Source organism: Schistocerca nitens, chromosome 2 (assembly GCF_023898315.1).
Source record: "Schistocerca nitens isolate TAMUIC-IGC-003100 chromosome 2, iqSchNite1.1, whole genome shotgun sequence".
NCBI lineage: Eukaryota > Metazoa > Arthropoda > Insecta > Orthoptera > Acrididae > Schistocerca > Schistocerca nitens.
Genome location: NC_064615.1, coordinates 148,328,441 through 148,472,619, shown reverse-complemented (window position 1 = coordinate 148,472,619; position 144,179 = coordinate 148,328,441).

Genomic DNA, 144,179 nt, shown 5'->3' with positions numbered 1-144,179 from the left:
TTGGTGGTGGTAAATATTCTAACGAAATGTTCTCTTTCCCTACAGCAAAACCAAAAAAATGAGAATGATGTTATTTTGTTTAAATGAGTTAAATTGATAAAATTGGCAGATATTAATATTATTGACAAGAGTAAATGTATGTAAAATATGTAATTTAAGTCTAGAGTAGAGAGAGTAAACTTCGTAAGGGATCCTATAAAATGTAACGTTTTACTTTGTATAAAACTAAAAAGGATGGAAATTGTTGTAAACAGATGGACGTGGATGTTTGGTCTCAGAAGACTGGCACGCAGAAGAGGGAGAGTGTTTGGCTAAGTGGAGTACCGGCCGCAGAGGGACGACAGCGAGGAGAAATCACTGTCGCTTTCCGTGGCCGAAATAGGTAGCCAGCTGGCGGGCAGAGTTCACAGGGAAGGCACCCCTTCCACCGGAGCGCTCCAGCTGACCGTGAAAGGGCCAGCGTGGCGAGAAGGACCCGTGCGGCGGCCTGCGGTCACAACAATCGGCGGCCGACACAACAGCTGTCCGTCATAGTGGGGAGTCCAAAGCTTGAATGGCCCAGCGGAGAGGAGGGCACCTCAAGGCCGACTGCCCATTCTCTCGCTGCAGACAACGAGGTTGTAGTGGACGAACACTGACTGAGAGGCAACAGTAAACACAGCTCATGTGTATGCATGCAAAGCCTTCTACACTACGGTATTGCAGCTGTATACATAAGCATAATAACATCTCCTGATCCTGTCACAAAATTGCCCTATCCAAAAACAATAGCTGATGAAACGTAACATGAAGAAAGAAGACTAGGAACACATTTGAGATTGGAAGAACACGAAGAAAGAAATAGGAAACAGTAACACAGGTCCTTAGTCGCCAAAAAAGTGTATAGGTTCCTAAAGCCCTGTCAGTACACAGCACAACATCTGTGCACTATTAATTAAATCGTCATCTTACACCTCTTGTACCAGCCATAGTTCTGGAAGTCCTGCAGCCAATTGAAGAGGCCTATTGTACGTCGGAGGAGATTCCTGAATGATTACCATTGTTGCTGAACCACCATCGAGCCGTGGGTCCGGGGGTCCATCAGCACCTTTCTACAGCGCCACAAATGTATTGATCTATAAGTGTAAAGTGTTGCGATAGTGCCAGTGAAAACAACATGTTAGGTCGGTGAATACCAACGTCTTTGTGTAACTAAATTCAACTGATGTGGGTTCTAAAACTTTTTCAGGTTCAGCAAAGGACATTATAAAAACGACAATAATTTATCCATGAAATAACATATGTATGTCTTATTGTATTTTGTATTTTATCTTTTGTTTTCATATTATTATAGATGTATTTTTCTATTATGTTTTGTGTCTTAATATTTCATTGTGCAGTGTCTATGTATGCTTTATATGTTTATTTTTGTCTGATTCAATGATATGTTTTAATGATATGTGTGTTTCATGATAGTAGAGCGGCCACGAACTATTAAATTGATATTTATCTTGTATTTCACATGTCTACACATGATACAGGTACTGGGCCTGTTCAGAACATATTAAAAAGTATTGTATGTTTGAATTTCAACACAAACATCAGAACAGTAAAACGCCCAGAAACAATAACACGTTTTCTTAAAGTTAACTCAGATGAGAATGTTATTACTTGTTTAAAATAATTGAATGTCGGTGGTCACTCTAAAAAATTTACTTACGTAGGGAAGGATAAATGAAGAGTGAGAGGACCGTAAGTCTAATGCTAAGATCTGCCGTTTCATAAGGAGTTAAATTTCGTAAACATTGCTTGCTTGCTTTTCCTTGAACATTTTTGTAAGGATATGAGACAGTATTTGATGCAAGTCGTAACTCGATATTGTGAAAGAAAAAGAGGCGACATTAAATGTAAATGTTCTTATGCCAAATATTAAAATCTAAGGCAGTACTCATGATTGAATGGCGGAATGAATGAGATTAGGAATGAGATAGGCTCTTAATTGTTCTTTGCTCGGGAAAATGATAATTTTACACTGCGCATAATGACCCTATGACAATCAACCTGTTTATATAAAATTTCTTGGAAGGAAGGGGTTATGAAAGGTGGCTTTCATTTGTGACACTCATTTCACAGATCATTTTGCATATTTGAAGTAAATAAACCCATTAATGGTTAATTAGTCTTATTACGTGCATTAGAAAGAGAGATACTACTGGGGTGACGACTGCAGCTGCATAGTCGCCGAATTAAGATAAGTCTCTCAAGTATCTTGAGCAGAATAAACTACTCAGAATTAGACACATGTCTGAAATAATACGGGCATTCGTGATGATAACATTTAGTTGCATGCTGTAGGTGTAAGCAAAGTGGATTTGCCAGTTGAGGCGGGGAGGCGAAGGCCGGTGAGCGCCGGAAGAGCATTGTGCAGGGGCCGGGGGTCCCAGGGGATGCGGCCACTGACCTGCAAGCATCAAAAGGAACGCCGCCGGGTGCCAGGTGAGAGAGAGAGGGGAAATGTCGAGCAGACAGAGAGCGTCCAACGTACGCGCTGGCGCCACCCGGTCGCGCGCTGTTTTAGCGGCAAATGGGCTGAGCTCTGGTTGGGCAGTTCATAAGAACGTGCGGGAAACGCTGAGGGTCAACGCCCGCTGTTTGGACAGAGAAATTTTTGGATAGGTGGAGAAATTGTATCACTCCGCGAGGGAGGTGTGGGAGGCCTTTGCAGCGTCGGGATTGGCTGATTAGAGTTTGGCGGCAAGATTGTCGCAAGAGCATCGTGCAGAGAGCGACAGGTAGGAGAGCGTCTTGTGCCGTTAAAGTGGACAGTCGCAAAGCTCGGTAGCTCTGAGATAGGGACTTAGATTCTGTAGACTGTGCTGTGTGTGATCTAGAGTCTGCAGCCACAGTAGGACATCAGCGTCCACGATAGGCATTGCATTGACTACTAGTATAATTGCAGTTGATTCCGCCTAATAGGCTGGCAGTCACCATTGAGCCTAGTCAACCAGTGCACAGAGCTATCATACTGGTATTGCACGTTAGTACAAGACACACTGGGCTGCACCTTAAAGGTTGTTGCACCAGTCTTGAAAGCGTTGTATACCATTTAGAGGAAATATAGGGCTTGTGGTATTAGTAGTTTCTGAGTAGTTTATTCTGCTCAAAATACTTGAGAGACTTATCTTAATTCAGCGACTAAGCAGCTGCAGTCGTCACCCCAGTAGTATCGACAGAGCCAACACGCTGGTAGACAGTAAAGTAAAACTTGCTGCAGCGGCAGTAAAGTTCAGAAATAGTTGTTGGATCGTGTTCTTGCCATCCACTGAGCATCCCCGCACTTTTGCTTACGGTTCGTTATTGGTTATTTGTCTTTTTGCATGTTGTTTGGTTTGTTTCTTGGTGCGTATTATTTCAGACACAAAAGAGAATATAGGAATGCAGTCAGATCGCATTTACCATTTGCTTATCCAGGGGCATAATTAAATCTAACTTCGCATCAACTTAACATTAAGAGCTGAGAGCCAATCTTACCAGTGTAGTATATCTGCTACACAATAGTGAAATCAAGGACACAGTAAAACTTCTGCTCACACACACCTTTATTCTCATACGTCCATTTTACAGTTGAAATATATCAGCTGCAGAGGGCAGCACAAGGTACAGACTTAACAGAACACCAACAGATGGCGTAGGAGTCTTCATTCCCCGACATCCTCCCCACCCTGGTCCATCTCGAGGGGGATGACCAGCTGGACCGGTCGACAGATCTTCATACCATCTGGCTGGCGGAGGATGATGCACCGTATTTTACCGTCTCTGCCATGCCGCACTTCTTCTACCGCAGCCCTCTTCCACAAGTGCCGTGGTTTGCTGTCTTCTTGGAGCAGAACAACCTCTCCAATACTAGGTTTCCTTTGTGAAGGGTAACCCTTCACCTCATGTATTTAATTTTTTTTTCATACATGATTTGTTCAATATGACCTAATTTCTATTGTGAGATAATTTACAATAAATACAAGTTATTTACAATATCGCTTTTGATTCAGTAATCAATGGTAGTTAGCCATCACTGTCACATTAATATACACTCCTGGAATTGGAAAAAAGAACACATTGACACCGGTGTCTCAGACCCACCATACTTGCTCCGGACACTGCGAGAGGGCTGTACAAGCAATGATCACACGCACGGCACAGCGGACACACCAGGAACCGCGGTGTTGGCCGTCGAATGGCGCTAGCTGCGTAGCATTTTTGCACCGCCGCCGTCAGTGTCAGCCAGTTTGCCGTGGCATACGGAGCTCCATCGCAGTCTTTAACACTGGTAGCATGCCGCGACAGCGTGGACGTGAACCGTATGTGCAGTTGACGGACTTTGAGCGAGGGCGTATAGTGGGCATGCGGGAGGCCGGGTGGACGTACCGCCGAATTGCTCAACACGTGGGGCGTGAGGTCTCCACAGTACATCGATGTTGTCGCCAGTGGTCGGCGGAAGGTGCACGTGCCCGTCGACCTGGGACCGGACCGCAACGACGCACGGATGCACGCCAAGACCGTAGGATCCTACGCAGTGCCGTAGGGGACCGCACCGCCACTTCCCAGCAAATTAGGGACACTGTTGTTCCTAGGGTATCGGCGAGGACCATTCGCAACCGTCTCCATGAAGCTGGGCTACGGTCCCGCACACCGTTATGCCGTCTTCCGCTCACGCCCCAACATCGTGCAGCCCGCCTCCAGTGGTGTCGCGACAGGCGTGAATGGAGGGACGAATGGAGACGTGTCGTCTTCAGCGATGAGAGTCGCTTCTGCCTTGGTGCCAATGATGGTCGTATGCGTGTTTGGCGCCGTGCAGGTGAGCGCCACAATCAGGACTGAATACGACCGAGGCACACAGGGCCAACACCCGGCATCATGGTGTGGGGAGCGATCTCCTACACTGGCCGTACACCACTGGTGATCGTCGACGGGACACTGAATAGTGCACGGTACATCCAAACCGTCATCGAACCCATCGTTCTACCATTCCTAGACCGGCAAGGGAACTTGCTGTTCCAACAGGACAATGCACGTCCGCATGTATCCCGTGCCACCCAACGTGCTCTAGAAGGTGTAAGTCAACTATCCTGGCCAGCAAGATCTCCGGATCTGTCCCCCATTGAGCATGTTTGGGACTGGATGAAGCGTCGTCTCACGCGGTCTGCACGTCCAGCACGAACGCTGGTCCAACTGAGGCGCCAGGTGGAAATGGCATGGCAAGCCGTTCCACAGGACTACATCCAGCATCTCTACGATCGTCTCCATGTGAGAATAGCAGCCTGCATTGCTGCGAAAGGTGGATATACACTGTACTAGTGCCGACATTGTGCATGCTCTGTTGCCTGTGTCTATGTGCCTGTGGTTCTGTCAGTGTGATCATGTGATGTATCTGACCCCAGGAATGTGTCAATAAAGTTTCCCCTTCCTGGGACAATGAATTCACGGTGTTCTTATTTCAATTTCCAGGAGTGTATTTTATTCTTCTTTAATAACGGCCACTACGCCGATGGGAACTCCTACAACACTTCTGAGCTTGCCATGGTGCCCTTGTAGTAACAGCTCCAGCTCTGTTGTCGACTTCAACCTTCTTGCTACTGTATCAAAAATAATACATTCGCAAATCGAAATTAAAATTTAATTCTAAAAGATGGCTCTGAGCACTATGGAACTTAACTTCTGAGGTCATCAGTCCCCTAGAATGTAGAACTACTTAAACCTAAGTAACCTAAGGACATCACACACGTCCATGCCCGAGGCAGGATTCGAATCTGCGACCGTAGCGGTCGCGCGGTTCCAGACTGTAGCGCCTAGAACCGCTCGGCCAACTCGGCCAGCGAAATTTAATTCTGTGTGATCGACAGAATTAATTGTACCTAAGCTATCGGGGAAGCATCGATTCAACAATTCAGTACATAGTCCAAATGACGAATGAGTGCAAACGTATGGAATTAGAAAGATTGAATAGTAATCCAATATGTCATCAATGAAAGATAATGCAAGTCAATGACTTTTAATATATAAAAATAAAATTATTTCCAGTACTAAATGGGCTACTGGCTCCCGAAAGCAATTGGATTAGTCTGAATTTAATCAAATGTAACAATTAGTAATATGCATACAACCATTAACGGTAATTACGATGTGGGAACAAATTCATAAAAGCCGTAGAAACATTTAGTCAAATCCTAATAAATATTAGAAATATTAGCATTCTTAAAAGAACTTAAGGAAAAAAACAAAACTGAATTACTTATTGCATTATGCAACGCATAGGGTATCCTCATGGTGAAATGTACTGTTACAAACTTTGAGTAATGAAACCTTCGAAATATTTACTACTCACTCTCAATAATATAACTAATAAATGTGAACGACCTTAAAAAAGGCCAAGGCAACGCAGAAATATAACGGTTGAGTTATGGATGCAAAAGTTTTGCAAAATACATCAAATTAATTAATATAGCTGAATAAAGTTCACTATATTTCGCCAGATTCATAGATTCATAGTGTTAAAATATTAGTTTAAAAAAGTCAGTTAAGAGTGTTGTATTGATAATACCAAGAATTTCGTACTGACTTTGTTGATCCACAAGAAATGAAACTTCAATTTATGAATAAATTTAATGACGCTGTCTCCCAAAATTACCTTCTTTTACTGTATTCTTACATTTATGACGTCATTCCCAGTATATAAGATAGTAGGATACACGACCTATTTATGGAAACACTGTCTTTGCTTAAAGACCAGAAATGAATTTCGATTAAGGTTCATAGAGTTAATGAATTGTTAAAATGGTTCAAATGGCTCTGAGCACTATGGGACTTAACATCTATGGTCATCAGTCTCCTAGAACTTAGAACTACTAAAACCTAACTAACCTAAGGACATAACACACATCCATGCCCGAGGCAGGATTCGAACCTGCGACCGTAGCAGTCGCGCGGCTCCGGACTGAGCACCTAGAACCGCTAGACCACATTGTTAAAAAATAGCTACAGTGCACCGCAAGTCTTTTAACGAACTGCGTGTCCATAATGAACCAGTTGGTCTTGCTGCGGTAGCAATAATAATAATCACGGCTCATCTTCAGGTTGTAGATATTTCTCATGTGTGCTTCGACCAGACGGTAGCTACTTTTCCATTCTAATTCTTTTGCAGCGTCCTCAGATATTACCACTGAACTGTGGCACACAGGAACCACAATGCCTCTCACAGACACGACCCTGCTTCACTCACAACCACCATGCCGGAACTGTGTACACACTTGCGTCCTCTCTCACTGTGCACAGACAAGTCCTATCCATTCTGTTTAGCTACTCACTGCCAACACCCTATTTTCTGTATTTGCGCCAAAGTCTTTAACTTACCATTCAGACAATATACTTGGGTACTTTATAAACTTTACCAAAATTGTTTCGAATTATTTATGAGAAATTAATTTCACAACAATGCAATTGACCATACATAACAAATAAACAAAGAAAATATTTACAGCCGTGAAAATAAATAGCATTTAATAACACAAAAGCAATAGTAAATCATAGTGTGACATTCTCGTGCTACACAACAGCATACACGTGACAGACTAGAATATGCAAAGAGAGCGGTTTTCTCCAAATGAATTCTATCTGTTTAAAATGAAGGGCTAATAATGTGGAAGAAATTGTTGAGACTTCGTCCCGAACATTGTACTGTGTGGAAGTGAAACTTGGACAGTGGAAAATCTGAAAGGAAGGGAATCTATGCCACATCTAAATCTACGTCTATACGTATGGTCTCTGCAAATCACTGTGAGTTGCATAACAGGTGATACAACTACACAATGATTATGAAAATTAAGTGAACTACTAAGATCAAAAATGAGGAGATTGTCCATTGAATCATCGAGTCAAGGAATATACGGTAAACTCTGACTGCTACCACGAACAGGATGAGAGATCAGGTTTTAAGACGTCAGAGAATATCTCAGATGATGTTAGGAAGCGGCATAGGGGAACACAAAGGTTGGAGCAATACATCGAACAAATAATTAAGGTCGTGTGGTGAGCATGGAACATGAGGGGAAGGCGTGGCGTGCCGCATCAAACCAGGCAACAGACTTTTGTCAAACGTCAAATACGTAACTTCAATTTTAATCATGACGAAAGGTGTCGTGTTTGATTTTACGCATGTGATCCGAACAGACGACGAACAGTATTCTTGGTCCCAATATTTCTTTTTTATAATAATGAGAAAAATGGAAGAATGTCAGCAATTTCGTTTTTCGAGTGAACTGCGGAAATTGTTTTTCGGTACTTGTCAGAACAACTGGTTATGGGTATATGGGAACCCTGGATTCGTTGAATTTATGTGTAAATAGTTTTGCAGTAAAAGGCTATCATGACGTCCTTTAATGAAAAATAACAAAAAGTTTTATGACTGTAAACCCAAGCCACGAAAAGTTACATCTTCAGATGGTGATAACTGTTTTCCGAGAAAATTAGTTTTCTTTTTCTTGTGTGAAGAACAAATAAATAGCGTGTATGTTGTCCTCTCTAAATCAGTAGGACGCTCTTCAGCGCGGCAAAATTTCCCGACTGCGCGGCCATAATTATTTTTTATTCTTACTGCGCAGCTGCTAAGAGCCGTTAGTCGTCTGCCATGACGTTAGACCGTACAAGGGAATAACACCTTTAGTTTCTCTGCCCTTCCGCAAGATATTTAACAAAGTCAAGCGTTTCTCGTTTCTTGTCTTGAGTCATACGGTATACCCTTATGGAGCACTTGCACCCTTATTTCAATTAGCTCAAAGTGGATCTGATTGCAAGGCTTCCTACTTACGCTATGGGAAAGAAATGAGAGTTTGCGTAATAAATGAGACTAGTTCTTTGGGATGTTGTCGTAAAGTACAACGTTCTGGTAGGAAAGACGGAAGATGGTTGACTGTTACAGGAAATATCGAGGTATGCAGCGTTTAAAGGTAGAGGAAAAATTGGAAGGTAGTCCGTATTTCAAAGTCACCGACACTGGACAGTGGAAAAGCCCTTCGGTCTGTCTCATTACTTGTTTTCGCATCTGATCGGCCACTGGAGACTTCCAAATGCATATATTAAAAATTGACTGAATTGTCCTATAAAATGTCGGAAGAACTGCCGGATGTCTGTAACTTCCTGGCATGATATTTCGGCGCAGAGTCTTCTGGCCGTCTTCAGGTGAATACTGATGAGTAATACACTAAGATCCTCTATTTAAGATCCAGCAGGCACATGCGTGGTATCCTAGATGGCACTGCACATGCGTTGCTTGAGCGCAGCGTTTCTGTTGTAAGTCTGTGCCCGGCTCTGCGCAACCTCCCTTGTGCAAAGCTCGCCACTTCGATATCATTAATCATTGTTAGCACACGGTAAGATCGCAGGACGACGTCGTTTAGGCAGAGCAAAATTTAAACGGATACCGTCGTCCCGATTCAAGAGTGATTCAGACACACGTTCTTCCACTGATTCGTTGACGGTTGAACTACAAAATTTTGACGTATGGGCCCAAAATTTTTGTTTTATTATATTTTATCGAATGCCCTGTGGAAATACAGTGTTCAGGGATATCAGAGTTATTTGCTTGGAGAAGACGAGTATGCCGCTGATATTCTGTAATGCAATCCCACAAAAGCTGCTTCGCTCGCGAAGACTGTATGGCCCTCAGGGATGTCTTTTTTTTATTTAATTGAATTTTTATGTTTTTCATAAATTACAAAGCCTTCTAAGTTTTTCACTCTAATTAAGGCCATATAAGATTGGTCTTTCCCGAATCTACTTCTGATCAAAAAGCGGTTCTGGTAGCTGGAGTCCAAAGTTTTTATTAACCATAAATTTTGCGTTCTTGTGGAAATATTTCCGTAGAAACTTTCATCCCATAACAAATATTTCTTTATATATAACCGAGAAGTGAAATACCAATTTTGATAAATGTGGCTTCAAAATTATTTTTAATGTAACAAAATATTTTCTTACAAATTTTCATCGCCTGTTGCACTCCCTCAGGGGCTGAATATCCAACTGAAATACTTATTAGCTGCTGGTAAACCTTTCAAGATGTGAGGTCGTGGTCCAAGAAACTCTTCTGTTCCTGACGTTTCGTCCAGGACTGCGCTGGACGTCTTCAGAGGCACTCCTGCGCTGAATCTTGCCGACTCAGCGGAGGTGCGCCTCTGAAGATGTCCAGCGCAATCCTGGACGAAACGTCAGGAGCAGAAGAGTTTCTTGGACCACGACCTCACATCCCGAAAGGTTTACCAGCAGCTATGCCATCCGGTCTTGAAAGCCTTCATTCAATGAAACACTTATTTTTTTTTATAACCAAGAATTCAAATACCAATTGTCATAGATGTAGCCGTAAAAATCCTTTAGTATTTCTTTAGCAAATATTTATTTTCAACAAACTTTCACCCACTATTTTACCCCCTTAGTTGTTGAATTTCCAAAAACACTGAAACACGATTTTCTTCATCCCTAAATGAGAAGCCAAACATCAACAAAGATTTAGCTTTAAACACGCTTTCGCAGTCAAATATTTTCGTAAAGTGTGAAACTTCCCCTTAGAACAATTATACAAGACTGTGCTTAAACTGTCACACAATATTTTTAGCGCAACGCAATCTGACTTTCAATAATCCCTACAAAAGAATGGCCCTGACTAACATTAACCTATACCTTTCACAAATCACTTACCTCACTAAAATCTTGGTTACTCGAACTACTGCAATACAGCGAGCGCCACTACTGCCAGCTAAATAAAAGATTCAAACTACGGAAGGCACTAACTACTGATAGGCATAGTTAGCAAATGAAAGATTTTAATAGAGAACAAACAATGTATTTACCTTAATAGTCATCAAAAGTAATAATATATATACGAGTTCATAACATCCATAACAATATCATAATATCATAACATCCATAACAATATCAAAACTCCGCCATTTATCTCCCCACATCCACCACTGCTGGCGGCTCACCTCCAACTGCGCAACGCTACGCGCTTTTCACATCCAGCTGCCGCTGCCCAACAGTACAATGGCAGACAACAATGCGAACTAGCCACAGACTGCACACAGCACAGCCATTGATTTTCATACAGAGCGCTACGTGGCGGCGGCGTTACCAATATAAGAACCTAAACAGCCTACTTACATAGCCCCCATGCTCCCCACAAAAAATTTTACATTTTGTTTTGGGCAGTGGCCAATAATGATTTGATAAAATTTTTCATAATTACAATAGCAAAGATATCAAATGCACACACTTATTGATACAATGTTGGTCAAAAGCTAAAATTTTCTCACAGTCCATAAAGACAGTCCTGATCGTTCATCACAGTAAAATAGCAGTGTTTTTCTCAAAGTCTGAGCAGTAAAAGAAAATGCACATGGAAGTAATGGATTTCCATGCAGTCTTGAAGAAGTAGTGTTGTCCTTCCAAAGGAAAGACAGTGCTGACTCTTGACATGCAGACAGGTATTGATCCACAACAGAGCAAACCCACAGCAGAGTCAGTCGAAATTTTGAAGAATATTGGTAGGTAGGTCATCACAGAGTAGACCCACTGTAGTCCTGGTAGAGATAGCGGTATTGGTGGGCCACCAGAGGTGCAGACCCACTGCAGTCCTTGAGGAGATAATGGTACTGATGAGTCATCAACGGTGTAGACCCACTGTAGTCCTTGTAGAAATAATGGTATTGGTGGGTCATCAAAGATGCAGTCTTGAGGATAATATAGCAAGTCCATAACCACCACTTGTGCACTCACAAAGTTTTTGGAATTGTCCTTAGAACCAGAAATGCTGTTATCCAGTCCCTTGCTGAATTTTTAACACACGTGCAAACACTAACAGTCCCTGCTTCTCACATATTGTCCATATACTATGACCAACAGAAACGTGTGCAGCGAAATGGGACTTACAAGTTACTTAATTTGATGAACTGGTGTCAATTACAATTTTATAACATAAGAATACAATAACAACGGTACAAAATACATCATTAAAGAACATAACAATACAGATAATATTTGTAGTACAGGCTTTACAAAAGAATCGAAATAACATATACATCAGTGTTACAGGAATTATGACATGAATACATACATAAAAGATCAGATTAACTTTCGAAACATTAATTTCACACATGTGCATTAAAACAGAACAGAATAAATAATGTCTAAGCATATTTACAAGGTAAATAACATATTATTAATGCCAATTATATTTGAGGATAACAGTATTCCTCATCATAGTGAATGTAGCTTAGTATTAGAAGAAGAAAAAATTCTATGAAACTACACAGAGACAGGAAGAAAACAAATACACAAACACATAGTGGGATAACACAAAAGGAAAGGACAGGGTTTGTTTTCAGTGTAACATTTGGTACTGCAGTCCAACCCAAAACTTCATTCCATAGATCTTTCGTCTTATTTCAACATTTGCTTCCACCAAAAAAATCCTATTCAAGCATGCTTTAACATTTGGTACTGCAGTCCAACCCAAAACTTCATTCCATATATCGTCCCTCTTATTTCAACATTTGCTCCAGCCAAAAAAAAAAAATCCTATCCAAGCATGCTTTCGGTATTCTGTTCACATCCTCTTTCAAAAATAGTTTTTCTCCACTGTGCACTACTTTTTTGGCTAAACCAGTTTCTTATAGCTTCTCAATGCATTTCTTCCAATTCATCATAGTTAGTTTCTTATATAGTCTACCCCCTCTTAAGCTAACTTAAATCTACTGAGCTCAGATGCTAAACTAAGGGACGAGGCAATGCAGCAGTACAAAACAATTAACACAAACAGCAATGACAAAATATTCAAATTGGCCAAGCAAGCAGCAATATTACAACTAATATTACACAATGAGCAGCAAACAAGAAAAATAAATCAGTAGCAATACTGGCTTAACAGAGTAACGTAAAGTGAAATTTAGTAGTACTATGCCTGGCAAACAGCAGAAGCAAATGCAATAAATTATATCTAAACATGACAAAGCTCAAGCAGAAAAATATTACAGTAAAGACAACAATGCAGATAAGGTAAATGTCTATTCACATCTTAATATCTATGTCATTAAAGTGGTGCACCACAACTATTTCTACAAAAGAAATTACCAAGTACTTGAAAAGAAAATTATATATGCAGTTACTGTTATTAGTCCCTCCTTATTGTTCTTTCCATTCCAAGAGCTCCTTTTTCGAAGAATGTGGATCATAAAATAATTATTTAATAGATCTGTTGACAGAAAGTGTTCACATTAGCAAATGCATTTAATTTTATTTTATAAAACCAATGCTGCAACACAGCTGGAAACCAGATATCAAATGAAATAAGCAATTACGCAAACCAAAGCATAAAAATATCATTCAATAGTCATGTGACATTTCATAAGTTAGTAGAAATTCTCTCAACTCTCGTAGGAAGATGCTTGACATAATCAGGTGTGTAGATGTAAGTATCTTTCCAAGCAATGAGAGTGTCGTATTTGCGATGCTTTCTACAAAGGAATGTCAATAGCGAGGATAATGGTCTTTTTTTTTTCTCTCCACCTAATGGCTTTCTTTTGTCAGAAGACTACCTCTCAGCTGGGCGCTCAAAACGCATTACGTCAAGGTCACTTACCTTTCTTTCTGAAATATTTACGACAGCAGCTTCCGCTACAGTGACAGTCTCATATAAAAATATTTTCACAGGTTGAGAATTTGCGTTACAAATGTGTAGAAGCAAAATCCTATAAATATAACAGTGTCCAAAAAATTTTCGTCAGCATTGTAATACTTTCACGCATGTACACACATTTCATAATTATTAAAGTACGATTCTTGGTTTCCAACAACCTTTTTCACAAACCAGAGTCCCTAACCACTACTCATTATTCCTTACCTTATTCGTCGACACTTCTTCAATATTTCATCATAACAGATACATAGCACACTCAAATAACTCATATAGCATCAGCTTATTGACCATAAACATACCTCAGCAGCATAATACACATCGTCGTCGTAAAAATAACATCATAACACCTCAGTCAAATCTCAAAAACGTCGTAGCTTTCTGCAATAATTTAAAAACCTAAAAAAAATTCTCTGCTCATTTCAATAGTGTCATCTACCTCAATCGTACTTTAAACATCGTGATCCCATACCAAATATATCATTCAAAGCTCTCATAGTATCACAATGGTTCCGAAAAAAATATGAACAGTTCACAAAGTACAGACAAAATACAGTTTCATAAGTGTGAAGTTATCCAAGGGTGTAATTGCGTAAACATGTGTCACTGATGTAGTAAAAAAAATGTTTATCTCTCAGTTAAATGATCAGATAGCTGTGCAATTTGTGTGTTACAGAAATATGGTACCGATGTGTAAAGTTGTATAAGCAAATACCATATTAGCTAGGGCTCCTTGTGCTTGCCAAAGACATGGTACACAAAGTAGGCGTGTACCCCCCTGAGGATTAATGTAATTATACCCTCAGGTGTTACAGATTACAGCAATGGAATGAAATGTATCACGGAAAACCTTTGCATCATTGTACTTCAAATATCTTTAAAAATAAATGATTTAAGTACAAAATTAATCACTCAAATACGTGTCCTGTAGCGCTAAATGTGCGTCTTGCTGTAAGATAATATCTGTGGAAGTGTCGTAGTTATCGTCCTCCGAAAGCTAAGTTCTGCAGAAGCCAATGTACTTACCTCATGATACACCAAATTTCAAGTAAACCAAAATGTTGCATTAAAATCTCATTAGCAGTACTGGTAAATGTTCTAAGTATGTGAGTCTTATAATCGTTACGTAATCGTGCAACTAACAAGCAAGAATGTACAAATAACAACATTATGTCGTCTGTTCACTATAACAATGCATTCATAATTTCTGTTGAAATAAGTTCTCTTGGTTCTTGACTGGATATTTAACTTCAAACATTGTTGCATATTAACAGATTCTAAGTCCGACAAAGCCTACTAGCAATGTAAAGTGAAAAGTTATATGGCAAAGACAAAGTTAAAAAGCAGATTATCTTTCAATAAACGGTTTTACATGTGAAATGTGGTGTAAACCTTTACTCTTCCTAGTACGCAGCGCTTCAACTTCAACGCAATTATCATGTGGTATACGTCGGATTCTGTAAGGTCCATTGTAAACTAGAAAGAATTTGTGACTCAAGTGTTTCTTCTTATGTGACAATGAATGAGCTTTAATGAGAACTTTCTGACCAATATATAATTTCTTTGCATTTGCTTTACCGTGTAGTTTTCTCCTTTTGTCTGCTGCAGATTTTATATTTTTAATAGCCAAATCAATTATGTCTTTGTGTCGAAGTTTACGTGTATTCGGGAAAGGTACAAGCTCTCTGATTCTGTTCGGTGGTTCTTCATTCTTCAGTACAAGAGTAGGTGGTAAAGCAGTGGAGTCATGAGGCATTTCATTCAGCACGTTTTGAAATAAGTGTAAATATCTGTCCCAATGCTGATGCTTTCTGTGACAATAAAGTCTGCAAAGCTTATTGATTTCTTTCATAATCCGTTCGGAGGGGTTACAATGTGGTGAGTACAATGAAATAAAAACAGGTTTGATTTTATGGTTGCGAAGCATGAGAGACCAAACAGCAGATCTGAATTGCGGTCCGTTATCTGAAATGACTTTACTAACGTGTCCAACTTCACGTAAGAAATTTTTAACAAAGGCGTTGGATACAGACCGTCCAGTGGCTTTACGTAACGGTGTGAAAGAAACAAATTTTGAAGTAAGTTCAACAGCGACTAGAACGTACGAAAATCCATTAGATGTTCAGACAAGCGGTCCCAAGAGATCAACACCAGCAAATTCTTTTAATTTAGAAGGAATGATAGGAAACAGCGGAGCACGATGGGAGATAGTAGATGGTTTCGCCTTTTGACAAAGTTTACAAATAGACAAGACTCTTCGAATTCTCTTTTCCATATTGTTAAAATAACAAGTCGTTCGAAGAATATGATAACATTTTCGTGGGCCAAAATGTGCATAGCTGAAATGAATGTACCAAATGAGCTTATTAACAAAATCGTCAGGAATGCAAAGTACCCATAGCTTGTCATCAACAGTGCAGCGTTTGAACAGTATGTTGTTTCTAACCAGATAATAATGCCGAATCTGTGTGTGTGTCTTTTCATGCCATTTGCTCTTGATGTCTTTCCAAATCGGATCTTTATCTTGTTCATGAGCAATGTCCTTTAAAGGTGTGGTGATGAAGTTTTCAAAGGCGACTTTCTGAATGTAAAGAATACTGAAATTTCTCTCGACGTTGCCTTCTGTGTTACTTTTCTCAAGCCCAGCCGGTGCTTGTGACAGTGCGTCCGCAACAATGTTCTCCTTGCCGGGAATGTAGACTATTGTGAAGTGGAATTCTTGCAGAAACAATGCCCAACGTTTTAACCTGTCATGATTTAATTTTGAAGACATAAGAAATTGTAATGCACGATGATCACTGTATACTTTTACGTGCTTACCAGAAAGAAAGAAACGGAATTTGTTAAATGCCCAAACGATAGCTAAAGCTTCTAATTCAGTAACGGAATAATTTTTTTAGATTTTGTTAGCACTCGGCTAGCAAAAGCAATGGTTTTCTGAATGGTAGTGTCATTTTCTATGGCTTCTTGAAATAAATGGGCACCAAGACCGACTTTAGAAGAATCCGTGCTAAGGCAGAAATCTTGTGACAGATCTGGATGAGCTAGTATTGGCGCGTTAAGTAGCGATTCTTTCAAAGAATTGAATTCCAACTGTGCTTGTTCGTACCAGTTCCAAATAGTATTTTTTCCAGTGAGAGAACGAAGTTCTGGTGTATCTAGAATTTGCATATTCAGAAAACGACGGTAAAAATTTACGAGACCTAGAAAACTGCGGACTTGTCTTTTTGTGGATGGAACTGGAATGGCTCTGATTGCTTCTAACTTTTCAGGATCTGGCTGAATGCCTTCAGAAGAAATAATATGTCCCAAAAACCTCACCTTTGACCTACCGAACTCAGACTTTTCCAAGTTAACTGTAATTCCAGATTCTGCAAAAATACGTAACAAACTGTTGAGGATGCGATTGTGTTGTTCCCATGAGGCTTCTGCTATCAGAATATCGTCCACATATAAGGTGATGTGACGTTTTAAGAACTCAGGTAATATGGAATTTAGCCCGCGAATGAATGCTGCCGAAGAAATGTTCAAACCAAAAGGAATTTTCCGAAACTGATAACAAACGCCGAAACAAAGGAAAGCTGTGTATTTTCTACATTCTGGATGAAGTTCGATCTGATGAAAGCTGGATCTGAGATAAATAGAAGACAACACTTTTACACCATTAAAATTTTGAAGAAGTTCTTCCAACGTTTGCGGCCTGTCTGTTTTAGGAATAATGATATTATTGATTTATCTCGAATCTAAGACAAGCCTGATCGATCCATTTTTCTTCTCAACAACATGTAATGGATTGTTGTATGAGCTTACTGCAGGCTCAATAATGCCCTCATCAAGCATAGATTGTATTTCTGTTCTAACACGGTCCCTATAATGTGCTGGAATTACGTATGGTCTAACACAAAATTTAGTATGCTCACGAACACGAAATTGGTATTGAAATCTCTTGATTGTTCCTGTTTTGTGAGTAAAAACTGTGGAATGTGCTTGTAAAATCTCAAAAAGGTCTTGCCTATCACTGTCATTACAATTCTCAACTGTTTGAATTTTTTCTGAATTAACTCATTAGTATCAAGTGCGCTGTCGACATCATCCCTGTCAGTACTTGCAGAGTGATTGTTAGTGTCAAGTTCCGTGTAAAATTCCGAACTGTTGTCTAACAGGAGGTAAAGCCGATTAATTTCTTCGTCATGGTTTGAGAGCCAATCTTCAAATTTCAAAGCTACTGACTTACCTTCTTTTTCTAAACTTATTTCAGCATCGTGAAAGCTTAAGATTGCTTTGTATTCATTCAAAAAGTCTACTCCCAGTATAACTTCCGTCGACAATAATTGAACAATAAGAAAGTTCATAGAGAAGCTGTGGCTTTGGCAAAAGAATTCTAAATTGGTTTGTTGGCGTACATCTACACTTTTTCCAACGATTGCACCTTGTAATTTAATCTTACGTAACGGAAGTGTGGGGCAATCGTTCGATATGTTGCATTTTCTAAAAGCTGTTTCACTATTTAATAAAATGGGACTGCCAGAGTCAAGTACTGCCGTAAATTTTACGTCATTTACAGTAATGTGAATCACAGGATATGCAATGTTGTTACTTTTTACGTCGTGTTCCTGGAGTAAGATGTCCCTAATGTCTTCCATTTTTACGTAATTACTAGCTACGGCAGCTGCGTCGTCAGTTTCATAAGTACGTTTTGTGGCTGCCAGCGGTATGAGTCATTGCCTATTGTGTCTTTGTTGGCGCGCGTCGTTATTGGGATTTGGAGACCTAACTTCTACAAATTCACCTTGTCGAGAGGGCTCTGCTCTGTTTGAATCCCGCCAGTTCTGATGCAATTCAGGTCTTTCGTTACGATCATATCGTCTGTCGTCATGTCGGTAGATTCCATAGTTTCTTTCTTGTCGGTCACGTGGTGGAGAATTTCTCCCTGAATCGTAACTGCGCGCTGGACCGTTGCGTCTAAAGTTATTCTGTCTCCCCTGATAATATTTATTTTGGTTCCCATATTGTCTGTTTCTCTGATTGTCTCTGTGATAGTCATTACCGTGGAGAGGTGATCTTTCCCTGTAATTATTACTACTGTGCCAACGGTTGTCATATGGGTGGTGTCTGTTTTGGTCACGATTTGTGTTGTGAGAATAGCCTTGTCGTGTCCAGTTATTATTTCTTACATCGCGGAATTGTGACAGATGTGACCTGTAATTGTTGTGCTCCTGTTTTCGCGTTCCGCGATTGTCAGTGTCAATTTCCAGTTCTTGTAACAGTCCTTGAAAAGCTTCAATGTCGTCTTTGCAACGTCCTGCCAAAATAATATGTCGTAAATGTTCAGGCAATTTGATTAAGCAAATGAGGATGAGTTCTGAGGGGCTGTATGGGTTTGACAGGTACTGATTCTTGTGCAACATGTCTTCAAAATATTTCACAAGACTGGAAAATTCAGATTGTTCGAACTGTTTCATCATTATGATGCTATGTTTTACTTGGTCTTGTGTAGTTTGAGACCAATATGCTGAGAGGAAGGCACGGTAAAATTCTCCTTCACTGTGACAATCGTGAATGACCGATCGCATTCTTACAGCTGGTTCATTCTCTAAATAGTCACACATAAATTCTAATCTGTGCTCTAATGACCAGTTGGGAGGAAAACAATGAGAGAATTGATGGAGCCACGATTTTGGATGAATGTCGTTGCCAGAATTCTTAAATGTTTTGAATTTACGTGCAGTAATGAACAGCTTATAGTCAAAATCATGATGTCGGTGAGTCGGATATCGGTCATTGTTACGTCGTTTCGGCGTTTCCATTTCAAAATTCGGTGCACCTTGCCAATTTCTTTCATAATTTCCGAAATGCGCTGTGTTATTATTTTGTGGCTGTTCCGTATTTCTATGTCCCTCTTCCTGTATTGGGGAGCGAGTGTCCTCTGAAATACGTAATTCTTGTATTACCTGTGTCAGCTGATCTTGTACTTCCAGGATTTCTCTTTGGTGTTGCGTATTAATTTGATTCTGATTTTGTTTGAATTTCCTAATTTGTTCGCACTCTTCTGTGTCATTAAAGACTACCGGTTTTGTGTCATTCAGATTATCATCTACCTTCGTAGATAAGTTGGTGAACTGATCCGAAAGTTCGGCTACTTTCTCCGATAGTGAACACATTTCCTCAGTGTGTTTTTCTGAACCAAGTTTCAGAGTGTCCATTTGTGTTGAAATCGAATCTACTGTGTCCTTTAAGTTTTCTTGAGTTTTTGCAAGTTGCGTAACCGAATCGGTAGATGCAACTGAGTCAATTTTAGCCCACAAGGTCTCATGATTTTCATGAACAATGGTTTGCAGTTCTTTTATGGCTGCTTCGTGATTCTGTAATGCATTTTCATGCCGCGAAAAAATAGGTTGAAAATGCTCACAAATTTGTGTTTTTACGTCGTTACAGACTTTTTGACATTTCGATTCGATTGTATGTAACTCAGTAGTTAAATTTTCACGTGTTTGTTCAAGCGTGGTGTGAAGATTTTGTTCCATTGCGTCTAACTGTTGCTGTGTTTGTCTCTGGTGTTGTTCCATTGTGTCTAACTTTTGAAGATTTACTTCCATCGTGTCTAACTTTTTAAGATTTTGTTCCATTGTGTCTAACTGTTGCTGTGTTTGTCTCTGATTTTGTTTCATTTGTTGCATTAATTGCAGTAATAATGTATTAGTGTCTGGAATCTGTTCCTCTATGCATTTCGGCAGTGCATTTGCACCGGCAGCATTCACATTTTGACAAGCAGAAAATGTGTTTTGACTTATTTGAGAAAACGGTGAGGCCCCAAAACCTGAATCTACAGTATTTGCAAAATTGTGTCCTGTCATTTCGGATTCCTGAGGCGAGCTGTTGCCGACCGATCGATCGATAATGCTTCCCTGTTCACTAATTGTTTCATTGTCTAGGCCATTATTTGCCGCCCGCTCCATTTCCCTATGCACAATTACCAAATTACTACTTTGAATGTCTGTTAATTCATTACACAGTGGTGCTGATAAGCTACGCTCGTCGTCACTATTATTTCTCAGTTTACTTTGGAGCCTATTGTTACGTTTTTCACACGCCATTATTGTCACAATATTTCACACGATAACACAGAAAAGCACAATTTGAAGAGCAAAAATAAGAGAACACATTAACATAGCACTGAAAATAATATCTAGTTAATTGCAAGCGCAGCTGCGAAGTACTTGGTGCAAATCTACATGCATGCCACAACTGTTTTACTGTACAACAATGAAAAACTACAACTACAAAGGAAATTCTCTCTATGATTATGCGCTAGCAATAAACAATAGCTATACTAGTTACACAAACTACAAGAAAAAATCAGAAGATTCCAGTGAGGTATCCTCGGCTAAGGGTCGACATATGAAACGTCCCCTTTGTACAATTTTACAGGACTGTGCTTAAACTGTCACACAATATTTTTAGCGCGCAACGCAATATGACTTTCAATAATCCCTACAAAAGAATGGCCCTGACTAACATTAACCTATACCTTTCACAAATCACTTACCTCACTAAAATCTTGGTTACTCGAACTACTGCAATACAGCGAGCGCCACTACTGCCAGCTAAATAAAAGATTCAAACTACGGAAGGCACTAACTACTGATAGGCATAGTTAGCAAATGAAAGATTTTAATAGAGAACAAACAATGTATTTACCTTAATAGTCATCAAAAGTAATAATATATATACGAGTTCATAACATCCATAACAATATCATAATATCATAACATCCATAACAATATCAAAACTCCGCCATTTCTCTCCCCGCATCCACCACTGCTGGCGGCTCACCTCCAACTGCGCAACGCTACGCGCTTTTCACATCCAGCTGCCGCTGCCCAACAGTACAATGGCAGACAACAATGCGAACTAGCCACAGACTGCACACAGCACAGCCATTGATTTTCATACAGAGCGCTACGTGGCGGCGGCGTTACCAATATAAGAACCTAAACAGCCTACTTACAAATGTTTCACTTCCCATTTCACCTCCTAAGTGGTTAAATTTCCAAAAGCAGTGACTTACGTATGTTTTATTTCTAACATAGAAGCCAAATGCACAGTTTCATAGATTTAGCTTCAAAAATGCTTGCACAATAAAGTATTTCAATAGCAATTTTCATCCCGCATTTCACACCCCTATGGCTGAATTTCCAAAAACAGTGAAACACGTATTCTTTTATCCCTAACTCAAAAGTCAATTTGAAATTTTCATAGATTTAGATTTAAAATTGCTTTCATAATAAAGTATTTTCGTAAAAAATCTCATCCTCTATTTCACCCCCTTAGGGGTGCAGTTCCCAGAAACCACTGAAACACATAACTGTTTTATTTGCAGCCGAGAAGAAAAATATAAATATTCGAAGGTGTGGCTTTAAAAATACTTTAGTAGTTCTTTAATGACGCTATCTTTTCAAAAAACAGCTTTCACCCACCATTTCACCTTATAGGGTTAAATATCAAAAACTGCTGAAACACGTATTTCTTTATTTCTGACCGAGAAACAAAATACTAATTTTCATAGGTCTAGCTTGCAAATAGCCTTAATAGCGACGTAAAAAAACTTGATCCCTATTTTACCCTCTTAGGGTTGGAATGTCGAAAGATCCCTTCTTAAGTGACGTCTACAAAATAAGATCCACACCTTCTCCAAATTTCAAGTTTCTGTCCTTAGCGGTTTGGGCTAAGCAATGATGAGTCAGTCAGTGAGGACATTGTCTTTTATATACAGCATGAGTCACGTAAGACAGAACACCCCTTTTATTTCTTGAACTGTTACACATATCTAAACGCTGTTTTCAGAAAATGTTAAAACGTCGCGGAGCACGTATTTTTTTGTTTCGTCAAGGTTTTTTGGCTGGTATCGCCGAAGATATTGAAGCAAGTACCTTCTCTATTTAATGGAACCATATACGTTTCTTAACAGCATTCGATGGCTTTTGAGAAGACGATTACAGTGATATAGTTTTTGTTATGTGGACATTTAAACGTGTCGTAAAAGAATTCGAGAAATTCCTAAAATGTGAGAGCACAGTGGCCGAAATCGGCATAAGCAGTGCAGACACCGCCAAGCAGAGAGCTCTTGTGCCACGTTGTGTCAGAATGTGAACACATCTGCCTGTTTCCGTGCACGTACTGCAGGCCGCTCATTTCTGCCTATACATTCGTTACGTGCAGACATGTACACCTAGGAGGAGAAGTTGCATATGGCGAATGTAAAAGTAAAACCAGTGCAGCGCTATAGAGCTGTTTATCCGGAGCTCCAATGTCCGACGCGGCACGCAGTTGCACAAATTATTAAGACCCTAGTGCGGATAAGTTACCAGAACGTAAAAAAGAGGACAAAGAAGAAGAGTACACCAGACAGAGAACACGAAGAAGCTGTTCTGGCTACGACGCTAATGAATTCGCAGAGTGGTACAAAATATATTGCCAAGGAATGTGGAATCAGCCAGACCGGTTTTATTCGCATTCTGCATCGACAGAATTTCCATTCCGATCAGCTGGTCACAACATCAGGCGCTCAACGACCGTAATTTCGAGTGTCGTACAGAATTTTGGCTGTTTGTCTTTCAGAAACAGAGAGATGACCCTACCTTTTTTCTAAGTGTGCTCTTTCCCGATGAAGCAACGTTTACTAATCACGCTAATGTAAATTTTCATAACATGCACCACTGAGAAGCCGAAAACCGACCCTGGCTCCGTTAGTTGCAACACCAACGGCATCATAGGAAATTACATAGTGGAATATTATTTCATCTCAGCCGTTCTAGAAAAGGCATCACTGTATATTCAAAAGTGTATATGGCTGCAAAATGACGGTTTCCAGCTCACTCTTCCCGTGTTGCAACGCAGATACTGAATGATAACTTTCGTGGACGTTAGATAGGACCAAATTCTGGAAGATGATGGAAGGTGTCATCACCGCTCGGAAAGACATCAAGCATGAAGGGGCGCACATAGACTGCAGTAATGTTCACGTAGATCACGACTGCTGTCATGATGCCTTCGACTGGCCCCACTACCGCAAATCCCATGAAAGGCAAATTATCCACAGTCCAGTCTAGAGTATCTAATGGCAACAGCAATTGTAACTGGCGAAGTCGTGGGATCAGAATCGAAACTTGTAGGATAATTTTGCAGCAAAAACACGTTATCAACAATGTCCTACGAACACTGTGCTCCGAAATACTAATGGCTGAACCGCCATTGTGCTCTGTCCTGAGTTTTGCCACAGGTCGCCGCTTTTTCGCTGTGCAGACCGGGCAAGCGTCCGACCTCCACGATTTGTGGTGAGGCATGGATATTAAACATCTTGTAGTGTACTCGTGCCTTCACCGTCCTAGATGCCCACGACAGCAGCCGACCGGATTTGCTATTTATGAGATGCTCGATCCCAGGTATGAAGTCATAACTGTCTCACCTTTGTTCAAAGGTCCCTATGTCAGTGTATTTCCCCATTGCAGCCTGTATTGTCGCTAGATTGACTCTTTCGTCTCTGCTTCGCTTATGTACACTCTTTGACATAAAACTTGACCGGCGGCCGGCCGCTTCAGAGGCTAAGTCCGCGCCGATCGCGACATGGGACAAAAAAACTGGCCAACTCGCTAATTCTCTAAGTCCGGTTATCTGCACAATCTGGCAACACTGTAGACTGCGGCACTTCCTGGAGGAAAACTTGTCCCATGATAGAGAAACTCTAGGCTGATTACGCCTGTGGTCTAGCGGTAGCGTGCGTTGTTTCTGTTCATAATGTCAGTGGATCGAGAGCAGCTGGCATAAAATATTTTTATAGCCTCTTCTGTCTGAATGCTGAAGACGTGAATGTAATGGTAGCGCAGATTCAATCTACTTCGCTTTGTGACACACCGATATCAAAATTTTATCCAGTAACGATTTTGCGGCAGATTTCCTGCAGACTGTCCTCTGGACGCCGTATGCGGCAAAGCTCCGGGATCCATTTGCTGGCTACTGGCAGCGGCCGTGGCGACAGCAGCGGCGCTGCACTCCCCCGTTCTTTATCGAAAGCGCCTGCTACCGCTCTTCGCTTTTGGTGATTTAAAACGCTTTATTATTAAATGTTGCTCCACAGAAAATTTCTACAATTTCCATTCACGCTCAAAAGCAACGGAGACAGACGCACTGATTAGTAGGCGGGTATTATATTACATTAATCGGCAAGAGCTGAGTATGGCCCGAAATTAATTTTATAGACTGGGACGAAATTAAACCACCTCACTACATTCGATGAATTTATAAATGCTTCATACCTCGTTTCTTTTCCTTTCAAACTCAATTATTTGTGCAACTTTTGGTCAATGTTTGGATGTTTTCGTCAAGCCAGAGTGAGCGTCTGTGGTGTAAAGTGTATTACAGTTCTTTTTTCATTCCTTATGGTAAGTCTATGCGATAAACTGTGTGAATACCTTGCAAAGCATACTCTGTAGCAGTGCAGGAACACTGCACATTTGGAGTTCCATGTATGGGTTCATGAAGTATTTATTGTTGATCGGAAGTGATAGTTAAGGTCATCCATCAGATTTAAACCAGAAAAATTTGTCGTTTTGAAGGTTTCAGAGAACGGAAAGGAATTGCTAACGCCGGTGTTAGAAAACGTCTACAGTTAAATGCTATTGCAAAAATTTAGAAGAAGGGAACTATATTAATGAACATGTGCACTTCATAAACAACCTTCTGACATGTTAGACCTATATGACGAACAAAGCTCAAATTTATATCGTTGACAGTCGGTTTGAATCTTTTCAGGGTCTATTTTACAGTGAAGCACCTTGGAATTTGCAAAGCAGAAATCCATGACATTAACTTAATTTACTAAGTCGAAATCGGACGAAGATTGATGTTTAAAGGCATCCTTCAGATTTCGCATAAGAAATTTTTACTAGCAGTTTGCAACTCCATTAATTAAAATGGAAAATAAAAGGTTGTAGTCAGCGGCTTCTACCGTGATTCGGACTGCTTTGTCTTATAGTACAAGCACTGCAACGCACAAGGGAACCTCTGAGCTAACGACACACTGGCGGCCAGAGGCGGAATATAGTCACTGCGATGTTGCCTGAGCCTCAAAACGCAACCTTAAACACACGAACAGAGGAGGTGGAGATTACTGTTTTAACGTCCCGTCGACAACGATGTCATTAGAGACGGAGCACAAGCTCGGATTAGGGAAGGATGGGGAAGGAAATCGGCCGTGCCCTTCCTAAGGAACCATCCCGGCATTTGCCTGAAGCGATTTAGGGAAATCATTGAAAACCTAAATCAGGATGGCCGGGCGCGGGATTGCACCGTCGTCCTCCCGAATGCACACACAAACAGGTGTTACTTATGTGAAGAACGCCGTTCTTGGAGTCCAGAAGTTAAATATACTTTCTAATTGTGTCATCTTGCAGTGGATTATATCGTACGAGTCTTCGATGTGGAAAACGAATGTCAAGTGAATTTAGCGAGGTAACGCCGACCTACACCCGGAAGTAAATGCACTATCAGAGTGTTGACAAATACTTGCTACGACGCTGCCATTTCTAGGCTCTCTGACGAGGCAGCTCTTCAGCGAAATGCTTTCCGTGATTCTCCGATACGGTTCTTCAGAGTGGAGACGCGCGCGCACGTTTGGTTTTTATGCGGCGTTGTCCCCTGATGGTTTCTGACGTCGCCTTGTGGGCTATGTATACATATGAGACATTCAATTATCATTAATCCAGAATCATACAAGTTTCAGCTTCCGGCGTGGAAGAAGGCTGTTGACGCCGACATTATATCATTTCAACGTAGGGAAAGCAAAACGGATCATTCAATGTTTCTCATTCAACATAAAGCATGTGAGATAATTTTCCGTAACGTTCATAATCATCTAAAAATACAAACGAAGTAAAAATACACCGGAAGCTTATTCGAATTGAATATAACGCTTTGCACCTCGATGTCGAATTTGTCCACTTGCAATCTTTTGCAGCATACACATAGAATGTCATGATTACCACGAGAATGAAGAAATATGTTGGTAAGGATGGAAGCAAGAAGAGACGCAGTCAACAAATATTCTATTCCTCATGGCATTCATTTCATTTGACACGTAAGAAGAGGTAAAGCGGGAATTTACTTTCGTTAACACGAAAGATATGCCGCACATATTGATAACGAGGAAGTCTGTGTCTTCATACGTTTCATCCTTGAAATCTGTATGCTCTATTATATACTAAGTAGCCCGATCATTGTTTCAGTAATGTTACCCTCTTGTTTGACCCCGTAACGATGAACAGATTCCAAATGCATGTCTCCCTTCCTGGGTTGTTTTTTGTGTTTTATTGCTTGGAATTCCTGAAGCAGACCACTGTGCCTTCCCCCCTCGTGGGTTAGGTCTCAAAACTAAACCGCTTTGTATCCAATGGCATAATTTATTCAGACAGCATCAGCATAAGACTATCAAACAAAGCCTTCCATTTACAGTTGCAGCACTCTAACCAGCACTGACCAAAGTGTAATCCACGGTCATGGTCCTAAATTACCAGCTGTCTGCTACTGTGGCAAAGTCCGTACTACACTTTCGATTCCGCAGCACCATTTTATCTGGTAACACTGTGTAGTTGCACAGTTGTGCTACCAGGTCTGTCCTCACACTGTCAACTTTATGTATCTCACTTCTCCTGTAGCGTAGATCACGAGGAGCCGAAGTAAATGAGTGTATTCTGCATGACGTAACATTCAGTATTCCCTTCTTTCATAGCCACTCTTCATGTGCATCGATACCAAATAGGAATGCGAAAACTCTTGCGAGTGAGAGAATGACAATAACAATCGTAACAAGAACAAGCAAATAATGAATGATGTTTATTCCAACGCAGAACGAGAATGGCTTTAAATATAAAAATCTGTATCTATATCTATATCCATATCTATTGATCTTTGAGTTGGCACAATGCAAATATATTCTTAGCATTTAGTTACTGAATTTAGTTCTGGATGTTTGCAGAGAAAAGGAAAAGTCGGTACTTCTCGCTAGTGTAATATAATGTGAACCAGCAACTACCGTTTCCTTAGAACACGACTCAAGCAGGTCCTCAAGTAGGTAGCAAGGCACTGCTGCATTCTGTTCCCTGACATTGCTCTGATGACGGTTAATGCAGATAGTTCCGATTATGAAATACAAAACGTATTGCAGGTTAGTTCCTAGGATAGTAACATTAAATTTGCGTTGTAGACGGCACATGAACGTGATGACTATCCATATTACTCATCAATATGAAAAGACAATATTTTGGGAATTTAGCAGGATTACTCAAAATGAATTCTGAAATTGGGTGACTGACTGCACAGGTGCTAAACGTCGTCAAGAGTATACGATGTCCTAATCGCATTAGGAATATGAAGATCGTCTTCGACAGCTCGCAACTTTCACATTGCTATCTCCACCCTACTCCAGACAGCCCTCGGTGGAGTTGCACTACGTTGCCGATGTTATAGAAGGCCTTCAAACCGACAACAGACCACATATTGAAAAATACAAGCGAATTCTCTTGCAGCGTAAGCTTATTGTAACTAATCTAAAAATTATTGGAGAGGAACATTGTCCTATTCAAAAAAAGTAAAATGTTACACACTGTTGACGTCAAACGGACGTTATCTATGTCCTGTCTTGTGTCCTACTCATCTATAATATCAAGTGTACTATGAAAATGATTATATATAATGGATGATAGGGTAATGCATTGATACCAGATGGTGGGGGCCGGCCGGTGTGGCCGTGCGGTTCTAGGCGCTTCAGTCTGGAACCGCGTGACCGCTACGGTCGCAGGTTCGAATCCTGCCTCGGGCATGGATGTGAGTGATGTTCTTAGGTTAGTTAGGTTTAAGTAGTTCTAAGTTCTAGGGGACTGATGACCTTAGAAGTTAAGTCCCATAGTGCTCAGAGCCATTTGAACCATTTGAACTATTTAACACAAAATGACATTAAAAATTAAAGTTATTCACGAGCAGCTAGTTGAGAATATGTATGAACATTAAATGACACGACGAACTGAAATAATATGACGAAGAGTTCAGCGCTCACTGGGAATAGAGCCCCACACATATCGTTGTTGACTACACACAAAGAGACGTCAGCTACCGAATTTTTATCCACCAGCTGCTCAGAATAGCATCTTGAACTTACAGTCATCTCGCAAATAGTTCTGTGTCTCACTGGGAGTTAAAAACGTCAGATATCGTTAGTGTTGACAACGAATGAAAATACATTAAAAATCAAAATTATTATCCACCAGCAGATAGGTGTTCTCATGATAGAGCTTGATAATACATAATTAAATATTTAGTGCCGGGCCAGGATTCGATCCCATTCACGCGTAATATGTGAAGGTGTTGAGGAATCTGCAGGTTTGAACAAACAACAAATTGTAGCCGAGCTGTATTGCCACGAAGGGATCAAATTCCGCGTTAAGGGCGGTCTGAGTTGCATTCCCAGTTTAGAACCAATTTTATCGACATACCGAAGCTCAAATAAAAGATGGAATAAGTGTCCTGTGACCATACATAGCGTTTGTGTCGTCACTTGAAATAAATAACTAGTATAAGAAAGGTTACTGGTGATAGCGTTTCTACATGTCGCCACTCCAGACTTTATTGTGGTTCAACCTACCGTCTACTTGGTAAAGAAGGAATATCATCTTTAATGTGAATTTTCAGACCACGCAGCCATTATATCTCCTTCACTTGGTGTAGCCAGGAGAGAATGGAATCTGTCTCTCCCTATCTAAAATCATAGACGGAAGGGGGAATCGAACCCAGACCATAGGTATAACAACCTACCATCCGTCCAACAGACCACGAAATCCTCTTCTGTGCGAGTCATTTTTCTATCGTAACGCAGTTGCGCCACACTGGATGAGAATTCTGACACACAGGCTCCCTGTAGTAATTTGCAGCATGTTCAGTAAATTCATTTACTTGGTTGACCGAATCACCATGAACTAGCTGCCTCGGCTACCCAGTGCATACATTCGACTATTTTGTAATCACAGAAATAAAATCACGTAACTGCCACCTACACACAACTGCCAACAGTGTAGGATGCAGAAGTTTAAACAGGAAGTGTTCCTTTCCACTTGAGCTATTCTATTGCGCTATCTGTTACTAGAAAACGTCGTTCAGTCCAAAAGAAAAGCTGTAACTGTTTGTCTCTCAGAAGTCAAGACCTGGCCATATGCATAATCTCACAGTGCTGTGGAATCCAAAAGTTCTGGAGGAATAGTTGCCGAGCTCTGGAGCTGCTGTAGCTACGTGTCAGCTTGTAGCATAGATAAGATGTCGCGAGTTCGGATACATTCAGTGCTACATTTTTTAAAACGCAATTCTGCTCTCTGCTGAAGGTATCAATCTAATGGAACTTTGAACATAATTCCCTTCACTTCTCAACCCAAAGTAGTCGCATGTGGAAAAAGGGCTAACTACTGTGACATTTTGTTCTATTCAGGTTTAATAGACAGCAGGCAGCAGATGCATCTCGAAGATGTGCAGGGAGAGCGCATCGTGCCATAATATGTCAGAAAAGTATTTTCTACATTATCCGTCGTGTGGTAGTGATATTTTATTCTTCTTCAAACTTTGTTTGACAGCTTTAACTCAGAACAAGTTTTCTACATGCATGTAATCAATAAACTGCATGTGCATTGTCAGACTGTCATAGGTAACATCAGAGAATTCGCATATATCGTTGATGATTAATTTCTCTCTCATGTTTACTATTGTTTTAACAACACTAAAGGAAACCTTACGAAAATTGTGCACTGTATTATAAGAAATGAAATAAAACTAACCATGATAACCTTACGACGAAAGTATCTGTACACAAGCATGCTTCTATCGACACGAATTAGTAAAATACTACTCACTTAGATTTTGATTGGGTCTGTGTTTAATTGGTATGCTGTGTCATACTCAAGAGGTATGCAAATGTGGCATTTCATAAATATAGTTACGTATTCCTAGAAACCCAAAATTCGCTTGGCAGCAGCGGAAAGAGGCCTTACCTGTTGTGCAGCATTGTAAGTTTTTCAACATTGCACTATGAGCTGAAAGCATTTTCTTGCGATTTCCTTATTGGTGTTTGATCTGACTCCTTGTAGCTCTTTCACAGAAGGGATAAAAACGTTACAGTCAGTGAGACTGGAACTGCGAACCGTAACAGACGCTTTTTCACAGGTCAGCACGTTACCACAGAGCTGGCGAGGAGGTATGGGTCTTAGCTTCCTATTACCAGGGCAATAGTAACTAGAACTCGTAAACCGCTATTTGAAGGTCGAGATTAGTTGCGGTTTCCACCTGCAACGACTTTCCTGGGCTGAAAACCGTAAATTTTCAATCTTTTGTTACCCTTCAAGCGATAATAACTCAGATTATTCAATGGAAATGACAGGTAAAATCAAGTGAACTTTGAGGCTTAATTCCGTGCACACCAGGAAGTAACTCGTCGATCACAGAGTTGCCAAACATACGTTGCCTTGTTGCCAAATCTCAGTTACAGTACCAGCAGGAAGAAGACGAACCGATGTGATCCTACGGCGGTCTGGGAAGTGACCATAGCTGGTGTCTCCAAGTCGCGGCTGCTACGGCCTGGAATACGTAATGCGTCTGATTCGCTTTCTGTAACTAGGTTTAGGGACTGGAGCGTAGTTACTAATAATACTCAGAACTGACTGCAAACTGAGCATCATAAATCAGTAACTCTCATTGTTGTTTTTATATTTCTTTCGTAAGTGTACTCAAAACTAAGAAAGTCATTCACAGGCGTTTTCGTGCCTCGCCGATAGTCGAGCACAACATACAAATAAAAATTAAAAAGAATGTGTGTGTGTGTGTGTTTGAGAGAGAGAGAGAGAGAGAGAGAGAGAGAGAGAGAGAGATAAATAAAAAGCAATGAGAGAGAGAGTAAAAAATTGTTGTAAAGAAATTGAATCATGGTATTTAAAGAAATCTTTCATTAAAATGACACGTTCCACATCATTACGAAATGTCGTATTCATGATCTATGGAACAAGAGTTAATCTAATGTAATCTAATCTAATCTAATCACATCATATTGATGATTAGCCATGAAGAGTCATGAATTACCGAAATTTTTGCCAATACCAGTAACCAAATCTAAACTTGAAAATAAAAGACGACAATTTTTGTAATAAACCGTGACTCCTATCAAGACCCTTTCGTCCCTGTTATCTAACCACGAAAGATGTCTGATATACCTCCATTCTGAAGTAACAAAGTGTGCATGCATTTAAAGATGAAGTGCATGATGTGAAGTTCTGTGACGGAGATACGAACCCAACACGTAATCCGATTGTTAACTAAGAAAAATCAAATGTTACGTATCGGTTTTTCTTACGAGCCGCTAGGTGTCTGAATCTAAAATAAGGATACAAACTTCTGTGCCTAAGCGACAATCGAACTGCACACCTACCGTGCATCCACGAATATAGCTTAAGTATCAGTTGCTTACTCATGAACAGTAAGATGTGTGCGTGTTTGACCAGAAATAACGACACCTGTTGCGATTGTTGGAAACACATGAACAGACATGGAAATTGCGCGTTAATTTTCACTAGCAGGTGGGTGTGCACTTGATAAAGCTAGAAATGAAATTATGAATATTTTTGCACTGGATCAGGTTTCAGACCCACATACTTACCTTTGGAGGAGACCTAGAGAAGATTGCAGTCTTGGGAAAAGGAACGAAATGACTGAACTATACTGTTCCGAGAGATTCAGATCCTCGAAAGAGGAGATACGAATTCGAATCACAGTCCAGCACCAAATTTTTAAACGTCTCTAGTTCAATCAAGTACAAGTAAAATAAGAGCCCTGTCTCTTTAAATGGCTATCGGTTCATCAAATAAAATAAAATTTCCTAATGCAAGTAAGCTTACTGGCGACTGTATTTCTGTTTACCATGACTTCCGCTGTGTCATTTCCCAACGTAAACCGGCTCTGCCCAGTTGGTAATGAAGGAACGTGATGTTTAATGCGGATTCTGGATTATAACGTCTTTCTCTTGAGGTTACCAGAGGTAAAATAAATCTGTTTGTGCCTCTTAAAAGTAAATGCCTGAACCCACGCATTGCACCTGTGATAGCTCGTTCCACCATACCATTGTGGCCACATTACCCAGCCCCAAGAGTGTGCTGTAACGGATGATGTGCTTAGCTTACAAAATTAGTCACGGTGGAAAAAATGCGAGTCTATTAAATGGTCAAGTAGAAGCAAGCTTCTGACGCAGAGATTATGCTATTCTCATGTCAGCAGGATGTAAAGACTCTTCTAGGCATCATAGGCTGGATGTGAAGCCATTTTGATTTTTCACAAATTCAGCAAATTTCTTAGTTCGAGAAAATCCACTGTGAAGTGTGAAGTTGCCGGATAATTCGATTATTACTGTTATTATTACTATCATTTTATTCATACCGCTGCTGGAACACAAGTGCTTGAACATCATTTAATGCCTTTTGGTCACTATAGATGTAGTTTCCCAAGAACAGGTTCTTTCCCTGTCTACGGAATCCTTTTCATGTTAATATCAAACACCAGCAATTACTCGTAGATTACTTTAAAACTCAAGTAATTGACGAAGACGTTACTTGGTAACAAAAACGCACTGCCTTTCTTCATTTACTTTCGCCTAGATATGGCTATCGAGTACTGACAAACCAAAAGGCAAGAGATCTTACTGCCTTGCGATATACGTTGCTGTTAGTTCTTCCACATGATTTGGTCGACATGACCTGTTTCAAGTTTTGTATGACAGACAGTGTTTTAGAAAATCTATTGTTTCCCTTTGAAATAAACAGAAGTATTTTCATTCTAAGCTGTCCAAGAACAAAATTTTCGCAATATTAGTTCAAATTTAATATTCGCTTCTATAATGTAGGAAAGTATTTCACAGTCGCAAAACTCGCATCCGAAACGTTGACCTTACACTTAGTCGCTGACCATACATTCTAGCTCAGAGTGACACCAGTTTAAATAACCTAATGTAGCGAAGACTGTTTGCCAGTGCTCTTTCTCACCGGAAAATACGCAATTCACTCATTTGGCTCCATAAGTACACTGTAACAGTAATTTCTGTGTGAAATTTGTCAGTAAGCTTTTGCCTTCCAACCGGCAAAATACGGCAGAGTACGGCCGGTAAACAATTCACAAACCACGATTTAGTGCCAATAAGACGATTTCTTTAAACATTGTCGAAGCTGAAGGAATTTAGTTTCTGCTTAAATCGTCTTAAGCAGCAACGTTCACAGATATCTCAAATAGGAAAAAGCTGAATATCCAGGTACGAAGGTTGTAAAACAAACTTCCCACAGTTTGTGTCAGGTTGATCTTTTCGTCTGATAACACTGTTTAAGTATTTTGTCTAAGAGGTATCACAAGTAGTATCCCTGTAGTTGTGGGAATCATTGGTTGAAAACGAGTTTAACACCAATGGGTACAGTGCTGCTAAATTTTCACAATTATTATCAACCTAAGTCTGAGTTCATCCACAAACTGAGGCGTATTTATACTATTGGAGCTAGACTGTGTATCCTTGTCTTTCTTGAGTGGTCATTGGAAGGCGTTTACACACACGTATACAATACTATGAATACTTCGAACGCTATGGTTAACGTTGCTCTCATAAACTACTTTTTTTTTAATTCTTCTGGGTCTTCAGCGTGCAATATGTGTTGTAGATACAGTCTCAGACCAAAAAATTGACCGCCGAGTCGTTCACGTAAGGTGGACAATACAGTCGTGCTCCTCTCAGGATTCTATGTCTGGCAATATGCTCGATCTAGCAACATGTAGACTGCGGCACTTCCCAGACGAAGTCTTGACTCCAGTCTTAGTACATTACTCTTGACTACGACCGTAGTCTTGAGGTAAAACGCGAGACCAGCTAATATGATATTGTAGATTCGCTTGAATTACACTCTTAGCTTCAGCACCGAGAGGAAAGGGGCGATAAAAATTTTGTCGATATGTGCTTTCGGTCGCCAGACGTCATATTAGCTGGTCTCGCGTTTTACCTGAAGACTACGGTCGTGTTCCAGCAGCGGTATGAATAAAATGATAGTAATAATAACAGTAATAATCGAATTATCCGGCAACTTCACACTTCACAGTGGATTTTCTCGAACTAAGAAATTTGCTGAATTTGTGAAAAATCAAAATGGCTTCACATCCAGCCTATGATGCCTAGAAGAGTCTTTACATCCTGCTGACATGAGAATAGCATAATCTCTGCGTCAGAAGCTTGCTTCTACTTGACCATTTAATAGACTCGCATTTTTTCCACCGTGACTAATTTTGTAAGCTAAGCACATCATCCGTTACAGCACACTCTTGGGGCTGGGTAATGTGGCCACAATGGTATGGTGGAACGAGCTATCACAGGTGCAATGCGTGGGTTCAGGCATTTACTTTTAAGAGGCACAAACAGATTTATTTTACCTCTGGTAACCTCAAGAGAAAGACGTTATAATCCAGAATCCGCATTAAACATCACGTTCCTTCATTACCAACTGGGCAGAGCCGGTTTACGTTGGGAAATGACACAGCGGAAGTCATGGTAAACAGAAATACAGTCGCCAGTAAGCTTACTTGCATTAGGAAATTTTATTTTATTTGATGAACCGATAGCCATTTAAAGAGACAGGGCTCTTATTTTACTTGTACTTGATTGAACTAGAGACGTTTAAAAATTTGGTGCTGGACTGTGATTCGAATTCGTATCTCCTCTTTCGAGGATCTGAATCTCTCGGAACAGTATAGTTCAGTCATTTCGTTCCTTTTCCCAAGACTGCAATCTTCTCTAGGTCTCCTCCAAAGGTAAGTATGTGGGTCTGAAACCTGATCCAGTGCAAAAATATTCATAATTTCATTTCTAGCTTTATCAAGTGCACACCCACCTGCTAGTGAAAATTAACGCGCAATTTCCATGTCTGTTCATGTGTTTCCAACAATCGCAACAGGTGTCGTTATTTCTGGTCAAACACGCACACATCTTACTGTTCATGAGTAAGCAACTGATACTTAAGCTATATTCGTGGATGCACGGTAGGTGTGCAGTTCGATTGTCGCTTAGGCACAGAAGTTTGTATCCTTATTTTAGATTCAGACACCTAGCGGCTCGTAAGAAAAACCGATACGTAACATTTGATTTTTCTTAGTTAACAATCGGATTACGTGTTGGGTTCGTATCTCCGTCACAGAACTTCACATCATGCACTTCATCTTTAAATGCATGCACACTTTGTTACTTCAGAATGGAGGTATATCAGACATCTTTCGTGGTTAGATAACAGGGACGAAAGGGTCTTGATAGGAGTCACGGTTTATTACAAAAATTGTCGTCTTTTATTTTCAAGTTTAGATTTGGTTACTGGTATTGGCAAAAATTTCGGTAATTCATGACTCTTCATGGCTAATCATCAATATGATGTGATTAGATTAGATTAGATTACATTAGATTAACTCTTGTTCCATAGATCATGAATACGACATTTCGTAATGATGTGGAACGTGTCATTTTAATGAAAGATTTCTTTAAATACCATGATTCAATTTCTTTACAACAATTTTTTACTCTCTCTCTCATTGCTTTTTATTTATCTCTCTCTCTCTCTCTCTCTCTCTCTCTCTCTCTCTCTCAAACACACACACACACACATTCTTTTTAATTTTTATTTGTATGTTGTGCTCGACTATCGGCGAGGCACGAAAACGCCTGTGAATGACTTTCTTAGTTTTGAGTACACTTACGAAAGAAATATAAAAACAACAATGAGAGTTACTGATTTATGATGCTCAGTTTGCAGTCAGTTCTGAGTATTATTAGTAACTACGCTCCAGTCCCTAAACCTAGTTACAGAAAGCGAATCAGACGCATTACGTATTCCAGGCCGTAGCAGCCGCGACTTGGAGACACCAGCTATGGTCACTTCCCAGACCGCCGTAGGATCACATCGGTTCGTCTTCTTCCTGCTGGTACTGTAACTGAGATTTGGCAACAAGGCAACGTATGTTTGGCAACTCTGTGATCGACGAGTTACTTCCTGGTGTGCACGGAATTAAGCCTCAAAGTTCACTTGATTTTACCTGTCATTTCCATTGAATAATCTGAGTTATTATCGCTTGAAGGGTAACAAAAGATTGAAAATTTACGGTTTTCAGCCCAGGAAAGTCGTTGCAGGTGGAAACCGCAACTAATCTCGACCTTCAAATAGCGGTTTACGAGTTCTAGTTACTATTGCCCTGGTAATAGGAAGCTAAGACCCATACCTCCTCGCCAGCTCTGTGGTAACGTGCTGACCTGTGAAAAAGCGTCTGTTACGGTTTGCAGTTCCAGTCTCACTGACTGTAACGTTTTTATCCCTTCTGTGAAAGAGCTACAAGGAGTCAGATCAAACACCAATAAGGAAATCGCAAGAAAATGCTTTCAGCTCATAGTGCAATGTTGAAAAACTTACAATGCTGCACAACAGGTAAGGCCTCTTTCCGCTGCTGCCAAGCGAATTTTGGGTTTCTAGGAATACGTAACTATATTTATGAAATGCCACATTTGCATACCTCTTGAGTATGACACAGCATACCAATTAAACACAGACCCAATCAAAATCTAAGTGAGTAGTATTTTACTAATTCGTGTCGATAGAAGCATGCTTGTGTACAGATACTTTCGTCGTAAGGTTATCATGGTTAGTTTTATTTCATTTCTTATAATACAGTGCACAATTTTCGTAAGGTTTCCTTTAGTGTTGTTAAAACAATAGTAAACATGAGAGAGAAATTAATCATCAACGATATATGCGAATTCTCTGATGTTACCTATGACAGTCTGACAATGCACATGCAGTTTATTGATTACATGCATGTAGAAAACTTGTTCTGAGTTAAAGCTGTCAAACAAAGTTTGAAGAAGAATAAAATATCACTACCACACGACGGATAATGTAGAAAATACTTTTCTGACATATTATGGCACGATGCGCTCTCCCTGCACATCTTCGAGATGCATCTGCTGCCTGCTGTCTATTAAACCTGAATAGAACAAAATGTCACAGTAGTTAGCCCTTTTTCCACATGCGACTACTTTGGGTTGAGAAGTGAAGGGAATTATGTTCAAAGTTCCATTAGATTGATACCTTCAGCAGAGAGCAGAATTGCGTTTTAAAAAATGTAGCACTGAATGTATCCGAACTCGCGACATCTTATCTATGCTACAAGCTGACACGTAGCTACAGCAGCTCCAGAGCTCGGCAACTATTCCTCCAGAACTTTTGGATTCCACAGCACTGTGAGATTATGCATATGGCCAGGTCTTGACTTCTGAGAGACAAACAGTTACAGCTTTTCTTTTGGACTGAACGACGTTTTCTAGTAACAGATAGCGCAATAGAATAGCTCAAGTGGAAAGGAACACTTCCTGTTTAAACTTCTGCATCCTACACTGTTGGCAGTTGTGTGTAGGTGGCAGTTACGTGATTTTATTTCTGTGATTACAAAATAGTCGAATGTATGCACTGGGTAGCCGAGGCAGCTAGTTCATGGTGATTCGGTCAACCAAGTAAATGAATTTACTGAACATGCTGCAAATTACTACAGGGAGCCTGTGTGTCAGAATTCTCATCCAGTGTGGCGCAACTGCGTTACGATAGAAAAATGACTCGCACAGAAGAGGATTTCGTGGTCTGTTGGACGGATGGTAGGTTGTTATACCTATGGTCTGGGTTCGATTCCCCCTTCCGTCTATGATTTTAGATAGGGAGAGACAGATTCCATTCTCTCCTGGCTACACCAAGTGAAGGAGATATAATGGCTGCGTGGTCTGAAAATTCACATTAAAGATGATATTCCTTCTTTACCAAGTAGACGGTAGGTTGAACCACAATAAAGTCTGGAGTGGCGACATGTAGAAACGCTATCACCAGTAACCTTTCTTATACTAGTTATTTATTTCAAGTGACGACACAAACGCTATGTATGGTCACAGGACACTTATTCCATCTTTTATTTGAGCTTCTGTATGTCGATAAAATTGGTTCTAAACTGGGAATGCAACTCAGACCGCCCTTAACGCGGAATTTGATCCCTTCGTGGCAATACAGCTCGGCTACAATTTGTTGTTTGTTCAAACCTGCAGATTCCTCAACACCTTCACATATTACGCGTGAATGGGATCGAATCCTGGCCCGGCACTAAATATTTAATTATGTATTATCAAGCTCTATCATGAGAACACCTATCTGCTGGTGGATAATAATTTTGATTTTTAATGTATTTTCATTCGTTGTCAACACTAACGATATCTGACGTTTTTAACTCCCAGTGAGACACAGAACTATTTGCGAGATGACTGTAAGTTCAAGATGCTATTCTGAGCAGCTGGTGGATAAAAATTCGGTAGCTGACGTCTCTTTGTGTGTAGTCAACAACGATATGTGTGGGGCTCTATTCCCAGTGAGCGCTGAACTCTTCGTCATATTATTTCAGTTCGTCGTGTCATTTAATGTTCATACATATTCTCAACTAGCTGCTCGTGAATAACTTTAATTTTTAATGTCATTTTGTGTTAAATAGTTCAAATGGTTCAAATGGCTCTGAGCACTATGGGACTTAACTTCTAAGGTCATCAGTCCCCTAGAACTTAGAACTACTTAAACCTAACTAACCTAAGAACATCACTCACATCCATGCCCGAGGCAGGATTCGAACCTGCGACCGTAGCGGTCACGCGGTTCCAGACTGAAGCGCCTAGAACCGCACGGCCACACCGGCCGGCCCCCACCATCTGGTATCAATGCATTACCCTATCATCCATTATATATAATCATTTTCATAGTACACTTGATATTATAGATGAGTAGGACACAAGACAGGACATAGATAACGTCCGTTTGACGTCAACAGTGTGTAACATTTTACTTTTTTTGAATAGGACAATGTTCCTCTCCAATAATTTTTAGATTAGTTACAATAAGCTTACGCTGCAAGAGAATTCGCTTGTATTTTTCAATATGTGGTCTGTTGTCGGTTTGAAGGCCTTCTATAACATCGGCAACGTAGTGCAACTCCACCGAGGGCTGTCTGGAGTAGGGTGGAGATAGCAATGTGAAAGTTGCGAGCTGTCGAAGACGATCTTCATATTCCTAATGCGATTAGGACATCGTATACTCTTGACGACGTTTAGCACCTGTGCAGTCAGTCACCCAATTTCAGAATTCATTTTGAGTAATCCTGCTAAATTCCCAAAATATTGTCTTTTCATATTGATGAGTAATATGGATAGTCGTCACGTTCATGTGCCGTCTACAACGCAAATTTAATGTTACTATCCTAGGAACTAACCTGCAATACGTTTTGTATTTCATAATCGGAACTATCTGCATTAACCGTCATCAGAGCAATGTCAGGGAACAGAATGCAGCAGTGCCTTGCTACCTACTTGAGGACCTGCTTGAGTCGTGTTCTAAGGAAACGGTAGTTGCTGGTTCACATTATATTACACTAGCGAGAAGTACCGACTTTTCCTTTTCTCTGCAAACATCCAGAACTAAATTCAGTAACTAAATGCTAAGAATATATTTGCATTGTGCCAACTCAAAGATCAATAGATATGGATATAGATATAGATACAGATTTTTATATTTAAAGCCATTCTCGTTCTGCGTTGGAATAAACATCATTCATTATTTGCTTGTTCTTGTTACGATTGTTATTGTCATTCTCTCACTCGCAAGAGTTTTCGCATTCCTATTTGGTATCGATGCACATGAAGAGTGGCTATGAAAGAAGGGAATACTGAATGTTACGTCATGCAGAATACACTCATTTACTTCGGCTCCTCGTGATCTACGCTACAGGAGAAGTGAGATACATAAAGTTGACAGTGTGAGGACAGACCTGGTAGCACAACTGTGCAACTACACAGTGTTACCAGATAAAATGGTGCTGCGGAATCGAAAGTGTAGTACGGACTTTGCCACAGTAGCAGACAGCTGGTAATTTAGGACCATGACCGTGGATTACACTTTGGTCAGTGCTGGTTAGAGTGCTGCAACTGTAAATGGAAGGCTTTGTTTGATAGTCTTATGCTGATGCTGTCTGAATAAATTATGCCATTGGATACAAAGCGGTTTAGTTTTGAGACCTAACCCACGAGGGGGGAAGGCACAGTGGTCTGCTTCAGGAATTCCAAGCAATAAAACACAAAAAACAACCCAGGAAGGGAGACATGCATTTGGAATCTGTTCATCGTTACGGGGTCAAACAAGAGGGTAACATTACTGAAACAATGATCGGGCTACTTAGTATATAATAGAGCATACAGATTTCAAGGATGAAACGTATGAAGACGCAGACTTCCTCGTTATCAATATGTGCGGCATATCTTTCGTGTTAACGAAAGTAAATTCCCGCTTTACCTCTTCTTACGTGTCAAATGAAATGAATGCCATGAGGAATAGAATATTTGTTGACTGCGTCTCTTCTTGCTTCCATCCTTACCAACATATTTCTTCATTCTCGTGGTAATCATGACATTCTATGTGTATGCTGCAAAAGATTGCAAGTGGACAAATTCGACATCGAGGTGCAAAGCGTTATATTCAATTCGAATAAGCTTCCGGTGTATTTTTACTTCGTTTGTATTTTTAGATGATTATGAACGTTACGGAAAATTATCTCACATGCTTTATGTTGAATGAGAAACATTGAATGATCCGTTTTGCTTTCCCTACGTTGAAATGATATAATGTCGGCGTCAACAGCCTTCTTCCACGCCGGAAGCTGAAACTTGTATGATTCTGGATTAATGATAATTGAATGTCTCATATGTATACATAGCCCACAAGGCGACGTCAGAAACCATCAGGGGACAACGCCGCATAAAAACCAAACGTGCGCGCGCGTCTCCACTCTGAAGAACCGTATCGGAGAATCACGGAAAGCATTTCGCTGAAGAGCTGCCTCGTCAGAGAGCCTAGAAATGGCAGCGTCGTAGCAAGTATTTGTCAACACTCTGATAGTGCATTTACTTCCGGGTGTAGGTCGGCGTTACCTCGCTAAATTCACTTGACATTCGTTTTCCACATCGAAGACTCGTACGATATAATCCACTGCAAGATGACACAATTAGAAAGTATATTTAACTTCTGGACTCCAAGAACGGCGTTCTTCACATAAGTAACACCTGTTTGTGTGTGCATTCGGGAGGACGACGGTGCAATCCCGCGCCCGGCCATCCTGATTTAGGTTTTCAATGATTTCCCTAAATCGCTTCAGGCAAATGCCGGGATGGTTCCTTAGGAAGGGCACGGCCGATTTCCTTCCCCATCCTTCCCTAATCCGAGCTTGTGCTCCGTCTCTAATGACATCGTTGTCGACGGGACGTTAAAACAGTAATCTCCACCTCCTCTGTTCGTGTGTTTAAGGTTGCGTTTTGAGGCTCAGGCAACATCGCAGTGACTATATTCCGCCTCTGGCCGCCAGTGTGTCGTTAGCTCAGAGGTTCCCTTGTGCGTTGCAGTGCTTGTACTATAAGACAAAGCAGTCCGAATCACGGTAGAAGCCGCTGACTACAACCTTTTATTTTCCATTTTAATTAATGGAGTTGCAAACTGCTAGTAAAAATTTCTTATGCGAAATCTGAAGGATGCCTTTAAACATCAATCTTCGTCCGATTTCGACTTAGTAAATTAAGTTAATGTCATGGATTTCTGCTTTGCAAATTCCAAGGTGCTTCACTGTAAAATAGACCCTGAAAAGATTCAAACCGACTGTCAACGATATAAATTTGAGCTTTGTTCGTCATATAGGTCTAACATGTCAGAAGGTTGTTTATGAAGTGCACATGTTCATTAATATAGTTCCCTTCTTCTAAATTTTTGCAATAGCATTTAACTGTAGACGTTTTCTAACACCGGCGTTAGCAATTCCTTTCCGTTCTCTGAAACCTTCAAAACGACAAATTTTTCTGGTTTAAATCTGATGACCTTAACTATCACTTCCGATCAACAATAAATACTTCATGAACCCATACATGGAACTCCAAATGTGCAGTGTTCCTGCACTGCTACAGAGTATGCATTGCAAGGTATTCACACAGTTTATCGCATAGACTTACCATAAGGAATGAAAAAAGAACTGTAATACACTTTACACCACAGACGCTCACTCTGGCTTGACGAAAACATCCAAACATTGACCAAAAGTTGCACAAATAATTGAGTTTGAAAGGAAAAGAAACGAGGTATGAAGCATTTATAAATTCATCGAATGTAGTGAGGTGGTTTAATTTCGTCCCAGTCTATAAAATTAATTTCGGGCTATACTCAGCTCTTGCCGATTAATGTAATATAATACCCGCCTACTAATCAGTGCGTCTGTCTCCGTTGCTTTTGAGCGTGAATGGAAATTGTAGAAATTTTCTGTGGAGCAACATTTAATAATAAAGCGTTTTAAATCACCAAAAGCGAAGAGCGGTAGCAGGCGCTTTCGATAAAGAACGGGGGAGTGCAGCGCCGCTGCTGTCGCCACGGCCGCTGCCAGTAGCCAGCAAATGGATCCCGGAGCTTTGCCGCATACGGCGTCCAGAGGACAGTCTGTAGGAAATCTGCCGCAAAATCGTTACTGGATAAAATTTTGATATCGGTGTGTCACAAAGCGAAGTAGATTGAATCTGCGCTACCATTACATTCACGTCTTCAGCATTCAGACAGAAGAGGCTATAAAAATATTTTATGCCAGCTGCTCTCGATCCACTGACATTATGAACAGAAACAACGCACGCTACCGCTAGACCACAGGCGTAATCAGCCTAGAGTTTCTCTATCATGGGACAAGTTTTCCTCCAGGAAGTGCCGCAGTCTACAGTGTTGCCAGATTGTGCAGATAACCGGACTTAGAGAATTAGCGAGTTGGCCAGTTTTTTTGTCCCATGTCGCGATCGGCGCGGACTTAGCCTCTGAAGCGGCCGGCCGCCGGTCAAGTTTTATGTCAAAGAGTGTACTTATCTTACCACTCCATGTGCCCACATTGCCAGTAGCTGATATTCTATCTAGCTATCGCAGTGGTCATGGTGTCCTGTCTCATCGTTGGACTTTCTCTGTGAAAAAAAAAGCACCGCAACAAAATTATCCTAATGGGACGGAAATCGGTGAATAGGACGTACAGTCATGCTCAAAAATATCCGAACGACCTGAATTGCATTTCGCCTGATACGCATGCAACCCACATAACGCAGCTGTCTAGCAGTTCCTCTAATCGCTCCTTGGTACAGTCGTTTGACTACTGAAAATAGTTCCAAGAAGTCACCACTAGAAAACTCTGCTCTGTATCGCAAGAACTCAAGATGGAAACTAATACCACGATACTACAAATATCAGGGAATACCTTGTCACAGATAAAACTGTCCTTAAGGCTTCTAGGCTCACATTTATTGCAATAAATGACATACCTGAAATGTTACTATTCCCATTATTACGTCAGATAGGAAATGCACCTAGTACGTTCGTCGTATTCATGATTTCCTCTTCAAAGTAACAAACCGTACTTATTATTTAACACAAAATGACATTAAAAATTTAAGTTATTCCCGAGCAGCTAGTTGAGAATATGTACGAACTTCAAATGTCACGACGAACCGTCTCGTTCTGCATATGGATTCAAACCCAGGTCATGCAGACTAAGATTTCATGACTGACGGAAACTAACAGTCATTCCTGACTAGGCATACAGAGAGTGATATACCTCAATTTTAGACGGTATCAGTTAGCAAATCTCAACTTTAAATTATATAACGTAAACATTTTTAACGGACGCGAGTTCCTACCCAGCAACTATTGTCCCTGTTAACGAACTACGAGAGATATTAAGTAATGCTTCTTCACAAGTAACTTACTTGAAATGGCGAGAGGTAGAGCTTTGTGTTGGACAGGGATTCGAACCCAGAACGTAATCGGATTGTTATCGAAGCACAATCAACTGTGACATATCGGATTTTCTCGGCAGTAGCTAGATGTTTTAACTAAAATGACGAGACGAAACATTAACTTTTTCCTTCTCAGGACTCCAACCCGGCACCTATCGCTGTTATAATCTAGAGAAAACGAACGTTAAATATCGGTCTGTTACACCAGCAACGACATGTGAGCATGTTCGAACTAGAAATAATACGACGAAGAGTTCAGTGCTCACTGGGAATCGAACGCCACAATATCGTTGTTGACTACACACAAAGAGACGTCAGCTACCGAATTTTTCTCCACCAGCAGCTCGGAATAACATCCTTGAACTTACAGTGATCTCTCAAATAGTTATGTGTCTCACTGGGAGTCAAAAACGTCAGATATCGTTAGTGTTGACAACGAATGAAAATGCATTAAAGATCAAAATATTACCCAACAGCAGATAGGTGCTCTCATGCTAGAGCCTGATAATACATATTAAAAACTTTAGTGCCGGGCCAGGTTTCGAACCCATTCACGCACAATATGTGGACATGTTGAGGAATATGCAGTTTTGAACAAACAACAAATTGTAGTCGAGCTGCATTGTTGCCAAGGGGTCAAATTCCGCGTTAAGGGCGGTCTGAGTTGCATTCCAAGCTCAGAACCAATTGTATCCACATACAGAAGCTCAAATAAAAGATGGAATAAGTGTCCTGTGACCCTACATAGCGTTTGTTTCGTCACTATAAATAGGTAACTAGTATAAGAAAGGTTACTGGTGAATGAGTTCCCACATTTCGCCACTCCTGACTTCATTGTGGTTCAGCGTAACGTCTACTTGGTAGAGAAGGAATAAAATGTTAATGTGAATTTCATACAACAATGCCTTAATACTTTTTGCACCTGGCGTAGCCAGAAGATAATAGAGTCTGCCTCTCCCTATTAAAAACCATCGACAGAAGCTACAATCGAACCCAGACCACCAGCATAGGAACCTATCATCAATCCATCAGACCACCAAATGTTCCTCTTTCAGACTCATTTTTCTATCATAACACAGTTGCGGCACACTCGATGAGAATTCTGACACACAGGTTTCCTGTGGTGGTTTGTAGCATGTTCAGTACATTCATTTACTTGGTTGACCGAATCGCCATGAACTAGCTGCCTCGGCGACCCAGTGGATACATTCGACTCTATTTTGTAATCACCGAAATAAAATCACGGAACTGCCACTACACAGAACTGTCAACAGTGTAGGATGCAGAAATTTAAGTAGGAAGAGTTCCTTTCCATTTGTTGAAAACGTCGCGCAGTGCAAAAGAAATGCTGTAACTGTCTGTCTCTCAGAAGTCTAGATCCGGCCATATGCATTATCTCACAGCACTGTGGAATGCAGAACTCCTGGAGGAACTGTTCTTGACTTCTGGAGACGATGTAGCTACATGACAGCTACTAGCATAACGGTAAGCGTCACGCACTGTTGATAAGACGTCGCGAGTTCTATTACATTCGCTGCTACATTTTTAAAACGCAATTCTGCTGTCTTATGAAGTTATTAAGTTAATGGAACTTTGAACATAATTCCCTTCACTTCTCAACCCAAAATAGCCGCATGTGGAAAAAGGGCTAACTTCTTCAACATTTTGTTCTTTTCAGGTTTAATAGACGGCCAGGCAGCAGATGCATCTCGAAGATTTGTATTATGTATGGGGCGAGCGCATGGTGCCAAAACAATCAGAAAATTATTTTCTACATTAGCTGTCGTCAGGTAGTGGCATTTTATTCTTCTTCAAACCTTGTTTGACTGCTTTAACTTAGAACAAGTTTTCTACATGCATGTAATCAATAAACTGCATGTGCATTGTCAGACTGTTATAGATAACATCATAGAATTCGCATATATCATTGATAATTATTTCTCTCTCGTGTTTAATATTGTTTTAACAACGATAAAAGAAGCCTGACGAAAATTGTGCACTTTATTATAAGAAATGAAATAAAACTACCCACGATAACCTTACGACGAAAGTCTTTTTTAATAAAACTGAGTATCTGTACACAAGTGTGCTTCTATCGGCACGAATTAGTAAAATACTACTCACTTAGATTTCGATTGGGTCTGTGTTTAATTGGTTATACTCAACCTATTTGTCAACCAATGTGTCATACTTAACAGGTATGCAAATGTAGCGCCTGCCGGCCGCGGTGGTCTAGCGGTTCTGGCGCTGCAGTCCGGAACCGCGGGACCGCTACGGTCGCAGGTTCGAATCCTGCCTCGGGCATGGATGTGTGTGATGTCCTTAGGTTAGTCATGTTTAAGTAGTTCTAAGTTCTAGGGGATTGTCCGACTGAAACGTTAGATCGTCAAAATTCCGAGCTGCTTGGAGGGCCCGTCTCTTCGGCCTGGAATATCATTGACTGGAGTATAACTGTCTTCATTAATGAGTCCCGCTGCTAATTAGGCCCCAATGACCAGACAGACGTGATTGGAGACGCTCCGGACATCAGTGGGATACTAGCCAAACGTCATCCGCCATATGGCCCGACATCCAGGAGCGAAGGCCTGGGGTGCCATTTCGTTTGATAGCTGGACCCCTTTGGTTGTCATTCGCTGTACCCTTACAGCACAGCCGTACGTCGACGATATTATATGCCCCGTTTTGTTGCCCTTCGTGGAAAGCCATTCTGGGTTTACGTTTCAACAAGATAATGCCCGCCCGCACACAGCTAGAGTTTCTATTCTTTTGTCACACTGGACTCGCATTCGGGAGGACGACGGTTCAATCCCGTCTCCGGCCATCCTGATTTAGGTTTTCCGTGATTTCCCTAAATCGCTTCAGGCAAATGCCGGGATGGTTCCTTTGAAAGGGCACGGCCGATTTCCTTCCCCATCCTTCCCTCACCCGACCTTGTGCTCCATCTCTAATGACCTCGTTGTCGACGGGACGTTAAACACTAATTTCCTCCTCCCCCTCCTATTCTTTTGTCTCCGTGCTTGCCAGACCCTACCTTGAACAGCAAGGTTGCCGGATCTCTCCACAACTGTGAACGTTTGGAGTATTATGGGCAGGGCCCTTCAACCACCTCGAGATTCTGATGATCTAACGCCAAAATTAGACTAGTCTGTCAATCAATGCCAAGCCCAATATCTGCTTGCATAAGGGCCGGGGATGGACCAACGCGTTATTGACTTACTCAGTTTGTGAAGCTCTTTCTCTTGAATAAACTATCCAATTTCTCTGAAACTGTTATTTTGTGCTTGCAGATATCCAACATATCTACCGATTTCCATCCCATTTTTAAATTGTTCGTGGTGCGTCTTTTTTGTGGGGGAGTGTAAGTATGCCATTCAGCACAATACTGTTTCCTAGGTAGCTCTTTTGTTCACCCACTAGGTTTTGTACCCAGTTTTGATGTTTCTGCTGAGCATGCTGAAGAAATAATAAGCAAGACGTATTCATTGTTATCAGATTACATGTTTTCAGGCCACATTGAAGAACTATTTATATTTTAATTTTATCCATATTTTGCAGCTTAAAACGTGACTGTATTCCAAACATTTGAGGTCTGAATGAAACAACGCTTTCAGTCACAACTTTTTCGTGTTTTATTAACCACTAGATGCTTTCCTTGGATGATGTGGTTAGTTTACACAGCTCATTTTCCACTATTTTGCACATAGTTTCCGCCTTCGACTTCGAAATTGATAACCTAACATTAAACCTTTTCCTGACAGCAATATGCAGTTCAACTCATTCAGGAGCAGAAATAAAACCTCTATTATGACAAATTACACCTGACGATGGACACACAGGATCCGAAATGCATCGTGTGGTTAATAAAACACGAAAAAGTTGTGACTGAAGGCGTTCTTTAATTCATACCTCCACTATTTATAATATTTGTTTGTTATTTGTGTTCACTGTGAATAACTTTTAAGAACAGTAGAAATTCTTTATATGACAGACTAATTTTCTGAGGCGTTTCCCGCGACACGACACATAATAAAATGTTAATTAAATCTGGTGGAGCGGTATGAAAGTGATATCGGAGAGAGGCACGAAGTTTGAAAACTTTCAACATACCCAACTTGCTGTCACGAATTATCATTTCACAAACTCCATTGAACATAGAGCAACACAGACCCAACCTCGTCAGTTATTACACAGTATCCGTATTTTTTCTTTTTTTTTTTTTGCATTCGACATCATCACAAAGAAGGAATTTGATTTTTTGTTGGGAAACGCGTACTGCTTTATTTAACATTGGAAATGCACGGTACCAGAATCCTCCTCTTCCCCCTACCCTCACCACCCTCAAAAAAAGAAGTGCATATACACCACAAGAGAGACAGAGAGAGAGAGAGAGAGAGAGAGAGAGAGATGAAGTGATACACGCTACCATGCACCTGCTTTTTCCCAGCTCTGTTCTGCAGGTACCCCAGAAAAAAGAAAAAAGTGGTAATTCTGCTTTATTCACCGCACCCGTTTTTGGCTCGTTAAGCGCTTCGGGGAATGCGTGGTGTTAGAGCGACCTCATTTAAATAGGAACTGCGCGGAAGCCATTAGGGGCGCAGTCCGGCCAACTGTCAATGCAGCCCCATAAATGACGAACGGCGGCTCCGCCGGTGTAGATATTCACTCCCAGCTCTAGGTTGCGTTATTACGCTTCCACTGGCAGATAAGCTGCTTGTGCGTGTGTATGTATGTGTGAGTGTGTGTGTGTGTGTGTGTGTGTGTGTGTGTGTGTGCGCCTGTGCTCTTAAATTCGTCTGTGCTAATGGTCTGCTCTTCATTATGATATGTAATCAGCCTATCGTCTACTGAAGCTGAAGCATGATACGGTGGACCTAATACAGGCGCGAACAGGGAATCGGCAGTAGTCTCTAATCCTGTAATCGAATTTGTGTTCAGCTACGCTTACGGGCCTACAACTTTTGGCACCCACCATCGATCCTGTCCCATTAGTGTTTAACTTTTTTGCGGGTTAATTACTCCTATCTGGGCTGCCAACAATTTCCTATGCCTTTTGGGGAAATAGGAGAGACCAGGGCAGTTTGATGATGTTGGCAGTTAGCTATTTTTAATAAATTAGTGTATGGAAATAATCTGTTTCTCTTCAAGCGCAATAAAAACTGGCATCTTATTGTCTTGTACGTACTTGTACAAGTTTTTATTATGATATAACTATACACTACTGGCCATTAAAATTGCTACACCACGAAGATGACTTGCTACAGACGCGAAATTTAACCGACAGGAAGAATATGCTGTGATTACAACGTGCTGACATGAGGAAAGTTTCCAACCAATTTCTCATACACAAACAGCAGTTGACCGGAGTTGCCTGGTGAAACGTTGTTGTGATGCCTCGTTTCCGACTTTGATAAAGGTCGGATTGTAGCCTATCGCGATTGCGATTTATCGTATCGCGACATTGCTGCTCGCGTTGGTCGCGATCCAAAGACTGTTAGCAGAATATGGAATCGGTGGGTTCTGGAGGGTAATACGGAACGCCGTGCTGGATCCCAACGGCCTCGTATCAATAGCAGTCGAGATGACAGGCATCTTATTCGCATAGCTGTAACGGATCGTGCAGCCACGTCTCGATCCCTAAGTCAACAGATGGGGACGTTTGAAAGACAACCATCTGCACGAACACTTCGATGACGTTTGCAGCAGCATGGACTATCAGCTCGGAGACCATGGCTGCGGTTACCCTTGACGCTGCATCACAGATAGTAGCGCCTGCGATGGTGTACTCAACCTCAACGACGAACCTGGGTGCACAAATAGCAAAACGTCCTTTTCGGATGAATCCGGGTTCTGTTTAAAGTATGATGATGCTCGCATCCGTTTTGGCGACACCGCGGTGAACGCACATTGGAAGCGTGTATTCGTAAACGGCATACTGGCGTATCACCCGGCGTGATGGCATGGGGTGCCATTGGTTACACGTCTCGGTCACCTCTTCTTCGCATTGACAGCACTTTGAGCGGTGGACGTTACATTTCAGATGTGTTACGACCCGTGGCTCTACCCTTCATTCGATCCCTGCGAAACCCTACATTTCAGCAGGATAATGCACGACCGCATGTTGCAGGTCATGTACGGGCCTTTCTCGATACAGAAAATGTTCGACTGCTGCCCTGGCCAGCACATTCTCCAGATCTCTCACCAATTGGAGACTTTTGGTCAGTGGTGGCCGAGCAACTGCTCGTCACAATACGCCAGTCACTACTCTTGATGAGATATGGTATCGTGTTGAAGCTGCATGGCCAGTTGTACCTGGACACGCCATTCAAGCTCTGTTTGACTCAATGCCCAGGCGTATCAAGGCCGTTATTACGGCCAGAGGTGGTTGTTCTGGGTACTGATTTCTCAGGATCTATGCACCCAAACTGCGTGAAAATGCAATCACATGTCAGTTCTAGTATAATATATTTGTCCAATGAATACCCATTCATCATCTGCATTTCTTCTTGATGTAGCAATTTTAATGGCCAGTAGCGTAGTTTTTTAGTTGCTTTTGAAACGCTAATGTAAAATTGCCAGTAGGGCAAGATTACATTGACTACGTTGCAAGATCACACTGTTAAACGTTGAATAAATTTTCGTTCTCATAAAGTGTCAGCAAGTAAAATGATAATTCAACATCGCTATGTACACTCAGGTGACAAACGTCTCAGGGTAGCGATATGCACATACACAGAAGGCGGTAGTAATGCGTGCACAGGGTATAAAAAGGCAGTGTACTGCGGAGCTGTTGTTTGTACTCAGGTGGCTCGTGTACAACGTGATTATCGCCTCACGACGGCAATTAACAGGCTTCGAACACGGACTGATAGTTGGAGCTAGACGCGTGGGACATTCCGTTTCGGAAATTGTTAGGGAATTCAATAGTACGAGATCCACAGTGTCAATTGGTTGGAGCTGATGGTATGGTTCGAGTGAGGACCAGACCCCACGAAGTCATGGACCCAGGTTGCCAACACGACACTGTGCAAGCTGGTGGTGGTTCCAAAATTGTATGGGATGTGTTTGCGTGGAATCCACGTGGTCTTCTGGTTCAACTGAACCTATCATTGGCTGAAAATGGATAGTTCGACTACTTGGAGACCTTATGCAGCCATTCATGGACTTCATGTTCGTAAACATGTCACTGGGCCACAATTGTTCGTGACTGGTTTGAAGAACATTCTGGAAAATCACGAATGATTTGGCTATCCAGATCACCCGAAATAGAAACTCATCAGATATTTATGGGACATAACCAGGAGATCAGTTCGTGCACAGAAACCTGCACCGATAACACTTTAAAATAATGGACGGCTATAGAGGTCGTACATAAGTACAAAGCAAAAAGGAAGTACAAATATGTTCAAAGAAATTCACGAATACAAAAATACAAGCCACTGAGGAATGAAATAAATAGGAAGGGCTGAGAAGCTAAGATGATATGGCTGCGTGAAAAATGTGAAGAAATGGAAAAAGAAATAATTGTCGGAAGGACTGACTCGGCATACAGGAAAGTCAAAACAACCTTCGGTGAACTTAAAAGCTTGGGGGATAACATTGAGAGTGCAACGGGAATTCCACTGTCAAACGTAGAGGATAGAGCGAATAGGTTGAAAGCATCATAGAGATGAGGGGGAAGATCTGTCTGATGTTATAAAGGAGAAACAAGAGTCTTTATAGAAGAGATAGGGGATCCAGTATCACAATCAGAATTTAAGAAAGCGTTGGAGGATTTAAGATCATATAAGGTAGAATGGGTAGATAACACTCAATAAGAATTTTTAAATCATTGCGGAAGTGACAACACAATGGCTACTGACGTTGGTGTGTAGAATGTATCAGTTTGGCGATGTACCCTCTGACTTTCGGAAAAATACCATCCACACAGTTTCGAAGACTGTAAGAGCTGAGAAGTGCTAGAATTATCTCACAATCAGCTTAACAGCTCGTGCATCCAAGTTGCTGACAAAAATAATATACAGGAGAGTGGAAAAGAAAATTGAGGATGTGTTAGATGACGATCAGTTTGTCTTCAGGACAAAGACACCAGTGAGGAAATTCTGACATTGCGGTTGATTATGGAAGCAAGACTGAAGAGAAATCAAGACACGTTCATGGGATACGTTGACCCGGAAAAAGCGTTCGACAAGGTAAAATGGTGCAAGATGTTCGAAATCGTGAGAAAACTGGGGGTAAAGTATAGGGAGGGACGGGTAGTGTACAAAATGTACAAGAGATAAGGGCAAATAGTAAGAGTGGACGACCAAGAACGAAATGCTCGGATTAAAAAGGGTGTAAGACAGAAATGTAGCCTTTCGCCCCTATTGTTCAATCTGTACATCGAAGAAACAACTATGAAAATAAAAGGAAGGTTCAGGAGTAGAATTAAAATCCAAGATGAAAGGGTACCAATGATAAGATTCGCTGATGCCATTTCTATCCTGAGTGAAACTGAAGAAGAATTAAATGATCTGCTGAATGGAATGAACAGTCTAATGAGTATAGAATGTGGACTGAGAGTAAATAGAAGGAACACGAGAGTAATCAGAAGTAGCAGAAATAAGATCAGCGAGAAACTTAACATCAGAATCGATGATCACGAAGTAGATGAGATAAAGGAATTCTGCTACTTAGCAAGGAAGACATCAAAAGCCGAATAACACTGGAAAGAAGGACAATCCTGGCCAAGAGAAGTCTACGAGTATGAAACATATGCCTTAATTTGAGAAAGAGATTTCTGAGAATGTACGTTTCAGGACAGCGTTGTATGGCAGTGAAACATGGACTGTGGGAAAAGCGGAAAAGAAGAGAAGCGAGATATTTGAAATGTGGTGCTACTTACAAGGTTCTACACAGAATCGGAAATCTGTGGAAAATATGTGGAAAAATCTGACAAGTAGAAAGGAAAGGATGATAGGTCATCTGTTAAGACATTGTGACGCTACAACGCAGTCCTTGCCATGAATTTTTTCGCTTACTTAACACATGAAATTGTTTGTGTACGATGTATTGTCTAGTGTAAATATGTACAGCAAATACTATGTTTAAATTATGTAATATTTAACACTGGCAAGTCAGGGCATATTTAGTTAACGTTGAAGTCAGAGAGATTGTTTTGTCGTGCTCCTGGGCGCGGGAGCGCGCCAGCGGGTAGTAGTAGCAGTGACGCCGTGCTCGGAGTAAGATGTACAGTCGAGTGAGTACTGCTAGTCCTAGCTGTGTTACATCTAACGGTTAGTGTGTGGATCTAAGTACGACGGGAAAGTAATGGTTGGTATATCTGGAAGCATGGCCGGGCAAGTTATTTTGGATTAATGGGCACAGTGCTGAAGAAACGAGGACTTAAATGTGAAGCGTACTGCTGGCCCAAGTCGCAACAGTAAAAGCCCGCTGCCACATTGTGTCGCTGCTGTGGACTTCCGTCGATCCACCGACAACGAGGGAAGTAAGATCTACGTAATTTTCGTAGGATAAAATTGTAGAGGGCTTGCCAGTGACTGTGCTTTTCTCTGAAGTTTAACAATTGATAACAAGCACTTTATAATCGAAGTGTTGCAGTTACATTCCACCCGACAATAACACCAAGTAGGTTCCTTCCGATCCTTACCTTATTGAACCGAGTGTGTCACGCCGTTATCAAGAGAAAAATATTCATTATCAAATTATTTGCATAGACGGTGAAGAGTAAACTTCAGACTGGTCGTCGTAGTTAATTGTTGCACTTAATAAGCTTACGCCAACCGTAGTAACTTAATAATAGACTGATGTAATAAATTTGATTATTAAGATTTATTTCAATGCATATTCAGCTAAAGTTAGTTCAAGGATATTTCATGAAGCTATAAAGCTTATTCCACCTGACAATCCCCCAATTAATTGATTATTATCATTCAAAACATAGTTAATCAATTATTGGCAATATATTTCACTAACAGTAGATTAAACTGTGCAAAGTACCTAATTTTAAAGACAGAATGACAGTGCATTATTCAAAATCTCGATAGATAATTATCTGTGTTGTCAGCATTGCACTTAGCTGACAAATTATGAACAAAATAATTAGCAAAATACTTATTGAAAGTCAACCATTAATGTTTAAGTGAAGTTAGATTGTTACGACATTGTTTTATATGACTACTGAGCCTGACACAGCGCTTACGTAATAGTTCCCGTTCCACCTGCTGCGCTATAAAAAGGTAAACTTTATTTTTGACACAATTATTCACGTACTTAACAGTACTGTCGCTCATCAGTTGAGCTGACGACTGATTTTTTAATTGATTTTACAACTTAATCATTTCTTTCAGCAAAATTTCCATTGGTAAAATTTATTTCCAAATTATTTCCATTACTTCATTTACCGATCGTTATTGAATAAAATTACTCATTCAATAACGATCACCTTATAACGTCTCCTGTTTCCCGCGGAATAATCATTATTTACTTCGGATTCGGATGCCTTATCCCAACGCCAGTCAAAATTCATAATTCACGGTCATTGTCAAGTAGTAATTTCACGAAGCCCTGGAAGCAGGGGGGGGGGGGGGGGTTATAACATCAGTGAATGACTTCCATGGCACTACAGGGTTCTCTAGAAAGCAAAAACTGTAGAGGAAGGCAGAGACTAGAATACATCCAGCAAATAATTGAGGACGTAGGTTGCAAGTGCTGTTCTGAGGTGAACAGGTTGGCACAGGAGAGGAATTCGCGGCAGGCTGCATCAAACCAGTCAGAAGACTGATGACTCAAAAAGGAAAGAAAGAAACGGGGATACCATGGCTCAAATAATTCTGCAGAGGACTTCCAGTGACTTGTTGAGTCCATGCCACGTCGAGTTGCTGCACTTCGCTGGGCAAAAGAAGTTCCGACACGTTTGTAGGTGGTATGCCATGACTTCTGTCACCTAAGTCTAACAAAAAATAATAATGAACTTATGCATAACGTCTTAAAAATTATAACACGTCAAGCAATGTATCTGACAGTTACCTTAAGCACGAGGAATTGATGACAGTCGCTTCACAATGCAAGTTTATACTGCCAAACCGTGTGAAGCTTTAGTACACGACTTGACAACTGCTAAGGAACGACCGACACTTGCTAAAAAGCACTGCCAATTGCTACGGAACAACCAGCAATTGCTATGGAACACCCGAATTGGACAGAACGTGTTAACTGTGCACGAATTCTCTTCATGCATTGGACAGTTCGTGCAGTACTGTGCTTGACGAAGTTTGTTGCGGAACAGATTTGTGCAACTTTCCTTGTAGTAAGATAAAATATCTGCAAAACATGATGTACTATCGTGCAGGAACAGTTGGACGGCTCGAAGTTGGTCAAAGAGCACTACGGTGGCCACAGTGATACGTGTGTCCAAAAGTGTTATCTTGCGGTTGAAAAAGGCCGTTGAAAGTGAAAAATGCTATGTGGAAGCATGCGGTAGTAGTAGAAGGACCATCACACCGCAACACGATCGATACGTAGCCTTATTGGCAAAAAGGAACAGATATCTTTCTCCTAGGCAGATCGCTACCGTACACGTGCCTCTGCCAGAACCACATCGTTGCGATCAAATCAGGGTGGTTTGTATGCTCGGAAGCCTTAAATTCATTCCAGTTCAATCACGCCGTCGTCGAGAAACAGTTCAATGATGCATGGTCATATATAGGAATCAGGTGATTTGGGCCACCTGTTACTGCGGAGAAACGGCCAGCCCGAGTGGCCGAGCGGTTCTAGGCGCTTCAGTCTGGAACAGCGCGGCCGCTACGGTCACAGGTTCGAATCCTGCCTCAGGCATGGATGTGTGTGATGTCCTTAGGTTAGTTAGGTTTAAGTAGTCCTAAGTTCTAGGGGACTGATGACCTCAGCAGTTAAGTCCCATAGTGCTCAGAGCCATTTGAACCATTTACTGTGGAGAAAGAGGAGAACACTTTACAATCCACAGAACGTCCATGAACGTCGTCTGCATGACCTAGGCGTTACGGCATGGGCAGGCATTATGCACAACGGCCGAACACCGTTGAATATCTTTGCACCAGGTATCGTTACAGCATAGTGGTGTAGCAGGGAGATTATTGTGGATCATGTCATCTCTTTAGCGGCAAGGCAGGTGCACTCTTTCTGTTTTGCTGCGACAGTGCGCGCCACACAGGACGACTGAGGTAGCGGACACATTGGAAAGTAAGGATACTGAACGTATGGAATGGCCTGCGTGCTCCCAGAACCTGAACCCTGTAGATAATGCCTAGGATGCTCTTGGCAGACGTGTTTCTCAACGAACACCACCTCCCAGAATCATGAAAGAACTGAAAACCGCCTTGAGAGAGAAGTGGATAATATCCCCCAAGGGCTCCTCACCAGTTTGGTAACCAGCATCAATAACAGGCGCAAAATGTGCGTTAGTTCCCGGTGAGGGCATATTCCCTACTGAGCGTCCGAAACCGACGTTTATGCCGGGAGACTGACATGTATAAACATGAACGTTATTTATTTCTGTTATCTTGCTTTCTCATATGGTTATACCTGTAACACTTTTCGTTATAAATATACCAATCCACATCTATTACATATGTACAGAGCTTCAAGTCATCCATCATAACCTTCATTATTCCCGTTCAACAATATCTTTGTTCCTTCAGACCCAAACTGTAAAATTTGGTATAAAGTTTTTTTATCTTTCTTATGTAATAAAGAGATACTCAGGGATGCTAATTGTGATGGTTGCCGCTTTGGCATCCTTGAGCAATTCTTTAAGACGTAATTTTATACAGTATTTTGAGACGTAACATCGAATACAGACAAATTATTAATTATTTTTTAATAAAGAAACAATCCTTCAATATTCGATATTTTATAGTTTTACATTTACAGTTAAATTCCACTTTTGTGCACCAGGAGATTATACTAATGTTATATATCTGACAAGAGAAACTTTGTTGACGAAGATAAAATAATACGTTTAAATACGGTTTCGCTGTGTTTTGTATGATGTTACATTTTTTCACATTATGTTATGGTATCTGTCAAAATTTTTCTCAAGTTTATAGCCTGTCAAACCGTCAGTATCATCGTCAAAGATGACTTTCATCACAGCTGATGCAGTCGTTGCTGCTACTGGTGGCCGTGAAAATACTGACATACGTCTCTGTAAATTCACATTTACAATATGTTGTGCAAGGTAAATTATAAGATTTGCAACTGCAGTTACTTTACTCGCAAGTCATACATATACATGCTACTAATTCTATTAATTCAGGAGGACCTACAGAACTCATTCGGGTTAAGGGTATGCATGAATCATTTTCTACTTTTCAAACATAGTCCGTGAGATACAGTGCAGGAGACAACTTCTGTCCAGATGTCGACTAAATGACTTGAAAGTGAGCATGGGTTTTCTTTCATTCTTAATTTTTTTTTAAAATCAGTATTTCGACTAGTTTGATGTGGTCGCCACGAATTCCTCTCCTGTGCCAACCTACGTCCTCAGTTATTTGCTGGACGTGTTCCAGTCCCTGTTTTCCTCCTTAGTACCTTGGAAGTTATTACCTGACGTCGTAAGATATGTATTACCATCCTGTCCCTTCTTACTGTAAGTGTTTGCAGGACTTCATATCTAATCGAAAGTAACTTTAAGTTAGAAAAGAATTCTCTTTTGGTTGTAAACAATCGGTGTCGTAGTTGAATCATTGATTCACATGTTCTGTCGTTAAACATAAGTGAAAAAAGTTGATACCCAGCCTTCATTATTTGATGTTGTTGTTGTTGTTGTTGTGGTCTTCAGTCCTGAGACTGGTTTGATGCAGCTCTCCATGCTACTCTATCCTGTGCAAGCTTCTTCATCTCCCAGTACCTACTGCAACCTACATCCTTCTGGATCTGCTTAGTGTATTCATCTCTTGGTCTCCCTCTACGATTTTTACCCTCCACGCTGCCCTCCAATGCTAAATTTGTGATCCCTTGATGCCTCAAAACATGTCCTACCAACCGATCCCTTCTTCTAGTCAAGTTGTGCCACAAACTTCTCTTCTCCCCAATCCTATTCAATACCTCCTCATTAGTTACGTGATCTACCCACCTTATCCTCAGCATTCTTCTGTAGCACCACATTTCGAAAGCTTCTATTCTCTTCTTGTCCAAACTGGTTATCGTCCATGTTTCACTTCCATACATGGCTACACTCCATACAAATACTTTCAGAAACGACTTCCTGACATTTAAATCTATACTCTATGTTAACAAATTTCTCTTCTTCAGAAACGATTTCCTTGCCATTGCCAGTCTACATTTTATATCCTCTCTACTTCGACCATCATCAGTTATTTTGCTCCCTAAATAGCGAAACTCCTTTACTACTTTAAGTGTCTCATTTCCTAATCTAATCCCCTCAGCATCACCCGATTTAATTTGACTATATTCCATTATCCTCGTTTTGCTTTTGTTGATGTTCATCTTATATCCTCCTTTCAAGACACTGTCCATTCCGTTCAACTGCTCTTCCAAGTCCTTTGCTGTCTCTGACAGAATTACAATGTCATCGGCGAACCTCAAAGTTTTTACTTCTTCTCCATGAATTTTAATACCTACTTCGAATTTTTCTTTTGTTTCCTTTACTGCTTGCTCAATATACAGATTGAATAACATCGGGGAGAGGCTACAACCCTGTCTCACTCCTTTCCCAACCACTGCTTCCCTTTCATGCCCCTCGACTCCTATAACTGCCATCTGGTTTCTGTACAAATTGTAAATAGCCTTTCGCTCCCTGTATTTTACCCCTGCCACCTTCAGAATTTGAAAGAGAGTATTCCAGTTAACGTTATCAAAAGCTTTCTGTAAGTCTACAAATGCTAGAAACGTAGGTTTGCCTTTTCTTAATCTTTCTTCTAAGATAAGTCGTAAGGTTAGTATTGCCTCACGTGTTCCAACATTTCTACGGAATCCAAACTGATCTTCCCCGAGGTCCGCTTCTACCAGTTTTTCCATTCGTCTGTAAAGATTTCGCGTTAGTATTTTGCAGCTGTGACTTATTAAACTGATAGTTCGGTAATTTTCACATCTGTCAACACCTGCTTTCTTTGGGATTGGAATTATTATATTCTTCTTGAAGTCTGTGGGTATTTCGCCTGTCTCATACATCTTGCTCACCAGATGGTAGAGTTTTGTCATGACTGGCTCTCCCAAGGCCATCAGTAGTTCTAATGGAATGTTGTCTACTCCCGGGGCCTTGTTTCGACTCATTTCTTTCAGTGCTCTGTCAAACTCTTCACGCAGTATCTTATCTCCCATTTCATCTTCATCTACATCCTCTTCCATTTCCACAATATTGTCCTCAAGTACATCGCCCTTGTGTGAACCCTCTATATACTCCTTCCACCTTTCTGTCTTCCCTTCTTTGCTTAGAACTGGGTTTCCATCTGAGCTCTTGATATTCATACAAGTGGTTCTCTTCTCTCCAAAGGTCTCTTTAATTTTCCTGTAGGCAGTATCTATCTTACCCCTAGTGAGACAAGCCTCCACATCCTTACATTTGTCCTCTAGCCATCCCTGCTTAGCCATTTTGCACTTCCTGTCGATCTCATTTTTGAGACGTTTGTATTCCTTTTTGCCTGCTTCATTTACTGCATTTTTATATTTTCTCCTTTCATCAATTAAATTCAATATTTCTTCTGTTACCCAAGGATTTCTATTAGCCCTCGTCTTTTTACCTACTTGATCCTCTGCTGCCTTCACTACTTCATCCCTCAGAGCTACCCATTCTTCTTCTACTGTATTTCTTTCCCCCATTCCTGTCAATTGTTCCCTTATGCTCTCCCTGAAACTCTCTACAACATCTGGTTCTTTCAGTTTATCCAGGTCCCATCTCCTTAAATTCCCACCTTTTTGCAGTCTCTTCAGTTTCAATCTACAGGTCATAACCAATAGATTGTGGTCAGAATCCACATCTGCCCCTGGAAATGTCTTACAATTTAAAACCTGGTTCCTAAATCTCTGTCTTACCATTATATAATCTATCTGATACCTTTTAGTATCTCCAGAATTCTTCCAGGTATACAACCTTCTTTTATGATTCTTGAACCAAGTGTTAGCTATGATTAAGTTATGCTCTGTGCAAAATTCTACAAGGCGGCTTCCGCTTTCATTTCTTCCCCCCAATCCATATTCACCTACTATGTTTCCTTCTCTCCCTTTTCCTACTGACGAATTCCAGTCACCCATGACTATTAAATTTTCGTCTCCCTTCACTACCTGAATAATTTCTTTTATCTCGTCATACATTTCATCAATTTCTTCATCATCTGCAGAGCTAGTTGGCATATAAACTTGTACTACTGTAGTAGGTGTGGGCTTTGTGTCTATCTTGGCCACAATAATGCGTTCATTATGCTGTTTGTAGTAGCTAACCCGCACTCCTATTTTTTTATTCATTATTAAACCTACTCCGGCATTACCCCTATTTGATTTTGTATTTATAACCCTGTAACCACCTGACCAAAAGTCTTGTTCCTCCTGCCACCGAACTTCACTAATTCCCACTATATCTAACTTTAACCTATCCATTTCCCTTTTTAAATTTTCTAACCTACCTGCCCGATTAAGGGATCTGACATTCCACGCTCCGATCCGTAGAATGCCAGTTTTCTTTCTCCTGATAACGACGTCCTCTTGAGTAGTCCCCGCCCGGAGATCCGAATGGGGGACTATTTTACCTCCGGAATATTTTACCCAAGAGGACGCCATCATCATTTATTCATACAGTAAAGCTGCATGTCCTCGGGAATATTTACGGCTGTAGTTTCCCCTTGCTTTCAGCCGTTCGCAGTACCAGCACAGCAAGGCCGTTTTGGTTAATGTTACAAGGCCAGATCAGTCAATCATCCAGACTGTTGCCCCTGCAACTACTGAAAAGGCTGCTGCCCCTCTTCAGGAACCACATGTTTGTCTGGCCTCTCAACAGATACCCCTCCGTTGTGGTTGTACCTACGGTACGGCTATCTGTATCGCTGAGGCACGCAAGCCTCCCCACCAACGGCAAGGTCCATGGTTCATGGGAGGGGGGGGGTATTTGATGATGATCAATGTAAATCTCGCCTAGTAATTCCAAGAGAAGATATTCACGTCTGTGCTACAAGGTGCATGGAGCAGTCTTGCCTTTCCGGAAAGTGTAAGAGATCTCGTTAGAGCTTTTACTGCAACGATATTCTTATACTTGTCACCCAGATTGTTAGCACTTGCTATAATGTCAGTTGTTTGCCCATTAAGTCTCTTTATAATAAAACGTGCTGTAACTGTCTGTTTCCAATAAATGCACAATATTAAAACAAACACGTCTATATCGCCATGAACTTTTAAATGTTTTTCTTATCACACTGGAAAAACCTGTATAGAGCATAGGGAAGTAGTATAGCATCAGCTTCCTCATGAGCGAAATGTACTTGATTACCTCAGTATTCGATGGAGCATAACAAATCAATAAGCTGTCCCTCATTTCGGATGATGCTTAAATGAATATCAATGTAAGGAGAAACTGCTTAGCAGCACGAGCAGAAAGCAGAAAGGCGTCTTTCTTGTTCATGGTTTTTAATAGATGGAATCTCATTTTTTTATATATATATATATATATATATATATATATATATATATATATATATATATATATATATATACACTCCTGGAAATTGAAATAAGAACACCGTGAATTCATTGTCCCAGGAAGGGGAAACTTTATTGACACATTCCTGGGGTCAGATACATCACATGATCACACTGACAGAACCACAGGCACATAGACACAGGCAACAGAGCATGCACAATGTCGGCACTAGTACAGTGTATATCCACCTTTCGCAGCAATACAGGCTGCTATTCTCCCATGGAGACGATCGTAGAGATGCTGGATGTAGTCCTGTGGAACGGCTTGCCATGCCATTTCCACCTGGCGCCTCAGTTGGACCAGCATTCGTGCTGGACGTGCAGACCGCGTGAGACGACGCTTCATCCAGTCCCAAACATGCTCAATGGGGGACAGATCCGGAGATCTTGCTGGCCAGGGTAGTTGACTTACACCTTCTAGAGCACGTTGGGTGGCACGGGATACATGCGGACGTGCATTGTCCTGTTGGAACAGCAAGTTCCCTTGCCGGTCTAGGAATGGTAGAACGATGGGTTCGATGACGGTTTGGATGTACCGTGCACTATTCAGTGTCCCCTCGACGATCACCAGTGGTATACGGCCAGTGTAGGAGATCGCTCCCCACACCATGATGCCGGGTGTTGGCCCTGTGTGCCTCGGTCGTATGCAGTCCTGATTGTGGCGCTCACCTGCACGGCGCCAAACACGCATACGACCATCATTGGCACCAAGGCAGAAGCGACTCTCATCGCTGAAGACGACACGTCTCCATTCGTCCCTCCATTCACGCCTGTCGCGACACCACTGGAGGCGGGCTGCACGATGTTGGGGCGTGAGCGGAAGACGGCCTAACGGTGTGATGACGGAGTGGAGGAGGGACACATGGGAACCAGTTGACCGTTTCGTATGGTACATCAATGCATTGCCTTCAACGTGCTGAGCACCTTGAGAATGAGCTACTGAAGTAATGACAGCAAGTTTTCTTTTTGCTTATTACCATGTACATTACACAATGACAACGGAGCAGCAGACAGTTAATATTTAAAAACGTGTAACGTATTTATCTTCATTTGTTGAGAGATAACTAATAAGCTAGCACGTATATTTCCTGAATCATATGCTTCTTTCTTCTCCTATAATGCTCTCTTCATTGTAGCCGTGGCTGTACTTCATTATGAATCGCGTCATAAAAGCCAGCAAGTAATTTGTTTTTTGCAAGCAGTGGCCTTCCCACGAACAAAAGCTAGAGCATCGTAAACATTTACCCTGTTATCAGCTTTAGGGCCAGTGACAATGTTGACTGTAGAATCTTGCTCAATTAAAAAAGGATGCATGTGAGAGAGAATTCTATATTCTTATAGCCGTGGGCACCTGAGGTTTGTCTACGATTTCCAGTCTCTTTAGAAGTGGCTACTGTTACTCTTGATGTTTCATACATTAGGCCCATTGACATCGATACTTCATTACATATGTGCTGTGAAAGTACCCATTCAGCAACCTGATAAGGAGACAGTATCATCTCTGCAACGCTTCCTATCGTTTTCCCATGGTGGATATCAGTCTGTTCACCAAAGTGATCGAGAGGTACAGAAATCCAGAATCCGAATTTGTATCGACGTAGGTGTTCTCCTTATTTTACAAGAATTTTCTTATAATCTGGCAATGTATTTTCAATTTCTAGTACATGAATTGTCATATGTCTTGCATAATTCCAGTAGCCGGTTGCAAAAAAGTATGGAAGCTTACATTTTAAACAATGCACTTGTAACAACCAGTCTCCTCTTTGCGATCTTATGAAGAAATGGACGATTGTTACGGGATAAATAAGTATATGTATCCATAACCTACCGGCTGAATTATCACTACATCTCTTCAATGTTTTCTGAAGTAAATATGTTTTAGTGAGATCAGTAGTGATGCAAGTACGAAGGAGAACTGTCACTATCACATGTAAACCTCTAACGGTTTTTGGCCACTCATTGCCTGACATGTTGGAACACACATGTGGCATATATGTACAAGAAATAACATCAGTCATAGGTCAATTCTGTATAATTTTCCTGGTAAATTTGAATCTGCATCAAAAAGTAAAATGTGTGATATTCTGTATAATTTTCCTGGGAAATTTGAATCTGCATCAAAAAATAAAAGGTGTGATTTAAGATTTTAAAGTAGGCCAACGCAACTCCACTCCTAATGGAGTGGAGAATTTTTGCATCATTGTATTTCCCACTGTGAGTCCTAATAGATTTTAAGACTCACTTTCTTTGATCGAATGCGTAGTTTTCGAGAGCCTGCAATCTTCAGTAATATTGAGCACACCAAATACTGTACGTGATAAGGCAAAATATATGATGCCATAAAAACTTCCGCTCAAGAGTGCCAAAGTGACACACGCCAGAATATGAATTCTTTCACGTCTAACGACCATCTGAAAAAAAAAAACAATCTACCAGATATTACAGTGTCACTACTGCTGGACTATTAGCAAATGCCCAGCAGTATAGTATCCACATGACGACATTAACTAGAAACATGAACCAAGAGTAAGTGATTAGTAATCTCACCACGCTCATCAACTTGCCCCAGTCTCGCCAACGTTAATACTTTGTTACAGGTTGACAACAGAATTTTGAGGCTATAAGTTACGGATAAGTCCAGTTATTGAAATGGTGATATTCAAGCGCTGCTACTGTGAGGGAATAACAGTGTTCTCCCTAAAACATAATAAAGCGCTTCCCTTCCTGACACGAGGAACTGTAGCTGCCATCCTGTCTTTAAAATGCAAAAAGTAATATATTCTTATTAATAGTAAATTGATACATAGAGGAATAAAGGAATAAATGAATTTACCAGCTGAGGGTACGAGTTCGTACTTTTTCTTAGTAGGAGAGGTGGTGTACCGCCACTCCGTGGACTGCTGTATTGTTTCACGTTCGAAGTGATGAACCCATGTTTCACCTCCCGTGACGATGCTCGATAACGAGATTGTCACGATCAGCTTCGTAACAAGCCGTTCTTTATCGTCTTTTGCTAGGTGGCGAGGAGCCCAGCGTGGCACACATCTTTGAGTACTCCAACTGGTGAACGAGTGTGTCGAGTGTGTCAGCGCTTCCAACAGAGACGTTCTCACAACTCTACCACAACAAAGGTCAAAAATTAATTATGATTGTCGTGTTGCTCATGCTGCTAAATACTGCGTTTTCAGGCAACAACAAAGTTATATTATGTGGCAGGTGTCATTAGAGCACAGTTAATAATGTCAGTTCATGAAATAATGGATAAAGTAGGCATCCATCTTTTCGTGTTTCCCACGCTGGTCTCGTTGTGAACTCATGGCTCAATCGTCGAAAATCTAGGTGGTGATGATTCCAAGCTCGGATGCAATGAGGCCTAGGTGTTATTCTGCGATATTCAAAAGTTTTATAGATGTGTTTCATAAAACATTGTTGAAGATTAAACTTTTGCAAGTTAGCACAATGATGATGTAAAAAAGTAATCAGCACTCTGAATTTAAGTTACACTTCTTTTTTATTACTTTTGTTGCAATATCACGTAACTCACAAAACATCATTTCACAATATAAAACATACTTGAAAATATCTTCCTCACTGTTAAAGTTCACATTTTATAAACTGACTACAATTTGCGTCTTTTTAACATGTCGACCAAGACTTGACTCTCTAATAACCGCTTACGCGCCCAAAAATCAGAGTTACAAGTACGTCAAAGATCATAGTGACAAAAGAAAGAATTCACATAAGAATAATATCATTGCAATATAAACATATCGATGTATCAAAGTACCTCTACAGTAATGAAATCAAATCTGAATATTGTCTCAGAAATATGTTAACTACTTTACAGAAACACAGTAGAATATTGCTGGTATCGAGAGTTGAGGTGAGGTGCCGTAATGGTTACGTAATTCAAGTACCATTACAACGTCCAGTTGTGCTTGGAGGTCTTTGATTGTGATCGTCGATCACCTCGAATGAGAGTGTCGGCATGTCCCAACTCTACCAGGATCACAGCTATGTGGAGCCGGTCAGCATGCGGGAGATCGAACAGGTTTCGTGACCTTCTTGCGACGATCACAGATGCTTCGCCCAACAACTCACCGTGCTTTTGTTCACTACCAGGTCCCTGTAGACATTCTGGCGCCTATGAATATTTTCGATGCTTTGGTTTTCCGCTGAAAGCAACTCAATGCTAGGAACGCATCTCCGTTAAAGACACTATTTTGAAGGCTACGCACACAGCTGCCAACAATCAGAACTTTGTGAAACTGCAAGGACTGAAGCGGGAATATTCGACACTGTCTCACAACAAATTCCGCATTTCTTATCAGAGAAAAAGAGTGTTGTATTACTTATTGAACGGCACTCGTACTTTCATCTCAGTAAGTTTGACATTGATTTTACGTTTATTCATTATAACAGTAATTTGGTAAAGAGGTACAGGAATCTTGATTTGCAATGTCGGTTTGTGAAAAAGAGCGAGATTTGGTCCGTTAAGAATTTGAATACGACGTTCGCTGACAGTCTGGTACCAGGGGCCCAGCTTGCAATTTGTATCCGCTGACTTTCGCACTGCTTGTCCGCTTCCTGCCAACTGTGGGATGCCCTTGATCTTGGATTGTGTAAGGCTACAGTCAGGGTGGTGCTTTCAGTAAACCCCCATTTGGTACCCAGAGCCAAATGATGAGAGACCCGCTCACCGGATGAATATGAACGGCGAAATAATAATGCCGTCAGCCTCCCATTGATAGTGCAGCAGCTGTTCGTTCGTTCAGTCCCTATCTTGGTCACGCAGTACCTAGAAGTTCTACCACACAAATTTGCCGTATTAAATGATATTCAGATTAGGAACTTTTCTTTCCTGCAGGAAATTTGTAAACAGTAAACCTACCTGTAGCGCCGGCCGCGGTGGTCTAGCGGTTCTAGGCGCTCAGTCAGGAACCGCGCGACTGCTACGGTCGCAGGTTCGAATCCTGCCTCGGGCATGGATGTGTGTGATGTCCTTAGGTTAGTTAGGTTTAAGTAGTTCTAAGTTCCAAGGGACTTATGACCACAGATGTTGAGTCCCATAGTGCTCAGAGCCAGCCTACTTGTAGCTTCCTGTGTCAACCATCCTGTACTCGCAGATGTAAGCAAGCTCAAAATTTTGCTTAATTTCAATTAACATGATTAAAGCTACTATTGGAAATAAAGTATAAGTATGGAACTTATACCTTAAATATGAGTCGTCTTCATACTCAAACTGATGTGTCACCACCCCCAGAGGAAGTGTAACTCCAACAACTTAACTATATTATATAATAGATCCCTGTACAAGTCTAATCAATTGGCTGTCTGAGAATCAACGTCCATCTGAGGTATAATTTCCAGCTACTATTGCGTAGGGCTTGTATCTTCTTCTAAATGACTGACGCTGATCTACAAATCTTTGTATATGCCAAGATCAATGCCAATGTACGTTAGACGACGAGCAGCGGATTTTATTTGAACAATAAAATCGTAATACTCTAGGCTTGAAGTTGAAAATAATTGTTCAAGTGTCTTTATTCCGTACCAAATATTTCTTGTGCACGAAACCTCTTCGTAGCTGGGATGGTATACGACCTCTGTAGTAAATTCTGAGTTCCGAAAAGGACTATCAGTCACATGTGATAGGAATGCGATCTACGTTGCTAGGATGGGAGTAGGATGGTCTTCGTGAAGTCAATACCAACCGCATTCTAGGAATTCTAGAATCTCAGATTTTCAGTTTATACATTATAAAGTAGCTGCGGAAACCTGCAAATGCGCAGATAATTTTAAATAATAAAAAAATATAATGCCTCGCAGAAACAAATATTTTAATAATTAAAATGGACCATTAATTGTAAAGTCTCATTATTTCTGGCTATAACTGGCTTTTAATTAGGGTTGGACGTTCTAAAATGAATACTGTTCACGAAATTTAATATCTCGTTCAACGGACAATGTTCCGTGTATAAGAGTACAGTTTGATTCATTCATTGCATCACTCTAAAAGCAATTTAAGATGGTTCCTTTGAGTGTTTTAAGCTTTCATAGATTTTCAAGAGGCCTTTCCCCAGTTCTGTTGAAACTCATTGTGTAAGGAAGGGTTCGTCTGTTTTCCGTTGCTCATTATCTCGTACGATCCGACGTTGAGGTTATAATCACTTTCACAATGGAAACGATTGCAAAAGGGCAAGATTTCATCCCTAGCAGTCTGCTATTCACGGATTGGCGATCTCCTTTAAATGAAACTAATTATCAGACTTCACAGCAAAAGATGATGTGAGACTCCTTTATTCTGCAGTGCGCCGCCTTACGATCTCTCATTACCAGCTTCTCTTTTGCGCCCGGTCTGTACCTCCCTTCGTCCCTATCATCAGTGGCTGCACAATTTTCATTATTTCTTATGTCAGTATTTCGTCGTTATGGTATGAACAATTGTCACACCGAAGTAGCGGTTCTTTTTAGAATTACGATCGTTAGGAAACAATATTGAATGTAATATAGCTGGGTGCCTGTGCGTCTATGAATAGGAAAGCTTATATATTACAGACAATTGTTTGGGGGAAGAAATAGAATTCAGTACGAACAACAATACGACAGTTGTTTTTTAAATATTGACCTAAGAACGAAAAACATTAATTCAGCTGCAAATGAAGTACACACGCTAAAATTTTCTTGTAGGTATAAATAGATATATTTGTCACCAGGATTTAGGGGTAGTGTCTTTGATTACTAATCAAAACAGGCTAGCGTCTTTGATTAGCAATCAAAACGTCCTACATCCGGTTTCGAATATCGCTGCAGCTTAAATTCCGGATAAAAATTATCAGCAATACCGGCCGAAGACCTCCGGCACAAGAGGTTACTCTCGTTCTGCCAACCGCTTGTCAATGAAGCGCAGGAGCGGACAGATGTTTGGGGCACTCTCCTGCACTTGGGGTGGAAACTGCTATTAAAGGCAGAAAAATCGGCAATGATCAATGGCATGATGATGCATAAGGCAATGGAAACCACTGCATTAAAGACACATAATCAGAATCTGCAAGACATGTGGCCTGTAACATGATCTCTCGATTGGGAAAAGATTCCTGATTAGACCCCTTTTGGATCTCGGGGAGGGTAGTGCCAAGAGGGCGGTGACCAGAAGAAGAATACTGAATAACCAACGAAAGGCTAACGTTTACGAGTAGGGGCGAGAAGTTTGAATGTGGTACGGAAGCCAGAAAATCTAAGGTAAGTGCTAAGGCTCAATTCAAATATAGTAGGGGCCATTGAAGTGAAATAGAAAGAAGACAAGAAGTTCTGGTCAGACCATTATTGGGTAATATTACAGCAACAGAAAATGGTGTAACAGGAATAGGATTGGTTATGAATGGGAAGGTAGGGAAGAGTATGAGTTACTGTGAACAGTTCAGTGACAAGGTCATTCTCTTCAGAATCGACAGCAAAGTAACACTGAAAACAATAGTTCAGTTATACATCCCTATGTCGTAAGTAGAAGATAAACAGACAAAGTATGTGAGGGTATTGAAAGGGTTATTCAGTACCTAAAGGGAGATGGAAATGTAATAGTCATAGGGGATTCTAATAGGGTTGACGGGAAGGAGACGAATAAAGGGTTACAGGGGAATAAGGGCTTGGTAGTACGAACGAGAGACGAGAAAACCTTACATAGTTCTGCCATAAATTTCAGGTAGTAATAGCGAATAAGATGTTCAAAAATCACAAGAGGAGGAGGCATGCTTAGAAAAGGCCGGAAGATACGGGAAGATTCCATTTGGATTACAACATGGTCAGGAAAAGAACCCGAAATCAGGTATGCGTTGTAAGGCCTACCCAGAAGCAGATATAGACTCAAATCACAATTTAGTATGAAGAATAGACTGAAGTTTAAGAGACTAGTCAGAAAGAACCAATGTGCAAAGGACTGGGATAGAGGAGCACTAAGGAACGAAGGGATATGCTTCAAGTTCTCTTAGGCTGCGTGTACTGTGATGATGAATAGCTCAGTAGGCAGTTGTTGAAGAGGAACTGGCATCTCTAGAAAGAGCAATCAAAGAAGTTGGGAAGAAGAACATCGGTACAAGGAAGATAACTGTAAAGAAACCATGGATAACAGAAAAAACAATCAGTTGATCGACGCTAGAAAAATTACCGGATAATTTACGAATACAGAAATACAAGTCACCTAGGAATGAAGTACGCCGGAAGTTCAGGGAAGCTAAGAGGAAATGTCTCCAAGAAAAATGTGAATCTAAGAAGAAATGATTGTCGGAAGTTAAAATAAATCAGTTGGGTTGATAACTAAAAGCGTTGTGGGAAGTGGTAACAAAACGACTGTTCACTTTGGTGTGTAGAAACTTCCAATACACCACTAGGCTCTCGGAAAAACATCATATACACAATTCCGAAGATTGCAAGAACCGACAAGAATTATCTCACAGTCAACATAGTATCAACGTACTGACAAGAATAATATACATAAGAACGGAAAAGAAAACTGACTATGTGATAGATGACGATCAGTTTGGCTTTAGGAAACGTCAAGGCTCCAAAGAGACAGTTCGGGATGATGCGGTTGATAATGGAATCAAGACTAAAGAAAAATCAAGCCACTTTCATAGGTATTTAGACCTGGAAAAAGCAATTGACAATGTCAAGTGGTGCAGGATGATCGTAACTCTGAGAAAAGAATAGGGAAAGACAGCCAAGATACAGTATGTACAAGAAGAAAGAGGAAATAATAAGAGTGGAAGACCAAGAACAAAGTGCTCTGATTAAAACAGATGTAAGGCAGGGATGTCGTCTTTCACCCCTGCTGTTCAGTCTATACATCGAAGAAGCAATGACGGAAACAAAGTAAGGGTCCAAGATTGGAATTAAAATGAAGAGTGAAAGGATTTCAATGATTCGCTAACGACGTTGCTATCCTCATTGAAAGTGAAGAATAATATTACAGTATCTGCTGAAAGGAATGAACAGTATAATGAGTGCAGGATATGGACTGAGGGTAAATCGAAGAAAGACGAAAGTAATGAGAAATAAAGGAAATGAGAACAGCAAGAAAATTAAGATCAGAATTGAGGATCACGAAGTAGGCTGATTCAAGGAATTCTGATACCTAGGCAGCAAAGCAGCCCATGATCGACGGAACAAGGAGGACATAAAAAGCAGACTATCACTTGCAAAGAAGGCATTGTTGACCAAGAGAATTATACTGGTATCCTACACAGGCCTTAATTTAAGGAAGAAAATTCTATGAATGTACGTTTCGAGCACAGCGTTATCTGGTAGTGGAACATGGACTGTGGGAAAACGGGAACAGGAGAGAATCGAAGCATTTGAGAAATGGTGCTATAGAAGAATTTTGAAAGTTAGATGAACTGATAAAGTAAAGAAAGAGGAGGTTCTCCGCTGAATCGGGGAGGAGATAAATATACGGAAAAAGAACTGACAAGTGGAAAGGACGGGATGAATGGACACCTGAAAAGACATGAGGGATTAACTTTCATGTTACTAGATGGAGTTGTAGAGGCCAAAAACTGTAGAGAATACAGACACTGAAATACATCCAGCAAACAACTGAAGAAGTAGTTTGCAATTGCAACTCTGAGATGGAAAAGGCTGTTGCAAATATTTAAAGAAATCGTTTTCCTGTGTGATAGTGTTTTTACTTGTAATAAAAACTTTATTTTGTTACATTAACGATTAGCTAATTTCACCCCCTCAGAATTTTTAATACCTTATTTGACTACGTATTAGCTACGGTACCAAAACTGGGCCAAAAGAGCCAAAGTGGTCTTCATCTGGTCACTTTCCTCCTCTGTATTTTCTTGTATATTTCATTTCTTAGTAATCAGTATGCATGCGACGGCATGCTTATCAATGAGTTCCGTAACGCCGCACATAAAAACGCCATATTCCGGTGTTGATACCTCGGGTTCAGTGGAAGATAAAAAGGTAAATCCAAGTGCTTTGGACAATCCCTTGGGTTAGATACCATTTGTATAACCAACAGAAGTATCGTCTTTGTGTCACTATCCTACAGTACCGGGCCAAAGTATGAATATTACACACTTCCTCCTGCTTAGGCAAATGCAAATCGGTTTATCCTTTTTGCATTGGCTGTGGTATACGGTGGTCTTGATGGGGTTTACGGAGGCACCATTAGTTTATGGGCGGTTCCTCGGAAAACCACAGATAAATCTTCACTAGATATTCGCCGTCATTTCCGGACCGAAATTCAGTCTATGATTTCAAGATGGTTGTGCACAGCAGTGGTTGAAATTTTCGCCCTGTGTTCCTGAAATCCTGATCTCGAACAACCTTGCAAAAATTCTTGATGTCTTTGTCCCTTTCCCAGATACAGAGATTCAAAAGTAAGCCTCCTCATACATATAAAATATGTTCGTAAAAATTAAATAGATTGATTGATGACAGGTATACTCGTGACAGACCTGCGATTTAATTAAACCAACTTATATAGCCGTAAACAAATGAATGAATGAATCAATAATGCCTTTATTTAAATTTACGTGTGGCTCAGCAGGTGCTGACACGTGTGAAAATTACCGAACTATCAGTTTAATAAGTCACGGCTGCAAAATACTTACACGAATTCTTTACAAACGAATGGAAAAACTGGTAGAAGCCGACCTCGGGGAAGAACGGATCGGTTAGTAGGACACGTTCTGCGTCATCAAGGGATCACTAATTTAGTTATGGAGGGAAGTGTGGAGGGTAAAATTCGTAGAGGGAGAGCAAGAGATGAATACACTAAGCAGATTCAGAAGGATGTAGGTTGCAGTAGTTACTCGGAGATGAAGAAGCTTGCACAGGACACAGTAGCATGGAGAGCGGAATCAAACCAGCCTCTGGACAGAAGACCGCAACAGCAACAACGTGCGGTTCCTGGTAGAACCAAAAGGAAACGTGTCACCGTTTTCTTGCCGTCAGCAGCGGAACAAACCCAAGCCGCAGATGCCAAAACGTCTATGCACAGAAAATGACTGACACTTTTACAATACATCCCTAAGATACCAATCTGGTACTACCTTGAAAATTTTCTGGATATCTTTATCCGTTTCAGAGATGCTGAGATTCAAAGCTACCCTACTTCCGCACGTAAAACGCGGTATGAGGCGACAACATAGTTTATACAGTGACCTATCACGGAGAAATATGATGTGAAGTGTCTCCGTTTTCACTGAAAGGTTCTGTTAATTCCATGTCGCAGTACCGAAGCACACGCAAAAGTTTTGTGCACGTACACCGGGGTGTAAGGTGTAAAATTAGTTCTACGCTATTTCAATTTCACATAAGTAAAGTATCAATATTTTACTGACCGATCCAGTTCTTTTCATACAAGTGACAAACCATACTGTGGCTGTGGAAAGAAGGAAACTGGCTGAGAAATTCTGTTATCAGAACACGAAAACGCGAATATGCTCCTCTTTATTAAAAGACCGACTGAAAATGTGATACCAGATGCCTCATGCTACTTCTCGCAGCACCTTTAAAAATATATTCGCTTTTTTTATGCTCAGAGACAAGGAGAAAATGGCATGCGGGAAAGAGACGGAGAAGTAATAAATACTGAAAGATAATAGACAGTGGTTGTGGTACAGGAAGAGCGAAGGAGACAAGGGCAGTGTCAGAGAAAGAGAGGCACACAGTGGCAGTGGAACATAGTAGATAGTGAGAGAACAGTGCTAGGAAAAGTGTGACGAGACAATGCTAGTTGGAGAGGAATAAAGAGAAGGAGAAAGTGGAAGTGGGGCAGAGCCAGTGATAATGAGAGTCTATGACAATGACAGCACAGAAGAGATAGTGACAGTGAGAAGAGAAAGAAACAGTGGGAAGAAGTGAACGAGATAGTAACAGTAAGAGAGGAGTCTGCGACAGTGACAGGAGACTGTGGTGGAAGGACGGAACGAAGGCGACAGCGGCTGTGTGACAGAAGGCAGTGACGGTTGGAGAGCCACAACGATATAAGCAGAATGAGTTGGGCTGAATGAGTGGGTGAGAATAGGCAGTTGGGAGTCGATGGCCATGAGCGACTTACAGCGATGGGCTAGTGGGTGTGAGCGAGTTACAGTGAGCGCAACTTGTAAGAGTGAGAGGTGAGCTGCGCTTTAAAAAGAGTTTATTCGCATGCTAATATTTTTGCGAAAAATTTTAAAGGTGATGTGAAAGGTAGAATGTTCTATCTGATATCCCACTTCCCAGTCGGATTCTTTTAATAAAGAGCAGTATATTCGCGTTTTCGTGCTCCAATAGGAGCATTTTTGAGCTGATACACAATGTTTCTGATGGAGCCGGTCATCTAATGTTTCTTATACAAATTGCTGAAACATTTCTTTGCAGCCCAAAGCTTTACATTGTATCTCTGGCACCCCATTAGTTTCCGTCCATCACGAAAGCCCTTAACGCTTTTGATCAACTCCCCGAATCATTTTTGGAAATCTTTTAGTCTACTGTCTAGCAGCCAGACGCCAACAGCTGCGAAGGATTTCTTATTAACCTCAGATAAATGTGCCACATGTGAGTCCACATGCTATGGGCGTGGTCAGGCATCGATCTCTGGCCCAAGAAACGCGAAGTTTCGGCGCAGCAACTGGTCCTGACGGTAGGGTGTTGCTTACGAGGAGAACACGGCAAATGCCATTCCCCTATTTTCTAGAACGTTTGCTCAGTGAAGAGGGATCAAAATAACCTAACACATGTCACGGTTTGTCCATAGATACTCGACCGTTTCTGAAGAAACGATAGTAAAGTTTTCGAGGTACTTTCCAGGTACTTTTATGCAGAAAATTGTCACACGAATGTTTCTCAGTGTATACTGATATAACGTTGTTGTTATTCACCTACAAATTGTATATCAGATGAATGAATTATTAACCTGCCGGAGTGGCCGTGCTATTCTAGGCACTTCAGTCTGGAACCGCGTGACCGCTACGGTCGCAGGTTCGAATCCTGCCTCGGGCATGGATGCGTGTGATGTCCTTAGGTTAGTTAGGTTTAAGTAGTTCTACGTTATAGGGGACTAATGACTTCAGATGTTAAGTCCTATAGTGTTCAGAACCACTTGAATGAATTATAAAAAAATGAGAAAATTGTTCGAAATTGTTTACGTTGATATTCGTGTAGTATATCTTGATTCATCATCAGCTGCAAGCACAATGTTGCAAAAAGTGATCCGTCACGCATCACGAAACTGTCAATGCGTTTTTTTCCGAGTGAGATTCATACGAAGAAATGTCGCTATGGCAAACCAGCGATCATGCGATGCTCTTGGTGTTCGGAAAATCTGTGTGTGTCGAACGATTCTACGATCGCTATCATCGAAGGGAATCCATCAAATAATCGTGAAAAATAAACATAGGAATAAAATATAAAAATATAAGAACTGATTTTATTGTTCCTGTGGTCTTCTGTCCAGAGACTGGTTTGATACATCTCTCCGTGCTACTCTATCCTGTGCAAGTCTCTTCATCTCCGAGTGACTATTGCAACCTACATCCTTCTGAATCTGCTTAATGTATTCATCTCTTGTCCTCCCTCTACGATTGTTACCCCCCCACGCCTCCCTCCAATACTAAATTTGTGATTCCTTGATGCCTCAGAACGTGATCTACCAATAGATCCCTTCTTCTAATCAATTTGTGCCCCAAATTCCTCTTCTCCCCAGTTCTATTCAGTACTTCCTCATTAGTTACGTGATCTACACATCTAATCTTCAGCATTCATGTAGCACCACGTTTCAAAAGCTTCTATTCTTGTCTAAACAATTTATCGTCAATGTTTCACTTCCATACATAGCTACACTACATACAAATACTTTCAGAAAGGACACTTAAGGACACTTAAGTCTATACTCGAAATTTAAAAAAAAATTATCTTCTTCAGAAAGGCTTTCCTTGCCATAGCCAGTCATTATTTTATATCCCCTCTAATTCGACCATAATCAGTTGTTTTACTTCCCAAATAGCAAAACTCGTTTACTACTTTAAGTGCCCCATTTCCGAATCTAGTTCCGTCAGCATCACATGATTTAATTCGACTACATTTAATTATTCTCGTTTTGCTTTTGTTGATGTTCATCTTATATCCTCCTTTCAAGACACTATCCATTTTCTTCAACTGATCTTCCAAGTCTTTTGCTGCCTCTGACAGAATTGCAATGTCTGCGAACCTCGAAGTTTTTATTTCTTCTCCAGGGATTTTAATTCCTACTCCAGATGTTTCTTTTGTTTCCTGTACTGCTTGCTCAGTTTACGGATTGAATAACTTCGGGGATAGGCTACAACCCTCTCTCACTCCCCTCTCAATCTGCTTGCCTTTGGTGAACGTCGACTCGACTCGACAGCCATAAGGTTTCTGTACAAATTGCAGACAGCCTTTCAATAATGGTTCCAATGGCTGGGACTTAACATCTGTGGTCATCAGTCCCCTAGAACTTAGAACTACTTAAACCTAACTAACCTAAGGACATCACACACATCCATGCCCGAGGCAGGATTCGAACCTGCCACCGTAGCAGTCGCGCGGTTCCGGACTGAGCGCCTAGAACCTCACAAACAGCCTTTCGCTCCCTATATTTTACCCCTGCCACCTTCATAATTTGAAAGGGAGTACATGAGAATGAAATCCCAGAAAATTAGAATTTAAAAAGATTGTAACTTCTTGACGTAACACACATGTACATATTATATAATAAATGTGTGTCTGATATTGTGAAATCCAGTTGCAATTTTACAGTTGCTATAATTCCCTTGTATCTCCCATGTATCCCGTAAATTGATAAGAATCATTCGTACCTATTATATGTGAATGGTAACAATAAAAATAAAATAGAGGAAAACAATAATCGGGTTTCGAACACGGAGCGCAAAGTTAAGAAGCTGTATTCCTAACCACTGAACCACCATTTAGCTTCCAGATATCGAAACCGCCTTGAAAATTTGATCGTCTTTTTTTCAGAAACTGTCTAGTATATACAGATAAGATGAGACTCGTGTTCAGTTTGTAACACCATAGCTCTAATGCTCTACTGATTTATTTTGCTTTTGTTTCATTTAATATTACATCGTTAAGCTTCTGTAAATATTGTTTGATTGAACGATAACACAAAACTGTACACTCCTTTCTTTGTTAAAACTTTGATGTCATGATTTGATCCTATGCTATGTAGTGTATCTGTCATTTAAATTCTTTGTCCTATTTGGAGGGAACAAAACTTACTATATATAATTGTAATTTCTGTGTGAATAATTTTTTGTAGAAATGTCAATATGTGCAAATCTTCTGTTTTATTTAAAGTCTTTGGTTGCTGTTATGTAAGCTGCTGATCCTCACTTAGGGTTCTTAGTTATTCTGTATGTAAAAGTTGTTGTGGTTCCACTCGTGAACGGAACTGTGTAGCGCGCGCAAATTGTGGTTGGCCTAGTTAGAAAAGGTGGAACAAGAGTCAGTCGGGGACGAGCTATGAGTCGGGGACGAGCTACCAAACTGTGCACTGCCATGTAAAAGATGCATATTGTGCTGGTTCCGAGAGAGGCTTTTTCTGCTACTTTCCAATGCCTCGGATGGATGAATAAATAACTGGAACTATTCTGGAATTTGTATGTATCATCGCCACCAAGAAATGACACAGTCCAGCAATTCTACCTGAAATTCCACCTACCAACATGCAGTTGCTACCAAATTGCGCAACCGTTGCATCGGAATGCTACAATGATGTACAGTGAAGGATCAGCTTAATGGATGTGTTAGTGTGCTCAAATATAAGGTAATTTATATCTGAATTTATGTACTTACCTTGATTTTTCTCCTCATCATAACACCTCTCAGGTTCCTCTCCGTTTGAACTAAAGTGATATGCGAGTGTCCTTACTGAAAGAATATTAAAGCCCAGTGTTTTGCTAATTGATGCCTCTTGAACATAGTAAAAAGAAAGTTAAAGTTAATGTGGCTTGCTGAAAATACTTTTCCTAGTAAAACTGCTTATTAAGTGTTGTTGCCAACTTCAAAATTAAAAGTTCTTAAGACTGAGGCTTATAAAGTTTTGCTTAGTAAATGATCACATTGCTGCCTGTTGTAAATCGTAGAAGGTGAATCAGTATCTTGCAAATTTGTCAACATTGTGTCTCACTGTAGTAAAAGTCGTGAATTGCATTTATGGAAGGTTATATACTCGTTTGCTAAGTGTTTGTCTCTTTTGTGTATTGGAAGCGCATATGAATAGTATAACAGGATCCACAGTTTGTCTATTCTGTTAATGCTCGGTAACAAGTAACGGAAAGACCACTGATTATGAAAACCATAATTTCTTTATTCAAATGATAGTGGGAAGCAACCTGTTAGTGGATTCCAATTAACTTTCATTTTAAATAGTAAAGTATATAACTGATAGAGACTTAACCTATGTCCAATTTATGATCCTGCAGTGAATGTTAATAGTAATGTTATAAAGACCGTTCAGTTTGAACAAGCCCTGAAAGTAATAGTGTGTTTCGGTATCTGTTATATGTTTGCAAATAGTTTGTGCTGCTCCAGTTGTTAGCTTCGATCTTAAAACATATGTATGTGTCAAAGTTCATTGCACTCGCATGTGGTCAAGTCTAGGTTGTGTTTGTCCGTTATAGTTACTTATACCTACTTGCTTGAACGAGAACGTTATTCTTTCTCTTGCCTAATTAGGCTGGCGACCGTTTTCCTTATTCTTTAAACAGTAAAGCTAAGCAAAAATATTGTTTGTTACTGTTCGAATATTTACGTAATTCTGACTTTCATTTCCGATAAGCCATTTCCGTTAGGTACAACACGGTCAACCTAGCAAAATTCCTCTCAGAGGGTAACATTGTTCTGTTGCGTTATACCATAATTGCTTTAAGATTGTTTTATTTCACAACCTGCCTCCAGATTCGAGGTTATGGTGTAGCAGTAGCAGACGGAAGTGTTATAAGTTGTTTTGACTCATCTTCCACGGCTCGAAGTTCCTGGGAGATCGGGTGATGACAGTTGCCGTGTTCTCCTCATCAGTTATGAACCACGGCCGCCCAGAGAATACGGAGTGGATACAGGATCCGGGTGGCAGCTTGACGAGACGGGGCGCAGCACCTGTGTGGTCACCGGGGCTGCTGGCTCGAGGCCTTATTGGCTGCATGGATACAGGATCCGGGTGGCAGCTTGACGAGACGGGGCGCACCACCTGTGTGGTCACCGGGGCTGCTGGCTCGAGGCCTTATTGGCTGCATGGATACAGGATCTGGGTGGCAGCTTGACGAGACGGGGCGCAGCACCTGTGTGGTCACCGAGGCTGCTGGCTCAAGGCCTTATTGGCTGCATGGATACAGGATCCTGGTGGCAGCTTGACGAGACAGGGCGCAGCACCTGTGTGGTCACCGGGGCTGCTGGCTCGAGGCCTTATTGGCTGCATGGATACAGGATCCGGTTGGCAGCTTGACGAGACGGGGCGCAGCACCTGTGTGGTCACCGGGGCTGCTGGCTCGAGGCCTTATTGGCAGCATCAGCCTGCGTAGATTGCGCTTCGGCGACTGTTGGTGGCAGCGTCATGCGGCGACGTGATGTAAATCTTGCTCGGCACTTCTGTGTCGACATGCTGTCAGGATGTTGTAATACGGACAATCGTGTCATGTGACATCGCGGTATCTTGTGGCTGTTTTATTGTATGCTATTGTACATGACTATGTACATTTTACTTCTGTGCTCGTTTTTACCAGATGGTTAGTATCATTTCCCTATTGTATTACATAAATCCGGCTGCTTAGCTTAGTGGTAACATGCTTGTCTACCATGCAGCAGGAGGGGTTCGATTACCGAGCGAGGTGCCGCAGTGGTTAGCACACTGGACTCGCATTCGGGAGGACGACGGTTCAATCCCGCGTCCGACCATCCTGAATTAGGTTTTCCGTGCTTTCCTTAAATTGCTCCAGACAAATGCCGGGATGGCTCGCAGTTTGGTCTCTTCCCCCAAACAACCCAACCCGGGTTCGATTCCCGGCAGGGCAGCAGATCTTCTCCGCTCCAGGACTGGGTGTCGTGTCGTTATCATCACCGACGCGCAAGTGGCGTCACCTCAAGTAAGGCTTGCAACTCGGCAGCCGAACTTCCCCTCCTGGCCAACAATGCCATGTGATCAATTTCTGTATTCCACAGTACTATATTGAAATAAAGTGAAAAGCAAAAATAGGATACAGAAAATACATTTGTGACTGCTATTATTGTATTTCTTTCATTGTAATTTTGGCGCGTGTGTCTTTCTATCTGATTGCATATTTTTGAACTTGTTTTTTGACCTTGATTTTGACTTTGTTCTTTGACTTTGGCTTGTAGCTTCTTTGGTCAACAGATGTGTGTTAACCTATCGTATGTTTTTGTGCCCGAGCAATAGTTCTGTGCACTTACTGCTGTACTGCTGTTACATGGTTACGTTTTTCAATGTTTTCTTCTTGCTTAATCCGGTATTATGGTGTGAAGTGTCTTTTTATGACGTTTGCAAGTCAACTATGGCATCATTTCTGGTTAAATAGTATGGGTGTTGAAAAAGTCTCTCTGCAGTTACCTATGATTGTTAGCCGTGCGTGCCGTACGCCGCAGTGAATATACCGAAATGAAAGTCAGTGAAATACAAGTTATTAATTTATTGAATATTCATTTTTACTTAAAAATTTTCACATTAAATGTTGAAAGTGCCCCCCCCCCCCAAAGGCGTTTAATACACAATTAGATTCGTCTAATCATGTTTCCAAACACAAGCTGTAACATTTCTTCTGTAACAGAAGCAGTGAAAGTGGATATTGCCGTTTTCAATTCATCGATGTATTTTGGACGGTTTTGATAGACAGTTGCTTTCGCTGCTCTCCAGAAGAAAAAGTCAGGTGATGTTAGGTCAGGCGATCATGGAGGCCAAAGTCCCTGTGAAATTATGCGATCACCAAAAACATCAGCAATTAGTGACATTGAAACGCGAACTTTATACGTGGTTGCACCATCTTCTTGAAAATAACCGTTCAGTATTTCACTTAACACAAGTTCTCCTATGAATGGGTACACAATATCACTGCAGTATCGTTGTGCTTTTATTGTTTCGTTGAAAAATATGTGTAGTGTCGGCAGACTTGCCAACACTACGCACACTAATTGAAAGAGGCGGCCAAGATGCACGCGCTAACTCACGAAGGATGGAGTGAGGTCTGAAACAGGAGACTTAATGAATGTGATAAAAAAAATACGTATCTTTGGAATATACTTAACTTTTAATACATCCTTGTATACATCGTTCTTGATGAGACATCTGGAGATTGTGGCGATACAAGTGACTCTTTATATACAAGCTATTTAAGGCTAATGGCGCCTTGCTAAGTCGTAGCCATTAACTTAACTGAAGGCTATTCTAACTGTCTCTCGGCAAATGAGAGAGATGGCTTCGTCCGTATAGTCGCTAGCAACGTCGTCGTACAACTGGCACGAGTTCTTGTACGTCTCTCGAGACCTGCCGTGTGGTGGCGCTCGGTCTACGATCACACAGTGGCGATACGCGGGTCCGACATGTACTAATGGACCGCGGCCGATTTAAGCTACCACCTAGCAAGTGTGGTGTCTGGCAGTGACACCACATTCCTCCCCCGCAAATCGGCGAACGGTCGTGTTATAAGGCTTCCGCCCGCCGTGGGGAGGACACCATGTTGACGTATGCGATGAGGTGGGGAGCCTAACAACAGGCGAGGCTGTGCCACCCGCACCCGGCCATTCGGTCCGAGGGGAGCTAGGAAACGCCTGAAAACCTAGTCCAGGGTGCACGTCAACATGCGGTGTATGTGCCCGTAGAGAGACAGGAGGGGCCGAAGGGTCGACCTCCATGTGGTCGGTGCACTCGTCGTGCGAAGACGACATCGGGTCCGGAGCGGGCAAGAGTTCCATGGTGGAGGACAGCCGGTCACGGGAAGCGAGCGGCGGCGCATGACCCAGGGAGGCGCCAGGCGGTTGCAGCGACGCGTCCACTGCGGGCGGCGCCGGCGGGAGAACAGGCGGTGGCGGCGGCTTGACGCCATGAGGCAAAATGGAAGGCAGCGTCGGTAACACCTGGGGATGAGGCGAGCCAGTAGATGGGTCCCCAGGGCGCTGACCGGACGGAACCGTCGCTGAAAGCAGACGGGGAGCGGCAGAACCCAGGCGACGACAGAGGCGCAGCTGATTGAGATGCCGACGCACCTCACCCGAGGCCCCCAAAACCAAATACATCGCGCGGCCGAGGCAGCGAAGAATGCGCTTCGCGAGCCAACGCCGTGAACCGCGATAGTGGCGATAGAATACAACGTCGCCAGGAGCAAAAGCAGTAGTCTGCCGCTGCACTGGAACCTGATGCGGCGGATGCAGCAAAGTCATCAAGGTTCGATGAAGACGACCGTGGAGCAACTCAGCCGGCGAGCGACCATCGCGGGGCTGAGAGCGATACGAAGACAAAAAGAGCAACAATGCGTCCTCCCTAGAATGCGACTCTTTCAACTTCAACATCTGTGACTTGAAAGTCCGGACCAACCATTCAGCGGCACCGTTTGACTGAGGCGAAAACGGCGCGGACGTCAGATGTTGAATACCATTAGCCCTGCAGAATGAAATTCTGCGGACATGAATTGTGGGCCATTGTCGGAAACAATAGTCTGGGGAAGACCTTCAATGCAAAAAATAGCAGACAACGCTTGGATGGTGGCAGATGACGTCGTGGAAGACATCCGGACAACAAAAGGAAAATTACTGAAGGAATCCACCACAACCAACCATCGAGCATTCCAGAATGGACCAGCAAAATCGATGTGCAAGCGTTGCCAAGGGGAAGTGGCTGTCGGCCATGCAAAGAATTTCCGCGGCGGGGCGGATTGTCGTTCGACACACGCCACGCAAGAAGAGCAGATATTCGCAATCGCAGCATCGATTCCGAACCAAGTACAGTGCTGACGAGCAAGTTGTTTCGTACGCACTATACCCCAATGTCCGTGGTGAAGAAGCCGTAAGACAGAGGACTGTAACGAACGTGGGACCACGACTCTGGATTGATCATCATCCGAACGCAACAACAAAACACCACGTTGTACAAAAAGTCTCTCCTTGTGAGCAAAAAATCGGCGAACCAACGGATCCTCGATCCGTGACTTTGACAAGGGCCATTGCGTAGCAACAAAACGCAAAACAGTAGCAAGGACAGGGTCAGCAGCTGTGGCTGTAGCTACACGACGAAAATCAATCGGAAATGATTCGACCACGTCATCGGTTTCCGAATCAATGAACATGCAAGCAAGTTCGGAGGAATCGAATGCTTTATCCTCAGCAACAGGCAAACGGGACAACGCATCAGCGTTTCCATGCGTAGCAGTGGACCGATACAAGATATCGTAGCGGTACTGCGAGAGGAAAAGAGACCAGCGAATGAATTTCTGCGCTGTACGTGGAGGGACAGGCTTGTTCGGATGAAAAAGCGATGTCAAAGGTTTGTGGTCTGTGATGATTGTAAAGTGACGACCATGCAAGAAATCATGGAACTTAGTAACACCAAACACGAGAGCTAAAGCTTCTTTCTCTATCTGGGAATAATTGCGTTGCGCAGACGAGTGTAATTTTGAAGCAAAGGCAATAGGACGATCATGTGATCCATCTTTGTGCGCAAGCACAGCACCGATCCCGAAATCCGATACATCTACCATCAACAAAAGGGGTTTCCGGGGATCGAATGGCGTAAGGCAGGTATGAGAAAGCAACGCCGATTTCAACTGGCGAAAGGCGCGTTCGCATTCCGCCGTCCAGATGAACGGAACACCTTTACGGCGTAAGCGATGAAGCGGAGCTGAAATGGAAGACGCGCGCGGCACAAACCTGGCATAGTAGTTAAGTTTTCCCAACACACTCTGGAGCTGTTTCAAGTTCTGTGGCGAAGGCAACTCCTGTATGGCACAGAGGTGCTCTGGACTCGGATGTATGCCTTGGGCATTTATGACATGGCCCAGATATGGTAAGTCACGAGCAAAAAACACACATGTGTCCTTCCTCAAGCGAAGACCATTTTGTCGCAAGACCTGAAATAACGTTCGTAGGTTGGCTAAATGTTCGGCTTCTGTCCTTCCGGAGAGCACAAGATCGTCCAGATAGTTCGCAGCAGTAGGGACCGACGCACAAACAGTTTGTAAATATTGCTGAAACAATGCAGGGGCGGACGCACACCTGAATGTCAGTCTTTTGAATCGGTACAATCCAAGATGCGTGTTAACCACCAAGACGCGCTGGGATTCTGCGTCCACCGGTATTTGCAAGTACGCATCTGCTAGGTTCAATTTCGAAAAATACTTTCCCGGGCACAGTTTGTCAAAAAGATCTTCCGGGCGTGGCAAAGGAAAAGTAGCAGTCACAAGTTGTGGATTCACAGTTGCCTTGAAGTCCACGCAAAGTCTCAATTTTCCGGAAGGTTTTGGCAAAATTACTAAGGGTGAGGCCCAGAGAGAAGCCTGCACACGTTCAATTACACCTTGAGATTCTAAATCGTTTAATGTTCTTGCGACCTCATCACGCAATGTGTGGGGAACATTGCGCGCTCTGAAAAATTTCGGTTGCGCATCCACTTTGAGTTCCAAATGTGCTTCATAGTTCTTAGCGCAACCAAGGCCCGGTGCAAAAATGTCTGCAAATTCTTCACGAAGATTAGAAACACTGGCGGAAGGCACAGTCTGATTCACTGATAGGACCTGATTTACTATAGACATGTTAAACAACTGAAATAAATCTAAACCAAACAAGTTCACTGCCGTAGAAGAATGAAGAACGTAAAATGACACAAGTTTTGTTTGTCCCTTGTATGTGGCAAGAAGGCTGCACTGTCCTAACACAGGTATCTGCTGTCCTAAATAACTATTGAGCTGAACAGTTGCGGCACGCAACGGAGGCTTGCCCAGCTGTTTGTACGTGTCTTGATTGAGCAATGAAACTGCAGCTCCGCTATCGAGCTGGAATGGTATCACTTTGCCTCCAAAGTCTAAGTCTACAAAAAGTTTATTGTCCTGCTGATGACAAGAGCGACTTTCACGTGCAATTTGAACTGATACAGGTACAGAAGCACTTGCGACTTTACGGGAGTTCCGGCGACGTCGACGCACACTTTGTGCAGGACGAACACAGTCACTGTGAGATAAAGTGGCACTGGACAGGGTGGAATTAACGACATGAATGTCCATGGGCGAAGGTCCACGAGCCTGATTGTCCGTGGTTCGATTCCGGCGCGAAGCAAAGGGCCTGGAATGGTTTTGATTGTCTGATCTTAGCTTTTTCTGGCAAACACTTTGAACATGTCCTTTCTTATGACAGTAAAAGCAAATAGCTTGGCGTGATGGGCAATTGTCACGCGAATGTGTAGTTGCACACCGCGGGCATGATTTGAGCATGGCATTGGCCTGCGTACGCGGCACACGTGTTTGCGAGCTAGGCTGCAGCTGTGCTGACGTGCGCGAGGGCCGTTTAACGTCCCGTGCTGCGCGCCCGGCGGGCCGGTCAATGCGACACACTGCTGGCGAAGTTTCAAACGATTCCTGAGCAAAGTCAAGTGTGTCTTGTCTATCCAATATGTCTATCACTTGTTGAAGGGAGGGATTAACTAGTTTCAAAATCTGTTCCCGTATGCGAACATCAGAAACGTTCTGTGCAATTGCACCACGCACCATAGTATCTGAATACGGAAGTCCACATTCACATGCAAAATCACAATCCCTAGTAAGTCCTTGCAATGTTGCAACCCACTCCCTATTAGTCTGACCGGCCGTACGTTTGGTACAAAAGAACGTATACCTTTTCGCAACTACATTAACTGTTTCTTTGAAATAGGCATCTAAAGCAGACAAAATTTCTTCGTAGGGCAGAGTTGCTATGTCGCGTCGGGGAAACAATTTCACTATCACACGGTAGGTGGACACACCAACACAAGAAAGCAAAAACGGCTGCCGCTCATTACCTTGAATTCTGTAGGCGGCTAGATGGAAGCCGAATTGTCGGGACCACTCAGTCCAAGACTCGTGGGCTGCGTCGAAGCTACGAAACGGAGGTGCAACGGCGGGTCGTGGCTGCGGTAGCGATGAAGCGGCGGCGGCCGCATCGTTTTGCAGCGCACGTTGACCCTGGACGAGCTGTCCAAGGGCATCCAATAACGCCTGCGTCTGCTGATTCTGCAAGCGATAAAATTCGGACAGTACATCTGGCGAAGCCATGACACAAGTAATGTAAGCAAAGCAATAAGAACGAAGACCGTTTTTACGCTCGTCGCCAAAATTGTAGTGTCGGCAGACTTGCCAACACTACGCACACTAATTGAAAGAGGCGGCCAAGATGCACGCGCTAACTCACGAAGGATGGAGTGAGGTCTGAAACAGGAGACTTAATGAATGTGATAAAGAAAATACGTATCTTTGGAATATACTTAACTTTTAATACATCCTTGTATACATCGTTCTTGATGAGACATCTGGAGATTGTGGCGATACAAGTGACTCTTTATATACAAGCTATTTAAGGCTAATGGCGCCTTGCTAAGTCGTAGCCATTAACTTAAGTGAAGGCTATTCTAACTGTCTCTCGGCAAATGAGAGAGATGGCTTCGTCCGTATAGTCGCTAGCAACGTCGTCGTACAACTGGCACGAGTTCTCGTACGTCTCTCTAGACCTGCCGTGTGGTGGCGCTCGGTCTACGATCACACAGTGGCGACACGCGGGTCCGACATGTACTAATGGACCGCGGCCGATTTAAGCTACCACCTAGCAAGTGTGGTGTCTGGCAGTGACACCACAATATGTTACCCACAATACGACGTCTAGAAATTCCAATCAGAACTTATTTTCACAGAATGAAGTGGTCTTTCATGAATACACAATGGATTTGCAGTACACCACATATGAGACTTTTGGAACTTCATGTACCAGGATAAATGAAACCACGCCTCATCAGCGAAAAACTTTTCATTAAGAATGCCCCTTCCATTTTGTTCAACGAAATTTTTGAACCATTGACAATGACGCAGTCTCTTGCCATTATCAGTATTTTTCAGTTCTTGCACGACTGTCACTTTGTATGGGAAAAGCTCTAATTTTTTCCTTACAGCTGTGTGGGCCGTTCCGACACTAACGTCGATTTCCTGAGCGAGTTTTCTTACTGACTTGTTCGGACTCACGGACATTTTATCGGAAATATCGAGTAGTTTATCTTTAGACAAAACGCTAGGACGACCACTTCTCGGTGCATCTGTCACTGAACCCGTACTTCGAAATTTGTTAATCAAATCTTTCACAGTATCGCGATGTGGGAGTGTTGTCTCCAGGAAAATGAATTAAATGTTTGACGAACTGAAACTCTGTATTTACCGCCAGCTTTGAACACTTGCTCGACTAAAAACACATGTTCTTCAATGGTTAGCATTTTAACAGTGACAAAAACGAAACAAATGAACAAAGGAACTAAAGTAAAACTTTCTCGTCAACACGTAACGACACACAACAACGATACTACTGACGCTGGCTGAGATAAACGAAACAGTGGGATGTTGGGAGACTCCACTTGAAGGGAAGTAACCCAGGCAGGAGATCAATCATACGGTACGCGCGGCTAACAATCGTACGGCACTGCGGAGAGACTTTTTGAACACCCCGTATGTACGACATGTGAGTTTGTCGAAAAATATTTTGGAAGTGTACTTAATTCTTCCGACTAATAATTCTCATGAAAATGTAATTTGAGTTGATATTTATAGTTTTCACTTTGTTTTCGTTCATGTGCCAGCACTGTGAAGATGATCAGTGATCAAAACCGGTTGTGAGTAAATATACTGTAAGACAGAACAGCGTTTGCCATGCATTTCTCCAAGTGGTAGCAGAGCGGACAGAGAGTTGGGAAGGGGGGTGGGAGGCAAGGGGCAGAGAGATGTGGGAATGGATGCGGTGGAAACAGAGGGGACAGATGGGGCAGATGGAGAGAGTGGAGGGGGCCAAGCGGGCAAGAGAGAGAGGAGAAGGGGGATGAGAGAGATGGGGGCAGGGGCAGAGAGATGGTGGATGGCAGAGGGACAAAGCGAATCAACCCAATGAAGAAGGAAGAGTGTGTAGAAAATCGTGTCACCTATTTAGTACATCTATTTCTAACAAAGTGTAGGAAGAAGAGACGTGATCAGTCAACCGAACATGCAAGTATTCCATAAACGTTGTATACATGCGTTACTCACTAGAGTCGTCTAGATATTTTAATATATGCGATGTGTTCACCTACATCACAATAGTGGAGTAGAATATGATCACCAGACAAAATATTAGTCACTCCCTTTACAGAGCCCTTAAGGTGTCACTGAGTCTTGTACGTGATGCGGGACTGGTATTGGGCAGTGATTTGTCGCTCAACCGCTGGCGCAAGTCATTGCCATGACCTGACGTGTATGTACCAGTCGAATGTATGGAATCAGCGCGCCAAATGGTGCTTCTTCTCACGTAGTGAGATACCTTAGAAACGACCCGTTCCAAATCAATGATGGGAAGGTTTATAACAACACAACAGGACGTTAGCTGAACAAAAAACTTCTTTTTACAAAACTTAATATCAAACTCTTACAGGCTTCTAACACGTATTCGCCTTCCCACTTGAAGGAAGGAGAACGCACTCGGCAGCATCTGACAGAGAATGTGTACTTCTCGGAGTCGAGGTTGGCACGGTTCGAGGTCCCGCGGGCTCTGATTGAAGAGCTCGTATTAGCCTACGGAGAACTTCCGAAGGGATGGCCGTGGAACTTGAAGTCCTCTATCACCCTCCGAGGATGGGAGTTAAATGGCGAAGAAACGAGCTGCTCCGCTATAAATAGCCGGTGCACGGGGGTATACTTCTGGACCTAAAGGGTATTTCACAATTCATTTCACTCGCTTATAGGGCATAGTAGATTAAGTTTCACACAGGAATCCATGTCCGAAAAATGTTTGTTTCCATGTTACAAAGCAAACATGATGTACAGATTTGATTCGTATTTACTGTGATATTCCAACAGCTCTTCGATATTACGACCACAAAGTTCGGGCCACACAGTGTACCTTCGCATAAACTCTGTCCATCATGCGTGGCGTATCATTAATCAGTTCTGTCGCAGCCATGATCTGTGCAACCAGATCTTTGTCCCACTGGAAAGGGGTCTCGTAAGCAAGAGTCTTCATGTGGCCTCACAAGATAAACTCCAAAGCGTTAAATCTGAGGATCTCGGTGGCCAAGCGTGCGGTCAACCTCGAGCGCTCCACCAGTACACGCAAACTACGTTTAGATGGTTTCGGACGCCAACTGCAAAATGTACTGCCGTGCCACGATGCTGGAACCAAAATTCGTGCTTCGTGCCGAATGTCCAATGGCACTTCTTCCAAAAAATCCGCCTCCACTTCTTGCAGGAATATCAAGCATCTGGCACCCATTAGCTGGGAGGAGGGATTGACGGCGTAGCCATACGACCATCGCAGATAACTGCCAGACGCCCTTGTCAAAGGTGTGCTGAAACCTTCGCGTACACGTGGCTTGGGATCCCAGATGTGGCTATTTCGAGCGTTCAAACCACCCTCTCCTTTGAAATGCGCTTTGCGGTGAATGAAATTCGCCTGAGGAAAATCCCCACAACGATGTAAAAACCAAGTACAAAAATTGACACGTGACACAAAATCCACCGGAAGCATGGAGTATCCCTTCTGAGAGTGATACGGGTGGAGTTGCTGTTCACGCAGAACGCGCCAGACAGATGAATGAGACACATGTAGGTTACGTGCAGTGGTTCGGGTACTCGTCGGTGGGTTCTATTTAACTTGATGAAGCACTTGCGATACGACAGTGGGCCGCCTTCTTGGAGCACCACAGTTTGCTCTGTCACTTGTGAATTTTCCACTTTCCCCGTTGTCCTACTCTGGCAAACAAGGAATGAGATGGAGTCACACGATTTGTAAAGTACTCGTGGTACAGACGCTCCTTCTCTTCCACTCTTTACGCTTCACTGTAAATTAGCAATATATCGATTTATTTTGTGAACGTATACTCACGCATCCTGTTACGCCAGAACTAGTTATCGTTCTGTCAACTGACGCGTCACCAGAAAGCTTGAAACAAGGCGGATAAAACAGAGGACATCACATACATCGTGTCATCGTACCATTCATGAATGTGAGTAGCCTACCATAACAGTCAAAATGCGCAAGAAACATCCAGCGCGGTTGAGAAGCTCTTGTTTTCCTTGGAACATGGAAGCTGTTTCCAGACGTGGGTTCCTATGTGAAACTTGAGCTGCCGCCCTACAATCTCTAGACGTGTGTAACATGAACTGTCAAACACCATCTATTTCCGCGCACCTCACTCGGGGCGGGGGGAGGGGGGAAACAGAGCCCCAGAAAGAAGAATCTCTGGTTGCGTCAGTCCCGCTTTTTGTTAGTTGCGATACGACACTCGCCGATGGCCGAACTCTTGGGAGAGGCCGAGCGAGGTGGCGCAGTGGTTAGCACACTGGACTCGCATTCGGGAGGACGACGGTTCAATCCCGCGTCCAGCCGTCCTGATTTAGGTTTTCCGTGATTTCCCTAAATCGCTTCAGGAAAGTGCCGGGATGGTTCCCTTGAAAGAGCACGGCCGACTTCCTTCCCCATCTTTCTCTAACCAGATGAGACCGATGACCTCGCTGTTTGGTCTCTTCTACAAAATCAACCCAACTCCAGTCTGCCCCCGGTAGCTGAGTAGTCAGCGCGACAGAATGTCAATCCTAAGGGCCCGGTTTCAATTCCCGGCTGGGTCGAAGATTTTCTCCGCTCAGGGACTGGGTGTTGTGTTGTCCTAATCATCATCATTTCACCGCCATCGGCGTCAAATCGAAAGACTTGCACCCGGCGAACGGTCTAGCCGACGGGAGACCCTACTCACACGACATTTAACTCAACTTCAACGCCTTGGAGGTACGCATGTGCGCGATGCTTGTCCATCCGCAGGTTTGGGATCCGTCACGCGTGTAATGGTATATGACAGGTGGGTTAACGTAGAGATGTGACTAAATGACTGAAAGATGCTATTGTGTTTGGATGCGTTCGTGAAAGAATTTTATGCAATGAATTGTATACCACTCGTAGCCATTAAACACAGCGTAAGAACAATTACTGTAAGATCATGACAGACAGAGATTACAGACAAATGTCACGGGTTTCCATCCTGACAGGAAGTACTGATGGCAGTAAATACATGTCCATTCCAACACGGTTGCCAGTGAAAATTGCGAAGGCAACTGCATGTATTGCATATGTGCAGTGGGATATCTCGCAAAAGGCCATTGATAACAGGGGCACAGAAGAGTGAAGAGTGTAGAATAGCCCAACGAATGGTGTTACTTTTTATGTTTGTCAGTTTTCTAACTGGTTTACTGATTTTATGTGACTCGCCACACGCCCGCATCTCGTCGTCGTGCGGTAGCGTTCTCGCTTCCCACGCCCGGGTTCCCGGGTTCGATTCCCGGCGGGGTCAGGGATTTTCTCTGCCTCGTGATGGCTGGGTGTTGTGAGCTGTCCTTAGGTTAGTTAGGTTTAAGTAGTTGTAAGATCTAGGGGACTGATGACCATAGATGTTAAGTCCCATAGTGCTCAGAGCCATTTGAACCATTTTTGACTCGCCACTCCTGTGCCAACTTTTTCATCTCAGTGTAGCGCCTGCAGCCAATGTGCTCAATTATTTATAGGATACATTCTTATCCCCGTCCTCCCCTACAGTTTTCGCCATCTGCAAATCCGTCTCAACAAATGATGCCAGGTATCGAAGGCACCGACGGCCGAGTCAGGCGTCCCTGCTGCCTTGTGTGGATGGGGTGGTTCTATGATGTTTTAGCAGTGATTTCTTTGCCATAATTCAGTCCAGGAATTTGGATCAGGATGTTTATTTACTCTCGGTTGACAAGTATTTCTCTTTCTACATCTTCACGATGAGAATACTGTGGACACGCACTTGTTCCAAGAAGACGGCAGCCGCATTAACAGGTCTGCACTCATACAGTGACGTAAACTAAAGGACCCAACTGCATCTCGACTGGCCTGCTAAATCTCCAGATTTAATTTTATGGAAACGTCTGGTAATATTTCGTGCAAGTGACGAAATAAAACAGCCATCATCGCGCAGTTTGGTAGCTCTACTAGATGTAAACATCAGTAACTTCCTTCACATGGTTGTGGCACACGTGAAGAAACTAGTACTCTTCCTTGCTGAATGGTGACCATAATCATGGCTAAAGGTGGAGTTTCACGATTTTAGTGTGACACCTGTTGATGGTGACTAAGTTTTTGCGATGACTTAATAGTGCGTGGCTCACAATTTCTGATAGTACAGAACTGACACTGAAATTTGAGAACCTATGTTAATCCAAGGTGACAGGGTGAGGCAGTCTAAACAGGATGATTTTAGTTCTGTATGGCTGTGGCGTTATGGGCATGAGGTACTTTACGTTGGGTGTCTGGACAGTTGAAAGTAGTCATGCAGCGTTGGTCAAATGTGCAATGCGCGTTTGACATAAAGACGAATAAGGAAACCTCAGATGGTTTCGTTAGGGCCCGAAGCACTTTCTGTGATCTTTCAGCGCTATAAACCTTAGGGTGAAAACTTTTAAGCCACCTATAGCACTCAAAAGAAAAGATGTAATGTAAGCATAAGCTGTACCCAAGACAATATTAATGGTGTGTGCAGCTATATGAAGACTATAGACAACTTGCCATTCAATGGAAATTAGAGAACGCTAAGCACTGTTTTCTTCAATATGCAGCTCGCTGCTATGTAAAGTCCATGTTATATGGAAAAGTGCATCCCACTGAATAACTACGCATCGAAATTTTGTCTTTAGGATACTCTGTAAATCTTGGGCATCCTTTAACTGTTCCAGAAAGATGGTGCAAGTAGCCACACTGCGGCAATGCCAGTGTAGACTCGCATTTCCTGGTCACCTCATCAACAGAAATGGCGGTACCCCGTGTCCTCCCCGTTTACCAACTTCATTGCCTCCAGACCTTTCACTCTCGGGTTTCCGCAAGTCTAAAGTTTTCCGGGAATCGGTGAACAAGAACCAAGAATCAAAGATGGTTTGAAGGAGCGAATTCGTCAAGAGGTAAACAACATTTCATTGGAGATGTTACACAGAGTCATGGGTGAATTCACTCAGACAAAGTGTGATAAATCATGGGCGCCATCTCAGTGACACATTACGAGGGTGAGTCAAATGGAAACCTTAAATATTTTTTTAAGTATTATTTATTGTGCAGAAGTGGTACAAAGCTGTATCACTTTTTAACATAATCTCCCTCACGCTCAATGCAAGTCCTGCAGCGCTTACAATGTGCATAAATTCTAGAAAAAAATTCTTTTGGTAGTCCGCGCAACCACTCATGCACAGCGTGGCGCACCTCTTCATCAGAACGGAACTTCTTTCCTCCCATTGCGTCTTTGAGTGGTCTAGACATATGGAAATCACTTTGGGCAAGGTCTGGTGATTTTGGTGGGTGAGGAAGACACTCAAAATGCAGGTTTGTGACTGTTGCAACTGTTGTACGGGCAGTGTGGGGCCTTGCATTGTCATGTTTCAAAAGGATACCTGCTGACAGCAATCCACGTCGCTTTGATTTGATTGCAGGCCGCAGATGATTTTTTAGGAGATCTGTGTATGATGCACTGGTGACAGTGGTCCCTCTAGGCATGTAATGCTCCAAAATGACACAATTTGCGTCCCAAAGGAGAGCTAGCATAACCTTCCCTGCCGATGGTTCTGTTCGAAACATCTTTGGTTTTTGTGATGAGGAATGGCGCCATTCCTTGCTCGCTCTCTTCGTTTCCGGTTGGTGGAAGTGAACCCACGTTTCGTCCTCAGTAACGATTCTTGCAAGGAAGCCATCACCTTCTCGTTCAAAGCGCCTAAGACGTTCTTCACAAACATCGACACGTCATTCTCTCATTTCAGGAGTCAGCTGCCGTGACACCCACCTTGCAGACACTTTGTGAAACTGGAGGGCATCATTCACAATGTTGTGTGCTGACCCAAGACTAATCTGTAAACATTCTGCAATGTCATTCAGTGTCACTCGGCGGTTTTCCATCACTATGGCTTCAACTGCTGCATTGTTCTGTGGAGTCACAACGTGTTGTGACTGACCTGGACGAGGAGCATCTTCCACTGAAGTCACACAATTTGCGAACTTCTTACTCCATTCGTAGACTTGCTGCTGTTACAAACATGCATCACCGTGTTGAACCTTCACTCTTCGATGAATTTCAGTTGGTTTCACGCCTTCACTACGCAAAAACTGAACTGAACGCTGCTATTCTCTGGTGCAAGTCGCAAGTGGGGCGGCCATCTTTATACTGATATTGCGACGGTATGTGTGCATATGCACTATGCTGCCACCTACAGGCCATTATGCACGCTGTTTGTAGCACTCTTACCAACTTACAGAATAACGGCGCGAAATTTTGATATGTTATTATAAATTTAAGGTTTTCATTTGACTCACCCTCGTACTTAATAACGATGAATATTAATTTACATGCCGCAGAATTTGTAGCCAGGGCAGTCACAGCCTGGTTAAGACCACTTCAGCTATAAGCCCTTTACATTAAAAAGCGTAACCGGTTTCGTAGCATTTTATCTGAATCTTCAGGTGATATGTGTATAAATTAGTAGACAAAAACTGATGTAAGGCAAGAACATTTAAGAAAACTGAAAAGGTGTGAGGTATGAACATACTCAGGAAATTAAGTCAGGTATGGATCGAAGTAATGGACGTCAAATATAAAATAGCATAAAATAACATATAACACGTGATACATAAAAGGACGAAAGCTAAAAATAAGAAATTCTTAATAAAAAACTTTGAATTACGTAAAATACTACTAAATTCTACTCACCATAAGTATCAGTATCTAGAGACATAACGGATTCCCATATACCCAAAAAGTGATCAGAAACCTACTGTATGAGACTATTCATGGGATTATGTAAAATTAACCAGCTCAAGCTCCGTCATCTACCAAAACGGATTGAACATCATACTAGTAAAAGCCACAGTTATTCAATCTTAAACAGTGGTTCATCCAGTTTAAAAGTATTTCAAGATTTAGCACGACACTGACATGATGTGAACTAAGGCTCACTTTGAACTCTGGGTCATTTCAGTCTCTTTTCTCCGTCGGAACAGGACTTGATTTTGTAAGAATGTCCATCCTGCATACCTTTTCATTTTAGTTACCTTTTCTTGGCTTACTCTGAGATGACAAAAGTCATGGGATATCACCTATTATCTTGTCGGACCCACTTTTCCCCAGAGTAGTGCAACAGCTCTACGTGGCATGGGCTCGACAAATAGTTGGAAGCCCTGCAGAAATACTGGGCCATGCTACACCCAACCATTATTGAGAAAGTGTTTCCGGTGCAGGTTTTTGTAGACGAACTGACCTCTCAATTATTTTCGATAAATGTTCGATGAGATTCATCTCTGGCAATCTGGATGGCTAGATCATTCGCTAGAAGTATCCAAAATGTTTTTGAAACCAGTCGCGAACAATTGTGGTCTGGTGTCTGGGAGCATGAAATCCATGAACGGCCGGAAGCGGTAAATGGGCGGTTCAGTTTGGCCAGGGGACCCTTTCCGTTTCATATATACGTAGCTCACACCATTATGGAGCCCCCATCAGCGTACACAGTAACTTGTTGTCAAATTGGGTGCATGGCTTCGTGGGATCTTCGACATACTCAAACCCTACCATCAACAGGAATAGCGACTCATCTGACCAGGTCACGGTTTTCTCCGTCTAGGGCCGAACCGCTATCGTCAGACGGCCAGGAGTGACGCTGCAGGCGATGTAGTGGTATTAGCGAAAACATTCGCATCAATCGTCTGCTGCCAGAGCCAACTAACACCAAATTGCGTTGCATTGTGCTAACGGATATATTTGTCGCACGTCCTATGCTGATTTCTGCGGTTATTTCATGCACTGACGCTTGTCTGTTAGCACTGAGCACTCCGTACAACTGCCGCTGTTCTCGGTCGTTTGTGGAGGCCGCCGGCCACTGCGTTGCCCCTGGTGAGAGACAGTGCCTGAAATTTCGCATTCTCGGCACACTGTTGGCAGTCTGGATCTTGGAATACTGAATTCCCTAACGATTTCCGAAACAGAATGTCCCATATATCTAGCTCCAACTACCATTCCGTGTTCAAAGTCTGCTAATTCCAGACTTGCGGCTATACTCAGGAAAGCGTTCAAATGAATCACCTTTGAACGAAAGACATCTCCGAGAATGTACTGCCCCTTTACACCTCGTGTACGCCACACTAACGCCATCGGCAAATGTGAATATTGATATCCGATGAATTTTATCACCTGGACGTACGAGAATTTTTGTCTATTAATTTGTACAAATTCCAACTGACGAGGCAGTTACAATGCTGCGAAACCGTGTAACACCGAAAATGCAGGATGCATGCCACCTGCTACCGATATATAGCTTTTTTTAAAATTGTATGAAAATATTTGTAATTGAAATGTTTTCTTTTAATAAGTAAGGACATTGCTTTACTGTATGTGTACATTTAGGTAGGAGGCTGTTGACGTTTCATTGTATTTATCTCTGTTTTACTGTGAAACTTATAAGCTCTGGAAAAAAGCCGGTCTAAGGCGCTGCAGTCATGGACTGTGCGGCTGATCCCGGAGGAAGTTCGAGTTCTCCCTCGGGCATGGGTGTTTGTGTTTGTCCTTAGGATAATTTAGGTTAAGTAGTGTGTAAGCTTAGGGACTGATGACCTTAGCAGTTAAGTCCCATAAGATTTCGCACACATTTGAACATTTTTGAAAAAGCCAAAGGAATTGTTATTTGCATCGACTAGCAACGATAATAGCAGTGCTTGTGCGTTGTAAAATCTTTGGGTAGGGAGTTGTTGCGCAGAGTGCGCGGAGAGAACGGGAGACGGGTTCCAGCGCTTGTAGTGTGCGGAAGTGTGGTGTTAACACTCTCGCAGTAGAGAGTACCATTTTCGGTGGCAACATGTACGCGCGCTAGCCAGATGTCTATAACAGGATTACGGACAGTGGACGGGCGGAAGAGACTGTATTGAGTACGATTGCCCGTTCCTATAATTAGCCTTGGCTCCACGATATGCTACCGTCTTCAACAACAGCAGCAGTTCCAGCAACACAGTTTCGTCGTCGACTCCGAGTTTCATCGTATGCACAGCACTGAAATAAGACTGTTCACTGGTAGAAAGTATTAACGGCTAACGCAGCAGCACAACTAAATGTGATTTCATTGTTAAGATTTATTGAAATAATAATCAGTTAAACTCAGGGCGACTGTGTCCTCATTGCCACCAGACATTGTTACCAAACAGGATCCTTGTCCCTTTTTTCCTAATATGCTAACTGAGTGTTATAAGAATCAAATTGAATAGTTAGAGCCAGTTCATTAATGAATAAATTCTCTTTTCAGAATTTTAGCCTTAGACTACTTTCCATTAACTGTTGTACAACAGAGGCCCCAGTATATGACCAAAGTAAAGCCATTTCATTCTTCAAGTTTGAGAATCAATTATTGGAAAAAATCCAAATCGAAAGAAATGCACAAATTAAGAGTGCGGAAGTATTATTTTACATATAGCTTGGTGCAGATGGCTGTTTGGTTTGGTACGTATTCTAGTATTTAAATCTGTTCAAGTCAGTAAACAGGCTCAGTTGTCCAGACAATAATATGACATCAAATTTGGAAAATAAGTACAGCAAAGTAACAGGTGCTTGCTTTTTTCCTACATTTCTTCGATGACGTTATGCTGCGGTCACTGAAAGTCATTGTCTACTTAACGAAGTTCAGTACTAATATACAGTTTAATTACATATTTTCAAATCATTACTGGATTGCCTTATCCAAAATTTAATGCCATACATAACGTAGACTAACTTCTCACTTTTCTTTATCATTACATACTCACTTAAAATTAGTGTCAAAAATAGTGACAACCTTCATTTGCCACGTCAGTGTTTAGTTTAATAAGGCATGTTTTTCTTTCCCATCATCTTGTACAGGATTTAGGATGTAAATTGCCCTAGTGGGCTGAGGACAGTTAATTACGTCCTTTTCGGTCATTAGTGTAGCTTTTGGATTCATCATGATAAGTAGTACCCCTTTCTCTCCAATGTTATTCGTGAGTGAATGCACAAAATACACTTGCTACACTAAGAAGAAATGCAGATGATAGACGGGTATTCATTTGATAAATATATAATACTAGAACTGACATGCGATTACATTTTCGTGTAATTTGGGTGCATGTATCCTGAGAAACCAATACCCAGAACAACCACCCCTGGCCCTAATAACGGCCTTGATACGCCTGGGCATTGAGTCAAACAGAGCTTGGATGGCGTGTACAGGTACAGCTGCCCATGCAGCTTCAACACGATACCACAGTTCATCAAGAGTACTGACTGGCATATTGTGGCGAGCCAGTTGCTCGGCCACCATTGACCAGACGTTTTCAGTTGGTGAGAGATCTAGAGAATGTGCTGGCCAGGGCAGCAGTCGAACATTTTCCGTGTACAGAAAGGCCCGTACAGGACCTGCAACATGCGGTCGTGCATTATCCTGCTGAAATGTAGGGTTTCGCAGGGATCGAATGAAGGGTAGAGCCACCGGTCGTAAAATGTCTGAAATGTAACGTCCACTGTTCACAGTGCCGACAATGCGAAGAAGAGGTGACCGAGACGTGAAACCAATGGCACCCCATACCGTCACGCCGGGTGATACGTCAGTTGGGCGATGACGAATACACGCTTCCAATGTGCGTTCAACACGATGTAGCCAAACATGGATCCGACCATCATGATGCTGTAAACCTGGATTCATCCGAAAAAATGACGTTTCGCCATTCCTGCACCCAGGTTCGTTGTTGAGTACACCATCGCAGGCGCTACTGTGTGTGATGCAGCGTCAAGGGTAACCGCAGCCATGGTCTCCGAGCTGATAGTCCATGCTGCTGCAAACGTCGTCGAACTGTTCGTGCAGATGGTTGTTGTCATGCAAACGTCCCCATCTGTTGACTCAGGGATCGATTCGTGGCTGCACGATCCCTTACAGCCATGCGGATAAGATGCCTGTCATCTCGAGTGCTAGTGATACGAGGCCGTTGGGATCCAGCACGGCGTTCCGTACTACCCTCCTGAACCCACCGATTCCATATTCTGCTAACAGTCATTGGATCTCGACCAACGCGATCAGCAATGTCGTGATACGATAAACCTAAATCGCGATAGGCTACGATCCGACCTTTATCAAAGTCGGAAACTTGATGGTACGCATATCTGCTCCTTACACGAGGCATCACAACAACGTTTCACCATGCAACGCCGGTCAGCTGCTGTTTGTGTATGAGAAGTCGGTTGGAAAGTTTCCTCAGCTCGGCACGTTGTAGGTGTCTCAACCGGCGCCAACCTTGTGTGAAAGCTCTGAAAAGCTAATCATTTGCATGTTACAGCATCTTCTTCGTGTAGGTTAAATTTCGCGTCTGTAGCACGTCATCTTCGTGGTGTAGCAATTTTAATGGCCAGTAGTGGAACTTTCATTTTCCAAATTATAGCCCAGTTCGGTTTCATTACTTTTATTTTTAGTAGACTTTCCATCAGAAGGGTCAGTTGTACACTTCTCTCCTACTTATCGGTGTGATTTCTTCGCTAAAGATAGCCTTTTACAATTAGAAAAAATCCATTATGCATACACGCGATCCACGGTCACATTGTATATCGCAAGCAGGAGAGGCCGGTTAGTAAGAGGGAGGTTACAAACAATGGTTCAAAGGGCTCTGAGAACTATGCGACTTAACTTCTAAGGTCATCACTCGCCTAGAACTTAGAACTAATTAAACCTAACTAATCTAATGACATCACACACATCCATGCCCGAGGCAGGATTCGAATCTGAGACCGTAGCGATCGCGCGGTTCCAGACTGCAGCGCCTAGAACCGCACGGCCACTCCGGCCAGCGGGAGGTTACAACCGATCGTGATTACAAATAAAAGGCTTACAGCTGAAGCGCTCTTACCGTCAAAAATTAACTATTAATTTCGATCCGTGTCTACTGGATTCAAGAAAACAAAAATTGTTTCCGCATCCAATTTCTGCGAATTTTTTAAATCTTCTCGTTTGACCGCCCATCACCGTAGCTGAAACAGCTCGTGGCCTGTGCGTGACACCCGCGAGGTAACGCCTCCAGCAAAAGAGAGGCGCCGCCGCCCCCGCGTGTGGTGCTCCTAAGTGGGACCACTTTGCCGGCGTTTTCCGTTGTCAACAGACGGCCCGCGTCCCGCCGATTACCGCCGCCGCGGGCCTGTTTGGCGAGCGCTCCGTTCCGCTCCAAACAACGGAGGCTGCTCCCGAGGCCTCGGCAGATGGGAGGAAATGGCTCCGGGGCGGAAAGGAAAGGAAGGGAAGGGGAAAAAGGAGCCCGGCCGGGGGAGACGGAAGGCTGTCACTTCGTTAAAACAAACCGCAGGGGGCGCACACACAAAGCCGGCGGCAAATGAGATTACGGCACCGCCCGCCGGGTCGGGGGATGCTCCGGCGCGCTGTCCTCTGCCAGCCGCCGCCGCAAGACGACCCCTTTCGCTTTCCTTGTTCCTCCTCCGTGTATTGGATGATGCTGATTTGACCAAAAAAGAAACGACGAAAATAAAGAAAGAAAGCAGCTTGCGTTTATTCACTTTTTCCCTCGTTTCACAAGCCTAGAATACCCTACTATGAGATTCTCCCTTTACAATATGGAAAATGTTCCTAAATTCTCTTATGCTTTGTTGGACGAGTGCTTAATGCTGTGACAAAAACTTTTATTTTCCCTTTCAGTCGAGGGGTAGCTGTATCTTCTGCATCCTTTCAGTACAAAAACGTGTACGATATTTACGCACTGTCGCCTGTCACAAACCATTATTTCTGCACATACAGACGTATCTTGGCCTGTGGTGGTCTAGCAGGTAAAGCCCTGAAGGACTTGGATTCAGTTCCGGATAGGGGCGGCGATTTTTCTTCTTTCCGGTTCCCCAGGAAGGCCCCAAGAACTTTTATGCCGCTAAGAGGGGGCTTGGGCGATCGACCCGCCAACCTCCACTCCTATGGTAGCGGTGAAGAAAAGCTGCCAGGCCCTTAGTCCTTTCACTGGCCATCGCCTCAAAAAATTTGAAGAAGGTCAAAATGAAGAGACCAAGGTCCTAAAATACAGAAATGGGAAATCGAGAAAGCAATTCAGAAGAACTGGGAAAAGGAAACACAGTGACGGAACACCATCTCAAGCAGTGAAAGTATTACACTGAGACGACAAAAGTCAGGGGACTGGGACATATGCATATACAGATGGCGGCAGTATCGCGCACACAAGGCATAAAACAGCAGCGCATTGACAGGTGATTGATGCGAAAAGGTTTCCGACGTGATTATGACTGCAAAGAAGGGAATTAACTGAACGCGGAATGGTAGTTTGAGCTAGACTCATGGGATATTCCATTTCGGAAATCGTCAGGGAATTCATCATTCAGAGATCCGCACTGTCAAGAGTCTGCCGTTAGTACCAAGTTTCGGCCGTGGCCTCTCACCACGGACAACACAGTGGTCGACGGCCTACACTTAACGACAGAGAGCAGAGGGGTTCGTGTACAGTTGTCAGTGCTAACAGGCAAGCAGAACTGCATAAAATAACCGCAGACAACAGTATGGGACGTACGACGGGCGCGTCGGTTAGGACAGTGCTAGAAAGTTTGACATTAATGGGGTATGGCAGCAGACGATCGACGCGGCTGCCTTTGCTCACAGCACGACATCGCTTGCAGCGCCTCTCCCGTGCCCGCGATCATATCGATTTGACCCTAGACGACTTGAGAACCGTGGCCTGGTCAGATATTTCCCGATTTCAGTTGGTAAGAGCTGACGGCAGGGTTCGAATGTGGCGCAGATCGCATGAAACCATGGACCCAAGTTATCAACAAGGGACTGTGGTAGCTGGTGGTGGCTCCATAATGGTGTGGGGTGTGTTTACCTGGAATAGACTGCTTCTTCCGGTCCAACTGAACCGATCAATGACTGGAAATGGGTACGCCCACTTCTTGGACATAATTTGCAGCCATTCATAGACTTTATGTCCCCAAACAACGATGGAATGTTTATGAAAAACGGTGCGTCATGTCACCGGACTACAACTGTTTGCGATTGGTTTGCAGAACATTCTTGATGATTCGATCGAATGATTTGGCTACCCATCGAACATTTTTGGGATATAATCGAGAGGTCAGTTCGACTACGAAATATTGTACCGGTGACAAATTTGCAATTATGGATGGCTGTAAGAGGCAGCACGACTCGATATTCCTGCAGGGCTTCCAACCACTTGTCGAGTCCGTGAAACGTCGAATTGCTGCTCTACGCTGGGCAAAAAGGGGTACGGTATGATATCAGAAGGTATCCCATGACTTTCGTCACCTCACTGTAGATCCAAATTCGATAGCCAGATTGACCAAAGTAGAAAACAGAATTTATGAGGAGGTAATTGGATCTTATTATGTACTTAATACCATTCTAGTTCATTTACGTATAAAGGATGTGCATACCGTAAGACAATCAGTCTTATCTGCCACATAAGAAAGGCTATTACGTGAATCATACTAAGGAAAACTACAAAGATAATTGAGCAAAATATCGAGGAAGGCCCAGTAGGGTTGGGAAAGGGTAAGAGAACAAGAGATACCATAACTTGTCTGAGCATGATTGGAGAAATAATGACTGAGAGAAGGCTTTCTATAGAGTCAACTGGAGTATGCTGCTGAGAATTTTTTAAGATACAGATGTAGGCTGGAAAACAGGTTCATGAAGAAAATGTATACAAAGCAAAAAATAACAGAATAGGGAATAAGGAGATGGAAGAAATGAGCATTGGAAAGGGTGTAAGGCAAGGATGCTCACAGTCACCGCAGCTATTCAGCATATATGGAGAAGACCTGTTAGGTAAAGCCATACAGGATGCCACAGGCGTAATTGGATGAGAAAGGACAAAGAATACAAAATACACAGATGTCCCTTCAGTGCTGGCGGAATCCGAGGAGGAGTTACAGAAGATGTTGAAGAGTACTGCGAGAGCAGGAGAGCTTCTGTAAAGTTTGGAACGTAGGAGACGAGGTACTGGCAGAAGTGAAGCTGTGAGGACGGAGCGTGAGTCGTGATTGGGTAGCTCAGTTGGTAGAGCACTTCCCCGCGAAAGGCAAACGTCCCGAGTTCGAGTCTCGATCCGGCACACAGTTTTAATCTGCCAGGAAGTTTCATATCAGCGCACACTCCGCTTCTCAGTAAAAATCTCATTCCACAGCATTCAGTGTTTGCAACAGTGTTTCTCCATTTGTGTGAGACAGGGTCGTTTCAGGAAGCAGGAAATTATGAAGGACGTACCTACAATGTTCGGACACTACACTTAGAGGAAAATGTGATTAACACTGTGGAAGGCGACCGTCGTGTCAGTACCAGGCAGTTGGCCCGCCAGTACAGGGTAAGGCAGACGACCGTGTAGAACATTTTCCATGACAATTGTTACTACCCTTATCACTTACAGCGAGTGCATGGCTTACTAGCGACAGATGTTCCATATCGACAGCATTTCTCTTCGGCAAGGCAACCACAATTTCGAGATTTGTGTTATCCATCCTATTCACAGATGTGGCACCTTTGCGCGGACTGGTATCTTCAACTTTCATAACAGTCATCTGTGGGATAGTATGCAGAACCCCTAAGGTATGGTGACATTGTATCATCAGCATCGGTGCAACCGGAATGTTTGGACCGGAGTAATTGGCGACCGTATTTTGGGACCAGTCTTCCTTCCACGTCGCCGAACAGACAAGAACTATCGGCATTTCTTGCAAATGACTTTCCTTCCCCTGCAGGAAGAAGTGCCATTGATCATTCGAAGAGTTGTCTGCCTGCCTCATGATAGTACTCCAGCCCACATTGCCGATGACGTCCGGACGCATCTCAATAGTGTCTTCCCTGGTCGATGGATCGGACAAGGGGGTCCAGTTGCATGGGCTGCTCGTTCGCTGGATCTCAACCCGTGCGATTTACGGTTATGGAGTCATCTCAAAAATATCGTTCATGCAGAGCCCAATCCATATGTGGAGACACTGGAGCAGCGTATTCATACTGCCTTTGACAGTGTTCGGACACAACCTGGCCGACGCGAACGTGTGGGGCAGCACATGTTGCAGCGCGCACACGCATGTGTTGAGGCACATGGAAACCACTTACTGTAACTGTGACTGCATGGTACAGCGCTTATTAGACCCCAGTCTCTCTAACAATGTAAGACTGAATAAATGGTCCCTAGCATGGAAACCACGCACTTCCAGCCGTAACTTCACAGACCTCTGTTTGTTACGCATCCTCTCATCGATCAGTGCCTAGAATTTGTACACGCTGGAAAAAATCACACTGTATAACTATTTTAACTGGTCATCGATATCCTGGATACTGACACGGGGATAAAGTTGACGTCCGAACTGGTTCCAGACACGTTCTTTCGGGGACAGATTTGGGGAACTTGCTGGTCACGAGAGCACCTCAACATCACCCAGGTAGTTCACAGAGACGCTTGTAGAGTGTGGATCTGCATTGTCCTGTTGAAAAATGTCCCCACATACTGTCGCATGAGAGGTAACGTATGTGGATTCCAGATGTACAAGATGTACCACTGTGCTGTCATATTTCTCTGAAGCACTACCACCCTCGATCTGAAGTCATACCTGACGACTCACCACACCTTGACGTTAGGAGTAACACAGTCGTTACCTGTCCAAAGTCGCCTGCACACACGTCGGTGATGGTCGTCCAGGGTACTACAGAACCGCAATTATTCGCTGAACACAATGCACCGCCATTCGTCAGGACCCTATGCATCCTGGTTACACCACCACTCCAAACTCAGGCATTTGTGATATAGTGTTAATGACAGCATATGCTTGGGATGGTAATTTCCAAGTCCAGCTACTACTAGTCTCCACACAGAATATGGCAGGGAGTTTATTGTTTTTTTTTATTTTTATTTTTTTTCAGAAGGCGGTCGCAGGTTTGAAGGAGTTAGGATGTGCTTCTTGCAGAATACCGTGATCTTCCATCGTCGTGGTTAGACGTGATTTATGTATATGCCTTCCCTTACGTTCCTGTGCAATCCAACATCAGGACACTGTGTGAGCCTTGCGCGGCTCGTGTTCATTCCGTTTATTGTTTTTCATCGTCTGTTACCGTGCTGCCGCCTCGTTTTCTTATTCCATTTACTGGCGTCACTAACTTCCTTCCTTACCTGCCCGTGAGTGGCAGCAGCAGCGCCTATCGACAATTGCTCTGTCGTACTATCTCTGGAGCGACCGATAGTATTTCCGGGTCGTCGTGTGTCTGGAAGTCAGTCGGGCACGGAGCAGCAGTCGGGGACGGAGCATCAGTCGGGAACGGAGCGCCAGTGAGGCGCGGACAGCCAGTACTTGCCGACCGCTGGACACACACATGAACTGTCCGATGGAAGGAGATTGGACCGGGAACGACCGCCGGTTAGTCGTTCGGTTGGTCGTCTCATTGAACGACGTGTATCTGGTCTTTTGACCGTTTCTGGGCGTCGTCAGTTGGTCATCTTGCCGGACATCGGTTGTTTCCTTTCTCGTGCAGAGATGTCGTCGCCGATGGGCAAGAGTTACCTCTGCATGGGTGGGTCCGAGCCCGTGTGCCCGGGCCGCCTGTCTCCGAGTTCCGAACGGACTTCGAGTTGAGTCGAGTTGGAGGTGCAGTGAGCTCCGGGCAGCGAAGACTCGCCCGACCGTTGCCGACACTCATAACTCGAGTGGGGACGGCCTTGATTGGTCGTTCGGTCGGTCTTCTCATACGTCGACGTGTATTTGGTCGCCAACCGCTCATGGAAACTCTGTGTGTGTGTGTGGCTTGTCATTTCTCCTTGTTGTTCCAAGGTGATTGCTTTTAGGATTTGTCGGAGTTATTGGTACAAGTGTTTCCGTGGAACTGTGTGTAGTTTCTACGATTTCCACTGAGCAGATGAATGCTGTCTGCGTACTGGAGTAGCCAGTCGGTCGGTTGGGTCAGAGCACCGAGTGTGTGTTTCCTCGCCATGTTGATGCTGTCCGGCACGGCGTGTAGTTCGACAGCCTTTGGTGTTTGTTAATATTTTGAGTGGTTATTGTGCCTTGGCTGTATTTAGACGCCAATATTATCAAGACGTAGTGCTGCTGAGATCTTCGTCCTCGCTGATATTTTCGGTTGTCGTGCCGTTGGTTGGGTGGAAGGGAGCTGATTAGGTACTTGGTTGGTTCGTCAGCAGTCCATAGGTCGTCCTGCAACCCGATGGTTTAGTGTTACGCTTGGCTGTCTGTCTCACCTAAACTGTTGTTAGAGTTTCCTCCCCAGGCAGACCCTTGAAACACTTCTGAGCTCCACTGTTTGTGATTGTCATTTTACTTGGTCGCAGGTACTGTGCCAGGCCTTCAGCCGCATATTACTACTGTCTGTTTTATGTTTAGTATATGGCCTTCAGCCGAACTTCATAATAACTTTAAGATTAGGCCTTCAGCCGTGTTTCATTTAAAATTCTTGTTGCTCTGTATTTAGGCCTTCAGCCACGTTCTGTAAATGTTTATCTTAAGGCTGTATTTAATTATTCTCGAGTAATTACTTGGGCCTTCAGCCGACAAGATTCTTCAAGTTTTCTTAAGATGTTTTTCTGTTGTACTGTGTAAAAGCTTATCTTTAAAGCCTCTTCTTTATTCCGTAAGGAAAATTTCTTTTTATTGGGCTTTCAGCCGAAGAATTAACTTGAATTTTCCTTAATATGGCCTTTAGCCGGAATTTGTAAATGCTTGGCTTTTAAAGAATTGCCTTAGCTAATCTGAAATACTATTTAGGCCCTTAGCCGAGAAGATATTGTAAGTTTGCTTAAGTAAGGCCTTCTCTAAAGCCTTGTGTTTTAAAAGGAGTTATTTAAACTTTATTATTGAGAAGTTGCTTGGGCCCTCAGCCGTGAATTGATCTTTGTTGTTTTAAATACAAAATTGTGCATTGGTTTGAGCAATAAAGTTGTGTGTGTTCTTGTATAACTAACAGTAATTGACCTTGGCCCCTTTCCACAACCTCATCCGCTCTGTACTGCGAAACCAGATTTCAGTCACATCTGAATCCAAATGAATTGCTCGAGTCAACCAGCCAGCCAAACGGAGATCACCAATGAAGAACCATTCAAACCATTTCAGGTGTTGATAACGCTGTCTCAGATGAGTCTTTCAGTGGTCAATCAAAATCTGACGCTGTGTCATGCCCCTTATACACCCTACAATAGAGGAGCCATTTGTACTCTATAACAAAATATCGCATCTTATTTTGGCCAACTCTTCTCTATACTTTTTCAAAACAATTAACTACATGAAAATACTTTATTTCACATTAGCTGATTTTTTTCTAGGATTCATTTTCCGTTAACCGTTAAAAGATCACAAAAATCGATCATAACACTTGATGATGCCTTGACTGAAATTTGCTTGCATTTTTGTAGCCATATTTTAAATTTCTTTACCCGAACTGTAAAGTGCCTTGAAGGCTACCACATAACAATTTATGAGCTGTCTAACATTAAAAAAATGACATGTCTTCACTGGATATGAAACAGGTCAAAAAATTAAACTCTTGTCTTCACCTGAAGTAACTAATAAAATTCACTGAAAGCTTTTACTATTTGTTGACAAATCTTTAGAGTACCTAAACAAATGGCTTGAGTTTAGTCACAAAAACATGTTACAGAGGATACTCGACTAATCAGATTAATTATTGTCGTAAATGATTCGGGTAACCGAAAATCTGGATGACTGATAGTCTGATAAGCGATTTTTGTATTGTTAAATATAGAAAGATAACCTACGTTCCCCACATATGGTTACCATTTAGGTTGCTTTCATATGGTTATCTTTCTAGGGTTAATACATAATGCTAGGTATTTATCTCAGCGGACTGGCTACAATCCGACCACGGAAAGATTGTGGAGATTGCCGAATACCCTACACAGAGAACAACAAAGCAACTACGAGGTTTCCTAGGTGCAGGAAATTGCTGTAATTGTTACGTGAATTTAACCTTATTATCTACATCTAGCCTGTGCACCCTAACAGGAAAAAATACGGTCTGGGACTGGGACCAGCACGTGCATGACGAATTTGCCTTATTGAAGGATGCCTTGGTGAATGCACCTATTCTGGCAAAAAAAGGTTCAAATGGCTCTGAGCGCTATGTGACTTAACATCTGAGGTCATCAGTCCCCTAGAACTTAGAACTACTTAAACCTAACTAAACTAAGGACATCACACACATCCATGCCCGAGGCAGGATTCGAATCTACGACCGTAGCGGTCGCGCGGTTCCAGACTGAAGCGCCTAGAACCGCTCGGCCACGCCGGCCGGCCCTATCCTGGCAAACCCAAGTTTAAAGCAGGGTTTCTGCCTAATGGCGGACAGTTCGTTGGCTGTACTCCGAGTGGTTTTTCCCTTCAAAGAGGAGACGAGAGTGATCCATCAACATGGAAAACAATATTCATCACTAGTCGCGTTCTGTCTCGATGTGAGAAGAGCTACTCAGTGACAGAGCTGGAGGATGTCGCAGTCATGTGGACCTTCGACACGTTCCGAAACTACCTACATGGGAGAAACGTGAAAGTGCTCATGGATCACCGAGTATTAGAATTTCAAATGTCGACAAAACTGAAACATGGGAGAGTGACTCGCTGGGACTTTTCTCTTAGGAACATTAGTTTACGACTAAATTGTTTTTGGCGAAAAGAACATTACTGCGGACGCGCTTTCAAGTTCTCTGTTCGGCATGGTGCAAGGCGGCGAAGAAAGCCTGCGAGAAAACAATTTCAGTATATTACATCTCAAGAACGTAGCTTTCTGGTACTTCATTACAGTGCCGCTGCAGAAAATCGGCAGCGAACAAGAAAAGGACCTGGTATTGTGCGAGACCTAGGAAAAGTGGCGGGATAAGAGTCAACCAGCGATCCGAAAATTTTATTTGATTAAGGACAACATCCTTTTACGCCGTAGATTGTTTCCGGTAATCCAAAAGAGCTTATGAACAAGCTAGTGTGGTATACCCACCTTAGCCAAGGCCATTTAGGAGCTAAGAAGTGTTTCCAAAAATTACAGTAAACATGCTACTTTAGTGACACGTTGCGAAGACTGTATCAGGTCATTAGTTTATGCAAGCCTTGTCAAAAGGCTAAGCGTGTGGATGTGTCATGAGCCACACCCAGATACCCAATTACACCAACAAAATTACGTGATATTGGCGGAGTCGATCTATTCGGCCCAATAACGGAATGAGATCGGGGTTTGCGTATGTATTTGTGGCTGTGGAACTGAAGTTTAAATCAGTGTAATTCTCTCCAATGAGGTAGCCACAGAGAAGACAGCCGTAGCGGCGTTAGTGAATGGATTCTACGGAAAGTAGGCCACTTGACTTGGATGATTTCGAACAATGGGCCTCAATTTCGGTCGAGACACTGGTCGTGGGCACTAGAGAGAAAGGTAAGCTAGTGTTTTCCAGTGTTTATATCATTGTAACACCCGAGCGCGAACCATTCTGAGTGGCTGATGGAAATTGTCAAGCTCTGTAGGCTCTACTGTCACAGAAAACACGACATGTGGGACATCCATCTTAAGTCTTTCCAATGAGCTACCAAACGCATAAACTCTGTTGCCGCCACTGTTGGTGCTCAAGAACAAAGAGGGGACCAGTAAAATAACAGAAAATGTGTTCCGGTAACAAAGGTAGAGAGGTATGGAAATCGTCCATATGCCATTGAAAATATTGAGGAAGCAGCAGAAAAGAAAAAAAGACATGCTGTTTGTCAAACCAAAAAAATAGGTTGAGTCAGTTACTATATGTATATATGAATATGTGAGTGATAACTGGTAATCATTGCCTTACTGGCTGCCTCAATTATTATTGATAATTAAGTAATTCAAGATCTAATGTTTCATGTTCAGAACTATAGTTCCTGAATCTCATGCATAACGACTCTGCTGAGAAGAGTTGACGGGAGAGAAGATCCTTAATGCAGTTGTTTGCAAGATCGGTAACCCTGAAGGTGAAGTACGCCAGGGTGAGGATAAGCTGCCAGTATCGATTCCACATGGTCTGTGTGAACGTACTCTATCATTAGTAGAATTAATTGTATAATAGGTGTGTGTAACTTACTGTGTGTAGTAGCTTAGTTGTATATTAGATGTGCTTGTGATGCACTAAAACTTGTAAATAAGTTATCTGTAATTAGTACTAACAGTTCTCCTATTTTTCCATTGTGTGAAGAATGTGAGACATTTATGTGCGTGAATGCGAACTTTCAGATTTGAATGAATACATGGAACTGAGTACATATGCGTATGGGTTAATGAAACATAATCGTACACCCACATGAGTTCCTCGTGATCATTAAAATGTAAATTAGAAACTTAGAGGAGTTCAGGAATGACAGAAAAACCAGGTCAATTATTCAACAGCCATTGACAGATACAACCTCCAAAAATAAATTCATGGGAGAAACATCAGAAGCATTTCATATCCACACTGGTGTTCGCCAGGGAGATGGAATGTCCCCCCTTCTGTTTAACATGGTTCTGGAAAAAATTGTGAGGACATGGGAAAAGGAAATAAAAGGAATTTAGCTCGGGTTTAAAAAAGAGCAGAGAATTAGGCTGAAGTGTCTGGCTTTCGCGGACGATCTTGTCACTCTAATGAACAATAGAGAGGAAGCCAAACTTGCATTGGAAAAGCTACAAGAAATCTCACAGAAAACTGGGCTACAAATCTCCTACGAGAAAACACGGAATATGGAAAACAAACATGTAGATAATCTCCCCATTACTACTCAGTACGGGAAAGTGGCACAAGTTGTCCACTTCAGATATCTGGGAGAGATAATCCACCCATCAGGACTGAATAGCCAATATAGATAGAAACTCCAGATTCCAAAAAGCATATAAGCTCACTTGGAATCACTATAATAAGAAATCTATTCCTGTCATTGCGAAACTAAGGCATTACAACACAGTAGTACCACCAGAAGCACTTTATGCTGCAGAAATTACAGTGTTTGATGATCATACTAAGATCAGAGAGATTGAAAAGCAGGAAAGAAAAATTCTGAGGAAAATATATGGACCAGTGTTTCGAGAAGGAATTTGGATGAAGAGGCCAACTAGAGAGATTTACAAAGACATAGAAACAGTAACAGACACCACTAGAAAGAGAAGGATTAAATGTTATGGACATATCAGCAGGATGAATAAAAGCAGGCTCACAATCTTTGAGATAGTAAACAAGACCAAACCAAGACAAAGTGGATCACTGAAGCAGAAGAAGACATTAAAGAAATGGGAATCACGCAAGACAACATAAACAATAGAGAACAGTTTAGAAACAACATACAGAAACACACACTTAAACAAGAACATACGGAGAACAGAACGGGAAAAAGATGGTCGGTAGAACGCAAGAGAGAACACAGTGAACATATGAAGAGAATTTGGGAAGAGCGAAGAAAGAAGTATATTGACTTTATTATAATAGAAGTATAACAGTAGCCTTGAGAAGTTTCTGATAGGAAGGCCACTTACAATGTTATGCTTTGGGAGAAAGCAGACACCACTGTTAAAGAAATTACGTGATGCATCCTACGAGAAAACACGGAATATGGAAAACAAACATGTAGATAATCTCCCCATTACTACTCAGTACGGGAAAGTGATATCTATTTTGTGAAGTCCATCCTATGGGAATATCTCGTAATATTGTGAAACTCTAATGTAGCAAACATTTATGTGAGTGAATTTACATCGTTAATCCTATATAGTAAATGACAATGTCAATGTTTACAAGTCTCAGTAAACCAATCTTGAAAAATCTTTTTTTTAAATAAATTATTAAAGCATAACTCGGACATGTGAGAGTTTCTAGGCCAATCAGTGAATTTGTTCTACTATGCTTGTCTTACGGCTGTACATGCCTATGAGTCTTGACCGTCAAGTAGCGTGATGGTCCCATGACTCATGCATTGGGATCCCAATTTGGGCCGCACAGATGGGAGTCAATGGCTCTGACAGCGACCAACTGTCAGCAAGACTAGAGCAGCCGGCCAGTCCCGGCAGCTCTGACGTCACGGAATCCCCTGTCTTAGGGTGGCCCAGATCTGCAGAATTGCAGTATCCGGATGACCTTGGGCGTCTTGTCTGTCACGGAAGATCAGTCAACACACTGCCCATCAACCTGTCGTTCCTGTTTACCGACGGACGACGAATGCGGGCATCGCACATGCACGACGCGCAGACACACAGTTCCCATCGAGAGCCATCCGTGTCTCAGCCAGGCGATGCGGGGTTGTGGAGGAAGTAGATGTCTGATACACTGAAAGGGATGTGTCCGGGGAGGCTGCTGTCACTGTCTCCATTATTCAGTAACTCACCACCCGCCTATCACCCGAACTCCCATAACTCACGAAGATGCGAGCAGCGTGTATAAGCGACTCACGCACACACAATGCCTATAAAGAGGCGTGCATGACCCGGCCAGTCGACGTGGGGTTGTGGAAGAAGAAGTCTGGGACACAAAAAGGATTGTGTCCCTGAGAATGGGTATCACTGTCACCCTCATTGAGACGCCATCAATGAGCTGCACCAATGTGCGACTTGCCTCTCACACAACAAACTGGAGGCAGGCATGGCTCTCCAACACAGATACACGCCACATGATATGCTGATGTTTTTCTACATGCCTCTTGGTCCACGGACGTCGCCTCTGTCTTCACAGCAGACAGTGAAGTGGACATAGATACAAGGGGAAGGTCATTTGAGAATAGGAGTGATGAGGTGGCTAATGTAACAACTGGAAGCCAGTAATCAGTGACAGCAACATCGAGTCCCATTGTCCTCCAAGTAGGCCGCGCGAGAACTAACGATTTTCCCTGTCCTCTTGCGTTCTGTAGGTGACAAGTTAAATATTTAGTGCAGCAGCGAAATCAAACATGGTGTGTCTGTGTCTGTCTGTCTGTGTGTGTGTATGTACAGCGACTATGAGCATGTTCATTTAACCCGATCATTAAATCTTGAATAATGTTTAAAAAAAAGGATTGATCCTCAAGTAAAGTCTTTTAATTTTTAGTAATCGTTGATGAATTTATTTTAATTTGGCTCAGTTGTTGATTGATGTAAAGTGAAGAACACTTTTCGTCACAATCTGCAATACAATAGACCATATTTCTTCTTACTGCTTGTATATTTTGTGGTATGTTATGTGTCACGTGGTAGATAATATTTTTGCTATTTTTCATGAGTTGATTTTATTAACAAAAGAGTTTCTCGAAAAGTAGAGAGTGATGCTGGAGAAATGACTTGTAAATCACTTTTCCATAGTCACAACAAGAAATCACATAGCTACGAAATCAAGTAGTTTGTCAGGATCATGCTTTTCACTGTAATTACGTTAGATTATTAGTGTTTTTGAATGCAAGCCATACTGTATCTGGTTAGTGATGTATCGTGTATTGTACAATCAATGTGTTTTATTTCTATTATAATTTTGTTAGTATACCATTAGCCCGAACGCAGTTCATATTATGCCTGTGTATTGACGTTCTTTCTGATGTATCTTGTGTTGTAATTTTATCATAATTATGAGTTTAATTAAGTTTCTGTGGTATTTCTCTGTTTAATTGTTCATGAATGATGGTTTTGTTGCTGTACTATTCGTAATTTTTGCTGGTCGATAGGGGACCTAAATTAATATTCACACTTAAAACAAGAACACAGATAAATATAGAATTTCGACACTAGAGATTAATTATAATGTAAATGTGTTTTGGAGTGCTGGATGCGATTAATCTCCTTACCATATTCGATATATTTTGTGTTGATTCATTGGTTATGCCGTTGTACATTAACAAAAAAGTGCTTGGTAATGTCCTTCCATGACAAGGCCACTCCCAGCTCATTTTTCTCTCTGGGAACAGGACGTTATGAAGGGTCTGTATGAAGTCGCTCCATTGACCTTTTGGATTGATGCTCACTTTTATATTTCTGAACAGCACCGCTTACATGTCGGTGCTCCTATAAATTCAAACAGAAAGGAAGAGGATCAGCTGGGTGAAAAATCTGGCAGCTATAGTGATATTTCTTTCAATACTAAATAACCATATCTGAACTGTATTTCATATCTAAATACTCTTCCACATTAGCTAGATGCATATTAAGGGTTTGATTGGATACAGAAAAGCAAATAATCATATATTTGCGTTGTGACCATATGTTTTCCTTGTTCCATTCCTGTGACTGTCTGCTTGTAAGCGTGTTTGCCGTCTGCTGGAGTTTCCATGTGGGCTTTGTAGGGCTTGTTTTTCTGAATTCAGGGACAGCTTACCCAACTTTGTGTCTAGCAAAGAGGAAACTCTTCTCGGTTACAGAGAAACCAGCGACCGATGACTCGTCGCTTTTGTTAAGTTGGCACTGGTAGGATATGTACATTGTCTGTGTGCCGGCTTCCGGTCCGCGGTAGGGACTGTGGGTGAGTAGCGAGCAACCTCAATGCTCCGGGAATCGTCGAAAAGGCGACATCTAGTTTTAGTCATTAGTATTTTAATTTTGTGGATGTCTACCTGAACTGAGTCCTCTATTCATTTCTTAGTAAGTTTCAGCTGCTATAGAACAACTCAGAATACTTAGCGTAGGCAGGAACTGAGAATAATTTCGTGATGTTTGGAATTTCTTTGTGCTCTGGAAATTTGTGGTTGTGGTGCACAAGGCCGAGTGGACCTATGAGAGTGACTAGGTTCCCGAATAAATCATGTGACTGATTATGAGCAGTGTGTGTGGTTCTAACATTGTGTGCGGTTCTAACATTCGACAGTCATATCTAAAAAATAAATAAATAAAGGTGCAGATTTGAGTGAGTTTTTCTTTGTGCTTGGTTGGCAGCCGTTACCACGTGTTTGTTCTTAAGATTGTGCTTTAGTATTCTGTGCCAGAAAATGAAGCAGTTTCCTTGGGTAAATAAATTCTCATGTCTTATTGTTTGATTTCATGATCTTTCTTGTCGTGAAATTTTACATTTTATGGATTTTTCTTTGCAGTGGGTAGCCACATAGTTACTTGTGATTTTCGGCGACCTCCATCTTTCTGAAGAATTGTTAACAGAGCGCAGTTTCTATTCACTGTTCTTAATTTATTGCAACCTCACGTATTTTTTTATAAATTTTGGAATAATTTTCCTGTTAAGATATCCATCGTGGCTAGTCTTTCTGTAACCCAATTTAGATCTTGTTTCCTTTATTAAATTATTTAATAACTGGTTTTTCTGTGAAGAATGGTTAGTCTGAATGCGTGCATGTACATGCTATCTTTACCACGGCACTCCAGATATCCAAAATGTTCATTCTATTCATGGACGTTTTTCAGTCCGTTTCACGGGCAATGTGCAGCACCAACACTGCATGGTAGATTAAGGTTTTTCTATTAAATACGCGTTTGTTCTTGTGTTTCCACTTAAAAATTAATCACGAAATACATATGTTGTAAAAGCCATTCCTGATGTTCAGTAGCTCATTCGCTATTTATTGCGTAGGTGCCTATAAGGTTTATCTGCATAGACAGACGAGATGTAACAATTGATACAGGCGCCAGTTGAAACCCCCAGAGATATTCTAATTCGTATTGCACCGCGATAATGTAATCTGAGAGGGCGATGGAAAAATTAAAAACGATGTATCTTCAGATTTTTTACAACACCTTGTTACAACCTCTCTTGTTTTAATCTGTTCTCGTTTATGGTGTTCTACAGACACATATTTGTTTTCTACGTGTCTGACAACCTAAAAATGGATAGATCGTGAAAGAAAAGTAATTTATTTCTATGATCTTCAAGTTCACCTGTTTCCCTATATGCACATCGTGAACCATTGCGGATGCACGGGAATAATCCTCAAGAAGACGATCGCGGCATCGTCAGCGGCATTGTCGTCCTACGAGAAAGGAAAGGTAATTATCTTTTGTAGGAAGAGAACTTTCAAGACTAATCATTTCGACTTTATGTTGCAGAAGATTGAAAGCAGTACCTATCTTCATGTCCTGGTGCTTGTGTAAAGGAAAAAAAATTACCAATCGACAGGCTCTGCTTAGTACGATACTGTCATCATATCTTTCTCTCTCGTCAAATTAATTGTATTTTTATACATTATACAAGTCCCTCCTGAAGCTCTTCCAGGCCAGCCTGGAAGTCTTGTATGATTGTTTAGTGTATTTAAGACACTTTCCTAATCTAATTTTCGTAAAGAATTAATAAAGAATTATCAGGGACATAAAAATTACATTAATTTTTCCTGAACTGAGGACTATCCACTAATAGTTTTATTTTCATGAAAATATTCAGAGTACTTAAGTGATATGTCAATTCAGGTGGCGACCTGAGATACCGTCTGTTGTAAAATCCCAATTTAAATTCGCATATTAATGTACCAGCCTACGTAACAGAATACTTTTCCATCAGCAAACCTATCTACATTAATAAAGAGATACGTTACATTATCAAAAACCGCTGAACTCAGTATTTTTTAAAAGATTAGAGAGATATTTTCGTGTTTATATACAGGTTTTCTTAAATTTAATAAAAATCCTTCAACTTAAATTATGAAACACCTATGAAAAGTAGCATAGGATGATCACTGCGGTGTAATTTTATTTAAGGTATTTGGTAATTGTCATCTAATGTAATTTTTTGTCTCTTCATTGCTTCTACATTTCGAATTTGTTTTAACTATCGTAAACGTGTGGTACCACACTCTGTTTTTCGAACCATTTTGGAAGCTGTTTTAGGGTTTGAAATGCTACTGCTTGCAATGGTTCTGTATTTCCCGCTGTTTGTTTATCTGTAATAGAGTTTCAACAATTTCCTCATCCGTCACGATGTGAGAACCTCAATAAATACTGACACAGTTGAACCACTCCCTTATATCACTAGTATCACATTCCTGGAAAATTTGTATGTTTGTCATTAGCTCATTCGGGTCTTCCAAAACAGAATCGTCCATATTGGTTATTGAATTTTCGTGCCCCCGTTTTAGTATTCTGTTCCAAGCTTTGTTCAGAGTCTTCCTTTCGGTCAAATCCTAAGAAATTACAAGCAAGTAACACCATTTCTTTAAATTCATTTGCTTGAAAAATGACGTAACTACTTCTACTTTAGCGTCATCAACAGATAATCTATGCAAAAGTTGTTTTCTATAAAGCAGTTTTTATGTTCCAGTAACACTTTCATCCATTGCTAATAGCAAGGATGGCGTGTTAGAAGGTAAAAATTTTGCTATAGATATTCCATTTTCTCTCTCTAACAGTTTATCCACAGGACTGGGTGGCAAACTATCCAATGAAAATGGGACTTTTCCTTGTCTGCCAATTATCTTTTGAAATTTTTTTCTTCAGGGGTAAACTTATTGTCATACCTGTGAATGAATATCGGTGTTCATCCACGCTCTTTTTTGATTTTTATAAATTAAGGGAACCCCGATATTTTTAATAAATCTCTGACTTTTTGATTGTCTGATAAGTGACATAGGCATGTAGTTGGCCTTTGTTTGTGCAAACTAATATTGTTATTCATGCTTTACTAGTTTTATACCATGGAGTCGAACACTCTCGACGAGAAGCAAAACATTTCGACGATTTACAATTTGGTCCGGTTTCACCAAAGTTGTAAATAAAGTCCAAGTTATAGTCTTTTCGCCTAGTTCATTTTAAAACAATCTTTAAAAAAATTTGGTACATCTATATCAGCAGACATTTTTCTCCTTATATTTCCAATTCGAGAGTTTCACGACGAGATCTAAATATATACAGCCATATGTGACTCGCTATAAACGATTCATCGCTACCTAATTTTTTATTTAAATGTAATGTCTTTTTACAGAGTGTAATGGTACTTGAATTACGTAACCATTAGTCACCTCATCTGGACCTCTCGATACCAGTGATATTCTACTGTGTTTCTGTAAAGTACTTGACATATTTCTGAGACAACATTCAGATTTGATTTCATTAATGTAGAGGTACTTTGATACATCGATATGGTTATATTGCAATGATATTATTCTTATGTGTATTCTTTCTTTTGTCACTACGATCTTTGACGTACTTGTAACTCTTGATTTTTGGGCGCGTAAGCAGTTAGTTAGAGAGTCGGACTTTGAGAGAAGTCTTGGACGTCATGTTGGAAAGACGCATATTGTAGTCAGCTTCTAAAATTGAACTTTAACAATGAGGAAGATGTTTTCAAGTATGTTTTGTATTGTGAAGTGATGTGTGTTACGTGATATTGCAACAAAAGCAACAAAAAGGAAGTGTAACTTAAATTCGGAGTGCTGATTACTTTTTTACATCACCATTGTGCTACCTTTGAAAGGTTTAATCTTCAAGAATGGTTTGTGAAGCGCATCTACAAAAATTTTGAATATAGCAGAATAAAACCTAGGCCTCTTTGCATCGGAGCTTGGAATCATCACCACCTAGATTTTCGACGATTGAGCCATGATTTTACAACGAGACCAGCGTGGGAAACACGAAAAGATGAGTGCCTAGTTTATTCATTATTACATGAAATGACTTTATTAACTGTGCTCTAATGACACCTGCCACATAATTGTTGTTGCCCGAAAATGCAGTATTTAGTAGCGTGAGAAACACCACAATCATTATTAAATTTTGACCTTTGTTGTGGTAGGGTTGTTAGAAGAGGAACCGTTTTTGTAAAAATCAACAATACAAAGCTTCTTCTAAAAGGTCCTTTTTCGGTTTCTTCATCACTTTTCAATGTTTGCTTCCATCTGTACCATCAAATTTGCAGGTGTACTGAAAAATTAAATCGGTATTCTTCACAATATCAGTTGTCGTAGAAGTACCTACACCATACATACCGGATAACTTACTGCCAGTTTCACTAACGTTTATTTATCTTTAAGCGATAACACCACTCATTTGTGCTTTGACATTTTTAAGGTCAAACGCGACATAGCGCAACGCAGTAGCGATAGGTAACTGTCTAACTCAAACAGTAAAATGAAACACGCGCTTTCTAACTCTGCCGCAGGCAGACGTACATGACGCGGGGCGCGGGCGAGTAGTGCCAGCGTGACAGGTCCGTGGATGCACGACTAGACAACAAAGATATTTTCCTGCGGTTGACAACCTGGATAGTCACGAACCCGTAAACCGAAGTTCGGGAAATCGGGTCCCCACAGTATTTATATTAAGCAAAATAATTTAAATAACTATGTTGAAACTGACTATTCTGTTAATATAGTTAAAAAATTAAATCTGCAAAATCTCAATTTAAATGCGGATGGTCTTTTGGAGAAATTTCATTACTAAACAAATAATGTGATCAAATATAGCACCCAAAGGCTTTGCAGAACTATCCGTGACACAGAAATGGCAAAAAAATTTGACATTAAAAATTATGATGATTTTATAAATTTGTACAAATTAATTTCATTTCCACTGTTGATTCCCGTCTCTTCAGCACTCACAAAGAGATTTTTCAGTGGCGAGTATTAAGTGGTGGGACAAAGGAAACAAAAAAAGCGATTCTCCATTTAATTAAGTATTTCCTTATCTTAAATATAAATTGCAAAGATGCTATAAAGCTGCTGAAGAGTTTTGAATTTTGGTAAAAAGGTAAACATATGTATATTTTAAACAAAATAATTAACCAAAATTTTGAAGAAATTGCATTACTAAACAACTAATGTGATCAAATATAACACCCAAAGGTTTTGCAGAACTATCCGCTACACAGAAATGGCAAAAAAATATTTAACAATAAAAATTATGATTTTATAAATTTGTACAAATTAATTTCATTTCCACCGTCGATTCCCCCCTCTTCAACATTCTCAAAGATAGTTTTTTCAGTGCCGAGTATTGAGTGGCAGGACGAAGGAAACATTTAATTAAGTATTTACTTAACTTAAACATAAATTGCCAAGATGCTATAAAGCTGTTGAAGAGTCTTAAATTTTGGTAAAAAGGTAAAAGTATGTATATTTTAAACAAAATAACTAGCGAAAATAAATAATACTTTATTTTGATATGATAAACATTTTGCCAACCTGTAATAAGTAACAAACTTTATTCACTCAGAAAAAGGTGGCAACCTTAAAAGGCCTGGTAACTACACTAAACATGAGCATTACTGCAGCTCTAATCATTTACCTACCAGCCGATGGTTGTACGTGTACAAAGATAAACTGATATACAACCACAGCTTCTGAATGTTTCCCTTTTCTTGCTAGCCAGTGCAAAAATAAACTAGTAAATTTTAGTGTGCTTCGTTGCGCGTGTAACGTCCTGTTCAAAGCCATTTTAAAGTTAGGTAAATTTTGTTGTATTAAGAGTGTTTTGCCAAAATTACTCAGCGGAGTAATTCAGGCATTCTAAATTCAGTAATCTTAGGGAATATCTGCGTTAGTAATCACAATACAAAATTACGTAATCAGCTTGTATACGTAACTGAAGATTGTACTAGGGCTATTCGGAAAGTAAATTCCGATTGATCGCGAAATGGAAACCACTTTCAAAATCAGAAATATTTTATCTGCGACAGTTAGCTACAGCTTCCAGCCACTGCTCTACATAGTCACCATTTCGACTTAGACATTTGTCGTATCGTTGTACCAACTTCTTTCCAATACCCTCGTCATAGAAGGCAGCCGCCTGTGCTTCCCGCAAATTCTCTACGCTCAGTTACAGTTCATTGTCAGCGCGAAAATGTTGTCTTCATAGCCAGTAGTTAATGTGAACATAGATGAAACACAGAGGGAGCCAATTACGGGCTGTAGTGTGGGTGATCAAACACTTCCCATCGAAAGCGCTACAGGAGCATTTTCAGTGCCCCTGCGGATTGCGACCGAGAATTGTCACTAAGTAAGAACCGTATGACAGTTCTCTAATGTGGGCTGCATAACATCAGGTGAAATCTCTCGCTAGGTCCTCATACTTGGCGGGTGACACTATTTTCTACGCATCTTTATGCGTTCACCATGCGCTCAGAACTGAAAAGAGCGAAGTGACGTGACCGACAGGCATACTAGAGACACTGTCGAACACGTATGTTCAAAGCTTTATTAGATTTTCACAGTGGTTTCCATTTCTGGAACGAGCGGAACTTACTTTCCGAATATACCTAATATATGCCACTGTTGTAATTAACTGGTTTCCCAGTGTTTGTCCAAGTTCATTACAGCAAGCTAAATTATTTAGCCAGAGCAAATATTTATGGCCAGGAAATTTAGCAACAACTTAAGTCCTTTTTATGATTAATAATTCCATATCAAAACTACTGTCATAGTTGAGTGAGTTGTATACGTTTCTCCATTTCAGTTCGATTTCATTCGGAACCGACAGTCTTGTTCCTGAGACTTTTAGATAAGCAAACACACTGCCAAGAGCTTTAACCCATCGTAATATGTGGAGTTACATTTTTTCTCTTCAGCTTTCACTATAACTTCCATTACGGGGTGCCATTCACGCTGTATCTGATCTGCTACACATCTGGACCATGAAAACGTGCGAGAATGGGTCTACTGCTAGCTGACATACTGAATTAAAATGTGCTGTTACTCTTGTTGTTGAAAAAGCGTGGTTAGTGTTGTACTAATCTCATTTTGCTGTCTTAATATGACTTTTTTAACGGTACATTTTATGTAATGGGACGAATAATGCAACCAAAATATCCCATGGGCAGCAATATATGTCAATGATATTACACAGCTTTTGATTCTTCTGCACTCATTTCTCTTGTCGACTGTACTCTTTAGGGTTCTTTGAAGGGACGTTGTGGTTTTCTCTCTACCGTATCTAAGGATGAGTTTATCTGAGCGGTCCAGGTAACCATTGTGCGTGGAAGCTCTTTCAGAAAAACTACTACGCAATCCAGGAATAACGTCTACTGAAAAAATTTTAGCTGTGTTCTCCGGGGGTTATCTAAAGTTATACTATTCAAGCTATTGATTTTTTTTTTAAATTTAAAATTAATCAAGTGATTGTACTAAGGTACAAACTGTATTTTTTGTGAAATATACTTGTCGTAGGGCAGTTTCATTAACGTGATTTACGATTCTTATTAGGAAAACAACAATAATTTGTGATTTGTTTCAAGCAAATTGAAACGGTATATTATTTAGTCATATATTTATCAATCTCTGATGGAAACAGCAGGTTGTTTAGCGTAAAGAATACTGCAGTTGTCGTGTCTTAAATTTCGCAAGTGATAGCAAAAAATAACCTAATGTTCAGTATTATCAACACTAATAAATAATGTCAATATTTTCATTATTTTAATTTTCCTTTTTACATTACTTAAATTTTCCTTTCTACGTTTGAATAGTATGCCTTCGTGACTGTTGATGTACTACCATGAACTTTAAACTTGATACATTGATAATCAGGGAAAGCGGCTAACTCCCCCTATCCCTTCATCTCAACCCAACCCCCTACTTCCTTTCGCTTCTCTTTGAGCCTGACGGGGCCTAATGGAAATCTGTTAATGTATGCGAGGCTCCATTTCAAAGTTTTAACGAACCGAACAATATTTTATGCATAGACGCAAAGGGAAAAGCGACGTTAGTTTTCAGGTACAGTCGATAAAATGTTATCACCTCTCCTGGTCATTATTAACAAACGATGACGTTAGTTTATAATGAGTACTACTATAACAACTACAAAAGTCATAAGGTTATGGTATTTTTATTATAACACAATAAATACAAATTCCTCAAAAGTTCTCTGCAATTTTTAATGCTGGCCCTACAGGGTGGCCTACGTGTCTCACTGATACAGAGAGTCGTACCGCAAGTGCAGTTACATCTGAGGCACATGTGAAGAGATCAGACAGATACGTAGTGCCTGAAGAGGGGCAGCAGCGTTTTCTATACTTTCAGGGATAACTGTCTTCATAAATGCTTGATCCGTCGTTAGATCATCAAACAATATGGGCCAGTTATAGGTCAAAAGCCGATATACAGAACATACTCCTGGGCAAAATAGCCACAAGGGAAAATAATGCACCAATGGGTCTTTTAGGGAACTACTCATGATGATCTTGAATAATAACCGTTTGGCTGCTCTTGTAAATAATTTATTTAACGACCGGTTTCGTAGCCTAAAAGCCACATCATCAGCTCAAATATGGTGTATCATCACGTTAAAGTTGCAAAATGGACAGGACCGAATATACCTGGCCTATGAGTGAGTGACACAATTAGCGGACCGCCGAGTAAGCGGAAGATATGGCCCCAAGGTTCCTGAAGTGTGCCATGAACCCAAGCGGACGACAATAAGCCGAAAGGGCCAACATATCGGTTAACGTATTCATCTAAAAAACAACCTACAGAACGTAAGCGGAAATACATACGTTTAAGTTTGACCCAGTGGAAATTACGGAACTGCGGGGAAGAAACGATTTCTAGTGAGGTAAGTCCCGTGTTAACAACGGAAAAAATTAGAGTAAAGTAAGAGTAGAAGTAAGAGCGAAAATGAAATAGGAATGCAGTTGAACGGCGTAGTGAATAGGTTATCATTGCCAAGATGGACATAAATCCAACCTCCTACCACGCAACACAAAAATGTTGACCTACTAACTCAGCAGCTGAAGAGTAACTATTAAAGAACCATCAGTTTAACAAGTCATGTTTTGACAATGTTAACAGAATTACCTACCGATGATTCGGACGATTGACAGCAGCTGACCTAGGACAGGTTTATCATTCGTTTCGGAGAAATGTATGGACACACAAGGTAGTGTTGATGTTACGATGTATGTTAGAAGATAGACTGAAGAATGGTAAAGATTCATTTGTAGTATTTGTAGATTAAAAATCAGCTTTCGACGTTTCTGACTGAAACATATTCTTTGAAATTCTGATGTTGTTAGGGACAAATTAGGGGGAACGAAAGCCATAGACAACATATAAAAAGAATGCAGTTACAAGAGTCGAAGTACATGAAACGGATCGTTGGTTGAAAAGGGACTAGTAAATGTATACATTTAGCAAGCAGTAAAGGAACCCAGAAAATTTGGAAAAGGGATTTAAGTTCAGGGAGAATAAATAAAATCTTTGATGCTTGCCGATGACACTGTTATCTAGACACGAACAGCAAGTGACTTGAAAGAGCAGTTACAGATAATAGATTTCGTCTTGCAACCTAGGTTATGAAAGGAATGTCAGCACAAGTACGACAAGAGTAACACAAGTTACTCGTTTTAAATTAACTGATGCTCACACACTTAGACTAGGAAATGAGACAAAGTAATAGATGAGTATTTATATTTAGGCAGCAAAAGAACTGATAGTGATCGACGAAAAGAAGATGGAAAATGTAAAGTGGAAATAGGAAAGTAAAAGATAAATTTGTTTTATATGAAAGTGAAATGTCAACGATAACCAGTAGAGGCGGGAAGAGAATAGAAAATTGTGAGATGTAGTATTACGAAAAATGCTGACGATTAGAACAGTGGATTGATTAATGAAGAGGTAGTGAATCGATTTGGAGGGAAACGTGCTTTATTGAATGAGACGATATCTTTGTACAATACATTCTGAGGCGTCAAGGGATACCTGATTCCGCAATGGAGAGAACGCGGGTGTGTGTGTGTGTGTGTGTGGTGAGGGAGTGAAAATTATATAGGATGACCTAACCTTGAACAAGTAAACACGTTCAGGTAATAGTAGGGAGCAATAGTTAAGTAGAGAGGAAGGGACTTGCACATGATATACCTACATGGAAAGCTGCGTCAGAGAAAGGCAAAGGTCCCGAGTTCGAGTCTCGGTCCAGCACACAGTTTTAATCTGCCAGGAAGTTTCATATCAGCGCCACTCCACTGTAGAGTGAAAAATCTTATTCTGGAAACATACAAGAAGTTTATATCGAAAAGTAGAGCCTCACCGCTTGCCATACCTGGAAAAGTATATGAGCTGAGCGGAGACGAATGGAAACTTATTCTAGTGACGATAAAGGCCGCAAATGGGAAGGTGTACTGACATAAAGAGTTGGTGTCACAAGGCAGCAGTCACGCTAAAGTGATTTGAGGAGACTGATAGTACCTCTCGTTGATATCGTAGTTAGGAAATTCACCAGACCTGAATCCGATGGCTCTCATCTGAGAAGGTACTGGGTGCCAGCTCAGCACGAACTAACAACCAGCCCTTAATTAACTTGTCTTGAGTGAACTGTGCGTAGACTCCTGGTGTCAAATACCTACGAAATCTTTAAGAAATTTCGAATCCAAGTCACCCTGAATTGCTGCTCTATTGCGTTCGATAAATGGACCAACAAACTAGTGAACATGTTTGTTATCAGTGTACATGGAATAACTAATAAAGAAAAGTCATAAATTAAGCCAGTTAGTAGTTTATCTATGAAGGCTTTGACCAACGTTTCAAGTTTCTGCTCCTAGTCAGCACTGCAGCCACCGGAAAGTCCAAGATGGCATTGGTGTCAAATTACGAAACGCTAGAAGGTGGATAGTGAAAACTTAAAAGATGCAAGGTGGTGGAAAAATCTATCTCCTAAACCTCAGCCTCCCTCCTTTCCCCTCCCCTCTCCCCTCTCCCCCACAATCACTTGTGGTGTTAAAAATAGCCAGCCACCCAGACTGTAACTGTGAAATTATGGGTGCTTCATTTGCGCCAAGATTGAAGATATGCCTTATTTCTGGAAAAAGTTATGCAAGCTTCCCTCGAATAGGCCCCATGATCAAATATATTTACTTAAAATGGCGAAACCTTCAAACATAATTATATATGAACACACACACACACACACACACCACATAATGTTCACCTCCGTGAATACTGCACTGCCTCATCTTTAAATTTCATGTCACAAGTGTGCATAAAATGTTTACACATTTGTCCCATCGACATCTCTCTATCTTTCCACACTTGCCTCATTATAAAATTTCTTAAAAAAATTCGTATAATATTTCCACGCCTGCCTGATTATCATCATCATCTCCATGATTTATATATCACAGTTAATTTAGAATTTCTTTCCACCCCAGCCTCATCTTAAAATTTCATCTCATGCGTGAACATGCAGCATTAAAAAATATTTCGAAATTTGTCTCATTATCAAAGTATCGTATTACAAAGGAAATGAAAGGAAAAAAACACAAAGCGAAAAATTTGTACCTGTAAATTTGATTATAAAAAAAGTCATACAATAAATCACAGTGAATGTGGCTTACAGAAACAGTCGTTTGACATTTTGTGCTCACACACACAGTGCAACCATATGAATTGGTTATAAATTCTACTCTGCTTTCACAATTTTAAGTGTATGTTCTATTAAAAATAGTAGATTTCTATAATTTATGTAAATATTTGAAGCATTTACATTAGACAACCAAGTTTTGACTGTCGTATCTGTCTTAAATGGCGAAGTGGCAATGAATTGCACTTTGTGGCCACACTGTATACAATCTGAATAATGTATACTTAATGTAACAACCAACTAGACTGTTGTATTAACACAGCAACGGTTCAATGGAATAAATACAGTCGTACCTTTTGTACACTTCAAAAATAGTAGCTTGCTGCTTAGCTTCTCGCAATTTCGACACCTCTCTGCTTTCTTTCTACTCGCTATTTCTCCATGGACTTCAGCCAGTTTGTCACCACTACTTCCCTCTTCAGTAGTTCTGCCTCGGGATGCTCCCTCTGAATTTCTGGTTACCTGATTCTTTTCACAGTTTTTACGTAGTTTATTACTTCCTCGATTGTCTGGGGTAATAACCGAATATTGGGCAAAAGATTTTTCTACAAACTTGCGTTCGTTCTCCTGATGTTCTCCTCACCATCACGGTTTTCAGAAATCGTCCCTGCATAGATTCAAAGTTTTCTAGTTCTTGTATGCGGTATAATACCCAGAACCTTCATCATCTCCTGTATCAACTTCTCGTAAGTCCTGTGCATCCTCATACATACTCCTGTAACTCCTTTAGCCAGTCTGTGACACTCAGCACCCTGCCAGAAACTTGTGAATGCTTCCTCTATTTGTCTCACCTCGATTCACATTTTCCATGCGTTAAATACCACCTGTATCATCCAGCGGTCATTGGTGGTCACCACATCTTCTTGCTTCGCGAACAGAACTCCTCCTTCCAATGCTGGCTTCTGCTTCAGTGACAATCAGTACATTGGCCACGGTCCACAACATGTAGTATTGTGATATACCTAACCTGAGAACAGGGCTACATGTAAGACTTCCTTTTCCTAAAGTCCCATGATGGGACTACCCTATATCCTACGTTATGCTTATACCTACCAAACACCAAATATGAAACTACTCTCGTCTTCCAAGTTTTAAAGTGTACGGACTTCTTCTAAATGGTTCATCTAAAGCTTCTCGCTTTCTCCCCTTCACCTTTCTTGTCCACTTTTCCCTTCTGGTCAAAATCCATAGTTCTTGGAATAACTTCTGAACTTTCTCAAAACAGTGTCAGACGTCCTACATGGACAACTGTTGCTCTCCTCATCAACTGAATCTTGACATTCACCGGTGACGTTGTTACCACAACTTGATAAGCCCATTATTACTTCGCAAAAAAAAGTATCTTCCTCTTTGGATAGTAGGAAGCCGATAACAAACCCCACTGGCCAACTCTGTATTATGTCATCCTTGCAGTACGACTTTCTACTTCTTCACGCTTTTCTGTATGGCTCACTGCTTCTTCATGCTTTCCCAGCGCTCTGGTATTAGCGTCGCGGACCCTGCTCTTTACTTCCTTTGTGACTCTCGCAAACTCTTTAACCGATTGTCCTCCTATAATTCTTGGTTTTTGACATGTCGAACGGCGATGGCATCTTACGACCATGTTCTACCTCGTAAGGTGACAGTCCTGTATTCGTATGCTCTTTCGAGTTGTACAGTGAGACCAGATACTTTAAATAAACATTCCAGTTGGTTTGTTATGCATCCGCGTAGTATCCTAGCATCTTCCCTATAGTTCTACGCAGTCTTTCGGTTCTTCCATTAGCTTCAAAATGAAGATTACTCGTCCTAAGTTTCTTCACACATAACAGGTTACACAGTGCCTCGAACAAATTCGACGTAAAGTTGATCCCTGATCTGTCATTATCGTTTCAGGTACACCAAATTTCAGTATTCAATTGTTTAGTAGCCCCCTTACTATGTTGCTGGCTCTTGGTTGATCGTCGCGACCATTTCCACGTATCTCAAATCATAATCTATAACCATGAGTACGTGTTTATCCCCTGAAGGTGTTTTGTTGAAAGTACCTAAAACATCAATCCCAAGCAGCTGAAACGATGCTACTGCTTCAGGTAACCTCTGCGAACGAACTCTCATCCGACACATACCCGCTCTCTGCTGACACTGAATGCAGTTCCATACATATTGGTCCATGTCCGATTTTCTGTTCTTCCACCAGTACCTCTCCGCTACTCTCCTGTTGGTAAACCTACGTCACCCATGACCTACTAATAAGTGGTCTTGTGTCTCCTGCAATACTCTATCTCTCAGTTTTGGTGGCAGCTCCATTTATGGAAACAAGTTAGTTTCTTTGCACAATAACCCATATTGTACACAAAACTGCGACTGCTCGCTAAACTGTTTACATTGTATGGCATTCCTGAAGCTCATTACCACCTTTTCGTAACACAGCTACTTTCCTGCTGAACCTCTCTGTGTTCCCAAGCTTTTTACAGATTTATGTATTACGTCTCAATCGTACTGCCCATCGTGTCAACCTAGCAGATGGATCCTTCAACATCACGAATCATGTCAGCGCTGCATGATCTGTTACTACATGAAACTTTTCATATACAAATAAGACTTGGAGTAGGTGATTCCATAGATAAGCCCCAACATTATTGTTGTGGAGTAACTCATCTCCGCTGAATTCATTTCCCTTGACGCGTAGACCACCAGATATTCTATACGCTCTATTTAGTAAGACAACACAAAACCAAGTGCATTGCTGAATGCTTTACATGACAGAACAGATTCCATTATGGAATTTGTACACATTAGTATCGGACTCAACGTCAAGGTTTCTTTCATTTTCTCGAAAGTATGTCGACAATCCTCTGACCAAATAAATTTTGAACCTTCCTTCAGAACTGCGTTAATGATCTGGCAACATTCATAAATATTTTTACAAATATTCTATAACAATTTACAACACCAAGAAATGACTGCAGTTCCATCACTGATTCACGTACAGAAAATTCACATGTGGCTTCAACTAACATCGAAGTGTGTCTAACCCCATATTTACTAGTTAAGTGACCGAGGTATACAACCTCTCCCAACATAAAATTACACTTCTCTATAATCAACGTTAAATTCGCGGCTTTTAGGCTGAGGAATACTTCCCTTAGGCGTTGCATGTGCTGCTCCATATCACTCGTTACATGGTTATATCATCAAGTCACGCCATGCACATGTTTTCAGTCCTCTGGGAACTCACTCCAGCAATCTTTGAAGCGTAGCAGGCGCTTTCTTCAGTCTGAAAGACATCCTTCTGAATTGATAAGATTCCCACGGCTAAGAAAATACTGTAGTTGTTCGGTCCTCTAGAGCGACTTCTAGCTGATGGTAACCACTCTTTTAGTTCATCATTGAAAAATACTTGCTCTAGCGTATTTAGTCTATGAAATCCGTAATGTGTGAAGGGTAGACATCTGTTATGCTATTGGTATTCAGGTGTCAATAATAGCAACAAAACGTATATTTTCATGGTCCATCCACTGATTTCTTGGGCACAACGACCTTTCTGGCCAACAATGGGCTAATACTTTTCTAAATAATCCAATTCTTTAGCTCCTGATGATGAATTCCTCCAGAATCGGCTCTAAGTGGAAAGGGCAGTCAACTGAAGACCAAACACCCATCACAATTGGACCATTGAATGGTTCAGTTCAAAAGTAATTACCATACTCGTTCAGATAATTAACCCAATGGGAGACGAAACGATGAATTCCTGTTCTGCAGATCCTAGTCAGTCGCTGACGGATCCACAACCACACTTACTCCTATAGTTCTCGTTGGACTAAAACATGTCTTTCTTCAGGTCGCCAAAGATGAGAAAATCACACGGTGAATGATCAGGGCCGTTCGGAGGATGTTGCAGTATTTCCCAACCAAATCGCTGAAGCGTTGCGTTTGTCCAGTTGGCGGTGTAGGGGCGACCGGATGATTCCGTCCGACAGCATTCCTGAGCGTTTTGACTTTACGGCGCGTCGCAATTTCTGAAAAGTGTATTCATAGTGCTGTGCTGCGTATTGATTGTGGTTTCACGCTAAAGGAACTCGATGGGCAGAGGGGCCCTTCAGTCAAAGAAGGTCATCAAGACCTTACTGGAACTTACGTAAAGAGCTTTGGATTCCTTTTGCGCGAGAGATGTGAGATCTTTCCAATGTTGCCGAAATGCTGTCAAACAGAAACATCCGGATGCACTATAACGTCCGCTCCCACACAGCCAATACGAAGATGGCTACACTTCGGAGATTTGGTTTGGAAACACTTTTAATGTCCTCCGTACAGCGCAGATCACTCACCGCGTGATTTTCACATCTTTGGCAACCCAAAGAAAGACATGTTTGAACGTCAGTTTCAGACAGACTGGTAAGTGTTCCGTTTTCATTTGACTGTGCTCGTACCCTGAAATTCTGTAAGGTTTGTGGTAAACCCGCGATTAATTTCTTGTTGGCACTCGGTGCTGCGTAGTACACGTTGCTGGCAACGGCCGTTTTGGAAAAAAGCAAATCCCTAAATTCCAGCAGTAGCTCTTCCATATGTACCTTATCACTCCCCTTTAGTTGCTGTACTATCCCTTGTGATGAGGTTTCAATGGCTCTTGACGTCTGTATGTGGCCGACAACCCCTGTGCCTCACTCTTCCGCTTCCAGGATATCTACATTAGCGATCAACAACCCTTTTGTCTACCTTAATTACTCGGCGCTGAAATTATCCACAAACACAGACACAATTTTTAAACCATTTACCTTCTGTGCACTTGCTATGCTTCTTTTCACTAAGCAACTCGTCTTCTCAAATAATTCATTTACTTCCAAAAGTTCCACCACATACGACATTCCTACTGGTAAGTTAGACTGAACATAAACACCATTAAATTGTAAATGCTTAGCGCCGAAACGGTAAATGCTGAATGGTAACGCTAAGTGCTCCGCGCTAAACAATAAATGCTAACTGCTGAACGCTGAACGCTGAATGCTGAACGGTGAACGGTAAACGCTAAACGACCATGGCATTCCCCCTGTTGATTACTGAGGATCAATGATCACTGACTGTCATTGATCACTGACCGTCAGCAATCAATTACCATCGTTGGTCACTCGGCATCTTTGTTCACTGACCGTCAGTATTCACAGACTACCACTGTTGAAAGACCATTGACACCACTGACCACAACTGACCATTGATTTGATCACGGCATGTATAATTGCAGATCTCTATGTAAATTTATGCTGGTGTCAAATTATTTCCGTGAAAGTCAAAGATGAACGTGAACATAAGCATATTCCCAGGCATAATACTATCAAAAAATGTTTCCAACGTAAAAACGATTTACATCTTTTTGACGTACACACATACGTTCGGACATGTCCGAAAGAACAGATGCCATCTTCATATATATAGTTTAGGCTCACCGGCCGTTTGACCATCTTCTGTGCGGATGCACACACATTGTCCGAACTTTTACGGGAATCGGTTAAGCCGCGAGTAATGAGTGTAATGGGCAGGGGCAGTATGAATATAGTACGGTTCAGTAAGTTGGAAATGTGGGTCTCACGGGAGGCGTGCCAGAGATAAGTCCCTGTAGTCGCACTATGTTTCCTCGGTAGCTTAGATGGATAGAGCGTCTACCATATAAGCAGGAGATCCCGGGTTCTAGTCTAGGTCTGGGCACACATTTTCAACTGTCTTCGTTGACGCATATCAACACCTGTATGCAGCTAAGGGTATTCATTTCATTGTATTGATGTAATTGTAAATTCATTGTGTATATTAGTTTAACTCATAAAGGTCTAGCGTTCTTTTTCTGCTTTTTGTTTTCTAAAAAAATTTCTATTTCTCCACATCCCATGAACCATGGACCTAGCCATTGCTGGAGTGGGTTACGTGCCTCAGCGATACAGATAGCCAAACCATAGGTTCACCCTCAACGGGAGGGGGGGGGGGTAAATGTTGAGAGACCAGACAAACGTGTGGTTCCTGAAGAGGGGTAACAACTTTTGCAGTAGCTACAGGGGCAACAGTGTGAATGACAGACTGATTAGGACTTGTATCATTAACCAAAACGGCCTTGCTGTGCTGGTACTACAAACGGCTGAAAGCAAGGAGAGGCCGGCCGGAGTGGTCGAGCGGTTCTGGGCGCTACATTCTGGAACCGCGCGACCGCTACGGTCGCAGGTTCAAATCCTGCCTCGGGCATTGAAGTGTGATGTCTTTAGGTTAGTTTGGTTTAAGTAGTTCTAAGTTCTAGGGGACTTATGACCACAGCAGTTGAGTCCCATAGTGCTCAGAGCCATTTGAACCATCTGAACCAAAGCAAGGAAAAACTGCAGTCGTAATTTTTTCCAAGGATATACAGCTGTACCGTATGGTTAAATGAAAATGGCATCCTCTAGTGTAAAATATTCTGGCTGTAAATTAGTTCCCATTCGGATCTCCGGGCGGGGACTACTTAGGAGGCTGTCGTTATCAGAACCGTGGAATGTCTGACCCCTTAATCAGGAAGGCAGGTTACAAAATTGAAAAAGGATGGATAGGTTAAAGTTAGATATAGTGTGACTGAAGTTCGGTGGCAGGAGTAAGAGGATTTCTGGTAAGGTGAGTATAGGGCTATAAATACAAACACAAATAGGGGTAATGGCTGAAATGGCTCCGAGCACTATGGGACTTAACTTCTGAGGTCATCAGTCCCCTAGAACTTAGAACTACTTAAACCTAACTAACCTAAGGACATCACACACATCCATGCCCGAGGCAGGATTCGAACCTGCGACCGTATCGGTCGCACGGTTCCAGACTGTAGCGCGTAGAACCGTTCGGCCACTCCGGCCGGCTAGGGGTAACGCAAGAGTAGATTTATTAACAAATAAGAAAACAGGATGTGAGTAAATCACTATGGAGAGCATAGTGAACGCATTATTGTAGCCAAGATAGACTCGAGGCCTACACCCACCACAGTAATGAAAGCTGATAGGCTCACAAGCTTCACAGATGATGAAGAGATTGAAGAAATGTTTGTTGAGACGAAAGAAATAACACAGATAAGGGAGAACTGGAATTCGATACTAGGAAGAAGAAGATAAGGGAAAGTAGTACCTGAGTATGGACTGGAGGAATGGAACGATAGAGGACGCCACCTGGTAGAATTTTGCACAGAGAATAATTTAACCATTGCTAACAATTGATTTAAGAATCGTGAAAGAAGTTATACACGTGGAAGAGACCTGGAACCGGAAGGTTTCAGACTGATTATACGAGTATAGTGGTAAGACATAGATTCCGTAACCAGCTTTCAAGCTGTAAGACATTTCCAGGGACAGATGTGGATTCTGACCTCAATTTATTGGTTATGAACTGTTGATTAAAACTAAAGAAACTGTAAAAAGGTAGGAAATAAAGGAGAAGGGCCTGGATAAGCTGAAAGAACCGGAGTTTGTTGAGGGTTTTAGAGGGAGTATTAGGCAACGACTGAAAGGAAAAGAAATGCATTAGGATACAAATGGGTAGGTTTGAGAGAACAGACTGTCAATACAGCAGACAATCAAATAGTTAGAAAGACAAGTCCTAATAGAGATGCTTGGATAACGCAGGAGATACTGACATTAATTTATGGAAGGAGAAAATATAAAAATGAGTAAATGAAACAGGAGAAAGGGATAACGAGATTATCAGGAAGTGGAAAATGGCTAATCAGAATGGCTAGAGGACAAATCTGAGGATTTAGAAGCATATTACACTAGGGGAAAATGGATACCACCTACTGGAAGCTGAAAGAGATCTTTGGAGAAAAGAGAAGCAGCTGTTTGAATAGCAAGAGCTCAGATGAAAAACCAGGCCTAAGCAAAGAAGGGAAAGCTGAAAGGTGGAAAGAGTGTGTAGAGGGTCTATACAAGGGAGATGCATTGAGGGAAATATTATGCAAATGGAAGAGGACATAAATGAAGATGAGACGGGAGATATTATACTTCGAGAAGAATTTGACACAGCACTGAAAGACCTAAGTCGAAACAAGGCCTCTGGAGTAGACGATATTCCAAGTGGGAATATTAGCGTACTATCATTTTAATTAGCTATGGTTGCTAAATACCGACACGGATTCTTTACAGGAACATAGAAAAACTAGTTGAAGACGATCTCGGGGAAGACCAGATACCGCGGGGAATATCATATTGGGTTCCGGAGAAATCTAGGAACACGCGAGGCAATACTGACCCTTGACGATAGGTTAAGGAAAGGCAAACCTATGTTAATAGCATTCGTACACTCAGGGAAAGTTTTTGATAATGTTGACTGGAACACTCTCTTTGAAATTCTTAAGGTATCAGGAGCAAAATACAGGAACGAACGGCTATTTGTATTCTGTACAGGAACCAGACGGCGGTTATAAGAGCCGACGGGCACGAACGGGAAGCAGTGGTTGAGAAAAGAGTAAGACGTGTTGTAACCTACCCCCGATGTTATTCAATCTGAACACAGAGCAAGCAGCAAAGGAAAGCAACGAAAAATTTGGAGTAGATATTAAGGTCCAGGGAGAAGAAATAAAAATTTTGTGGTTTGCCGATGACACAGTAATTCTGTCAGAGACAGCGAAGGACCTGGAAGAGCACTGGAATGGAACTAACAGTGTCTTGAAAGGAGGATGAACATCAACAAAAGCGAGATGTGGATAGTGGAATGTAACCGAATTAAATGAGGCGATGCTGAGAGAATTAAATTAGGAAAATAGACTCTTAAAGCAGTAGATTAGTTTTGCTGTATAGCTATTGAAAAGAAATTTGTTAACATCGAATATAGATATAAGTGTCAGGAAGTCTTTTCTCAAAGTATTTGTATGGAGTACAGCCATGTATGCAAGTGAAAAACAGACGATAAATACTTTAGACAAGAAGAGAACAGAAGCTTTTGAAATGAGGTGCTGCAGAAGAATACTGAAGATTAGATGGGTAGATCATGTAACTAACGAGGAAGTACTGAATAGAATTGGGGAGTGAAGAAATTTGTGGCTCAACCTGACTGGAAAAAGGGATCTATTGATAGGACACATTCTGAGGCGTCAAGGGTTCACCTATTTACAGAAGGGAAGTGGAGGGTAACAATCGTAGAGGGAAACCAAGAGATGAATATGGTAAACATATTCAGAAGGACGTAGGTTACAGTATTTCTTCGGAGACGAAAAGCTTGCACCGGATAGAGAGGCATGGTGAGCAGCATCAAACCAGTCCTCGGACTGAAGACCATAACTACAAGAAACATATGAACGCTAAGTCAATCCATAATGTATTCTCTGTTTTTGTTTACAGCTTGTTCCCAACGTTCAACAGCATGTTAATTCCTCGACCGTAGAAACCTCCAAGATTCCATCCTAGGAAATCGTGCAGCCACGCCTCCCATTCCGTATCATTACTAAGAGAAAAGACACGCAATGCATTTGAGAGGGCTCGGAGCAGACAGAAATCGGAAGCCTCTAAGTCAGAAGAGTACGGATGAGGCAGCACTTCACAGCCAAGCGTTTGAATGGCTTCCTAGGCAGTGTAGGGAAGCTATCGTGTCGCCGATAAGGCTGTTTTTGCTGGATAGCTTTGTTGAGACGTTGCATTTGTTGGACGTAATTTTCTGTATTCACTGCTTGGTACCGATGAAGCAGTTCGTGGTGGATCGTGGGTATCTTTGAGTTCGAAACTGCCATCTCTGAATCGCCGTCATAAGAGGTATCGCTTCTTCGCCGTACATTTCACAAATCTCTTGCGCAGCCTGTCGCTTTGACACCTCGATTAACGACAAAAAGCACAGCGTGTAGAAAAATACTCTTTCGTGTCAACTCGACTGGACACTTAAGTGACCAGAAAAGAACAAACGTTTATCAGCATAAAAAAGCTAAGCACATCATTTTGTAGAGCACACAATTCTCTGTTGAACAACATAAACCACATTGCCAAAACGTTTTAATTTCCACGGAAAATTTCACTTAAAAACTGAAGGAATTAAAGGCCAACCCAATATAATACGGAACAGCTACGCCAGTCGACGAATATTATTACTCCTACACTGAATAAGAAAATCATAAAATAAGAAACGACGGATAAATCAAGAAACGTACAGTAACATATTACAAATTTTAATTAATGAGAAAGAAACTGAACTGCTCACATCAACTGCGTGGCATATTTTCTTCATTAAAAATACACTGCTGCTAATTTCTGAAAACATCTTATCTATATGTTTCTCCCAAGTAGTGAATCCGTCTAACTGTCAATCGCAGGAATTTCTTTCTTTTTGTGTTTCTGTTACTAATGTGCCACTAAGTCTTGCATGGAGTTTCGACGCACTATGAAGGAATTAACCGAATGGGACGGCGATCGGTACATGTGATGTACATGTAAAGGCAAATTTCAGAAAAATTTGATGAGTTACTCTCTAACGCTTTGGTCCACTTCTGGCCCTAGCGCAAGGAGTTGTTCGGCTTGGTGTTGACTGATAGTGTTGTTGGATGTCCTCCTGAGGGACATCGTTCCAAATTCAGTCCAACTGATGCAATAGAGAGTCAAAATTCCGAGCTAGTTCAAGGGCCCTTACCTTAATACTCCAAACGATTTCAGTTTGGGAGAGATCTGGCGGATTTTCTGGCCAAGTTAGGGATTGGGAAATACGGACACAATCAGTAGTGTCTCTCGCCGTGTGCGGGCGGGCATTATCTTGCTGAAATGTAACCTCAGGATGGCTTGCCAAGAAGGGCAACAAAATGTGGCGTAGAATATCGTCGACGTAACGTTGTGCTGAAATGAAATGATCATATGGCATCGTTGGCCGGCATGATCCAGTCGGGTTCGGCCGCCATGTGCGAGTCTTATTTCAGTCGGCGTCTCATTGGGCGACTTATGAGGATGACTTTATGATGAGGACAACGCGACATCCAGTCCCCGAGCGGAGAAAATCTCCTACCCCGCCGGGAATCGAACCCGGGCCCAGTGCATGGGAAGCAAGCACGTTACCACGCAGCTAAGAAAGTGGATCAAAGGGTGCTTCTGATGACAGCTAAAGGGATCCTGGTATGAAAAGAAATGGCACCCCAGACCAGCCACTATGGTAGGCGACAATGAGATTGGTATCCTCCGCTCTCATGGACGTCTTCAGGCACAACCTTCCTGGTTCGGGGTTCAGTTCAAAGACAGACTCATCAATGAAGACAATTCTACTCCTCTACTCCAGCCAATGAGATTCCAGGCGGAAGACATTTCTGGAGATGCCCCGGACAGCAGTGGGATACCAACACGAGTATCGCCCGCGATAAGGCCTGACAACAAGAAGTGCCAGGGGTACCATCTCTGTTCAAATCACGACCCCTTTAGTTCCATCCTTACAGCACAGAGGTACGTCGAATATATTTTACGCTCAGTTTTGTTGCCCTTCGTGGAAATCTACCCTGATCTTACGTTTCAGGAAGATAGTAGCCGCGACGGCCGTTGTGGCCGAGCGGTTCTAGGCGCTTCAGTCCGGAACCACGCTATTGCTACGGTCGCAGGTTCGAATCCTGCCTCGGGCATGGGTGTGTGTGATGTCCTTAGGTTAGTTAGGTTTAAGTATTTCTAAGTCTAGGGGACTGATGACCTCAGATGTTAAGTCCCATAGTGCTCAGAACCATTTGAACCATTTTGAATTAGATAATACCCGCCCACACATGGCGAAAGACTCTGCTCCTAGTTTTCATGCTTGGCAAATCCTACCTTGGGCAGCCAGGTCTCCTGATCTCTCCCCTATTGAGAACTTTGGGAGCATATGGACAGGTTCCCCCCAAACAATCTCGTGAGTTTGTCCATAAAATGCGACAGATGGACAGAATTTGTCCCGATATCCCTCAAGAGAATGTCGACTCGCTCAGTTTTTTGAGTTTATTCTCTTGAATAAATAGTGATAAAAAATGGCTCTGAGCACTATGGGACTTAACATCTGAAGTCATCAGTCCCCTAGAACGTAGAACTACTTAAACCTAACCTAAGGACATCACACACATCCATGCCGAGGCAGGATTCGAACCTGCGACCATAGTGGTCGCTCGGTTCCAGACTGAAGCGTCTACAACCCCACGGCACACCGCCCGGCAATAAATCATCCAGTTTTGCCGAAATTTAAATCATTTGTCTTCACATGTTTACCACATCTACTGATACCAGTCCCATTAAGATAATTCTTTCGGGATGTGCCTTCTTTTTTGTCTTAGAGTTTATTTTATCCAGGCACAGGCACTGATTCGAGACAGAAAACAGCATCGCAGTAGCTATCTGCTCTCACGCTGCTTCTTTTCGTGTGGTAAATTATTTATAGATGATGTCGGAAACGTGTGAGCAGATCACACCGGTGGATAAAATTTTGTGCACAACTCAGCTGCCGCGTCTTATTTCTCGGCCGAGTGGCTGCGTGGGTGGACGGCCTGCCGTTGCAGTGCGAGTGGTAGGTGGATGGTGGTGTCTGTGGGGGTGGGGCGGGGGGAGTAATGGGAGGGAGTGGGAGTGGAGATTAGCAGGACGGGACGTTGCGTCGCAGCGCTCCTGCGGAGAGCCGGCACAGCGCGTCAAAGCGGCGAGCGCGTTCCCAAGGAAATCTCTCGCCCGGTGAGTGGCAAGTTGAAAGTAAAGCCGGCAAACTCGGCGCGGAATTAGCGATTCTGTGTCTGCCTGAGGGGCGCCGGAAAAAAGCCCCACGGTCGCCAGAGGACGCCGGGCGCGTCTCCCACTCTGGCGCTCGCCGAAGGCACTGCCGCTGCGCGACAGCAGGTCGAGCGCGTGTCAGTAACAGCCTGAAATAAAAGAATGTGTCACGAGCGCTGTTGGAGCTCAGGGTGTCTGCGTTGTCATCAATGAATGTCAGGGAATTACAATCGTTGCTGAATCAAACTAGCAAAAAATGGTTGAAATGGCTCTGAGCACTATGGGACTTAACATCTGAGGTCATCAGTCCTATAGAACTTACATCTACTTAAACCTAACTAACCTAAGTACATCACACACATCCATGGCCGAATCAGGATTCGAACCTGCGACCGTAGCAGTCGCGCGGTTCCGGACTGAAGCGCCTAGAACCGCTCGGCCACGACGGCCGGCAATCAAACTAGCAGACTATGGCATCTCCGTCTCTTGAAAATGAAGATTCAGTAAATTTGAAAGTACCTGATTTAATTAGGTTCGAGCGGTATAGTTCAGTAACAGTTTAGTTCCTGTAGCGTGTTTCAGGTGAACCACCACAATAAGAGGCCTAAAAATTAAAAACAAAATTACCCCTGATACATTCCAAGTGTAAACATTTTGACTGGGTCCCTAGATTTAGCACCTCACTGCACTGTAAAATGTTTCACCGCACCCGACGGTGCTGCAAACAGAACAAACAATGTTTATTCAAAGAGCAAAATCAAACGCAAAACCACCAACACTACCTGCTATTTTCACCACTGTCCTTTCCAGACCAAAAAAATTTCTCTCACACAGGCTGGCCACCCAGGGACAGGATATATGCGGTGACAAGAACTCCTCTGTCCTATATCCCGAAGGTGTCACAAAGTTATTCACAGAAAGACGCTATCATCCAAACCTAGTCCACAAATAGATTTTCTGTGCCATATCGCCATACACCAAATCCTCCCACCACTCCCAAAACCAGTCACAAAGGAGCACACCCTTCATCACCGAGTTCAAATGGTTCTGAGCACTAGGGACTTAACATATAAGGTTATCAGTCCCCTAGAACTTACAAGTATTTAAACCTAACTAACCTAAGGACATCACACACATCCATGCCCGAGGCACGATTCGAACCTACGACCGTAGCGGTCGCGCGGTTCTATCATTATCTATCATCATGCCCTGAAATGAGGGAAATCCTGCCCTGCAGCGATTTAACAACTGCAGCCTACGCGAAATACAACAAATAAACAACCACTTTCCACATCTATATTAGTTGAAAAGTAAACCATAGATCACTGATTTTAAACACAACATGTGCTTCAATAACAGTACAGGAACTTGAAAATTGTTAATGATAGCTGCAATATGTCTAGCCTGAAGAAACTTCATTTCTTTCCGCAGGCAGCCGCCACTCGTGGACGCCGTACTCCACTTAGACCATTATTACGCGCCTGCACCTCATTGACATGTTTCCCAGGTACTGCATTCCCTAGAAGGCGAAGCTGTAGTCGAATTTGCCTAAAATAACCTCTGACAGCAGCCCTGTTGCCAGCTTCAGCTGCGAAGCACAAACGGTTTCAGTCGTAAACAGTTAGCACCTGTTGAGCTGTGACAACGCTGAGGCGTGAGTCATTTAGAAAGTGGCGTTTCGTGATGTGATTGGTTGAAAATGTTCAAACGTGTGTGAATTTCAAACTGCAGAGGTCATCGTCCCCTAGACTTACTCTACTACAACGGTCAGGGACCTTCTTACGCCGATTCGACTATGGGTGGCGACAATAGCATTTGTAGGACTGAACATTAAAGAAACTTATACCAAAATTTATAATAAAAGTGTTTTTTACCTCTTTTCATTCTTCTTCCCACACTAACAAGGGGAGGCCGCCAATTGTGAAATTCAGATTCGATTCATACTGCGCATAATAAGAGCTCATGGCCAGAGGTGTAATGTGGCAAAGCACCAAGATGCACTTCTCAGCCGCTGTCGAGAAAATCGACAGTTAAAAGAAACCGTTGCGGTGAAATAATCTCTACGATTAATAATTTTCTACAGCGTCGTGGCGCAGCGGTAAGCGTTCGGGTTTGTAATCCGAAGGTCGCCGGATCGAATCTCGCACCATGCGACTTTTTTATCATTAGTTTTTTGTAATTATATATATATATATATATATATATATATATATATATATATATACTATTAATGAATTGCTTATGCATCTTGGTGAAGGCGGATCGCTCTCCAGTTGTACCGCTTCCATTTTTCCGTTTGTTTAACAGGGTGTACCAAAGCTCTCACGTCCGCACTGATTATATATATATAATTCCCGGTAATCAGTTGCAACAATGCAACAATTATCCATATAATAAGTTGTTGAAAGTCGTTTGTCGTGGAAAAACTGGCGACTTCGAACATCATTATGTTTTCCGCAAACAAACTTGTATTTCACAACTGTTATTAATTGTCTTCATAATGTTAACCACGTATAGTTAACGGAAGACGTAGAAACGATATTCCGAAACGAATACGTATAGCGTAAGTCAAACGTTCGAATTAGAATACAGACCCCACGAACACAAATTTGCTGTGGCAGGTATGAAATATAAACTCCGTTACTCGCTCGTTACACTTGAAGGACAGATGTTGAATGGGCCGAAACGAGCCGCCGCATAACAGCGTAGTTGCCTGCTAACTTCGATAGAAGGTAGATGCGGTTCCTAGCGCAACTTATAACATCGTCGAAAATCAGTGCGGACGTGAGAGCTTTGCTACACCCTGTTAAACAAACGGAAAAATGGAGGCGGTACAATTGGAGAGCGATCCGCCTTCACCAACGTGCATAAACAATTCATTAATGTTTAAATTACAAAAAAGTAATAATAAAAAAATTGCATGGCGCGAGATTCGATCCGGCGACCTTCGGATTACGAACCCGAGCGCTTACCGCTGCGCCACGACGCTGTAGAAAATTATTAATCGTAGAGAGTATTTCACCGCAACGGTTTCTTTTAACTGTCGATTTTCTCGACAACGGCTGAGAAGTGCATCTTGGTGCTTTGCCACATTACACCTCTGGCCATGAGCTTTTATTATGCGCAGTATGAATCGAATCTGAATATCACAATTGGCGGCCTCCCCTTGTAAGCCAGAATTTAATATTGATTATACTAGCTTCATACTCTGTACCGCCAAACAAACAGGTATGTGCATGAGTACTCAAATGTAGAGGCAGGATACAGTACTGCGGTCGGCAACGCCTATATAAGACAAAAAGTGACTGGCGCAGTTGTTAGATAGGTTACTGCTTCTACAATGTCAGATTATCAAGATTTAAGTGAGTTTCAACGTGGTGTTATAGTCGGCGCACGAGCGATGGTACACTATTTCACGAGAGTACCGCGAATATCAGGAATCCGGTAAAACATCAAATCTTCGAGACCGCCGCGGTCGGAGAAAGATCTTACAAGAACGGGACAAACGACGACTGAAGAGAATCGTTGAACATGACAGAAGTCCAACCCTTCCGAAAATTGCTGCAGATTTCAAAACCGGTCCATCAACAACTGTCAGCATGGAACCATTCAACGAAACATCACCCGATATGGGCTTTTGGAGCCAAAGGACCCCTCGTGTACCATTGATGACGGGGCGACACGACGCTTTACGCCTCGTCTGGGCTCGTCAACACCGACATTGGACTGTTCACGACTGGAAATATGTTGCCTGGTTGGACGAGTCTCGCTTCGAATCGTATCGAGCGGATGGAAGTGTTCGGGTATGGAGATACCTCATGAATCCATGGAGCCGGCCGATGTCGCCGAGCGGTTCTAGGTGCTACAGTCTGGATCCGCTCGACCGCTACGGTCGCAGGTTCGAATCCTGCCTCGGCCATGGATGTGTGTGATGTCCTTAGGTTGGTTGGGTTTAAGTAGTTCTAAGTTCTAGGGGACTAATGACTTCAGATGTTAAGTCCCATAGTGCTCAGAGCCATTTGAACCATTTGAATCCATGGACACTGCATGTCAGCAGGGGACTGTTAAAGCTGGTGGGGGCTCTGTAATGGTGCGGGCGTGTGCATTTGGAGTGATATGGGGCCACTGACACGTCGAAATACGACTCTGACAGGTGACACGTATGTAAGCATCCTGTCTGATCATGTGAATCCATTCATTTCCATTGTGCATTTCGACTGACTTGGGCGATTCCAGCAGGATGATGCGACACCCCACACATCCAGAATTGCTTCTGAGTGGCTCCAGGAACACTCTTCTGGGTTTAAGCCCTTCCGCTGGCCACCAAACGCCCCTACACAATATTAGGCAGATGTACCAATTTCTTCGACCCTTCAGTGTATTTGAAATTAATATTTTAGCAAAAGGACATTTAGACGAAGCCCTGGAAAATATGTCGATAAGATGTTCCAGTCACAGGTTATTTAGGGTAACAATGGGGATACTCCTTTGCATCTGGTTTATGAGGGTAGTTGGAGGATTATGGGCATTTAACCTGACCGCTGTAAGTCTAATAAGCACACTATATGGATGAAGGCGAATCAAAGAAAATATATCCTTTTTTTGTTTTTACAGGTTTCCAATCTATCCTGACCACCTTGAGT